The sequence below is a fragment of the Hippichthys cyanospilos genome, chromosome 14 (assembly GCF_059441005.1).
Source record: "Hippichthys cyanospilos isolate Australia breed blue-spotted pipefish chromosome 14, RoL_Hcya_1.0, whole genome shotgun sequence".
Taxonomy (NCBI): Eukaryota; Metazoa; Chordata; class Actinopteri; order Syngnathiformes; family Syngnathidae; genus Hippichthys; species Hippichthys cyanospilos.
This window is the reverse complement of record NC_142382.1, coordinates 18,327,371-18,471,549: the sequence shown is the minus strand read 5'-3', so window position 1 is coordinate 18,471,549 and position 144,179 is coordinate 18,327,371. Positions and strand designations below refer to the sequence as shown.

General features: G+C 39.0%; 5 protein-coding genes across 6 annotated transcripts in view; 3 read left to right on the top strand and 2 right to left on the bottom strand.

Annotated features, from left to right (window-relative positions):
* Positions 1 to 703: 703 nt before the first annotated feature.
* Positions 704 to 3,238, top strand: LOC148413222 (uncharacterized). Its single transcript, XM_088433883.1, has 2 exons — positions 704 to 773; positions 2,793 to 3,238. The coding sequence occupies exons 1-2, from the start codon at positions 704 to 706 to the stop codon at positions 3,071 to 3,073; spliced, it is 351 nt and encodes a 116-aa protein (XP_088290009.1). The 3' UTR covers positions 3,074 to 3,238.
* Positions 3,239 to 30,663: 27,425 nt separating this feature from the next.
* Positions 30,664 to 76,541, top strand: syt14a (synaptotagmin XIVa). The gene is made up of 10 exons (XM_088433673.1): positions 30,664 to 30,693; positions 37,396 to 37,474; positions 43,987 to 44,139; positions 45,440 to 45,664; positions 54,022 to 54,293; positions 57,211 to 57,660; positions 58,292 to 58,481; positions 65,158 to 65,214; positions 69,803 to 73,826; positions 76,240 to 76,541. Exons 1-9 carry the CDS (start codon positions 30,664 to 30,666, stop codon positions 70,114 to 70,116), a joined length of 1,770 nt encoding a protein of 589 aa, XP_088289799.1. The 3' UTR covers positions 70,117 to 73,826; positions 76,240 to 76,541.
* A 6,305-nt stretch (positions 76,542 to 82,846) lies between these two features.
* On the top strand, positions 82,847 to 110,977 carry sertad4 (SERTA domain containing 4). Of its 2 annotated transcripts, none has more exons than XM_088433864.1 (4): positions 82,847 to 83,197; positions 106,133 to 106,303; positions 108,614 to 108,729; positions 109,373 to 110,977. In XM_088433864.1, exons 2-4 carry the CDS (start codon positions 106,150 to 106,152, stop codon positions 110,195 to 110,197), a joined length of 1,095 nt encoding a protein of 364 aa, XP_088289990.1. In that variant the 5' UTR covers positions 82,847 to 83,197; positions 106,133 to 106,149; the 3' UTR covers positions 110,198 to 110,977. The 2 variants fall into 2 exon arrangements, with proteins under 2 accessions (XP_088289990.1, XP_088289991.1); XM_088433865.1 differs by lacking the exon at positions 82,847 to 83,197 and adding an exon at positions 93,543 to 93,575.
* LOC148413220 (uncharacterized) lies at positions 92,439 to 93,536 on the bottom strand. The gene is made up of 2 exons (XM_088433866.1): positions 93,222 to 93,536; positions 92,439 to 93,151 (listed from the first exon to the last, which is right to left on the bottom strand). The coding sequence occupies exons 1-2, from the start codon at positions 93,289 to 93,291 to the stop codon at positions 92,853 to 92,855; spliced, it is 369 nt and encodes a 122-aa protein (XP_088289992.1). The 5' UTR covers positions 93,292 to 93,536; the 3' UTR covers positions 92,439 to 92,852.
* A 28,187-nt stretch (positions 110,978 to 139,164) lies between the features above and the next one.
* Positions 139,165 to 144,179, bottom strand: part of gnmt (glycine N-methyltransferase) — a 10,371-nt gene continuing 5,356 nt past the window's right edge. The window contains exons 3-6 of the mRNA XM_088433141.1: positions 143,443 to 143,559; positions 143,098 to 143,240; positions 141,324 to 141,445; positions 139,165 to 140,322 (exon numbers count right to left, since the gene is read on the bottom strand). Of these exons, the coding sequence (XP_088289267.1) occupies positions 140,151 to 140,322; positions 141,324 to 141,445; positions 143,098 to 143,240; positions 143,443 to 143,559 (554 nt within the window). The 3' untranslated portion in view covers positions 139,165 to 140,150. The remainder of the gene's footprint in view (positions 140,323 to 141,323; positions 141,446 to 143,097; positions 143,241 to 143,442; positions 143,560 to 144,179) is intronic.

Sequence of the window (144,179 nt, the reverse complement as noted above, 5' to 3'; positions counted from 1 at the left end):
AATATTCCTATTTCACTTTCATAAATATGTAAATATACAGAAAAGTTACTTTTCCTTAATTTTACAATCTTTGTACATAAATGGGATTTAGGTTACCCCCCCCCCCCCCCCCCCCCCCCCCAAATAAATCCCTCAAATAAATAAATAAATAAAAGAGTATAGTATACATGTATGGATAGTGCTGGTGCCACTGAACAAAGGGCTGGGGGTTGTAAGTAAAAATATATTATATATGTCGATGATGTTATGACCCTTGCAAAGTCAACCCAAATTACTGAAAAATCCCCAGGGCTTAATCAAGTGCAAGCAAGATAAACAAATACCTATGCATCCAGTATACGTATATGAAATTTGCTGTGACATTAAAATGACATTTAAAAATGTCACAAACACTGCACTTTCTTCTCGAGGACCAAACCCACTTGGCAGATGACATTCATCTGACATATTCATGTGACATGCTATAATGTCTAAGCAAAAGAAGAAACACACACAACTTGCTTTTAAATTGTTTCTCGTATACTGTACTTTATGTACAGTACAGTATGAGGCATGCAAGCAGAAGGTAAATTACTTTAGACCGTCAAAGTCAAAGTGACGGTTGTGAGAACGTTTCAGACACACCCAGCTTCGTATAAAAGAGCTAATGGCTTGGTGGGATATAGTGACTTCACATCCTGCGTTGAAAAGAAGAAAAGAGAGCATGAGAGTACACTTCATCTTCCTGCTGCTGGCACTGGTGGCCATGCCCATCATTACCATGGGGCAAAACGGTACACACTCTGTTTGATGGAAATAGTGGGAAGTATTTTGTGTGTGTGTGTGTGTGTGTGTTTTTAGACATGCTGTTTTGTGTTACTGTCTGTCTTACTTGGCCAAAATAGCCCTAACAGACTTAAAGTGACGCATTTGGTGAGATTTAATTATGTATTCAATATTAACTTTTTAGTGGTTCTATTAATGATTCACATGACTACCAGAATTCATGTTTTTAGATTATCTGTGTCTTTCTGGCAATGGGTTTTTGACTGGCCACTGATGGAAAATATGCACATTAAATTTAGCAGTAAAATTGTATCCACATCTAATTGAACTGGCAAATATATAATATGTCCTTTTGGGCATGATCTATAAATATATAAATTTCCTAGAGCCAAGAATCACAGGCTTGCTGGAGGCTATCCCAGCTGGCTTTGGGCAGTAAGTGGGGGACACCGTGAACTGTTGTCAGCCAATTGCAGGATACACAGAGACCAACAACCATCCGGAGCTGGAGTGCCCGAAGAAAACCCACGCAGGCTCGGGTAGAACATGCAAACTTCACAACAAGAAGGCTGGAGACGCTGGATATGAATTTCGGTCCCTTAACTGTGAGGTGGACGTGCTAACCCGTGCTCCACCGAGACACCAGGATTCGTGATACTAAAAACTATGGGTCTCGACAAATGTTTGGAGTTCCCAAATTCTTGCAGTACAAACGACAAAGTAAGTGCAAAGATCAAACAGCACTTAACAAGACGCGAGCAAAAATCAACATTAACAAATGTAAAATGTAAGTAAAATAGAATGAACTTCCATGTAGCATCCGTCATAGTTGCGAGAGATTGCGAGAGCTCGCAATCTCAAAGACAGTGCCAGATTCGCAATCAATACCTCTTACATAGTCTGACCACCAATGATGGCTCCATTCCTCATGAACAACATACACTACTTGCTACAATGTTAAAAAAAAAAAAAAATTGTAAAATATTTATACCGCCTTTTTCGCTGAAAAGACACCACTGATCGAATTGCTATACCAAGTAGAATACGGCACATGCGCTCTAATGCATTTGTTGTTATTGGTGAAGTTTTAGCCCAACCGCTGAAGATCAGTACTGTAATGTAGTATGTGCCGTGGTGACATCTGGTGACGCTTCAAAATAAAATGTGAAAAATCAAGTGACGTATGAAAAAAACAGCATTGAAGTAATTTTATTTTGAGGTTTTCCCTGCAAGCAGGTCATGACAATGATCAAATAGTCACCTACTAATCATTACCTCACATTGCAGCACTGCGTTGAATGTGGTGCATATGGAATTGGTGGCCAACAGCCTTCATTCTCTTAACTGTGCTCATATTCCTAAGACCCGTTGGAGTGATGTGGAAAATCTTGTCGGCAGGCAGACAATGCAACTGGAAGCTGCATATGAAGCTCTGTTAGAACTTAAAAATCAGACGTATGGAAACAAAAACTTCTGGACTGCATTTTCATGTTTTATAGCAAATCATCAAACTTTACAGCTCTGCTCCATTTTGCATAACTTATATATGTTGTCCTTTGATGACTCTGGTCATAAATCTGAAACAAATACCTCCCAGTTGAAGAACCTGGAAATATCTCAGTTATTGGATAAGTAAGTATCTGAATGTGCGTATATGAGCAATCTGGGTGGCGGAAAAATGAATGTAGCATCACACACTGATCTGACAGCTGAATAAAAAATGAACGATATCATTGAAAAACTGAAGTTGACTTGGCGATCATCACCTTAGAATGTACTTCAAGGAATCTGAAGGTGATCAACCATTATGGATAAACTTGGCTAGTATATTCCATGTGTAGTGGGGAAGTGTTTTATAATTGATCATCAACTTATTTTTCCAAGAAAAAACAATGAGCATCAAATCAAGCAACATTTTGTGTAGGTATTAGAGATTTCTGGTTCTGGACCCTCTTGACCAGATGAAATAATGCTTGTGCTACACCACCACTTTCTACAACCACAACATGTTCTACAATTCTTTGCAGAATGGGAAGAAACTTCCGAGGACGATTCCGAAGATGATTCTAGTGACGATTCCAAAGATGATTCTGATGACGATTCCGAAGATGATTCTGATGACGATTCAGATGACAACTCTGATGATGATTCAGTAGATGATTCCGATGACAACTCAGAAGATGATTCAGAGGATGACTCTGTTGATGATTCTGATGACGATTCTGATGACGATTCTGATGACGATTCTGAGGACGATTCTGATGACGATTCTGATGATGATTCTGATGATGATTCTGAGGAAATATAGGCCTAAATTATTTTAGTACAATGAGGACGATGGGACTCATGAGAAGCATTTACATGCTGAACTGTTGTCCCGAGAAACGTCTATAAATGCAGTAACAGTAATATCAGTAAATCAATAGCTCTCTTACTCAGATTTGTAGTTTGTGGTGTTACTCTGATGGTTTGGGCTGTGCTTTGAACTGAAAAAATGTGACGAAATGTCAAAATAAACTTTTGGAACATCTCCCACAATGACATCTGGTGGCTGCATGTAAAATATCTAAACATATAAAATGTAAATATACATCTATATAAATATAAATATAAATGTAAAATATCAAATTCAAACAGAACAATTGTGCGGTAAGGAAAGTATCATTAGTTTGCATATGGACAGTGTTGGGAATAATGCATTACAGAAGTAATGTAATTACTGCAATTCATTACTTTTTGCTGTAACGCAGGTGTGTAATACATATCAGAAAAAAATACACGCAAAAAATAATATTTTACTCAGTACAAATGAGAGTAATGCAATATGCAATGCATTATATTTCCTTGTCAACCTGAAAGTGGTGTTTTTTTTTCCCTAAAATTTGCCAAAAAGTGAGATCTCAGGAGAAAAGTCAGTCAAAATGTTTACTTCCTGTTTCTTACTACAGCGGACTCCCATGTTACAGCATCCCTGGCTTACGTTTTTTTTCATGTTGCAATGTGGAATACTGAGTTTTTCGTCCCTCTTTAAGGTATTTTCCCTGCTTTGCCACAGAAACAGCTATCATGACCCAAGGGTGTTGGCTGTTTTTGTGTTGTTTTGTCTCCATCTGCATGTGTTTTTAGATAATTGGACTTATTGTCTTTTGCCATCAATGCCTCCATGCAACGCGTCACTACAATGCTGGTCTGCTATTGGTCGGCCTCGCTTGTTTCAAAATGGCGGAACGGTAAAGTTTTGTTCTATCGTGAGTGGTTACAAAACCGTATTTATAGTCCATTATACAACAATTCAAAGTTGAGTTGGGTTAGCCATGGGTCCCAAGATTGCTAGTGGTTAAAGAGAGAAGTAAGAAGATGATTTATATAGAAACGAAACTGGCGATAATTAAGAATAATGAAGCTAGCCTAGCCTAGGCTACCCTTGCTAGGGAATATAGGCATAACAAGCGCCACTCAAAGGTAAATAAATCATTTCTAGATGTTTTATTTATGATGTTTTCTGATTGTATTCATGTATATTATATATACGTAGCAATTACCATACTATTTTGGTACCAATTGTTAATATGTATGTACAAATTTGATGTTTTTACCTGGGGTTATAAACGCATTAGTTATTCAACACAGGTTTGGATTGACCGCTATACGATGAATTCGCCTTACGAGGTTTAATCAAATAAAGTTTCCCTTCATTTTGGGTCGACAATCCCCATAGCCACATCCAAACATGAATGAATGACATAACCTATCTGGATCCAGCAGAAAGCTCAAGGGCTGTAAGTCATCCGTCTGACTGTTTCTGTCCTCAGCCTGTTGACCATCCTCATACCCTCAACCCAATCCATAAGCCATTTCATAACGTTAATTTTCGTAAGCAGAGGCGCTTTGTACATGTAAATGTAAAAATGTAAATAGAAACACAGTTTCAAGTTAAAAAAAAAAAGCTCCTATTTAAATTTATAACTTAATTGTAGATGTTGATAATATGAATGCAGTCCAAATGCTTGCCTTGAGAAGGCACTGATGTATTGCTGGTATGTGCAGAACATTTTCTTTATTGTATATTTCCAGTGAGCAGTGATGGGAAGTAACAAAGTACAAATACTTCGTTATTGTACTTAAGTAAATTTTGTCCGTACTTTGTATTTTTAGAAGGTGTTTTTTCTGACAGCTTTTTACTTTTACTCCCTACATTTAAACACAAATATCATACTTTTTCCTTGCTACATTTAAAAAAAAATGCCTTGTTACTTATTTTTTTATTTCTATTTTTTTTTTAACAATTCACAACAATTACTTTTCTTTTAGCATCTTTACGCAAACTACGTAAACCGTGTATGACCAATCAGCCTGGCTGCCGCTAAATTAAAAAAAAAAACGCAGGGACGTCCTACAACTGTCAGCGCCACATAACACAGAGAGCAGAGAAGATAGCAGTAGTTTGCCTATGCTGGAAACTAGCGTCGAATAAGACATGGACAAATAAGCCGAATAAGCATAGGCTCAAGAGGCTAAAAGTTACTCACCCCGAGGATTTCCTCGTGTCCAAAACGTCTTGGGTGTTTGCCTTCAAGAACTCTCCGTCAAATCTCAAAAAGCATGACGAAATAAGTTAGCTAAATGCCGCGGCCGTTACAACATTGGTTATTCGCTAGCTAGCTTGGATACGTTAGCATTGCGGCTAACGTTAGGTAACTATGCTGAAAAAGATAGCCTAATGCCAATATTGTTCACCAAACAGAAATGTTGTTTCCATAGATTTAAGATTAAATATGATATGCATAAGGCATTATTGAAGTTGGCTGCAGACAACTTCCACACATCCCAAAGGCAGAAATATGAAAATCGAAAACCATTTTGATTAAACTTTATTATATTTTCATTTTATTTATGACTTTATTGCACTCTTGTGCATGTTGAGTGTGCTCTCATCTCACAGTGTTGTTATGTGTTTGAAATGTGAGAGGTTGATTTTTCTACAATGTCAGAGAATGCATCACGGTCGTGATAATGTTCATGTTCTTTATGTGCGGACACTTTACGTTAAGTTTTTTTTTTTTTTTTTTGGCGCAGTTCTGTGAAAAGCACGATGGAGTCAACAAAAGGAGTTGGCCTGCACATGTAACTAACATTCTTATGACTAATGTAATAAATATAAAGTAAGACATCATCGTTTACGGCGATCTTTCTTTCGACGGGGTATCTGCACAAAAACTTCCCGAGATGGATGATGAAGCTGCAAACCCAACAGGTTATGGGCCCAGGCGCGGCTTCGGAGGAGGAAGATGGCAGCGATTCGTCTTCGACGGAAATGAAAACAACTACGAGCTTTGGGACTTAAAGTTCCTTGGCCATTTAAGGATACTCGGATTGAAGGACACCATACTATCAACTATCGCACCTGATCCAGAACAGAACGCAGAATGTTACGCGGAACTAATTCAATTTCTCGACGACACAAGCCTGTCATTAATAATGAGGGAAGCGGCGGATGACGGGAAAAAGGCTCTGGAAATACTACGCAGCCATTACGCCAGCCAGGGTAAGCCCAGAATTATTGCCCTGTATACAGAACTAACTTCTCTTAAGAAAGAGCCTGATGAAAAAATAACTGACTATGTCCTCCGCGCCGAAAAGGCAGTAACCTCCTTGAGAAATGCAAAGGAAACAATAAGTGACGGGCTAATAATGGCAATGATTCTGAAGGGCCTACCAGAATCATACAAGTCTTTCAGCATTCACACAACACAAAGTAGCGATGACTTAACGTTTATCCAGTTTAAAAGTAAATTACAAAGTTATGAGGAGACAGAAAAGTTTGACACTAAAGCAAAAATGGACAATGTAATGAAAGTGGTTAAGTTTTTTTTTTTTTTTTTTGGCGCATTTCTGTGAAAAGCACGATGGAGTCAACAAAAGGAGTTGGCCTGCACATGTAACCTACATTCTTTTGACTAATGTAATAAATATAAAGTAAGATATCGTCGTTTACGGTGATCCTTCTTTCGACGGGGTATCTGCGCAAAACCTTCCCGAGATGGATGATGAAGCTGCAAACCCAACAGTGCAAATAAGGAGAGTGGAGTTTGAAAGGAATTGAGTACTTAAACTTGATTCATTTGCAGTTTTACATTTTTTTCATGTCCTTGGCATATACGTATGTATCTTTATTTGGTTATGTGATTGGCACAGCGCAACTGGGTGTAAGAGTGGTTCTCACGGCCGCCTCATGGTTCAGAGTTCCGAGTTCAAATCCAGCTCACTCCAACCTGTGTGGATTTTGCATGTTCTCCCTGAGTCTGTGTGGGTTCTCTATGACTCATTTCCATATTCCAAAAACATGCATGGCAGGTGTATTGGACACTCTAAATTATCCTTAGCTGTGAGTGGGTGCATGTTTTTGGATGAATGAATGGCTGTTCGTGACTGTGCCCTATGATTGGCTGGCAACCAGTCCAGCACGTCCCCCGCCTACTGCCCGTAGACAGTTGAGATAGGCATCAGCAAGCCAGCGACCCTAAGTGAGGATAAGCGGCTACAGATAATGGGTGGATGGATGATTTTCACAGTGTGCAACTTAATTTTATTTGCTTTAAATGGGACACTCTATGGCACTCTATGCTCATACCACTGAGAGTCATGAAAAGCACTGCTGTAAAATTTCACTAAGAACGAATGGTACCATTAAAAAAAAATAATAAAATAAAAGATGGGTGTGTGAGTATGATTTCATCCTAGTTAAGATAAGCCTGGTCTCATCCAGAGCGCAGAAGTATGATTTCACGGGAGAAGGAGAGAGGACCCAAGAGCAAGCATGAGCTGGTAAGAGCAATGAGGGGGCATTTATTGAACGGAATATGCAGGCAGTAGTGGGGGCTGACAGGAGCGTAGCATAGAGGTCTGAGAGGGTCCTTAGTCAGGGAAGCTGAGATTTGGCAGGCAGCCGGGCGAAGGCAGGCGGATGGGAAGGGGGCTTGGGCGGATTGGTTAAAGCGGCAGGCTAGCGGGTGGTCAGAGGCAGGCAGGGTCGAAATACCAAAGGTCCAGACAAGTCGGCAGGCAATCGGGTGGTCAAGGACGAACGGGGTCGGAGAACAGGCAGACAGACAGGACGAATTGCTGGAAAGCTCGGCGTGGCGCATTGAGATGATCTGGCGGGATGTGGAGGGAAGTGAGCGGGCTTTATACTGGGCAGGTTAGTGGTTGCAGGTGTTAGTGTTCGAGACTGATTGACAGGGGAGCTATGCAGGTTTGGTGAGGCTGGAAGTGAGGTGGCTGAACTGGCGAACTGTGACATATGATGTGTAATTAACACATGCATCTAATGCTGCTAATGTTATAATGAAGTACACTACTATCTTGTGTGGCAGCTCTTCTTGAACATCCATGCATCCATCAATGCATTACAGCATTATGCATGTAGCCTCTTAGCCTCACTGAGGTCTCTGGCTTGCTGGTGCCCATCCCATCAGACTTCGGGCGCTAGGCGGGGGACACCCTTGACTGGTTGCCGGTCACTCGCAGGGCACACAGTGACGATCAGTCATTCACGCACCCAATCACACCTAAGGACAATTTAGACTTTCCACGGGGGACGTGTAATCACCACAAACTTAAGGCTCAATACAAAAAATAAAAATTACATTCAATAAAAAAAAAACCCAACGTAATTTCACAAACATTTTTGTCTTGTCTCATTTTTGTCAGACGAGAGTGTACATATTTTTTGTCACAATTTAGTCTTTACAGGGCTGCCATGACATTTATCAGGTCAATTTTTATCATTGAAAAAAGGGGTCTGATGCAGTCATTTCCGTTTGTCAAGCTGACAAAAACAACACAGTATGTGTGGCAACTACAAACTCACATAAAAAAAAGCGTATCCTAAATGTCCATTCCCCAGAAACTAAGACGGCGTATTAAGGTCACCTAGGGAAAAAAAAAAGACAAGATGAGATGAGATGACATTCAAATTCACTATGCTGAGATAAAAAGTCAGTGCACCGAGTGAGAAGTCAATACAATGAGATTTAAAGTCATTGAATGGAGACAAAAATTCAGCCTAGTGAGATTTCAAATCATCACACCGAGATAAAACGTCACTGTACCGCGATAAAAAAAAAAATCACCACAATGAAGCTGTAGTTGAAGTCGTGCAATTGCATCATTACTCCATAGTCATTGCAGTATTAGTTGAGAAACTCCTGATGTAAGATTTCCATGGCAGCGTCCACCCAAAGTCACAAGCCAACATACCAGTGTGTGGGACACTGAATTATTGCTTCAGTAAGTGCAGTTTTGTTATTTAACTTTATTCAGAGCGCTAAGTAGAACACATGCATCAGAATGGATATGTGCAAAGCTAATCATGTGCTGCTTGAAGATGCGGATGCTTCTTTTTGCTTCAGATCAGGGAAATATAATGTTCTTATCCATTAGGGCTGGGTATTGGGTCTTAAAAACGTATTGCTATATATTGCGATAGAGCAAAAGTGTATTGCAATTTGTATTGCGATATATTGGGCAATGTTTGTTTAAAAAAATGAATTACACTCTAAAGAGTAATACTGCGTATTAATTAAATTAGTAAAATATTTGATCTGATCTGGGTTTCCTTTACACCTTGAACATGTGATGCACAATTCTCCTTTGCTGTTGGTGGAAAAAATCCAGAACGCACCTTTTTTTGCTGATAGTCTGAATGGTCCCCAATACAAAACCTACACATGTAATGCCCAGTAACCAGCCTTGTGGTGTACAAATGATAAACCAAATCACAATGTAAATATGCAATACAATAGAAATCAGATTGAAATCAGACGGAAAACACCAGGGAAATATTTTCCAAAATGAATCCACAGATCATCCAAGTTTCTGTCTATAAAGATCTCAGTAATTACTGAGGGTACAGTGTTTTGCCTTACACGCATAGTTAAGTGGGTTGCTCACCCAACTATATCATAACATTGTTTTTCAGTCTTTGCACCTTTGACAGGTTGCCAGCATCCACTTCAACAAGCATGTTTTGAAATACTTCAAAAGTGTACTTTAGAGTTTGGGGGTATTTATGATACAAGGCATAAGTTAGACCAAGCAATCAGCAGCAGGCTCTGCTGAGATCTCCAAGCTGGTTGAGTACGATGGAACCCTCAATGACGATCCCTATGTCCCTGATTTGGTCATTTTCACTTCGGACAAGGTACATAGGCATCACCCCCGCTCCCAGTTCTTCCACATTGATGGCTGAATCATCAGAAGTCTGGAGGCAGAATGTCACCAGAATAAAAGAAATGACCCAACTACATAAAATCAGCTATACAAACATCCTGTTTTAAGTTGTCTGTTATTTTAACTAGCATATATAACAACTTTGAATTCTATGAATAGACTCATGAAAATAATAATAATAATGCTGATGAGTTAAATGCTAATGAAGGTATCTACATATTCTTATTGATCCAGGTCAGAGTGATATTGAGTTAAACCAAGTGAATTGTTGGCACTTTCCTGTATGTAGTTTTTTATGTTTAACCCCTCGGTTGGGCATTATGATTATAAAAGCATACAGGTAAGACAAGCGTGATGACCAACAGGTGTGTGAGAGAGTAGGCAAATAGTTTTTGACCATTTCAGTGCGGGGACCTGTCCTCTCCTCCCTCTTTCTTCTCTCTTTTCTCTTCTCCTCCTGTCCTCTCCTTCTCTTCATGTACAAGTATGTTTTGAGCTTGTAGTTTGGCCTTGGTGTCTCTCTGTTTCCACAGTTTCTTGAGAGCTCCATCTCTCTGCACTTACTGCCCACCCAACCAACCCTCCTCGGTGACAGTTCTCTCACCCAGGCCCTATTTTCCTTCTGTTGTCCCCCTTCAACCACATGCTTCAGTCCCAATTATGTCCAATGTCCCTTCATGTTAGTCTTTTAGTCTTTGTCTTTTAAAGTTTGTTGCATTGAGATTACAAAAGTTAAAGTGGCACTACATAAATAAAATAGATTTGAATTGAATCGCATGCCAACGTGGAATTACTCTAACTTTAGATAATATTCGATGTATTAGGTTTGATAAATCCAATCTGATTTAGATATAAGCTATAAGAGCAATGCTGCGTACTTTCCAATAGACGCAAAAGGGCAACGCTGACTATGTATTTTATTGTACTCGGTAACTTTTCTTTGATTAAGGTACCCGCGTCTTCACCTCGGTGATCAATGAGACATCCGATGGCAACTTCTCTAGTTTTCTCAAAGGAAATTCCACTCTGGTAAGGAGGAAAAAAACAGCTGAAAGGATACAATTGTCACACTCAGTGTACATTTTGGCCATTCTACTTTAAAGATGATAACAGTTTTTTTACTCTGGAAAAATGAAAACTAAAATTTACGAAAGCAATTGGTAAATCATTAAAATTTCTATGAACAGTCATCTTTATCATTCATCCCTTATCTGGAGTAATCACTGGAACCTTGAAGTCAAATTTGTCATGTGATATATAGCTCAGAATTGTCATATTGAAACGGCCCGACCTGCTGAGGACAGATGGCCTTCACCCTAACTGGAAAGGCGCTGTCACTCTTTCTAGAAACATAGATTACTGTTTGAGCCTTCCATGACTTCCCACATTAGAGCATGTCGGGTCGCAGGCGAGTAGCGAGCCTGCTAGAACGGGTGTGGAGTCGTTAAGGCTAGAGTTAACCGGCACTAGGCTGGACTGTTACAACACACATAGCATACTTAGTCTAGGTCACTGCAATCCACACACTGTTTCAATACCTAATGCTGAATGCCCTAATGATAAGATTTCTGCTGAGGTGGTGTTGATTAAGGAAAACAGCCCTGCCTCTTTAATCAGTAAGACTAGTGACAAAGTGCCTAGGCGAAATATTAATATCAATATGCGCGCTGTAGTCGTCGACAATCGAATTCCTACTTTACTAACATCGCGACGAGGTTTTAATTACTCAAAATATAGAGCAAGCCCCAGCCATAAAAATCTTGTTGGTATTAGTACTACCAACACGAGGACTCAGAATAGTCCGGGAAAAATGTCCCAGTTTAAATTCGGCTTCATAAATATTAGGTCACTCGCTTCAAAAGCCCTTCTTGTAAATGATCTTATTACAGATCAAAATCTTAACGTGCTTGGTCTCTGCGAAACCTGGCTAAAACCAAATGAATTCTTACCATTAAATGAGGCCTCACCCGCAAACTTTGTGGGCTCACATGTTGCCCGTCCTTGTAAAAAAGGGGGGGGTGTCGCCCTAATTTCGGAATCTGATCTTAGGCTTAGCACGAGCACGAGTCACACTTTCAAGACATTTGAGGCTCTCGTTATGCGATCGAGCTCCTCACCACCATTTTATGTGGTAGTTATTTACCGTCCTCCTGGCCCATACTCTGGATTCTTAGATGAATTCCCTGAACTTATGGCTGACTTAATAACTCACACAGATAATATATTAATTATGGGTGACTTCAATATTCATATGAACTCCCCATCAGAGCCACTTACTGTAGCTTTTCAAGCAATAATCGATGCATTTGGTTTTACACAAATAATAAAAGCAGCAACACACCGGAATGGTAATATCTTAGACTTAGTGCTAACCCGTGGCCTAACTGCCTCAAACGTCATAATTCTGCCACATACTAACGTTATGTCTGATCATTATCTTATAACATTTGAAGTCCTAGCTCAGTGTGGTCTTGTTGTCCACAACCAAGGCTTTAAGAGCCGTGATATTAATTCTTCAACGACTGCTGCACTTTCTGAATTACTGCCTTCCGCAACAGCTGCCTTTCCGTCTTTCACTGGCTCAGTCGATAAGCTCGCGAATGATTTTAATTCGGTTCTTCTAAATTCCCTAAACTCTATTGCGCCGCTGAAACTTAAAACTCGTCCGAAGCGGCGCACTCCGTGGTTTACGGAGGAAACGCGTACGTGTAAACTGTTAAGTAGACAACTTGAGCGTAAATGGCGAACAACTAAACTTGAGGTTTTCCGTCAGGCCTGGTGCGATAGCTTGCTGAAATATAAAGAGGCTCTTAGGCTAGCAAAAACTAATCACTTTTCCAAAATGATTAGTCTTAATAAAAACAACCCAAAGTATTTATTTGAGACGGTAGCGCAGCTAACACAGCAGCAGCAGGTTAATCAAAATTCCCTCCATTCAGCACACGATTTCATGCAATCCTTTACTCAGCGGATTCAGCTAATAAGGGAAGAAATAAAAAAGGCAGCGCCGCTCACCACCTCAACTGTGATTGTTGATGCTAGTTCGGACAATCAGGTTCATGAAAGTCTGGCTACCCTGTCCCAGTTTGATTTAGTATCCCTGGAGTGTCTTACACAACTGGTTAATGCAGCAAAGCCGACGTCCTGCATGCTCGACCCGCTTCCAGGCAAACTCGTCAAAGAGTTGTTCCCGATCTTGGGGTCGTCTGTCTTGAATATTATCAACCTGTCACTCTCCTCTGGCATTGTACCTGAAGCTTTTAAGACGGCCGTCATTCAACCATTACTTAAGAAACCACACCTAGATCCTGAAGATCTCGCTAACTATAGGCCAGTGTCACACCTTCCGTTTATCGCCAAAATTCTTGAGAAAGTTGTAACACAACAGCTTAGTGATTTTATGATAGACAACAATAGATTTGAACTCCTTCAGTCAGGTTTTAGGGCCAACCACTCAACTGAGACAGCCCTAGTAAAAGTGACGAATGATCTTCTCTTAGCCTCGGATTCCAACATCTCATCAATATTATTACTGCTTGATCTTAGTGCCGCATTTGACACTATTGATCATCATATTCTTATAGAACGTCTTAGATCATGTGTTGGTATCTCGGGATCAGCACTTTCTTGGTTCAGATCTTACATCCTGGGAAGGACGCATAGTGTCTCTTATGGCGACGCGATCTCTGAGTCTTTCTCCGTCTCATGTGGTGTCCCGCAGGGGTCAGTACTTGGCCCCTTACTGTTCAACATCTACATGATTCCTCTCGGCGATATTATACGTAAACATGCTATTAGTTTTCATTGCTATGCTGATGATACCCAACTCTATATGCCCTTAGAAATAACGGATCCGTGCAAGTGCAGTAAACTGGAGGCTTGCCTTGCCGAGATTAAACAATGGATGTCTTCCAATTTTCTGCTTCTCAACCCTAATAAAACTGAGATGTTATTTATTGGCCCTGCTCATCATCAGCACCTGCTTAAGAATACCACGCTGAACCTAGAAAACTGTATTATTTCCCAAAGTAGTTCTGCAAAAAATCTCGGCGTGATATTTGACTCAACTCTCTCCTTTCGAACACATATTAATAACATGACAAGAACGGCGTTTTTTCACCTCCGCAATATAGCTAAAATTCGCCCTATTCTTTCTCTTAGCGATGCAGAAACATTAATTCATGCATTTGTTACGTCGCGCCTAGACTATTGCAACATTTTGTTTTCTGGCCTTCCCATGTCTCACATTAAAAGCCTGCAGTGTGTACAGAATGCAGCGGCGAGACTATTGACAAGGACGAGAAAGTTTGATCATATTACTCCGATTCTAGCTGACCTGCATTGGCTTCCAATACACGTGAGATGTGATTTTAAGGTGTTGTTAATTACTTATAAAATTTTACACGGTTTAGCTCCTTCCTATCTCGTCGACTTAGTATCACCTTATGTTCCGTCCCGACAACTTCGATCACAAAATGCCGGTTTGCTATCGACCCCACGGGCTAAAAAGAAGTCTGCGGGATCAAGGGCATTTTCCATTCGCGCGCCAGTACTATGGAATGCCCTACCTATGGAAGTTCGCGCAGCCACCTCGGTAGAAATCTTTAAATCCCGACTAAAAACACATCTATACTCAAAAGCATTTAGTTAAATTAGCCTGTCTGCAGCCTTCTTCTTTTTCTTCTTTTTTCCTGCCCCCCTCTTCCGGCCGGGAGAGGGGGCTAGCTAGATGGTGAGGGTTGACTTGACCGCCTCCATTGGGTCCTGCGCTGGTCGACCATCACGGGTTAGGAGTCTAGCCGTCTGCGGTCCACCTGGCTGGAATGCGGGATGGTTCCTGCCCAATGGCTTTGCCTGCTGTCAAGACATCACTGCACTATATAGCACAATATGTTTTCTGTAATTTATATTGTTTCTGTGTTCGGTACATGCAGCATCCACTTCAACCTGTGGGCCTGGAAGGGGGCTCCTCCCACCTGTGGTCCCTTCTGGAGGTTTCTGATTTTCCCCAAATTGGGGTTTTTGAGTTTTTCCTTCCCCTTCTGGGAGCTTTGACAGGGGATGCTGTTGTGTACCTTACATTGAAAAGATGTCTCTGTATGACCTCTTTTCATTCTGTGAAGCCCTTTGAGACTTCGGTGATTTAGGGCTATATAAATAAAATTTGATTGATTGATTGATTGAGTAAAAATTAACAGTAAAGCATTATAGTAGTCATATGTGTAGAGAACCAAGAATCTCTGTTGTATATGAAGAAGAAAGAGATTGTTAGAGCAGATTGAGAAAAACGATGGTGGAAAAGAACAGAGAATGATCACAACAAAGCTGGGGGAAAATGATCTCAAGAGAGGAGTAAACTAAAATACCTGCAGTAGAATATCCATCTCTGCACGATGTCTCTCTGCAGCAGCACCTTTCTTGGCTTGGAAGGTGGCAAGCAGTTTCAGGGTGTAGTGGTCAAACTTGAACATAGAATTTGGCCTCAAGATTAAGATGGATTTCGATGAAACTCAGCGTTGACCTGAAAAAAGACAAAACAAAAGCACAAGGCCCAATTTGCATACTTGGGTTTAAACAAGTTGCCCAGGCTGCACTTACTTAATCTTACTTGCGACATGTCTAATAAGGCAGGCCACATTTCTTTGATCTCTCTGATGCTCAGTTGATGACTGACAACGTCCTTTCTTCTATGAGCAAAAGTTTGCTGACCATCCCAGACAAGCAAACGAAACTACCAAAAAGGATGTTTGCAACCATTCTGATTACAACGGATTTGTTGTCACCCTAAATAAAGATAGGCTTTATAAGACCAATAATAATCAGTCAGGATACGACACCCCCATGGTAAATGGACAATATATGAACATAACAATCTATAGTTAATTATATTATTAAAGACAGTGGTGGAGACATTATATCAAGCCCTACTTTCTCTGGGTTAGTAAAACAGTTAGACGACCGAAAGCATGTGAAAAATTTCATCCAAAAGGTAACAAAAAAAAACATATTCCCTTACTCGAGAGAAATGATAGGGAAAATGGAAAACTCAAATGTGAAGTCTGGAAAATACCCTGCAAGCGGATCTGAATATTGTGGCCAAGCTCAAAGGCTGTATTTTGAAAACCGTTTAAGATTTAATTGGTGTTGACAACTAATGAATTTGGTGTGATATCAAAACCTTAGCTAGAAACACCCCATTTCATGGGTGTGCTGCTGAATCCATCAAATATATGTACTTTGACATTATCATACGGCCATAAAATCAAAACTGTGTACAAATGTGAACAAAACATAGCATTTGATTATATTAGCTTTTGCGTGCAATTATATTAATGCAACACCATCAGGAATTCAATTTATATGTGTATGCAATATTTCCAAAATTAATGTGACCATTAAGCATCACAGCGATGAAAACACAGTCGCATCAGTTCGCAACAATTCATTTGGCGTCTCCCTTGTGCATTTGGATTGCTGGCATCATATGAAATCAAATGGGCAGGTGTAAGAAAACCCTTTATTAACCGGTGTGTGTTCATTTTGGATAACATCCCCCTTATTGACAAATCTCCAATCCAAAAAAATGCTTTGGCATGCAAGGAGTTTCATTTGGACTCAACTAGGTTTTAATAATCACAGTGAAACAGATTGGTGTATGCTGAACATGTACAAACTGCGATAGAGAATGACAACAAGATGGCTTCGAGGAGCTCAGCAATCAGTGGTAGAGGAGCGGATTCCCATCGGATTCCTTGAAATTCAAACATTACCACAAAACCCTCGAAATCATGGACAACCCAAAATCCATATCTGGCATCAGAATAAAAATGACAAGCCTCAGTGGGTGCAATGAGCTCTGCTGCCTTTGCTGAGAGATGACATGGATGACAGCCACAGCGCTCCACAGCAAAACATAGACAACAAAACAAACAACAGCATGGTTAGTGCCAAAAGACATTAACATAAAAAATCAGGTCAGGTTTAGCAAAAAACTTGTCCTGTGAGTCAGGTCTGGGAGTGCAATGAAGAAGTTCAGTCAAGCAGTCATATTGTTCACTATCGTCAAGCAAGGGCAGAAGAGAGGCAGGGTTTAAAGTGGTGCACCATTTTACTTCAACATTTAGCATGTCCAAAAAGCATGTGTGGTACTTAATATACCTGGAAGCAGACAAATGCGAGGTTTTCTGCTCCCGGAGAATGAGTGAAGCAGCATGTGATACTAAAATATAAGCCTTTCTGGCGGCTGCACCAACACATAACACAAATTTGCTGATAGTGGGCCCGATATTGGCAAAAGCAGGTGACTGATAAAAGAACAACAAATTTCCTGCATCAATCAAGCTAGCTCATCATATGTTTTCCTTTATCCACTCTTATGCGTACGTGGTGTGTGTTTTCAAAATTCCTCCCTATCCAATTAAGCAATTCCGTTGGAGGGTTAAGCGTTAAAGTCGAAACATCATCCACAGGAAAAAGGGAGGCCGACTCACCCCTCTTTCAATGGTTTGATGTACGTTCACTGCTGATAAAAACTTTCTGTTACTCCTTTTGCTACCTTTGTGTATATGAATTAACCCGTTCAATTGTAGCCAAAACTATGTACGGGTAAGGCATTATAGGTGCCATTCAATGAATAGCAGCATGTACAGCCCAAAGATCTTAATGTTCAAAACCAAATGTTACTTGGAGCTGGATGTCACAAATTTTCTTTACTGGAAACTGGGCCCCACCGTAGAATCAAAACATGGTACAATTACTTCTGTTTCAAGCAAAAAAGAAAAACAGGTTGGATACCTTCAATGGCTATAGTTCTAAGTTGCAGATTTGGATAAAATTGCAATTTTTGTCATTCTGAATATGTTCAAATTCTTCAATTGATTCAAAATTACAAGAGGATCCAAAAGTGCCAGTCACCTCAGCCAGAGAATGAGGAGGTTAGGACAAATCTTGATAGAGACCTGAAAGCAGGTGTACTGTACACATAGTGTGTGGTGAATGCATCATGTGATAGTGAATGCTTCACCAAAAACTTGTGAGTGTGTGTGTTTTTCCTAAGAACCCAAATTCCACAATTGATAAGTTTGAAAGTGAAAGAGTTTAAGTGTGAAATACATGTGACCTGGCGCCAGGAATTTCCTAAAATTGTCGATGTGTGGGTGTCAATGAAATTGGGATAGCAAGCATATAGATTCCCAACAAAGAAAAACATTCAAAATCATAAATCGAGGCCCTGGGCATTGCGGGCAGTACAGTGAAGGGTAGGAATTTACATAAAATAAGCCTGTGGCAAACCCCGTTTGTCCTCGCAATTTAAATTAAGTGAATTATGGAATAAAACCATTGATAAACTTAAAAAAAGCTCAATACAAATTATTGAAAAGGAAACTAGGGAACATTTAGGCCTAGTGACCTTAAAACCTGTTAAGATTAGATTGAGACCCAGTGCAAGCATCAAATCTCTCCCCAATAAGTTGACTAGATAAACCATCAACAGAGTGACATAGATTGTCAGTTAACATGACTAAATTTGTTAACCTGTCCTCCACTGAACCCCCCCAGTGCCAGATGACAGCTGGCCATTTGACAGTTAGGCAGATTGGACTCTTTTTCAACAGAATGTGTATCTTCTGAGTAAAAAAAATAAAATAAGATATCCTTTCCCAAATGTCCAAAACAGTTAAAAATAAAATAAAATGAAGGCCCCTGAATAACATTTAAATCATTCGTAAGTAGCAATTTTCATTTAAATTTGTGGATTCTTGATGTCATGTGTCACTTGCCCCCTTCTTTTCAAGTGCTTGGAGGCTGAGTTTCCGTCTCCGTTGACCGCGCCTCCTGCTCCCCTTCTCGCCCTCAGTCAGACTGGAACTGTTGGGTAGACTCCTGGCTCTGCTGGGGTCAACTACACCCTGGGCACCCTGTCCACCTCGTCCACAGCGCTACTGGTTTTGTGACCTTTGAGGGTGGTTCTTGGCCCAGTGGTCCAGGATTCCACAGGTGTAACAGCCTTTTCCTTGTTTTGCGAAATGTTCTACTCTTTGACACATTCCCTGGCCTTTTTTGGGCTGGCTAGGTTTAGTCTCTATCTTCTCCGGCTGTCGATGAGTGCAGGTGTGGAAACAAACAGAGGTTGAAGACACCTCCAGTGTGGATGGGAAGGCAGGCAAGTCACTCAAACACATTGGTAGAAGAATGATGCGTGATTTCCCTTGAGGTTCACATATGTGTGGTCTCAGTGTCGACTGCTGAGGTATCATGAGGACATGTGGTGGCTGTGGTGACCTTATCGATGACGTTGGAACCTCGGGCGGAGGAAAAGGAGGTGCGCAGTCGAGGAGAGGGCCCCTCATTCCTGTAAAACAAGGGCAAAGACAGTGACCAGCCTTGTGTTCCATGTCATTAGTTTGATTTTAATTGTCAACTTCCTTTTTTCCTCCTACAGTCAACTTAGATGTTGAACCTTGGCCATGCTTTTCAAAACATTGGGCTACTTTTTCCCCACAAACACAAACATTCCATGTGACATTGTATTTCTTTTAAATCTGACATTTTCAAGTTTTCTCAATTTTCAATTCAATTTCTCTTTTTTTTTTTCTCTCTTTTTGTCAATTCTGCTACTTGGTTTCAAACAAAAAACAAAACCCCTTTAAAAACCCAAATTTAGACAGCCAGAATTTTTAACTCCACAGATTTTGGACCATATTTCTTCACCATGCCGTCAACAATTGGCCCTTCGGGAGGTGGAACCTCCCAGCCTTGTTGCTGTCCCATTTTAGAAGTATGCCTTCTATAATAAGTTCAGTAGTCAGTTGTGTCTTTCTCAAAAGAGATCAAAGTTCAAAGTTCAAAGTTTGCTTTATTGTCAATTCTACCACATGTGCAAAGACAGACAGAGAATTGAAATTACGTGACTCTCTAACCTCAGTGGCAAGTAAAAATGAAATAAGAAATAGATATATATAAAAATAGACAACTGTAAAATCTGACAATATCTATGAACAAAACAAAATAAAAACAGGTGAATGGAAAAGTAGCTGACTACAATAGTGCAAATGTATTGTCCTATATACATACACCCCCCCACACACGCACATACGCACATGTATACATACATACCGACATACATGGTTGTGCAAAAAGGGATGGTTATATAAAGTGACTAGATGACTATTCATAAATGACTGTTATAAGTGACTATTTATAAAGTACCTGTTATAAAGTGCCTATTGTAAAGTGACTGTGAGTAAAGTGACTGTTGCTTATGAAATGGAGTGGGACTGGGAAGTCAGAGTCCAGGTGGAATGGGTGTGAGGAGCGAGGGCAGAGCAGGGAGAGAGTTGAGCATCCTGACAGCCTGGTGGATGAAGCTGTCCCTTAGTCAACAACCTGAACCAAATAAGACACAGACGTCTCTGTGAATCACTTTGCTTGAAGGCACAAAGAAAAAAGGCCACTGATCAACCACATACACTGCAAAAATCACATCATTTTACAGCGCAGTACCTGAATTAAGAAAGAGTTGTTAATAAGCGGATCCCTGATGTCACGCTTAACATCCGAAGACCAACTCTTCTTTTCGGGTTTCCAGAGGAAAAAAAAAAAAAAACCCTTCCAGGGTCAGAAGTGGACGACATCACTCGGTGGTTGGTCACAAATTTAGGATGTACATACATGTATACATTTTCCTTCTTCACAATTGAATTACAACAGTATCATTTGAACTTCAATTTGAATTCAAATACAATTAAGAAATACATCTCACCAAATCCTTGTGAGAATATTGATTACAATGGATAGACTTGAAGTCGACCGGATCCACTCCAGGAGTCGGTCCTCTTGTTTCTTGAGCTTTTGTTGAGGTAGAGGGGAGTCTAAATTACTGTAGTACCTGGAGGCCACCCACAGACGCCTGGAGGTTAAAGGAACATATGAGTTTGAGCTTAAAGTAGTTCATTAGATGTTGCTACATTCTGTGTATGAGAGTGTGAGACTGTAAAGTGAACAAAACAATATGGGGTGCAAGGGAGTGTAAGAATGGAATGTTTCAGAGCAAACGGTGCTAGTCGCGGGGACGAGATGACCTTGGCACCTGGTGGGAAACAACTTTGAGGAAAACTACAACCAGGAGGAGTAAGCAAGTGATTCTGCAGGGGAAGAAAGACCAATGAGAGCAAGCTAAAGTTAACTGCAGTATACACATTGCCAATAAAATAATGCCAGGATACCTTTGTTACTGTGCCATTTGCATATTGTGTAGTATAACTCATTGCTGGGCAACTCGGATGAGAGTACGTCTGCTGGTGGCAACAGCGGCGTACAGGGCTGTATTGAGAGGGACCCGAGACCCAGGTGCTTGTATTAGATCTGCGTGTTAGGAATAAATCCACTCGTGTGTGAAAATGCCGGCTTCCCGATACCTTTCTATTGCAGAACGAGCGTGCAAATTGTTGGATGAGTGGCAGTTGGGTAAGGTCACAAATTGGAGTCAGATTACTAACTTGAGTTTATGTTGATTAAAATTCCAACAAGGTTCACCGACGGATCTTCAGATATCCCACTTCCGACACCAAATTGTTGTGGAACTTTTATGATTTTTGGTGAGAATAGTAAAATAGTCTGGAAAAAAAAATTGTCCTTTCAGGTTTCTTTTTGTCATGATCTGTCTGTGTTTTGTTGTGGGTTTTGGGTTGTTTAGTTTAAGTTATAGGTTCACTGTGTTTTCCCCCGCGTGTCATTACTGTAATCAACCTCACCTGTCGCCCGTGTGTGTCCTCCAGTCAGCTACCCCACCCCTTGTTGTTCCCAGGTGTCTCGCGTTTTCATTAGTTCTGTTAGTATTTAAGCCCCAGTGTTTTGCCTCATCCCTTGTCGGGTCTTTGTACGTCTTCCCCTCGCGTTGCCCTGATCCCTTCCTTCCCGTGCTACCTCCCGTTCCTTGTCACCCACAGTAAGCTTCAGTTTAGCGTTTTTGTTTCTACTTTGTATTTTTCTGTTCTTTCAACCCAGCCTTTGTTTGTCATTAAATCACCTTCACTTGAGCCTTACCCCAGTCAGTCCTGCATTTTATTGGTTCCGCCTTTCCCTCATCCCGAACCTCCTCAAACCGCCATGCCCCACCGTGACACTTTTATTTGAAGCTTCAAATACATAAGTTTACAGAACAGCTAAGTGGTCTGCAAAGGAGTGCGCACTGATAAGTAAAAATGAAGATTCTTATACAGTCACATGGGAGTGAACACATACCAGATAAAATACCCACCCAAAAGCGGAAATAATTAAAACATGAAAGGGAGGCAAAACCATGGCGTACAATATGTCTGTGTTGGACTTATCTTTCAAAGATGTCTAGCTGCACAGAAAGTTCCCATTTATGTTAGGTGAAAGGGCCTTTGTTAAAACCAAAGCCATGTGGTCAATGAACAATAAAACATTATAATGGTAATTTTCCATTACCATAGTTATAAATATATATAATTTATATTGTATAATTTAGAATATATGGACATGTTTCTCAATCTTTATTGTTGTTGTTGAGATTTGCATAACTTTAATTCATCTTTTTCATTTATACTCTTATTTATACAGTATCTGTATTTTACACAATCAAACTTTTTTTTTTTTTATGTAGCCAAATGCATCTTAGAAGTTCATCCGAAATCCCGTCGATATTGAAGCGGAATTATTCCGCAGAGCCTTGCGTCAAGAGTTTTCCGACCACGGTTTGCTATCTTGTCATTGCTGGACGACGAATACTTAATTGGCCGTTAGTTTTTCATCTAACTCCATCATTTATCTGACCAAAATTCTCCGGCTAAACATTTGTGTTCTTCCACATCCAGGACGTCCTTTGAGTTCAGAGCAAATTCTTTTCGCTGCTTTCCGTTTTTTTGCAAATGGTAGTTTAATTTATAATGGCAACAGAGAAGAGCATTTGGGCAAAGCGACTGTCTGCCGAGCGATAAGAGAAGTGTCGCTGGCACTTAAAAATTTGCAAACGATTTTGTGCCTCACGTTTTTAATTATGTTTTTATATTTTATTTTCAGTTGCTGCCAAGTGCGATTGCACCTAAATGGCAAAATTTATACCCGAACATCACTGTTTTCACCTGTAATATTATGATTGTGTGATGTAATGTTAAATGAACGGCATTGACTTGGGCAGCAGTTGTCTTCCATGCCGATTGGTCTCTCTTTAGCCGCTGCTGCAGTCTTGCCTTTTTTTTTTTTTTTATAATATCTGTTCATACTCACTCATACTGTACATACTCCAGTTCTAGAGCTCATTTCCCATAGAGACTCGTATCGGTGCTCCAGCGATGATGGCGTTTTATTGTTGTCATGCACGCAAGGGCGAACACTCAAGTTGATTGAAATAACGCAGACCAGCTGTTTTGGAACCGAAAACTCAGTTTACCAATTCAGGCTAAGTCAACTCAGATCTCTGGGTTCGTTGAACCTGCTGTCTGGAACGGACCCCTGGAGTCACGGCGTCACTTGATGAGGGCTTCCAATATTCTTTTTTGTGATTTTGTTTTTGTTAAGTGTGTATTTCACTAGGTCGTGATTTTATTTGTTTGGAAGCGGCCCCTCCTCCAGTGCACCGTAAACGGACGCTCCTGCTTCATTTATGTATGCACAATTCATTGCCACATACCATTTTTGTTTAGGCCTTTTAAATTGATTTTATAAGTGACCGCCAATGATGAAACGTTTCCATTTCAGATGTTCAGAAGTAGCAGGTACAGATACACAGGTCTAGGACGCCCTCTTGCGTACAGTATATCAGTTTGAAAATAAATACTAGTTTAAATTAAGCATTAACGTGTTAATATCACATACACAGTATAAGTTGCTTTGGAGTGTATACGTGTGTGTGTATTGCATATATATATATATATATATATATATATATATATATATATATATATATATATATATATATATATATATATATATATATATATATATATATATATATATATGTGTATGTATGTATGTATGGCCACATTGATCTCCTTAAATGATCCTGAGTATATGGATAATTAAAGATGCAAATCTACACAGTTTTACATCGCAGTTTGTTTATGTCATGTTTCTGTTTGTCCTGTGGGTTCTCTGTATTGTTTGTTGTGCCTAAGCAGAGTTTCATTTGTGCCACGAGGGGACGGGGTCTCCAGCCTGGCGCACCTGTTCCCCATCACCCATCATGGTCTTTTTAAGGGTTGCCGCTACAGTGGAGCGACACTGGGGTATTTCTTCACCATACTCTCATCGCCGAGTGAACTTTCCTGCCCCGCGTCCTTCCTAGTTAGCTTTTGGTTGGTACTTTGCTCTAGTTGTATTTTGCTCTCTTAATGTTTTCTGTTGTTGCTTTGTTTCTAGTCGCTCTCCTACAGCCTCCGCTCCCTTTGTTGCCTTCCTTCTCAGTCGGACTGATCCTAGAAGTTCTCGTCTCTCCCTTATTTTGTACTTTGTGAGTTTTGTTTTTACTTTCCCGTTCCCTTTTTGGACACCCTTGTTTACCACGCCAGACGTGCGCTTTCTGTTATAATTAACTGTTTGGACTCAACCCCACGATTTTCTGTCGGGGTCATTATCCTGTTCGGGTTCGGGCGTCACACGTGACAGTTCATTCTCAAATCTATTGTGGTGAAAGACAAGATGATTTGCCAATTTTAAAATACCTGTCAAAAGTTTGAAAACGTTAAAGTTTAGATGGTCTCAAACACATTAAGAGGTTAAGAAACTCAAGCATGAATGAAAATGCACAGCTGTGAGCATTTTCTCATTCACAACACCTGAGAAAATGCCAAGATGTGCAGCTCTTATCCTGGCTAAAGGTGTCTTTTTTGACATTGTAAATGATAAAACATTCTCTGTTTTGATTACTTTTTTTTTTTTTTTTTTACCGAATAATTTAATCATTTCTTAATTCCATTTTATGTGTTAACCTAATGCTCCGGAAAAACAATGAAATAAAGTGAAATTGAAGGGGGCCGCTAGGTGAAAGACTGGTTAGCAAGTCCGCCTCACAGTTCTGAGGTCGCAGGTTCGATTCCAGCTCTGGCGTTCCTGTGTGGAATACTGAACACTCCAAACTGCCCTTAGATGTGTTTGTGAGAGTGAATGGTCGTTCGTCCCTGTGTGACCTGCATTTGGCTGGCAACTAATTCAGGGTGTCCTCCGCACACAGGCCAAAGACAGATGGATTGGCACCAGCAAACCTGTGACCCTTGTGAGAACAAGCTTTTAAGAAAACTGATGGTTGAAAAACGTTTTAGGTGTTCCCACAGCTGAGACATTCCTACAATATTCTGTGAAATGCCTGTTGCTAGGCATCATGTTCTTCATGTAATCATGATGTCTGTCTCACTGTTATGTTATGTAATGACTGAGTCACTACGAGTATGCCAGCTTTGTCCACAAAAAGGAGAGACACCAAGGTTCTTTGCACTAATGTTTACTGATGTTCACTTTCTTCCAACAGTTCACACCGTAGAACTGACACAAACGAATAGGATGTTGGCTACGGACAACATTGTACACGTTTAACGCACATCTAAAAAACAAAAACCTCATACATACCACTTTGGGCTGCTATAGACAAAGCTGGAAACCCTTTCTTTATAATATCTCCGGTGAATATCCTGCCGTCGAGTCTGTGGTGATGACAGCAAGAGCGTTAATGAACTTCCCGAAAGCACCTTTGCGACCTTAAATAAACTAAAATAGCTTACGGGTTGAAAATTGTCCAAAAATAAATATTACTCCGGTGGACTTAGAAATAATATCTGGCTGTAACAAGCCGAAATACGAAATGAAAATTGAAGTGGACAAAGTTGAATTAACTATCAACACAACACCACTATCTTCAGGTAAATGAAATGCACTTACATTGCCAACCGCCACAACGAGGTTAGAAATATAATTTCCGACGCCACTTCTCTAGCAGTAGGCTGACTCGAGTGTGTGAATCCTGGTTCAAGTCCAGGTGGTGATTACACCATAGGCTCATACAGGGAGTTGCTTTATCATGTCAAAATGTTGATTTTTTTTTTTCCAACAAAAAGAAACCTACTCATCATTTGTATCACAAAAGTATATACTAAATCACATTTGGTCCATTATCATCACATAGGCCTACTGAAGGAGATAATTTTCCCTGTAATTTTTTGGCGTAGGGCTACTTGTTTTGATTAGACACCTAGAAACCATGATTTAGCTCAGTAGTTCTCCAAAAGGGGTCCGTGAAATAAATTGGGTATTTTTGATCTAATTTAGTTTACCTTTTAACAGTTGCAGATTTGTTTTTAGCGCATCTTCTGGTCGCTGTTGATAGTGCATTGATAGTAGCCTGTCTGTCTATCTATAGAAGCCATTGTATCATCCAGGAAGAACAGAACATTGGGTTTTATATTATATTATATTTATATTATATATATATATATATATATATATATATATATATATATATATATATATATATATATATATATATATATATAAATATAATATAATATAAAACCCAATGTTCTGTTGATGCGGGGCATTTGATCTGCTCTGAGGCCGGAAATAGGAGTGAAAAAGTTATATGCTTTCTTTTAATGTTATGTGAATGCATCATAAAGATTACATTTATTTAAACCAGTGACCATGTTGCGATGTTCATTTCTCACCCTAAACACTCCCAAAGTGTTGTTTTCCCTCATTGATACATTTCAAAGAATTCCTTGCTTATTCTGTACTCTCAGCACCATCCTACCTGAGCAGATGAACCTTCAAGATGCAATAACATGATCAAAAGCCCCCGCATCTACATTGCCCCCGTACCTCCTGTGCAAGAGTAAATACACAAGCACCTTATCCAAGGAGCCCTTCACATTTTTAATTTGATTTTTATTCTGGGTTTGGTGAGGACCAATTTTGCACCGAGTTAGTCATGTAAACAGCAACGTTTCATTTATTAGTTACAAAGTTTTTGTGTCAAAAATGTGCAAGTGGCGGAAATGACAAGAGAGGCAAGCAACATTTGTTGTAAATATTTAACCGGCCGGGGGAACTCTTGTTATGAGTAGTGGTTACCAGAGGGGACAGATTTAATAGCAGGAACAGGTGTCACTGTGTGTGCTCTCTTGACATGTCTTTTGCTTTGTTGGCAACTCCAGTTTGTTTCAACGCCTGTTTTTGGCTTTGTCATTCACTCCGCCTCTGTCTCCCATTACCGAATGCTACAAAGTTGACGTTTTTGTTGTTTTGTCATAGCGGTCAACCTTAGAACAATGTCATGAAGTGCGGCAGCCACATGGTGAGAGGCGGGGTTTCAGTAAATGAGCTGTTTTACTTCCTGGTTAGAAATCCACCAGAAGGATTATGTCGAAAGGCAAAAAAAAAGTAAAGTAGCTACCAACAAATTAGCAAAAACACTGATGTTATTTACTCGAAGAACAAAGTAGCATTCAACAAAACAACAAAAGGTATTTACACAAAGCATCTAACATGTTTTTAATGCAGGAAGGATTCGGATCATATCATGTAACAAATAGTAGGTCCAGAGAATAATCCAATGCCACCCATTTATTCTGGCTGCACCAAAATAGAGAGTTAATGGCTGATGGAACGCAGGTGAGCAGCTGGTGGCTACAGGGGAAAGGAAAGGTCTGCAACAATAGAAAAAAAGTAACACAGGGGGGAAACAGAGCAGAACACCACACTTGGACTGCCATCCTTCCTTCCATATGGACTGTAGATAGGGAAGGGGATGATAACAGCAATTTGGACAATTGTATAAGATACTGACGCCATAGAGGCTCAGAAGACAAAACGTTCGAGGATCCTTTTTTTTACACTTGCTAACCTCTAGATATAAAGGTAAACACAATGGTACAGTAATTCAAGTCTCAGCCACAGATCCTTTAGCAATGAGTTTTGCGTGACAATTCTGGATCCTCTTAGCGTCAGCTCAAGCAAGTGTACCTTTAATGTTCCTCCACCATATTTTCACATGAACTATAGATCTCTGTGTTGTGCGGGTCATGTTCCGTGGGGGCAGATGTCTAACCACTCAAATCAGGTCAAATGTATTTACAGCAGCAGTGGTCCCTGCACTTCACACTTAGACATTCAGTGATGTCCTACTTAGTTCAACTCGAATAAATACGTTTCAAGTTCCTGGCTAAAATACCAAGCTTGCAAGATGTCCTCAACTTTTACAATTTTGGGGGAAAATAACCCATTCTCTCTTTTGAACTGTTTTTACCAGACTCTGATTTCAAAACGAGCTAAGTGTGTGATGAACACACTTAATATTTGTTTCGCAGTCATGTTGGCTCTCTGACAGAAGCTAGAACTATTATAATGTGGCCCACAATAAAAAATGAGTCAGGCTAAGGGGATTATTTCCTGCTTCACACATGATTATTTCCCTGCTGGTTGAGAAGTACTGCAACTGTATATGCCATTTCCCATATCCCTGAACACCCCAAATAACATTGAAACATGTACGTAAATAAATAAAATAAACAAAAAACAAACAGCATTTTCTGTCATAAATGGGAAGTGATTTATGAGCCACTGACTGAAGTAAAATGCTTAATGTTTGATATAAAGGTCTCTCTTCCATGTTTCCAGTTTCCTTTAAATTGTGGTTTTCAAACTTATTTTTTCCCATTTTTTCCACACATTTAAAAGAACTAGTCTGAAAATAGGTCTCCAAGCAAAACGTTCTCTGCGCAATTGTCCAAGGGCATTTTAAAAAATTGCGATTGAATGTTTCTTTTGAATAATTTGTTCTCTGCTCAGTTGTCCAAGGGCATTTTAAGAAATAGCTATTGAATGTGTTTCTTTTGAATAATCTTAAACGAGATGAATCGCAATAACATGCAGCAGCAGGATTCCAATCATTTTGGGTCACTCCTTGGGCATGTGCATCAGCAGTGTGCACGATCAGATGCATAACTGCTTGTGCGTGTCGATTAAGAGTTCTAAAAGCCTTCAGGGATTCAGGGGTTCAACATTTAATTAACATTATTGATGGTGTTAGCTACACAAAAATACATGATACATTCAAGGCAACTTTATTAATTGATTTACTTATTAATTTATATTTGAAAACCAGGTGGGCAAGTTGTGTTTCATAATAGACTAAACCATCTCCCTCTTGCAGTGGTCTAGCTATCACCCCACCACCCCCCTTCGCTTCCTGATTTGGTCCAATCCAAAACGCATCATGGCGATTGATGGTAAGTCGGCAAAATCAGTCTCTTTTCTTTCCTAATCCACCTCCACTGCCTTAAACATTTGCCACACCTGGTTCAAATGCCACACGATACCTTCCACAGAATAATAATTGCCGAGCTCAAATGCGATGGAAGCATCATTATTAATTGTTAGCGGTTATTGGTTGTGGAGTCACTCATATAGTATTTTGTTGGTGCTGAAGGGACAGTTCTGCTATTGTTTCTCTTGAACGGTACCGTGATGTACTTCAAGTTTCGATCTTTTACATCGTCGTGTTGCTCGTCCTTTCATTTCGTTGTGGCATCATTTGTTAAATGAGTATTTGGTCACGTCATCTTTGTCAAGTATGTTCATACACGTAACTTTTGTCGGCGGTATACAGCTGTGGCGTTTAATTGACCAGCTTGTTCGGAGTGTGAGAAAGATTTTAAATGTCACGTTAAAATAAGCCACAGAAGCTCACAAAGAGAAAAAAAGAGACCCCATACGTTGTAATCATAGAGTGTTAATCATGCGCTCTTTGACTCACGCTGCCAACTGTATGATAAGATATTCCTTCGTAAAATGCAATTTATTCACCTTATTCTTACGCCCCACAAGCCTTTGCGCGAATTATAGATGTATCTTTCGGTATGACGTAACCGGCGTTTTGTTTACATGGTAACCGTTTGAGTAAAACGACGTTCTCACACAATGATTAGATTTAACCCCTTTACTCCCGTTGGGACAATGCCTCCCACAGCTTTTCAAAAAAAAAAAAAATCGCAGTGGGTGTGGGTATCATAACAGTAACGTAAAATGTCATCCCAGCCGTTCTTTACATACGTATCTAAGGATTCAAGTGGCATTTAGCAACTTTTCCATACACAACAAGCCAGTGCCGCGCCCACTGTCAACAAGGTAGCTTGCGTTGTACAAGTTATCTTAAATTAACCATCTAGTAATGCGGAAATATATTGATATGTGCTATGTATTTGTGTTGCTATAGAGTACACTTATTGCTATGTATTGTAGGCGTTTGGTGATCATTTTCACTTCTGTGGCACGTTTATATTATTATTATTGTTATTATTATTATTATTATTATTATTGTAATAAAATACCATTGGGACAAAGAATTCCAGCTATATATCCTAGCAGTGGTGGACCGTCAGGGCTAGCAAGGCCTTCTCTGCTAGCCTAAAATCTCCGGATATAATCATAACTATTGTAAATAGCCATTACGGCCATGGTTTCCTTTTAGAACTTGATGCATGAAAGGCATCTTCTGGTTTGTATCGGACACTTTTAATTTTCCTTCACACTTTCCGGTTTTGTATATATAAAAGGTAGCTTGATTGCCTGTTGGCACGGAGCTTTGAGTTTTGACCGGTAGTTTTGTTTGAACGGTAGCCAGCAAGTCCCTCCGAAGAGGCAAAAGCTCTTACGGTGATGGTGATGGTGATGAAGGTGAAGGTGACGGTATCCAGGTGGCTGCAATTACGGTGAAAGTGACAATGATGGCAATGAATGACAATGTCGCTCATCAATAAAAGATCAAATCACCAGTAAAGCGTCAACCTTGATCGGGGGTCTGCTACAACTATAATAAACTATAATAATTATAATAACCATAATAAAAGTCAATTTCATTTTACATTTATTTTTTCTACATATATATATATATATATTTTTTTTAATATATATAATTATTCTCCATATTCTGTTCTTTTCGTGTCATATTATATCCGTTTGGTGACGCTCCTTGCAGTGTTGTAGTTTTATGTTAGAGTTTTTAGCCAATTAGAATTCAGCTCAATTGTGTCGCTATGCTGTGTGAAATCTGCTTTCGCCAGAAGCCAGGGCATTCGCATCAACACGGCGCGGACGTCTGCACAAGCACAGATGGATATGTCACTGGCCCTAATACAGTACTTGATAGACAGCTGTAATAGTCAAGCGAGTCATAAGTTCGCCATCTAGAGGCCTCACATTGAACGTGACGTGACTGGATGCTCATTGCACGAATGTGGTGCTACATTGATCCACCATCTTTTAAAGTTGGAAGTAGTTATTGATTAAAAAAAAAAAAAAAAAGCAAAAAAGAAAAAAACATGTTGCTCAACCGTAAGCTAACTGCAACTATGAGGCACAGCTTACATCAAAGCCAGACCCGCGGACATTTAGCAGAAAATTCAAATCTACTCGCTTTTTTTTTTTTTCAACCCACCATGGCTGAACAAAACGGAACTTGGACCGCCAAGACTTTCAGCATTGTCCCAATGACTTTCAGCATCTATGTCAAATTAGCAGCGCCTGGAAGTCGAATTAAAGTCAAATCTACATAATCAAACATGATAACCGTGACTTTCAGCGTCCATGTCAATACAAAAGGGGTTATTATTAGAAAAGAAATGCAAAAACTCTACAAGCAAGTCACTGAAGTCTTTCTGAGGAAAGAAAGAAGAATGGATTTTGAAAACATTTGAAACAAGTGGGAGACATACGTTTTGGTTAGTCGAGCATTTGATTTATTATTTTCATTTTTAACATTTTTTGTAATTTTATTTTGTTCGCATTCAATTAGTTGTAAAGAAATAAAATGATGTTCTGATATTAAAGTGCATTGTGTAATTTAGCGTACATTCTTGTTAAAGCTTGCCTGCTTTTGGTGTCACGATCTGTCTGGGTTTTTCCTATTGTTGCTTTATTTTATGGAGTTTGACTTATTTTGCTTTTGGGTTTGTGTTGTTTTTCCCTGGCATCTGTCGTTAGTGTAATCTGTGTCACTTGTCATGAGCGTGTTCCAGCTCTCGTGTAGCTCTAGTGTTTCGTGTTTTGCCCAGCTTCTGTGAGTAATAAATTGTTTTATTGATCCCATGTCATCCTGCCTTCCTGCATTTTGGATCCACCTTTCCACATCCGTCACCAACATGCCGCACCAACATGACACTTGGTGGACTTCGTTAAACTTTGTGGACAAATAATTTAAAATTATTATTAATTATTTTAAGTTCTGGTAATATCACATATAATGATAGGTTTCAATTGTTGATGCAGGTTAATTGATTTTTAAATGCTCCGAAAAGTAGCTTGTGTAGCCCAGTAATGCGTACGTGTGCTTCTGATGTCGCTTTCAGATGGAGCGTGAAGAGCGTAGTTTTTGTATTGTAGTCAACGGAGTTGATGGAGCGCGATGGAGCAACGCGCGGCGCGTAATTACGTGTGACGCGAGAAGTTAAAAAAATTGAACTTTTGTCGCGTGTCGTGTCGCGTCAGCCAATCAGCTTTGGAAATGTTCAAAGTCTCAAGCAGGGGGCAGGAACGAATCATGGTAGCACGGTATTGGCCACATGATTGCGACATTGAAACTTTTTTTTGTTTTTTTTGGCAGACGAGTATTGCCGTGAAAGCGAGGGACGCGCAATATTAAAAAAAATAATAATAAAGGTGCTGTCGGAGAAAATATTGGATCTGCAATATCCCGTAAAAGTGAACGTTCTCAGCAATGCTCTCCTTTCCGAATCCACTGTAAAGTGCACAGCAAGCTCACTCCCCTCCCCTCGCGTCATACTGTCGTGTGAAAAGTGAACTTCATCTTGACCTCCGACAATACGCCTTGCGTAGAGCGTAAACGATGCACTCCATCTGAACTTAGCATGAGGCCTAAAAAAAAAAAAAAAAAAAAATCGATAGTGAAAGCGCTGCTGCCGTTGGAGCCTCAGAGCAACCTGAACTATCTGAGGGACCCAAAACACCTTAGAGAGGGACCAAACTCCCCAATGTTTTCCTTTCCACTGCCCTACAAGGTAGAGAATTTTGAGATTTTCAATACCCACACAATATTGTTTTAAATAATGAGATATGCAGTGATCCCTTGCTACCTCGCGCCCCGTGTCTTGTAGGACACCCAAAGTTGATTTCAAGAGGGAGATTGGCACTTTTATAACACACGTGATTGGCTCCCGCCGCATTGCAAATGTTTGCAGAAATCAAAACAAAAAATAATTCAAGCCAAACATAAATGCCCTTTTCATTCACCTACATTCAATTTCACAACGAGTATATATATGTTACTTTTCAGCCATACTGAACTGCACACTACCTCATAACAAATTGGATCAATTTCCTCTGCTACATGTTAGTGACTAAATAATCAAGCTCTTTGATGATGACGTGAATTATGTGGGTATATTTGACAAATTTCAAAATTATTACATTTCTAAAAATGTATTCAACTGATTGAATTGATTGCTTCATTGAATAGTCATGCATACATTCACAATTTAATATAAAATAAAATGACATTAACACAGTTTCATAATGTGAAAGGAATCATATACTGTATTAGGTTGTTATCATTATGTGTTTATTTCTTCTTTTTTTGTTATGTCTTGTAATGTGCAATGCTTTGCTGAACAAAAAAAAAGCAGGCACGGACAGTTGGGCTTCGAACGGTTTTGGCGAGAATGGAAGTGAAAGCCAAGCCTTCACTTTGCAAGAAAGGTCAGTCTTGGTTGGTCTGAGTTATTATTTTACAGCCTAGTTTGGGCTTGTCTTGGACTTTTTTTTCTAAGAATTCTCTGACACACAAACATATATATATATATATATATATATATATATATATATATATATATATATATATATATAAAAGACAAGATTGCTTTCAGGATACACTTCTTTATCGCAATTATTCAGGCTTGCCCACTCTCCACAGCTATGTAGTGACAGGCAGAGATACTGTCCACTATGCTAACAAGGAACGAAGACCCGAAGCAGCCTACAGTACCCATATTAGGGATATACTGCCTCTGCAAGCTGGCAGTCACATAGCTTGCCTTTTTGTCAGCCCTACTAAGAGACGTGTCTTTTAAACCCCTTTCCCATTGAGGGGCGAATGCTGGCGAGTGTCCTTGAACGTAGTGGCTGTTGATTTCTACAGGTTTCGTTCAAAGTCGCCAAAAGGCCCCCAGAAGTTGTCAAAATTTAAGTCCTCAATGAGATGGGGATGTTTTCTGTAATTTAGTGCTTAATCATTTTCACATTAACACGCAATAAGATTCCTGGTTTGAGACTGGAAGAAAACAACTTCATTTCTTGATTGTCATTATGAGCTTTTGTCTGAGATATTCATGAGCTCACTAAAATGTTGAGCTTCACAGCAATTTCCATCGTGTTTTGCTCTTCAAATTTCCATCACACACAAAGTTCCTGTTTTGAGACTGAGTGAAAACTGCCTTCATTCACCACTTTTGAGAAATTGTGCAAAGTTTGCCAAGCTTGATAAAATGCTCAAGCATCAGCGTTTTACAGGGAGTGCACCATTATTAGGCAAAAACTCCCAAGCTGTAGGCTATAGGTTGGAAAGCCTACTACCAATTTAGCATATCAGGTGATTTGCATCTCTGTAATGAGAAGTGGTGAGGTCTAATAAAATCAAGGATGGAGTCATAGAGCAGGAGTGGCCAAGTTCGGTCCTCAAGAGCCACAATCCAGCCTGTTTTCAATGTATCTCTTCAACAACACACTTGCCTCAAATCAGCGTCGTGATCAGGATTCTGCAAAGCATGCTGATGAGCTAATCACTTGAATCAGGTGTGTTAGTTGAAGGCACACAATGAAAACTGGCTGGATTTTGGCTCTTTAGGACCGAACTTGGCCACCCCTGTCATAGAGGATGGAGTCAAGCTCAACTCTCAGTCCTACTGCCAGTTTCTGAAAGACACCTTCTTCAAGTAGTGTTACAGGAAGATGTCCGCATCCAAGAACATGATTTTCATGCAGGACAATGCATCCAAGTACTCCACAGTAGGGCTGGCAAGAAAGGGTCTAAAACAAGACAAAGTAATGACATGGCCTCCATTTTGACCTGATTTGAGCCCCATAGAGAACCTGTCATCAAATATGAGATTTGATGATCTGAACAATGCCTGGGAGGCTGCGGTTGCTGCTCCACGCAATGTTGATCGTAAACAGATCAAAACACTGACAGAATCCATGGATAGCAGGCTCTTGAGTGTTCTTGCAAAGAAAGGTGGCTATATTGGTCACTCGTTTTTGTTTTGTTTTTGAATGTCAGAAATGTGTATTTGTGATGTTGAGCTGTTATATTGGTTTCCTTGGGGAAAATAAATTATTGAAATGGGTATGTATTTGTGTTTTGTGTAGTTGCATAATAATTACGCACAGTAATAGTCACCTGCACACACATATATCCTTATAAAATAGTTAAATCTAAAAAAGCCCCACTCCAACTTCTAAAAATATTCAGCTTTGATATGAATGAGTCTTTTGGGTTCTTTAAGAACATTTGACTCATGTGTGTTAGGGAGAGAAAATAGGAAAACATGCAGGATACCGGCCCTCGAAGACTGGAGTTCGACACTACTGTATGGTGGAGTGCGTAAGTCTCAAACGCCAGTTCTTGAGGGCAGCAATTCTGCAAGTTTTTGATGCTGCTCCTTTAAAATCACCTCCAGAGCTTGCTTATGAGCCAATACTTTGAATCATGTGTGTTTAAGTCAGAAGCATTGAAAACATGCAGGATTGCGGCCCTCGAGGACTGGAGTTTGAGACCTATGGTGTAGTGGGTATCAAGTTTCTGTCACACGTAAGGCTTCCCTGCTTTTAGACTTGGTGAAAACAGATTTTGCAGTTGTGCAGAGTTTGCCGAGCTTGTTCAAAAGCTCAAGTATCTCATCAGTTTTCATAGTGTTTTTTTTTCCCTTAAATAATAGTCAGCAGTTTCCTCGCACATTTGGAAAACATGCATGGTAGGTAAATTGGATGCTCTTAATCAGGGGTGTCAAACTCATTACAGCTTGCATGCCGCATGGAGGCAAATCTATTCCCAAGTGAGCTGGACCATGGTAAATATTTATATAACTCTTAAACAACAACTTCAAATTTATTATTCTTTTTCGATACTGTCCAAAATAGCATAAGCACAACATCACTAGTAATCATAAAACATTAACATTGCTATAAATGTTACTATAAATATTTAAAGTTTTTCAATTATTGTAAAAAAAAAAAAAAAAATCAGGTAATTTTCATACTTTACATTATACAATCATTTCGCAGGCCAGATTGACCCCGTTCCTGGGCCAGAACCGGCCCACGGGCCGTGTGTTTGATGCCTCTGTGTTAGACGCAGGTGTGTCAAAGTCATTTTTATCATGGGCCACATTTTAGTTATAGTTTTTGTTGGAGGACATTATGACTGTGGAGTCAAATAAATTTGAAATATGATCTTCACACATTTTAAAATCAGAGGCTGTTAAAACTGTTCAAAAGGGATATTGCTAACAAAAGATACAACTTATTAATTTGCTCGATAATGAAATGTAGTCGGCTTGAGAAAGTGAACAGAAGAATTTAATAGCGTGGTATTACTATGCTTGTGACAATGAAAAAAACTTTTGGATCTCTTGAACTTGAAAATTTGGGATTTTAACTAGAAACTTGAAGTCATAATTAGCACTTTGCGGGCCAGATAAAATTATGTGGTGGGACAGTTTTGGCCCCCGGGCCCTGAGTTTGACACCTGTGCAGTATAAATTGTCCTTAGCTGGGTTTTTAAATGTTAACATTTGTTTGTCTTTCTGTGCACTGTGATGGGTTTGTAACTACTTCATGGCATACTACACCTCTTGGCGGAAGACAGCTGGGATAGGCCATGCCGCATGCCTGCCATCCTCATGAGCACAAGGAAGGAAGGAAGGAAGGAAGGAAAGAAGGGCGGACAATAGTTAATAGTTAAAATCTGCAACAATTAAGCTGTTCAAATATTTAATTTTGCCATTTAGGGAAACTGAAAAGAAATACCTGTATATAGAAAAGAAATACCTGATTGGTTTGTAAGCAGTTGATGGCATACTCTGCCGGAAGACAGCTGGGATAGGCCACGCCATGAGCATAAGGAGGGAAGGAAGGATGGATGGCTGGATGGATGGACAGTAGTTAATAGTTCAAATGTTCTATAATTAAGCTCTTCAAATATTTGTTTTGCTATTAAGGGAAACTGAAAAGAAATACCTGTACACAAGTGCTGCAGATCATGAGCACTCATGACAAACTCACTGCCCTCTGTCTTTCACTGTCCTGAATCATGTTCCATTTGTCCTCGTATGAAAATGTTTTTGTACTGTCTCAATCACTCTTTTGTTACATCCGCCATAGTGGAGCTCATTCAAATGTGTTGTCTTTACAGGTGGAGAGCGTAGCTGTGGAGTGCATGAGTTAATCTGCGTCAGGAAAGGTAAGGCAATGTGGTGGATATTTGTCTCCAGATCAAACGTTCCACCCCGCCCTCTTCATTATTATGCATCATTTTTTGTATTTGAACCATTCAATGACAATAAGTACATTCTATCATTTAAAGCTTCATCGTTCTTGTCATTGTAGTTTACTCCTTGTGATTTTTCGCCTATGTACTCCTTGTCTTTCCAAAAAAAAAATAGAACAGTTTGAAATGCTTCACAATAAGCTCAATATTATTTGTTATTTGTCCAAACAATGAGGCCATGCCGTAGCACCATGGAGTCTGAAACATTTTTCTGCAGACCAATCAGTCTGTCTCTCTGCCATGGCCATAACAGGTTGCACTGTGGTAGGTCATGATTTGAATGGTTGCCCGATCTCTCTGGAGGAAACTTTTTCCATCTCTATGTTGATGCCTGGTGACCTTGAAGTCTGGGAGTGTGCAGTACAAATGAAGCCGCTCCCCAGATGGTAATTAAAGCCGAAGGGAACTGAGGAATGTGTATGAGAGTGTTGTTGTCGTTTAAAATTGAGAAACTTACTGTAATTGTAGGGTGTGTTGCCTATGTAAGCCACATTTAATGAAATGTGTTAAAACACAGTAAAATTTTGTCCCACTGAATACCTATGGAGCAGGGGTGTCAAACCCATTTTTATCATGGGCCACATTATAGTTATAGTTTCTGTCGGAGGGCTGTTATGACTGTGAAGTCAAATAAATTGAAGTATGATCATCGCACATTTACACATTTTAACATCAGAGGCCACAAAAACTCTTAAAAAGAGAGATTGATAACACAAAAATAGTAACGTTGAAGACAAGTTTAAAATATAAAGTTTTAGCCAGAAACTTGAAGTTATAATTAGCATTTCGTGGCCCACATAAAATGATGTGGTGGGCTGTATCTGGCCCGGGCCTTGAGTTTGACACCTGTGATTTAGTGGGTATCATCATTTTGCTGTATTTTTTTAGTATAAATTAATGGTGTTTGGCAATTTTCAATTTTCTATCAGAGATACAAGATTTAAGATACTGTAATTAAAGATTAGCATGGAATTGGAGTTTAGCATTTAATATAGCGATTAGTGTATTCGCATGCTAGCTTAGTGTGGTGTACCATTTAGAGCTAACACAACACGTGGCGAGGCGTGTACGTATTGCAAACTAACGAAGCTGACGAAAGCTGTTTTCATATGAGATTAGTAAGGGAGACCTGAGTGGAGCAAAGATTCCTTACAAATTAAATATTTTAATATTGATGAGGAAACAGACGGTTTAACATCAGCATTTTTTTCTGACCAGTTAAAATAATTTGGAAAAAGAAATCCTGCTCATCCACTCATTATCTATAGCCACTTATCCTCACAAGAGTCACAGGCTTGCTGGTGGCTATCTCAGCTGGCTTTGGGGAGTCAGCGGGGGACACCCTGAACTGGTAGCCAGCCAATCGCAGGGCACACAGAGACGACCAAGCATTCACACACCCAATCACACCTAAGGACAATTTAGTACATCCAGTTCACCTGCCAATGCATGTTTTTGGAGTGAGGGAAAAAGCCGGCGCGCCCGGAGAGAACCCATGCGGACTCAGGGAGAACATGTAAACTCCACACAGGAAGGCTGGAGCCAGATGGATTTGAAATTTGAACTGTGGGGCGGACCTGCTGTTCACTGCGCCACCGAGCCGCCCACATCATGCTCATTTCATTATAATTTGTATTGTTTGCAAACGTAATAAAATGATAGAAACGATTATTTAAAAGGAAAAAAAAACATAGGGGGCACCTTTGATATTGTTGGAGTTGGGTTATTCTACTTAATGTATAAAATTAACGTGTGCCTCAGAAGTTTATTTTTCAACAATAATTAGGATCATTTTTATTCATTTATTTTATTTATTTATTTATTTTTGCAGTAGGAACATGGTAAATGGCCCCAGACAGGCCAGTTGTTTCAAAATCCTTATCCAGGGTCGGATCTCTTGGGCAGCTCATTTAATAGGGCTCTATGGTTAAACATGGACATGGGTGTCCATGTTGTAATTTAATGAGGACGTATACTCTGCTGTTGCTGAGCTACTTAACTGCATTGCTCTGTTTTTCTATTATAGTTCTGGTGGGTATTGGTCTGTGTGTTTAATCAGTATATCCTGCTCAGGTCTCCTCTGAACAGGCGTGGGAGTGTGTACAGGGGTGCTGGTGAGAGTGCTTAGGCCTTCCTGTGAAGAATGTGGGTGTCTTTTTTTTTTTTTTTTTTTTTTTTACTTTGTGATATTCAATATGACAACAGTCTCCACGTAGACCAGTGATAATGCAGGAAGCACAATAGAAATAGACAATAGAAATATTAGACATATTAGTGCCTAACAGTGACCAGTTTGCCTGCAAATGCAGCCAACTGTACCGCATGGACTTGTTTTAATTAGTGGGTCTAGGGATCATCTTGATCTGTGATCCACTTGTTACAATAGCATTTAAAAAAAAGTACCAAGATTTATTTTTTTGTGTCTGTTTTCCAAAGTTTACATGTACTATAGGTCTTTCAATACAGTGTTCCCCCAACCGAGGTTATGTGAACACATTGCAGGGGGTGTATAGAAAACTATGGAAACTATTTGAATCTCAGGTGAGAAATGGAAATAGAAAAAGAACTTGGCTCTGAATAGTATTGTTTCAATTCCTAGAAGAGCTCACAATAAGGTTGGTGCCCCTCAGCATTGGACAAAATACATTTCAATTTTTATTTTATTTTTTTAAAGTCCTTTTTTATAGTTACATCAATTGTTACATAGATTAATTTGACTGCCTTGCCAGACTCTGCTTGTTGCATATAGTTCTTTCAGTAATATATTTTGCAAATATTATCTACTTTACTCCTACATGGTGCATTCGTGCATTTCTGTCAGAGAAATCTCTAAAAGAAGACTAGGACAAGCAAAAAGAGTAACTCAGACCAGCCAAGATTGACTTTCCTCTGCCCCGGCAAAGGGGGAAGATCTTGACGAACAAACTCATGCGTTGCCAATAGCACTTAATCGTCGCTCATGCGTCCCTGCCTGCTTTTTATTCATTCAGCAAAGCATTGCACATTACAAGACATAACAAAAAGAGCCAGTCAGGCGCCACCAACAGCTGGGCCAAGGTCCCAGCTCCCACTTTCCTGCGTCAACAACTTTATCTAAAGACTGGGGTGAGATAAACTAAGACTGCATAGATGGGTAGCAATGCACACTATTCTAGACAAGAAATAAGCACATAATGAGAACAATATATGATTCCCTTCACAATTTCAAACTTAGGCCTTCAGTGACTGGACCCCTCGTACGCATGACTGGGCTACGCACGCTATTTTTCAGAGCATTTAAACATCAATAAACTTGCATCAGCAATTAAAACGTATCATTCTACATGCCAAAACTTGTATAATGTATATAATACAGCACCACCTTCCTGCAGTGAGCGTCCAGTTACGACATGTTCTACGGGAGGTTTTTTGAAGGTGTTTTTATGGGGCTATTGCAGCTGCCTAACAAAAATATGGGTCCACACACAATATGTCATTGCACACTGCACAGAAGCCGTCACACGACCCAGCGTCTCCGGGCTCAAGCAGACATGAAGTCTGCCTGGCGACACGCGTGAGCTGAATTCTAATTGGCTAAAAACTCAACACTAAAACTGCAGCACTTAGGAGGAGTGTAACCATATAGATATAATATGACATGAAAAGAACCGAATATGGAGAATAATTTTATACATGAAATATATGTATTTTGTAAAAAATAAATTTAAAATGAACTTTTATTTGACTTTTATTATAGTTATTGTAATTATTATAGTTATGATAATGTCAGGTCAAATGAGGCCAGCAGAGAAGGCCTTACTTGCCCTGTATATATATATATATATATATATATATATATATATATATATATATATATATATATATATATATATATACAGTCAGCCCCCTGCTTACGAGCATCCTGATTTGCGAACATTCCGCCTTACGAGCGTGGATCAGGGAGAATTTTGTCCTCCGCTTACGAGCAAACCTCTCGTCTTGCGAGCATTCCGTCAAACCAGCCATTGAGTATGTAGAAATGTTCTCGCCTAACTGCGTCAATATATTCAGCAGTTGCGTCATCTACAATCATTAATAGATACTTATGGCGGTAACGTGAACGCTATTGGTCTTACAATCTCACACTGACTGTCTCACTCACGGTGTCTAAATATATTACCATTTAAGTGTAGTGTTTGTACAGCTAAAGGGAAAAACAGCTGACATGAAATTAAATGTGCCGATTGCAGGACAAAGAATTGTCATTGGTTTAAATGTGTGTTTTTTTTTAAATTAATTGTCAATACATTCCAACCGTTTAAAAAAAAGTGCGAATAATTATCAGTCAGTCAAGGAGACGCCAATATGCTATTGGTCGATTAAGGTCACCCGGTCTCACTCACGGAGATGCTATTGGCCGGCGTCACACGTCAATCACAGAAATGCCGATATGCTATTGGCCGAACGCCTTTATCTAGCTTGATGGGACAGGATGGAAGGAAGTAGACAAAATGAGTGAAAAACGGAATGTTTTGAAGACTTTGCAAACTTTATCTGTTAGACATAGCTTCTAAAATTACTAGCAGCGGTAAAGGAAGAAATAAGAGGATGATGTTTTAGTATCTCCGTGATTTGCACCATGACTGAAAGAGTTACTGTAACACTGTAAGACCAATAGCCTATATGCGTTGCCGTATTAACTCAAGAGGTTAATCTCTGCACCCTATTACGGGTGATGATACAGCGCCATATAATGGTTGCTAGACAAGATTGCATGTCAGGTTAGTCGGCGATCTCCCGATATGCATTGGGACAGCGTCATTGTTGCAATTTTGTGAGTTGTAACCAAAGGTGAACTGACGCTCGAACAAGCCATAAGTGTGCTGCCTAGTAAATGCAACACACACAACCACCTCTCCGCTTCCACCGTGCTCAATTCACGTCGGGAAAAACAGTTGACATGAAATTAAGTGTGCCGATTGCAGGACAAAAAATCGTCACAGATTTAAATGTGTTTTAATCAATAAGATGTCAATACATTCCAACCGTTTAAAAAAAAAGTGCAAATAATTATCAGTCAGTCAAGGAGACGCCAATATGCTATTGGTCGATTAAGGTCACCCGGTCTCACTCACGGAGATGCTATTGGCCGGTGTCACACGTCAATCACAGAAGTGCCGATATGCTATTGGCCGAACGCCTTTATCTAGCTTGATGGCACAGCTGGTTGGGATGGAAGGAAGTAGAGAAAACCCTGACTGAAAAAGTTACTTTGACACTGTAAGACCAATAGCATATCTGATTTACCGTATTGACTTAGAGCATTCATCTCTGCTCATCTCTGCTTATCTCAGCGCAAGTCACGTCTTTCCAAAGGTAAAAGTCATTTATCCTTTGTATTTGTTATTTAATGCAACTGTACAGTAGATTATGTCACTTAATATTAATTTATGTATACAGCGTGATGATTTTACCTAAGGCTTCTGCGCGCGTTGCACGCACTCACGAATTAACATGGGTTTGGATTGCCCGCTATACGAGCAATTCGAGATACGAGCGTAGCCGCTGAACGGATTAAGTTCGTAACCCGGGGGCCCACTGTATATATATATATATATATATATATGTGTGTGTGTATATATATATATATATATATATATATATATATATATATATATATATATATATATATATGTGTGTGTATATATATATATGTGTGTGTATATATATATATATATATATATATATATATATATATATATATATATGTGTGTGTATATATATATATATATATGTGTGTGTATATATATATATATATATATATATATATATATATATATATATATGTGTATATATATATATATGTGTGTGTATATATATATGTGTATATATATATATATATATATATATATATATATATATATATATATGTATATATATATATATATATATATATATATATATATATATATATATATATATATATATATATATATATATATATATATATATATATATATATACATATACATACGACCAATGAGGGCATTAGTCAATTACAATGTGAACTGCATTCATATTTGTCTCAAATATGTGAAGCATTAAATACTTATCACATTTTAAAAATTCTGGTACCCACATACACATGCATGAAAAATTCCTGCAGTTGGGAGGGATCCTACTTCGCAGATTTCACTTCTTGCGGCTGGGTTTCAGTCCCCATTATGTATGAAAAACGATGGAACACTATTTATTTATTCAAATGCGATTGAATACAGTTGCCCTAAGTGTCTTAATCATCCTTGAATTCCAGACTGTCCACTGCAAATGAATATCCTCAATAAAGTATAGGGACATTGTTAGATATGATGTATTATTAGACGTTTCACACTGGAAAGTGTCCAATTTGACTGCACAAATTAAATGGATTTTGCTGTGTTATTCAGTCTCTCCAGAGGTGCTTGGATTTCTGACAGCCATCGGGCTATTCATAATCCTCATGACTGTTCTCTTCTGGTACCTCAACAACAAGTTGACGTTAGAGAATGCAGGGAGCCTTCAGTGCCTTGATGACTTCCGGAAAAATGCAGAATTACAAGGTGAAATAACCACTGTTTCCATGTAAAAGACTTTGATTATTTTGCTTTGATTTCTCCCAAATCACACAACTCCCACTCAACTACAGCATACCACAAAAAATCTTCCATGTTTAATGTACTAAAAGTATACCTCTGGTTGCCCATTTCATTTTATTGATGGTGAAAATCACCTAGCTGGATTGCGGTATTCCCTTGTCTTTGTAATGTAGTTTATACAAGCTCAGGGAACAAATTATTTAAAGGAATTCCCCAAATACAGGATGCCCGTTTTTGCCCAAAAATGAAGGCCAAAAGTACGGGCACATCCTAAACAGTAACTTAAAGAAACTAAACTTAAAGATTAGATTTTAATTTTTTTTTTCTTTACAACATTTGAGGAGGATTTCATCTGTCAGCCACATAAGCAAAGGTATGACATCCAGATGCGCATTTCTAGATCTGACGTATTCTTACTAATGGTAATTACATGAATTGGACGAGCTCAACTCGAGGCAGTCAGTTGGCTGTGTTAATTTCAGCTAACAAGCTGCTTGTGTTTGCCAAGGTTCTTACCACATTATTTTCAATAATAGAAGCAAGCAGACTGAATCAGCGGCCAGGTCCATCTTTGATCACTCATAGGAATATTACAGTAGCTTTCAAGTCGAAAGCGATTCTTGTTGTGAGACTGCCACAAGATTTGAGCAAACGGGCTAACGGCTCTCGCATGTCAAACTAGAGTTGAGCTCATTGCCGATAACGAGGAGTTAGTGTTCACATTTATTTGAACAGTACTCCATGAAAATCTCGCCAATGCTCATTTGCGCCCTCAAACGCTCCTCCCGTTGCGTGGAGACACCCTCTCACTTGATCGCCCACCCACTCACCTGCAAGCCACACACAATAGGAGGCAGGCACCATCCTTACTTACATAACATCATTTACTAATATAAAAACAAGAAAAAATGAAGAAATTACAGAACAAATGAGATTTATTCTGGTTTGCTTTAATTTTTACATTGACACCAAAATTTGTTGCGTCCTATAAATGGTAACATAGAAAATACCATAATTAGACCCTAAAATTAAGGGCACATCCTATTCAAAGATGTGTTTCATATTTGGGGTATTACGGTATAAAATATAGTTCTTCCTGTGTGGACTTTTCATCTTCTGACGATGCCTGCATGTGTTTTATCTCGGCTCTCGCAAGCTAATGTTGAATAATCACATATAATAAGAAAACAGGAGGGACTCAGACTTGCATATGTTTGTATAACAACGTATTTGTTTCTGCCATTTGTTTTCTCAACACTAACAGTTTACAACGATGGCGACCAGCATGCCTCATCATCGTCAGACAGTGAGGACGAATTGATGGGTCAGTATCAAGAAGCAGTCAGTCGAGCCCAAGGTCTCAGAAGAGGAGCCAAGGTGTCTGCTAATGTCAAACATACGGGACGGTTCACGTGGGAGAACCAACAGAAGTACACTCCCCTGACGGCTGATTATGATGGCTACAGTAGTGACATCTCTGCTGATGTCGGTAGGTTTATTTTAAATTCAATCGGGGCTACTATGTCTGTTTACACAATAACTCATAGAATGAGAGGGGCGAATGAAAAGACTTAGGCAGCGGTAAGAGATTCCTTGATGCATGTGCCAAACAGGAGAGTTCTTCCACACTGGAACAGACACACTTAGCAACATTGGACCAAGTGTTCAGCCCTTGACTGGGACAATACTGAAAAATAAATATTAAAAAATCTTTTATCACTTTTAATTTTTCTGATGCTTAAAACAATTCATACACCCCTTGTATTTCACGGATACTGCAAGATCCATTTCGGGCCATATTCAGTACAGTAAGTCATTTTATGCCAAAGAGGTTTTTTTTTTTTTAATGGAGTCTGGACATTTTATTTATTTATTGGAGGGAGGGGGGGGGGGGGGTGCAAAAAAGTTCTGGTACTAAATGAATAAAGTTTAACTTCAGGTACTTAAGTTAGTAATTACCAAAAGGTATTGATTACTTAATTTAATACCAGCTGTTTTTAAATGCCCCAAAAACCTGAAAAAATAATTTGAAAAAAAATAAAGTACCTAGGATTGAATGCCTGGACCTGAAAAATTTAAAAACAGGTCTTTGTGATTGAATGAGTTAAGTACTAAGGTATGTCACGTCTGGGCGTAGTGAGTGGAATGCGGGCGTGCGGGAGGATGAAGGATGCAAGGAAGCCAGGCGGGGATGTGCTCGAAATAAGGTTTTAATCAACAAAAGGCGGCAGGAACAAAAACAGACAAAAACTGGGCAAAGTATCAAAGCAACGAGAACTTAACCAAACTACACTTACGGGGAAGGGCGATCGCGGGGCTGGTTAACACTACGGATGAGACAGCGAGGGAACGAAGGCGGGGGGGGGTGACCATTACAATAATCCGACGCCTAACAGTGACAAGGCTACAATTTAAATACACAAGACTAATTACAAAACAACGCGAAACAGGTGGGAGAGAACAAGAGGCAGGGGAAGCTGATTGGGTGACACGCAAGGGCAAGAACACACAGGCAACAGGTGGACAAAATCAAACTAATGGACAGGGAGGCGAGGCAGACGCGTGGAAGAAACTATTCAAAATAAATGGCTAAACAACCCAAAATCTCTACAACTAAACCCATAGCAGAACGAAACTCGGGCAGAAGGTACAGATCCCTTTTTACTGGCATGGCAGTGAATAAGTTAATAACCCAAATTCTTTCAGGAACCCCACTTTGAGAACAACTGTACTAAAGAATGGAATAAAGTAGAAACATACTTTTTGTACGATTGAAGAATAGAATCTAATCTTTCATATGGTACTAGGCAAGCGTGCATAGATATAGCACCCAATATTTTTTCGGCCTTGATAGATGAATGAAAATGCTCAAAATCTGAAGGCACTCGAGGGGTTGCCTTTTCCGAAAACACTTGGCACTGAAAGAGTTAATCTTCCAAACAAAGTTCAGACACAATGTACACGCTCATATACAGACACAGTTGATTTTGAGAGGTGATCAAAGTGGAGCTTTGAACGTTCAGCACACTCTCTATGGGAGGGTTATGAAACAGTCAACTGTCTGCATATTTTTCTTTTCTTTTTTTGGTTTAATATGCTTCATTTACTGTGCAGAAAAAAATCCAGCAGGAAATTAGTCACAGGAGGACCAGTTCTAGCCTTCTTGGGTCAGTTAGTCTGTTCTCGACCTAAATCTAAAGTGTGTGGTCATTTTAAAATATGAAAAGTTCCGAATGCATTCTTAACTATGTCATGGACATAAATCGATTAGGTTTGTGTAAAGTACATTGTAGTTATACTGCATGCTATATTGAACGTATCAGTTAAGAGATTTTAGAAAAGAGAGAAGGAAAAGTTGAATACTAATTCTTAGTCAGCTTTTTGTTTTTTTTTCTCTATTAAAACATGAATAGAATCTTTTTGTTTGTACAGATGATATCAAACCAAAAATCAGAGCATCCTAATATAATTATTACTCAACTGACCAGTGAATATTTTTTCATTTAAGAGAATCATTCAAAAATGCAGTGAATATCTTACCTTAGAATTTCCTTTAATGTCGTTGGAGGTTGTTGTTTTGTGACTATACATCTTATCCATTTTTCAGTTTCCTCATGCTGCCACATTCAGGGATGTTGGCTCCTGTCCTGTGGAGATTAAAGGGGAAGTCAACCCCAGAAATCTCTTCACAAAAATGACCTACCTATGTAGCCCTCTTTTTAAATTTTAAAACATCTAAATTGAATAAGGTCTTGTATAAAAGTTTGTGACATGTAAATTTGACATATGGTATACAATATATATGATTGTATTTCTAAATTTATGATTGTATATATTATTTATTTGCAGTGTGTGCAATGTTTACTAAAATAATCAATTAAACAACAGGAGACAGAATGCTATTGAAGTATTTCTATAAATGTTGGGGCTGAATGTGCAGGGATGTCCAGTCCACTATTCAGGGATGTTCAGTCCACTATTCGAGCACTGATATAGGCCATGGGTCAATGAGCCAAATATTTTTTCCCCTCAATATTAGCGCTAAAGGAATGCAAATTAATAAAAGAACAAGGGTGCCCAAATTTATGCACTTGCCTCCTTTTGTTTAAGTAATTATTGTACACTTTCTGTGTGCACTTTCCAATGAACTTAATTTCACTTCTCAAAGATACTGTGTTGTTTCTGCTGTATGATATATTTTGCTGAAATTGATGATCCAAACCACAAATGATTTATAAAGGAAAAGGAAAGGAATGATTAGGGGTACCTAAACTTTTTCATACCTGTGTGTGTGTGTGTGTGTGTGTAATATAATATATATAAATATATATATATATATATATATATATATATATATATATATATATATATATATATATATATATATATATATATATATATATATATATATATATATAAATTATATCATCTAAATTGCATCACTGTACTTATGTTATATGCTTTCGATGACACAGTTATGTCACATCCCCAAAAAAGAATTGAAATCCTGAATTCTAGATCACTGCGTCAGGTCTAAACTATCTTCTCATTATATAAGAAATTGGGTTTTAAGTCTGAATGTCTGGGGCAATCTATTTAAAGCATCACTAAAATATGCTGCTGAATGAATAGTTTATGTTATGCCTTCAGTAACAAAGCATCACATATTATAAATCTTACAGAGAAAAACAGCAGGCAGACACGTTAGACACATTTCAGACACACAACGAAACGTGTCCTTGGTACTAGATAGTAAAATTAGGATAACTTAATTAAGTTGTAATATTTTATATATCAAATGAATATGAGTAGTGCCATACCACTATGCTTTTTATGGCAGGGGGCTAAAAAAAATGGTGGCTGGGCCAGCACTCATGGGTATGCCAAAAGCCAATATGGGCCACGAGTAAATGTCAAACTGTGGTGGAGCATAAATATTGTCTTGCTGGTGAAGAAACATAACATTAATGTAGTGAATTGCTGGTTCCTCCTATCAGAAGTGTCAATTTCCAAGTAGAAATTGCCAGGTGCTTGTGCGGTCGCTTAACAGCCAAGATTCAAGACAAGATGGAAAAACGAGGCCAAATGAAGGGGATGAAGCTTTGTGAAGGAAGGAGGGCCTGGAAAAGAAGTGGAAGTGTAAGCATTCCAATTAGCAGGGTGCAGGAAAAAGTGACGCCTTTCCACAGCAGCATCCATCAGATCAACCGCCCCCGGCTCAGCAGGGGGAAGAAAACGTTCAAAATGGGTTTGCTTCTTTTATCAAGCCCTCCATGACACTTAGTTAAAACTCCTTTGCCTCCATCGTGCCGCTGATATGCAACACTTTGAGGTGAAGTCTTACTGTCTGACATGTGACTGAAAGTTCCAAGAATTTGGAAGAGCAAAAAAAAAAAAAAAGTTGGAACGAGCTGCCTTTTTCAAAAAGTTAGGAAACAGAAAATGATGGGGTTTTTTTTTTCTCCCCCTATCCATGTTGTACTTTGTCTCTTTCAGCAAGTGTCCCCATGGGAGATTTAATGTAAGCTCTTCAAGTTGTGCAAGTCAAATTGGACAATGTATATAGCATATAGGATTGCTGACAAAGCTGTTCAACATTTGTCATGAGTGATCTGCAGTCACTTCCACACCATATTTCACTGCCTTCTTTTCAAATGAATCATTCAAATGGTGGCGGTACATGTTGATAAAATTAATGGTATCATTCCATTCTATTAAAGGAAAAATTAACATAGTGGGCACAGAAATACCTTGAATCTTACAAAAGGAAGACTTTTAAGAAATAAAAGCAGTGGTTCTCAATGTGCGGACGACCAGGGGATCTGTGAAATAATTTGGGTTATTAATTTAAAAAAAAAAAAAAAAAAAAAAAATATATATATATATATATATATATATATATATATATATATAGTTTACTTTGGAAAGTTTAAATATAATGACATAGGTCCTTTAAGCAGCATAATTATATTTGGCATGTTGGTGATTTAATGTCCCGATATAGCTAACCTTCAAGTGAAACATCTTGTTTACTGAAGCCACACATGTGTGTGGGTGCCTCGCCCCCTTCTTGATGTCGTTCAAGGCCGGCCACAATGCATCCATCTATCCATCATCTTGACCTCTCACATATATATTTTTTTTAATTAATAACCCAAATTATATCACAGATTCCCTGGTCGTCCGCATATATATATATATATATATATATATATATATATATATATATATATATATATATATATATATATATATATATATATATATATATATATATATATGTGTATGTATGTATATGTATAAACACTGAGGCCAGCCTGATTGACAATGGTTGCACCGGGAGCCAATCACATATCTTGTAGAAGTGCCATTCTACCTCTTGAAATCAAGTCAAGTTTGGGTGTCCTGCAAGACACGCGAATGGCTCCCAGTGTGACCTTCGACCAATGAGGGCAGGAGTTTTAATCTATCCCGCCCCAACTCTTATTAGGTAAACCAACGAAGTGCCGTGCAGTGCCGGTCTCAATCATAAAACACACACCCTGTTGGATAGAGCCAAAAGAGCAAAGACCTTCACCAGACCGTTCAAAATCTCTCGCCTTTATTTTTTAACAATAAAATGGTATTTCAAGTGTAAACTCTAATTGTTATCGTGTTTGCTTATCTACAGCTATTTCGTGGTACTGTATTTCACTTATTGGGGGGGGTCCAGTCCCCATCAAAAATTAAGCTTATGGGAACTGAGGACACTTGTTGAAGCTTTGTTGGTAGAATTCTCTCCCATCAGTACTTGATGTACAATTTCAGTGCTAGGACATTCGCTTCAACAGTTGTGGGCTTTTGCGCAAATGCAGATGGATATGTGAGCTGACCATATGACTTAATAGACAGCTGTAATAGCCAACCAAGTCATAAGATCGCTATCTAGAGGCCCTACTAACTTTCCTTCTGGAATTCCTCTTCTCAACAAATGTTAGTTTCGTGGGTGAATTATGTATGCCCCACTACAATATGAATAATTCGTGTTTGTTTCGAGTTACACCGTACGCCTTTAGAACGCCGTTTTTACACCATTTTTTTACGCTTAGCGGGATCAGCGTTGAATGCCACTCTAGATGCCTAGCAGCAACCAAAGTCTATTTTGAAAAACACCAGACCCCTTTTGGAGCATTAACATTTGGAGCATTAACACAATGCCAGTCGGCATCAAAAATAAAAAGCGCCGTTCCAAACGCTGCCTGTTGTTTTTCAACATGGACATCGGTTACCAATAGTTGTCTAAAGTGATGTTACACTATCAATCTCGGATGTTACTCAGCGCAAAAAGCAGCATTCCAAACTCAAAACAAACGCCAAATGTCCTCATATGATCTCATGCACTTGACGTAGTGCGGAAGCCAGCAAGAGCCCGAGTGATTGGAAGCTTCCAAAGTGACAGGAAGATTGTTTGTGTGTATGTATGTGTATGCGTGCATGTGTGGGAAAATAGTCAACACAAGATGACAGACTCTACTTTGTTTCATTAATTGATACACATAGTAGTCCGAATAAGTCAACGTAAATTGACAGAATCCACAATGTGCTATTAATTGATCCACATAATTGTTGAATGATTGATCATTTTTTAAACTATAGTTATTTCATACTAATTAAGTGCCCATATTTCAGTTAAAATTGGATGTGTTCAATCAGAAAGAATATACCGTATTTTCCGGACTATAAGCTGCACCGCTATATAAGCCGCAGCAGCAAAAATTGACCAAAAAAACATCTTTGGCCACGGATAAGCCGCACTGGACTGTAGGCCACAGGTTATAACATCAGATATTTATGCAAAAAGATGGTATAAGAAAGTTTACATTTTTTTTGTATTTATATATTTTTTTTAAATCGTCTACAAACTGCAACATCCTCTCTATAACAGCATTCTGTCTCCCAATGTTTAATTGAAAGATTAATTTAGTGAACATTGCACACACTGCACATAAATAATATATACAATCATAATATTATAAATACAATCTTATATACCGTATACTGTATAACAAACACAAAAATTTATACAAGATCTTTATGCCGTCTTCACTCCGAAGCATCAGGTTTTTCACCAGCTCGATGGCTGGATGACGACGTTTCAAACAACCAGACCGTCCTTCCTTTTGGTCTGCTTTATTTGAACAATGGCCATTGACCATTACCCTCTTTAGGTCGCCGTAAAACTAGAACAATAAAACACGTAATCAGCTAATACATAGCACCTCTCGAGCAAACAAGTTGCACAACGTAAAAATACACATATTTCCAATGTCACGAACAATAAACAAAACAGATGAACAGTGTCATAATTTTGATAACTTGTGTACTTACGGACAATTCTCGTCCAAGGCAAAACAAAATAAGATCAGCAATCCTCGAACATTAACCTGTCGTCTTTGCGGGCTGCAACATTGGATAACTCACGTCTACTGAGAAAAACAATATTTCGAAGTAACCAGAGGAGGGTGCTCTAAGTCTGTGTACAAATCAAAAACAACAAAGGTGGTACTGCACTTCTGAAGGGCAGAATAATCTTATTCAATTCAGACATTTTTTAAAAATATTTTTAATAATATATTTTAAAACTCTTTTTGAGGAAACAGCCATTGGTTCACATCTTTGGAGTTCTATTTCATAGTTGTTCCATAACTGACTCCTTGAGCAGATAGACACATTTGCTTGACCGGTGGGAAAAAAACAGCAGACAAGCCTCACTGGACTATAAGCCGCAGGGCTCAAATCATGAGGAAAAAGTCGCGGCTTATAGTATAGAAAAATACGGTATGTTTATTAGGGAGCAAAACCTGTGTTGCTCACTAAAGTTTGTTTCAATTAAATTTTTTATTTTTTAATTGAGCATTGTAAATGTTTGTTATTTTAACAAATGCCGTGTTATACATCTTGTTTGAAACAGTTAATCTAATGTAGAAAAATGGCAATTTACCCAAAAAGATTTAAAAATTATATGTTTAGTGAAGTGTAATTTCAATACCGTGAGATTTTTGCTCAAGGTTATCGTACTGTCAGAATCTGACATCGGCCCTTGCCTTATTCCCACACTCTTATACTCCGAATCCACACTGTAGTAATGCGTATGTGTATATGAAAAACTGCATTTTTCAGTAGGTTTATGATGTACTGGGTATGATTAAGCATGGCATTCGCGACCGTGATGCTTTCATGCGTGACACCAATTTATAAAACAAGAAAAGACTGTGATGTGTCAATGTCCACGCATTACATGTTCGTGCCACTCTGCTAATTTCAGTCAAGGCACTAGCGACTTTTCTTTTAATCTATTTGTAAAGTGAGATGTTATAGCGTACCATGGTTCTACTTTCTGCAATATGTAGACAAAACCCTTGTTTTCCAACACACTGTAAGCGCCTTAATCATGGCCTTAAACAAGTCCAGGGTTTATTTAATTTTCTCTATCTTTGTTTATGCATCCTGCTGCGTAGTTTGATTTACTGAATGGGCTACGTGATGACTTCCTAACACAGTGTGCCTCCAAAGAAGTATGGAGGCTGACAGAAAGTGGATTGATATCTTTTTACTTATTATATTGATTTTGAGACTTTTCAAATTGATTCTGTATTGTATTAAATGAGATCCCGATTCTTATGTGAATCTTTTTTTTTTTTTTTTGGCACACTCCTAGTGCTAACATTCCAGTCTACAGGTTTTCACACTGTAAATTATCCATACACATTGCGTGGCTCCTGTATGATATATACAATATGTAGTCGATTGTGACACATTTTTTAAGTAATATTTGTCTGGGTCATATTTTCTTCCATACTATAACAGCTAACTGTATCCAGAGGATGAGGCGGACACCCCCTCTTGATGAACTCCAACCACCGCCTTATCAGGATGAAAATGGATCCCCGAGGATGTCTTATACACTGTCAGACTTGGGTGACGCTAAGTGTGATCTCTCACAGACCAGTGGTAGCCCCCACCTTTCCTTTCACAAATGCACTAGCGAGGGAAGTGATTGCCATGAGACAGAGAGTTATCTCAACAAGGGTTATGAGGAGGATGTGCCCAGTGACAGTACGGCTGTCCTCAGTCCAGAGGTAAATAAAAAAAAAAAAGTGCACTTCCACAGAGAGAGACAATGTATGACAAAAAAGTCTTGTCTTTTAATCATTTTGTAAAAATAACAACCTAGAACCTGACTTTCAAGTAACCTATTGAAAAAAAAAATTGAAAGCTAAAATCGTCCCCAATTGTTTATTACACTAGATACAGGGGTGTCAAACCAATTTTCTTCGTGGGCTGTTTTGTAGCTACAATTTGCCTCATTGGGCGGATTTTATGAGGAAACCTAATTCATTATAAGTTGTCTCGTGTTATTACAAAAAATTGATGGCTTAGTTTTGAAATGAGAATTCAAGGAGTTAAGAAGTTTTTGAAATATTAAATGATTGTAACAAAACAAAAATATTGCAAAACCTATACATTCATATACATATGGTATATTATATATATATATATATATATATATATATATATATATATATATATATATATATATATATATATATATATATATATATATATATATATATATGGTATTCATATACATATACAGGAGAAATTAAAATGTTGAAGCTGAATCTGCAAGAGTCATGAAAATTTTCATGACTTGCTTTCACGGCCCACATAAAAAGATGTGGCGGGCCAGATTTGGCCCATTGGCCTTGAGTTTGACACCTATGCACTGGAATAAATTTCCTCAACTGAAGAAATAGTGATCAGTTTGTTCACACAACAGCGTTAGATTTGACCAAGACAAAGGTTTTGTCGCCTATTGAGTGAAATGTGATAATCAAGCAAATAATTTACTTCAACTACAAAAATAAGTTGCATAACATCAGTTAATTAATTAATGCTTCAATAACATGAATATTTCATGTCTTGTATTGCTTCCACAAGTTTGGAGGATAGCCTCAATTCAGTACAGCAATGATTCATTCAATGTATTCATAAATTCATCAAAACAGCAAATAAAGCAGTCCATGCCTTATCAATACAGTGATCCCCCCTACTTCGCGGTTAATGGGGGCTGACAACCCCAGGCGAAGTCTGAAACCCGCGAAGTAGGGTATCAGTTCCTAGATTTCTATGTACGCCCCAATATAGCCGCAGTAACCATAAATAATCGTTTTTGGTTTTTTGTATTTTTTGCCAATTTTATTTCCTTTCTCCTATTATTTAACATTACATTATCCTTATTAACATTATTGTATATTTATTAAATAACTAATATTACTTAGTTTGTTGAGAATTTGTTCTCAGGACTGGTTATCTGCACCAAGAGTACACAAGTCATCACGTTGAACTTCACATTTTTTTTGGCTCATGTATGGTGTATCATGTAGTATCTGTTGAATAATAAATCAACAACAATTTTAAAGTCAGTCAACTAACATATAAACACTTAATCTATGAATTTACTGTGTTTTTAGCTGACATTAGCGGGTTAGCAACAACTAACAACTACTATGAAGTGCAACCTCTACACAAACGAACACATAAACAGAATAAACACTCATCGCTTACTAAACATAGGCAGTAGCATACGTTATCAACATAAATGATAAACTATAAATATGAGCTTACGTTGTCATTCACTATGTCACCGTAATGAGCCGAATGACGCACAGGGAACGTAAAACAAGAAACGGAAATGCAACGCGACGCGACAAATTAAAAGCATGCATTTCAAAATAAGATAAAAAAAACGTCACGGACTCTAACGCTTGAAGAATTCTTAACATAGTTATTAACTAATATTACTTAGTCATTTGATTAATACAGTACTGTATAATGTACTTCTTTGCTTTTTTCAATTTTTGTACATTTTTGCACATTTTTTTAATGATTTTTTATTTTGAAATAGTTTTTATTCTTCCTGGAAAAAAAACGCAAAGTAATGAGACCGCAATATCTGAGACCGCGAAGTAGGAGGGATCACTGTATTCCTTAAATTGATTCTGCCATGTTTGCTCTTTCGTTCCTACCCTAGACATACACACTCAGTCATGTTTATGTCTGGTGGCTGGGCTGGTCAGTCCTGGAGCTCCTTGATCTTCTTCGACTTGAAAAACTTTGACATAGACATGGTAATACATACTGTATGTGATGGAGTGCCATCCTGCTGCAAAATTTGACAGCTTTTATGGTTCGGAGTATAAGATGTGGCTAATATTTTTTGATATTTTACTTTGTAAATAGTGCTTTCCATAATGGTACAATCTCATAATCCCGTCCTGGGTGCACCTACAAATGATGAAATTTTCACCACAATAAGTTACTAGTTTGTGAATCCTGGATACACGAAAATGACTGAACCATGCCGCCCCATTAGTGCTGATTTCTGGGCACTGATTTAACCACAGAAACTAATTTGAGACTAATTTGTGTGAACTCTACATAATGAAGTGACCAGTCCTGGTGGACATCTGCCACAATGGAAAAGAGCAGTTGTCGTACGATCTGCCAGATCTAGGGATGTCAAAAATGTCTCTAGTCTCTTAGGATCTTTTTCTTATTCTTTGTACTTGATGCAATCAATGTGTCAGCCACCTCATCAATGGATTTGGTCTTTAGTTTCTAGATAATAAAAGATTTGAACTCAGAGTGATGTTGAGACATGTTGTGAGAGGTTACGCTGCAGTCAGTACAAAGTTCTGGTGTGCTGAGGTTCTTTTTATACACAGCTACCATTTGACTAATCAATTATTCATCACAGATGAGGATTTAGTTGAGGAGTGGTACATATGACAAGGCGGCATGACTTTTGTAATAGAGTTAAACAGATTCAGTACACCATACTAAGCTGTGAATATTAGAATGTTTTTCAGCAGTTTCATTTGGCGACAAAACTTTATTTCAAAAGCTGTAGGGGTTGAAATGAGCCAATTTTCATTTTTAAGAAAATAAAAATAAATATATAAAAAAATCAACACCATATTGCTGTCCTTTTAGGAGATGTCAGCAGGCGGTTCAGCAGCACAGCTCCCGAAATGCTACGGACCAGATCAGATTGCAAAATACGGCACTCTTGATGTCGTGTTTGACTATGATTCAGAAGAGCAGCAGCTGGCGGTGACCATCATGGCGATAACAGACCTCCCCATTCTAAAACACACTGGGAATATCTCCTGGCAGGTCCACCTGGTTCTGCTGCCCACAAAAAAGCAGCGGGCAAAGACGGGTATTCAAAGAGGCCCGTGCCCTCTCTTCACAGAGACCTTTCTCTTTTGCCATATGGAGTCTGAGATGGTCAGCAACTATGCCATCAGATTTCGACTTTACAGTATGCGGCGAATGAAGAAAGAAAAGGTGCTTGGTGAAAATGTGTTTTATCTCACCAAACTCAACCTTCAGGGGAAAATGTCGGTGCCGATCATCCTAGACCCATGTTGCACGTACCCAGTAAGTATGATCAAAAGAAATGCTGTTTGTCACCCTCTTAACGTTAGACACAATTTTTCTTCAGGGTTACCAGTTGAAAAATTATTGGAAATTTATTGGAAAATTTGTGAAACATTGGTTTGTCCGATGGGAAATAATATAAAATTTTATTTTGATTTTTATGATTTTCCTGATCCCAGAAACATTCCATTCTGTCTCTAGTCTTTGCTTATTTTGAAACCACAAAAATTGCGTTTTGTGTTCATAAGATTTTCAAGAAGCTTTGAAATCCTCAAACAATGAAGCGGACTCATTTACAAGTAATGGCATTAGGAAGCCTTAATAAACACAGTACAGTTGGTCTTTGCAGTAACAAATATACATCTTGAATCCTCTTCCTCCTCCTTAAATTGAGCAAACGTTGGGCTTTGGCTCTCAACGTACTGCCCACCTTTGTGTTTTAACACTCCAAGTGGCGATTTTAGAGGCCTAGAATAGATTCACACAAAGTTTGTTTGTCCATGTTGCATCCTTTTAGAGGTCTAGATTCACACAAAGTTTGTTTGTCCATATTGCAACCTTTGAAAATAGAGAATACTTGTAATTTGCAAGCATTTATATCAGTGATTAAATAATTCTCTAAAACCTGCAGGGTGGTGATTCCCAAATCAGTCTCTCAGATATGACGTGCAGTGAAAGCGCCTCATCTTTCCCATCAGTCAGTCAAACCTCCACACCAGAAATTCTAGTGGGCCTGGTGTACAACGCCACAACAGGACATCTCTCTGTCGAGGTCATCAAAGGCATTCATTTCAAGAACCTGGCCACCAATAAGCCACCCAGTAAGTATTGACAAATACTGTATATATTTGTTTGTTGGTTAAAGATCTGATATGGGTTAATAAAAAACTGACATTATTCTAAAGATCAATCTACAATTGTGTACAAATGTAAAAATCTTAAACATACAGAAACAGCGTTTCCAATGGAAGCCATCTATCTATCCTTTTGTAATTGAAACAGTGTCTTTGTCATTGCTATGGATACCCAATTTAGTCTTATTTGTGATTCTATCCCTGATCCCTGATATTGTTTTGTTGTTTTTAATTGTTTACAGAGCTTGTACAACTTTAATGACTGCATTACTTCACTTGCGGGTTAAATAATTCCAGCCATTAAAAAAAAAGTTTGATAACTTAGAAAGCTTCTCAGTGGACTAGCCAGATGTGAAGATGTGATCCATCCGAAGTTCTTAAAGGCTTTGGATGTTGTGAGTGGGATGTGCTAGTTGACATTCCTATGCTACATTGCATGGATTTGGGGACAGTTTCTCTGGATTGGCAGACCGGGATGGTGGTCATCATTTTGACAAGTAGAAGCTGAGCGGTGTTAGAAGCGGAGAAGTGAACCCAAGTGCACACAGAGACAGAAAGGAGTGATGAGAAACTGATTTATTTAATGCCAACTGGAGGCACACAGGTTACAGCGGCTGGCTGGAATATGGAGGAGGAGACAAAAGACATCAAAACAGTCGAGCCAAGGCAGATAGTCCAATCGAGGGCAGGCAGAAGCGTGATCAGACAGGCAAAGCAAGTCTTTTTATCGAGGTAGTAAATGTTGGGATAATCAGGGGAAGGACATGCATGCAAAGCAAGACGACAGGTAAATGGGACAGCAGGCAGAATATGAGAGAAAGCGAGAACACTTGGCATGTGGAGCAAGACAGTCTGGTAAGGACTGGCAGGAAGAGTACGCTTTAATTCTGGGTAGGTAATTGTCATTTGGAGTTAATTAGGACTGATTGAAAGGAATGTGGTCAAACAGGACTTCGAGGGAGAATGAGCTGCCTGGACGGACACGCTGTGATGGAGGGGATCAAATACCTCAGCCTCCCTGGAAAAGTCCTTGTGGAGTTTCTGGACTTTTCCAGGGTCCATCGGGTAGTTCCAGGGGCAGCGTGTTCTGGCTGTTGAACAGTGGAGAAGCTCAAACACACTTTCCAGGGTTTTCTGAGGTGCATGGGATTTTGCCCAACAAGCTACATTCCACCTTCTGTACGCACGGAAGCACCAACGTCTGCTCCTACCCAATCTTGACTGCAAAGCATGCGCTTCCTTCGCCCACCACCAACATAACCATGTGGAAGCATGACATGAAAGTGGTAGTAAAACAGTTTGAAGTTGTTTGGTAAATGGTAAATGGACTTTCACTTATATGGCACTTTTCTACCTTAGGTACTCAACGCGCTTTACACTAACTAGCCATTTACCTACTGATGACGCAACATCAGGGGCAACTGGGGGTTCAGTGTCTTGCTCAAGGACACTTAGACATGGTCTTGATGGTTGGAGGATCGAACCCACGGCCTTTCGGCTGGGAGACGACCACTCTACCATCAAGCAATGCCGCCCCCATGGCTTTGACTGATGTTGGAGCACATGTTTGGTTTTGTTTGGAGATGTGTATGTATTAAAATAAAAGGTAAAAAAAATTAAACATAAAAACATTTCCAGTATCCATATTAGACCTTTATTGCGATACTTTGCCAAAGTATTACGGTGGGCCCCCAGTTTACGAGATTAATCCGTTCAGCGGTTGGGATCGTAATGAGAATTCACCGTATGGCGGGCAATCCAAACCTATGTTAAATAGTAAATGCGTGTAAAATCCCAGGTAAATACGTAAAAATTGTACATACATATTAAAAATTGATTTCAAAATAATATAATGAGTGCTACTCATATAAAATATGCATATCTACAATTAAATAAGACCATAAATAAAAAATATAGTAAGGATTTATTTACCTTTGAGTGCTGTGAGAGCTTGTTATGGCCATATTCCATTGTGAGGGTAGCCGAGCCTAGCTTTGCCTTCTTTGTATTTCTTGATTAATTCCAGGTTCATTTCCAAATAAATCATCTTCTTACTTATCTCTTTAACATCACTAGCAATCTTTGAACCCATTGGCTGACCAATTCAAGTTTGAATTAAGCACTAAAATAGCTTCATAAATTGATAAATACCTTTTGGTAAACACTCACAAGCGAACAAAGCTTTAAAGTTCTGCCATTTTGGAAACCTTGACGTAGACCAATAGCAGACCAGGATCTTAGTAGTTCCATAACACCGACCAATGGCAGATCAGTGTCTTAGGGAGTCATGACGCCGACCAATAGTAGACCAGTATTTCAGTGATGTAAACGGTGACGCATGTATAGCTGTATGAGCGCGGAGCGACTTGCAGAGTCACCCGCGTACACTGACCGCCATGTTTGAGAAAGTGTTTTTGTCGTAACACGAAAAAAATGGTGCAAAGCGGGGACAAAAAAAACGTCACGGTCAACATGGTAAGGTGAAAAAAACGCAACCTAGGGATGTCTTAAACCAGGAGTCTACTGTTTTTGGTAATGGATTAAATCCAAAATCAGTTTTTTGGGATCTTTTTCACAAAACAAGTCAAATTTTGTGTTGTGCCATATTAAACAACAAGTGTCCATTACGAAGATGACATGAAGTCAGGAGATACCATCGGATGAGGTCCTCCTCATAGGCAGGCCTGGTCAGCTTTCAGTTAGTTCATTGCCATCTAGCCCCCTCTCCAAGCTGAGAGAAAGTGGGAGGATCAAAAATGAAGGAAGCAATGGTCATCACTAGTTGAAGCAGTTGGGATCTGTCCTCCAAATCTGTCCTCATTCAGCAACGGGTTGAGTGCCTTTTCTATGTTGAAGATGTTAACCTACCTCAGGTGACAACGTTTAATTTCTCAGTATTTTATTCACAAGTGAGAGAATAATGAAGTGGGAAAACAACAGGCAGATTGATCCAACAGCTAAATTGTTGTCATGGAGCACCTGGATTTACCATTTTATTTATGTTCCCACGTTCTTCTATGGGCATGAGGGGTGGATTGTGACCTAAAGGACAAGACCAGGGTTACAAGTAGTTGGAATCAGTTTTGTCTGCATGGTATTCAGGCTCCCCCTCGAGATAGGTTTGGAAGATCATTCGTCAGGAAGGTTCTCAGAGTGGATGTGCTGCTGCTCTACATCAAGAAGAGCCAGAGATGTGTTTCTTGCATCTGTCTTAATGCCTCCTCACCACCTCCCTGGTGAGCTGTTTTGGGCATGACGTACTAGGAAAGATTCAGGAAACAGTCAAATGTTTTTCAGTAGGTGCAATGTAGTTTTTATCCCGGTATGGAACACTGCGCCATCACTATACACTCAGAACCTTGCATGGAATCTGCCCAACAAATCCAGATGTACATTATGGATTTGGAAAAGACATTAGGTTTTGTTGGTTTGATATTGGTTAGTGCAGATAACATCATAGAACTGTCACTTTCAATCTTTGCTGGCCCCTTTAGCAGCTAAGTTCAAAGCAGTCTCTATGTGAATAAGCCGCTTGAATTTTTTAATCATGACTCTATCGCAAAAAAGATGACATTCTCCAGGTCGGGAAGACACTGCTCAAGGTGTGTGCTTAAATATAAATGACAGTTTGATGGAGTATGACATTAAAAGAGGAATCTATGCCGTGCCATAGTAACGGCTATGTCGGACTCCTGTGGTGATATGATAGCTCTGTAGTGATTCTGTGTTCTGACCTTCATACATGGTCACAAACTTTGGATTGTGGCTAGAGGGACAAGATCAAGAATCCAAGCAACTGAATTTGCTTCCTTTGTAAAATTGATCAACACTCTTGGGGGTAAGTGTAGCACTCTGTCATACAAAATGGACACAACATTGAGAGGAGTGCTGACTGAAGTACTGCAGGCATTCATGTTGGGTGCCTTTCAGGTGCCACTTTAGGGAGGACTTCTGAGCAAGTCCAACTGGTAGAATACATTGGGCCACAGACCTGTCTCAACCCAGTGGTAGCTAGTGTAATGTGGCCAGACAAGTAAGTCTGGCCCTTCCTTCTTGTAGTAGCTGGATAATGGATGGATACACGGATGGATTATAAAAAGTTATTTAACCTATAATCTGGTTTTATTAAAGTAATTGGGGTACCATATTTCTCCGTGTACAAGTCAATTTTTTTTCCTCATTTTCAACCCCATATTGTGGGTGTCGACTTATTTATACACGCATAACTCAAAACAGACCATTGTTTTCCACATATTTGTGTCTAAATATTACTAATTAGAATGCAAAATAAGTACAGTGGACCCCCGGTTTATGACCTCCCTTCCTTATGTATTTTTCACCTTACGACATGGCCCACGGCGTTTTTTCTTTTGTCCCCTCTTTACGCCATTTCTTTCGCCTTACGACACATCCAACATGGCAGTCAGTGTGATCGACACATTCAACATGACGGTGGGTGTGCTCTCATACGTCTATACCCGCGTCACCACCTTCGTCACTACAATGCTTCTCTGCTATTGGTCGGCGTCACGAATGGTCTACTATTTCGTCGGCGTCACGGGGTCATGGAGAGGCTGGTCTGCTATTGGTCGGTACATGAGGTCACAAAGATGACTGCCCAAGACTTGATCTCGTTTGAGAGTGCTTTCATTATGGTATTTATTGTGCATTGCAGTGCTTAATTCAAACTTTAATGCTTAGCCACGGGTCCCAAGGTTGCTAGTGATGTTAAAGAGAAAAGCAAGAAGATGGATTATGTGGAAACGAAGCTGGAGATAATTAAGAAAAACAAAGAAGTCAAAGCTAGCCTAGCCTAGGCTACCTGCATGAGGGAATATGGCCATAACAAGCTCATCACGTCGATCAAAGGGAGATAAATCCTTTGTATATGTTTTTAATTTATGAGGTTATTTAATCGTATACATGTATATGTATGATATATATACGTAGCACTTAGTATACTATTTTGATACCAATTTTTAATATGTATATACAATTTTGATGTTTTTACCTGGGATTGTACACGCATGAGTCAAAGGTCAAAGGTTTCTTTATTTATAACTTACGGTAAATTTTCTTTGCCAGCAGAAACTCGGCAGGCCAGATAAAAACACTCAAACAATACATCAGACAATACAATACTTAAAATGCCAGTCGTTAAGAGCCATAAAACATATTTTCCCAGATCCAAAGGTTCAATGTAGCCCAGTACTCCTTCGTCTCTTTGCCACTCTGTTAAGATTGTGAATGGCTGCTGGTCCTGATCTTCGGGAGCATAAAGCGAAAGCCGGAGGGAAGGAGCAGGAAGGAGCTGGAACTCGCTACGCAAAGGGTGTGAGCTGTCCATCATTATGGTGCGGGTTTTACGCTCCAGCTGGGCCTCTGTTATGGGGAGTTGGGGCTCTCCAATTAGCCTTCCAACCCACTTGACTACCCTTCCTAGTGCTAATTAACATAGGTTTGGATTGCCTGCCATAATTTCGAAATTCCATTTACAAGTCTTATTTATTTTTTTATATAGTCCTCTGATTCGATACAGAATACATCCGTTTTAGCGGGTTTGCACTTTCAAATGGACTTTCGTCAAGTACCACCTTATTGCCTCTTTGTTGTCAACAACGAGGCTGCGTAGATAATTTTTTTGGCGGACTATGATAGATTATGAAAGGGAAAGACGGCTTGAGTTTTCTCCTTCAGCCTTTGGACGTGTGCTTGAACAAGCCAACATGGATGTCAGCAGGTGGGGGGGAGAAACAGCTGAGGGCAACCTTCCACAGTCGTCACGTGGGTAAAGAATGTCCTAAGTAAGATGATCAGCAAATTATCTCCAAAGACCTCCAATTCAAACAAATTGGACGGGTCTAAATATAACTACAAGAGTAATGTTTGAGGATGTTTGCACAATGTTTGCACAAATGACTAGCAGGAAGGAGAGGAAGTCCGGGATTTAAATAGGAGAAGCTATTTGATGTGTCAGATCGTGATGATGACTTTGAGGGCTTTTAGATAAAATCACATTCAACTGTGTCAAAAAATAAAATATTGAAACTTCAAATCTTGTTATTTTTGCAACATTAGTTTCAGCGTTTGCATCTACACACGCGAACATTGCCTCACACTTGTCTCATTTCCGCCCCACCCCCTAACCCAATATCTGCAACAGTATGTTATTCGATATACAATGGAGGAATAAATCTAAAAGTACCGTAATTTCGTAATTTTAATAACACACACCATGTGTTTTAATTGGACATCCATGATCGATGCAAACACTAAAGTCAAGCATAGACTTATAATGGCATTTTTGTAAAATTCATCCAATTTGAAGTAAAAAAGGGGGTGGTCGACTTGTAAGCGGAGTTGACTTGTACTCAGAGAAATCAAGTATATTTCCATCCAGATTTGTTTCATTTCTTTGCTGACCTTCACTGTCAATGTTAAGACGTTTAAACTAAAACTAAACTAACTAAACTTCAAACTAAAACATCTTCTCTTATTAACCTGGTGTCATGTTTTTTCATATTTTACCCTGTTTTTCTTCCCTTGCATCGTTTGTCTTTGCCTAAAATTTTGCCATCTTCTACCATTTATTTGACACTTTGGTTCGCTGTTTTTCTTACTGCTGCCCAACCCTTGTTGTCAGATGGGCTGTTCTGTTGTCTAAAACACTTGATTGGTGGGCAGGTTTATATTATCCGAGGTGAGTGTATACCCCTGCTTCAACTTCCACACATTTTAATGCTTTCATGCACCTTCATGGATGTAGAATATTAAATAAATTATTGATTTGATAACTCAAGTTACATAAGTTTTAATTTTTTTTTTTAAATCTACCTATAATTGACTCTTTACGCACTCATCCATGAAGAAAAGCTAATTTTATACCTCAGTGCTTCCTTGCATGTAGCCACATCCACCAATCTTATAGGTATCGCTCCTGTGTGTCCTCAACATGTCTAAAATCCTTGAGTAGTTTTGTTTTAGACATTTCACTTTAGTTCCATCCAGTTTAGTTGATGATTGTCTTAACTGTGAACTTTGGCATGGCTTGGCTGTATTTGTATTATTTTTCAGTTATGTGTTGAGCACACAAAATTTAAGACCCTAGGGAAAAGGCTTTTTTTTTTTGTCATGTGAAGAGTAATTGCAGTAGAATAAGAATGTTTTTTCTCTTTTTTTAGTTTCAAACGCTTTGATGCACTTGGTTATTTTTTTCTGTTTTAGACTAAACTGTAACCCGTATAAACACTGTAGTAAATTATTAACATTTGTTGAAAGTTGATTTACATTTTTTTCTTTTGTTAATGTTAAAAAAGATACAGGTTTAGGTTTACCTATACAATTCACTCCACACAAGTCACTGTGTGGAGTTGGGGTGGGGTGGGGGGGTGGGGGGGATGCTGGATACAAGCGGCAGAAATGAGTTTCCCTTGCAGGGTGTCCTGGCTCTCCCTTAGAGATAGGGTGAGAAGCTCGGTTATCCGGGAGGGGCTCAGCGTCGAGCCGCTGCTCCTCCGCGTTGAGAGGAGCTAGCTGAGGTGGTTCCGGGCATCTGGTTAGGATGCCCCCCCGGACGCCTCCCCAATGAGGCGTTTCGGGCATGTCCCACTGGAAGGAGGCCCCGGGGACGACCCAGGGCACGCTGTAGGGACTATGTCTCTCGGCTGGCCTGGGATCGCCTGGGGATCCTTCCAAAAGAGCTGGATGAAGTGGCCAGCGCGACCCGACCCCGAAAGACAGCGGTAGAAGATGGATGGGATGGATGGAAGATGTAGAGTATTAATATTAATGTTTTTCACCCTGCTCATTAATCATAAATAAATATGGTTCACTGTGTCACAAATGAGAGGCATTGGCATTGTACTGATTATTGAAAAGCAGTTTTGGAAAATTGTGTAGTCCTTTTAAATGTAGGAAATAGCCGCATATAGAGAAAATATCTTCGTGCAAAATCTTTATATGTGACTTGATTGACTTTGTGTGCATTACAAAAGGGGGAGCAGTCTGGTGAATGATGCACTGCAATTTCCAAGCTCCTTTTTTGACATTTTCAAACAGTAGCAGCCAGGCACATCAAGTTAATCATCAGTTGCAGCCCCTCTCATTGAGCAACAATACCTTGCATCGTCAGTACTGACCACTTAAGGCATCTACAGCTCTTCAGAGCCCATTCAGCATCAGTCAAAGAAGAAATCAAGGCTATTTTTTTTCGCACAGTGCTTTTATGTCAAAGAGAGCAACTGAATGTATCTTTCAAGGCTGTTGAACGAGGCACTGGAAGGCAGCTGGCACTCGACGCAGTCTGAAAGCCTTGAGCTATTCATTCCGTTGACTCCCTCCTAAACAAGGAATGCTATACACATATTATTGTGAAGTTGAATATGAGGGGAGAGCCATTGTGATTGTGCTTTACTTTCGTTCCTGCTTCATTTGCTTTCATTCAAATATGAAAAGTCCTCACACCCCTAGTTGAAAAACACCATATTTTTTGATACAAAAATTGAGACCAAGATAAATAATCACCATTTGAAAATGAGAATCATCTTTATTTTTTATATGGTTCTCACTTTGACCCTTTTTATTTTTGGGTTAGATCACTGCTTCTCAATTATATTTTGCCAAGACCCCCATTAGAAAGAGAAATCTTTTCGCAGCCCCCCACTCGATGCGCTGACTATCAATAAGATTATTATCTTTAAAAATTGTATCAGTAAACCTAAACCTGTATCTTTTTTAACATTAACAAAATGAAAAAGCAATAGAAATCAACTTTCAACAATTGTTAATTTTTGTTTACATCGTTTATACAAGTTACAGCTTAATCTAAAACAGAAAAAAAAACAAGTGCATCAAAGTGCCCAAAACTACAAATAAATAAATAAATAAATAAATAAAACAAGATGGAAATTCTTATTTTATTACAATTACACTTCACATGACAAAAACAAAGCCTTTTCACTGGGGTCACCCCATGATTTGAGAAGCACTGGATTAATCTTAAACTCAAGTGACCGTCAGTGAACATTTATATTTTGAAATTAAACTCAAAAACTGCTGAAGAGATTTTCAATAAAACTCAGAAAAATATAACGCAGAAATATTCAGCACCAACCAAGTGTTATTTTTTGGATTTGTCTGATTTCTAATTCCAAGATGGCTGTTTAGGCCTAAGGGCCTCTTGTTCAAAGTTGTATAAGGTCTTAGTGCACTTGCCTCTAAAAACAAATTAGTACAATTTAAACTCTCCACAGTAAAAATCAAATACAAAAAATGATTTATACCCATAAAAACAAGAAAAAAATGACAATAATAAAATATTTACAGGATAGAGTTTGTCAAAATACTGCAGAGCAGCACTGCTGCAGAGCATTGTAAATTTCTTACATTGATTTCTTATATAATAAATTAGAATTTCAAGTGTAAGCTCTGATTGTTATCATGTTTTGTCAGCTAAAGGCTTCACTCTAATTAGACTTACAGGCACCGCTAATATAACCGCAACTCTCCTTGAAACCACAGCCAAAAGGGCGGGCAGGGAAGGGATAACAGTACAGTTACTATACAAGGTTTAATAATTTATGAATTAAGTAAATATGTGTACTACAGTAATAATTGACTTAAATATATAAAGTATAAAGACTTTTCACATTTAAAAAAAATCAGGTACCCATATACAGTACACGTGCATTCAAATTCCGTCTTGGGTGACACTACTTTGCGGTTTTTCACTTATCGTAGTTGGGTTTTGGTCCCCATTAAATGTGAAAAATGAGACATTACTGTATTACCAAATGTAGAACTGTCTCACTATTTTAAAATGATGAATCGGGGTAGATTTTAAACAAATTACACAGATGAGAAAGTGTTGTTTTAGTCATTTTTGTGGATATGAGTTTGCAGAGTTGAATCAAATGTAACTCCTACCTAGGTTTTTTTTTTTTTTGATGAGTGCTTGCAGAAATCCTGCAGCTATTAATATAAGGAGGTATAAGCTTGACAGAAGCATACCCTTTTTTTTGTAAAAACAAAGAACAAGGGGTCAAAGACAGATTCCTGAGGCACATCTATAATCTATTGCAGAAATCTTTGACATTTGTTTAAACAAAAATGCCAGGTGCTATTAGATAAATAAGACTAAATTATCCTCGCAAGTGTTTTAGAATAAAAGGCTGGAAACAGGACAGTAGTTGGAAAAAACCAATGTGTCACTATTTGTTTGTTTTTTTGACATGGTGCGTGTAATGCCACTTGAAATTGAGTTTTTTTTTTTTTATTGAAAAACTGATGAAAATATCAGCAATAGAGAACAAACAAGTGTAGACTGAGTATTCTTGTCCACACTATTAAACAGTGTCATTGTTTTCTTATTGGATTCAATAAAAAAAAGGCAGCTCTGGTGGCAGGAAGTGCACTTTTATAACATTTATAACTTTAGTACAGGAAAAGCAAAAAATAAATAAATCTTGTAACTTGACCCTTCTCAAGTTGATGGCAAGATCATTTTTATGATGTTTCATGAATGTTTTTTGAAGACCAGAGCATAATTTTAGTTCACCAATAGCAAAATACTTCGTGGGACTGCCACCACCATTGTCATAGTTTTATCAGTAATCATTTCACTTGTCAGAAAGAGATCCTCATGCTCAACCTACATTAGCAGGCATGTTGGTTGCTTTTTGTAGCCCATCTCATCATTAAATATATGTTCAAATTTGACAGTTGCATAGCAACAAGTCCAAAGAAAGATGAGGTCTTGTCTTTCCTATGATGAACATTTTGAGTTAGAGCAGATTAAAAAAAAAAAAAACAACAACATTCTATCAGCTACAGTAGTGATTCTAGACATAAACTGCTGTAACATTACAGGGAGCACATGTTTCGTGGAAATATTGTGTCTTACTTCTAATGCATAGGATTTCATTCAGGTAATTGAGAGACATAATGATTTTGCACAAATGGACAAATTTCTTCACGTTATTTAGCATTCAATTATTGTTTGTACATATATTTGTATATATATATATATATATATATATATATATATATTTGTATATATATATATATATATATATATATATATATATATATATATATATATATATATATATATATATATATATATATATATATATATATATAGTACATACACACACATACATACATACATACATACATACATACATACATACATACATACATACATAGTGTGAATGTGTGCGTGTGTGTAAACAAATGTCTGCCTCTCCTCATTGTGCATTTCTTTCTTTCTTTGTTCTTTCTTTGTTCAGACACATACGTTAAGCTTACCTTACTGAACTCCATGGGCCACGAGATGTCCAAGTGTAAAACATCTATCTGTCGAGGCCAACCAAACCCAACCTACAAAGAGACGTTTGTCTTCCAGGTTGCCCTTTTTCAGCTATCAGATGTGACGCTCATCCTCTCCGTCTACAACAAACGAAGTATGAAACGCAAAGAGATGATTGGCTGGATCTCTCTTGGCCTCAACAGCTCTGGGGAGGAAGAGCTCACCCACTGGACTCAGATGAAAGAGTCAAGAGGACAGCAGGTTTGCCGCTGGCACAGTCTGTTAGAGTCCTAACTGCGCAGAATATGACCATTGACACGAGCTGGGATTAATTGCAGGCTGGAATCATATAAATATAATCACTTGTGGTCTGATAAAGATAAAAGACCCACAGTGGAACCTCCAACACTGAACAAATACACTCCACCATGTTGACGTCACGATTTGTTTTCCAAACAATATTCTTTGTCATATTTTAAGATGGACAGTACATGTAATAGCCATCACCCATCCATTATATTAACTGCTTATTCTCACTCGCTTTGTGTTCATGTTGAAGCCTATCCCAGCTGTGTACAGGCAGTTGGTAGGGTACATTTTGAAAGGGTTGCCACCCAATTGCAAGACACGCAAACACAAACCTAGCGTGGAAGAAACACACACAAGCATGGACAAGGGTATGCAAACTCCACATAGGAAGTCCAAAGCCGGAAGCGTGAAAAGTTTCAGCTTTCACAAGACCAAGCAAACTCACAAAATTCTTGCACACACATTTTTGTCACCGACGCTGTTATTTACTTAGTAGACTAGTTGCAAAACGTCTTATGCCCAACACCCGTGCAAAAACTTGAAAAGGGTTCCGCTGCTAGGATAATGTGGCTATTTGTTTAGTCTGCAGGGGTGTTACAGGGGCGATGTAGAGTCCGTACGAGAGCGTTCCTCGTATTATGATGTCATCAAGTGAGATGCAAATCCTTTTCTCTGATTGGGTGGGGCTGATGATGAGAGCGCGGCAACAAGCAGGAATTTTCAGAGATGGGTCAAGGAAAGAAAACAACATTTTGGATGTGTTTGGAGTGAGTTCTTATCAACAAGGTTAGAAGCTCCAAAAGTTTAATTAATATTCTATGGCCATTTTAACAAATTTAATGACAGATTCATGTATTCAGCATTAGTAAATCAAATGTGTTTAAAATACTCAAAAAAAGAATGTACGCCAAACCCATGTATTTGAAATAATTGGGATTCTCTGGGTACTCTGGTTTACTCCCACATTCCCAAAAAACATGCATGATAGGAATATTGGACAATCCAACTTGCCCTTGTGATTGTGAGTGAATGGTTGTTTGTCTTGCAATTGTCTGGCATCCAGGTCAGGGTGTACCCCAACTGCTGCCCGAAGACAACTGGGATAGGCCCCAGCAGGCCTGCAGTTCTAGTGAGGGTATGAGTCATCTTCGTTTTGGATTTTTCATTGTAGTTCATTTTTATTTCATTTTTACATTTTTTTTTTAAGCTCAGCAAACTTTTTTTTAAAGCTTAGCAAGTTTTTATTAGTTTTTTCATTAGTTTATGAGATGTAGTTTCAGTTTTTCAAATATTTCAATTTTGTTTCATTAAAAAAAAATACAATTATTAAGTTAAATACAACGTGAAATGAATGCTCAAACTTGTAATTAGCTACAACCAAAGCTGTCAGAAGGCTGTGTTTGCAAATTCAGCTTGCCATAGCCTTCCAAATTGAAACTACTCTATATTCATGTTTAATTTAAACAAACTGACACTCCAAAGTATTTTTTCTTCACTTTTTTTCTTTTTTTCTTTGAAGAGATGGGGTTCAAATAAATCAACTGAATTGTGGACAGTAACTTTAGAGGTTCCACTGTGTTGTGCAAGTTCTTTGCTGTTAATGTTCAAATATATCCATCCAACCATCAACCCATTTTCTATACCTGCTTATCCTCACTTGTGTCGCAGGCCTGCTGGTGCCTATCCCAACTGACTATGGGCAGTTGGTGGGGGACATCCTGAACTGGTTGCCAGTCAGTCGCAGCGCACAAAAAGACAAACAACCGCACCCAATCACACCTAAGGAAAATCTAGCGCATTCATTTCACCTGCCATGCATGTTTTGGGAATGTGGGCGGTAGTGAGGACAAAACCCACAAGGGCTCAGGGAGAACATGCAAACTCCACACAGGAAGTCCAAAGGAAGGTGGATTTGAACTCGGGTCCTTGAAGTGTGATGCGGACGTGCTAACAACTGTGCCACTGAGCCGCTAAAGAGTGGTTAGCACGTCTGCTTAGCCGTTCTGTGATTCCTGGTTTGCTTCCAGCCCATGTGCGTGTTCTCACGGCACTCTGATGTCCTCTCATAATTAAAAAAAAAAAAAAAAAACATGCATGGTGGATGTTTCGGACACTCTAAATTGTCCTTAACAGTGTTTTTTTAATGTGAATGGTTGCTTGTCTCTGTGTGCCCTGTGATTTGCTGGCATTCAGGATGTGCCCCCACCCACTGCACAAAGAGAGCTGTGACCCTTGTGAGGACAAGTGGTCAAGAAAATAAATTAATGGCTGGATGGGACAAATATAAAGCCAACACTGCCAACCCGTTCAACTTTATTTGTTTTTTTAGTTGTTTTTGTCATACATGACGAAAACAACTGTGTAAGAAAGTAAAATAGCGAGGGATGGCACAAGAAAGGTCTCAAAGACATAAAAAGACTGACCATATTTTTATTGAAGAAATTCATCATCATGAGGTTAAATTACACTTGTCTGGTAATGTGCATATGTGCATATGCAACAGACACATCACCACATAGTACTTATGTCATAGTTACTGGAGATGTTTTTTTTTTTTTTAATCTTTCTAGGTTTTGATTGACATGTTGAATATTTAGCACAAATGACTTTTCTTCAGCATCCATTCTTAATGATTCCAACTGTGGTGCTATGCGGCTGCTATGCGGCTGCTTTGCAACTCAAGAAAAATTCCTTGCCTTACGGCTCAGTCCTCGATTTTTCTGTTCATCAACTATCAACTAGTTTACTGCATGATTGTCGGCAGATTACAGGACTCCGCTTTCAAACTGTAGGTAATGTGAAGAAAATTCAACCCCCCCCCCAAAAAAAAAGAAAAAAAACAAATCCAATAAAAATAATGGATTGATCACTTTCTCACTTCATGTACAGACAGCGAGAGAGTACACAGTAATCTTTACAGTTCCTGTGCTTGATGAAAGCTTGCTTTGCTATTGTGTTTACATAGGATGTGTGAGTGCGTGCATGTGTGTTGTGGAACGTGTTGAGTGTAGTGAGAGAGGACCAGTTAAAATTGTAGTTTTGGGTGTTTCCTTCTTTCTTTTTTCAATCACCACTATTGAGAAAATAACCCACTTCTTGTTTGCTGTGTCCTTTCTGTGAACTAAATGTTTTATATCTATTTTTGTATCTATTATAATGGGGAAGAAAATGTATTTCAGTTATTCATGAATCTTTTACTAACTCACTGTCTTATGCAGTGCTGCTCAAATGTTGATATAATTTATTTGTTTTATTATTTTTTTTGTGTGTACTAGTTCCATTTTTGCATAGATTTTCTGAGGTTTTTCTGTCCTGTGTTTGAAGGATGCCCGTCTTGCGATTTAGGCTCTGTGCTGATTCTCTTTCCAGACCGAAGCACACTTAGTGAAGTCGTCAAGTTTATTTGTGTAGCCCTAAATTTCCTCAGTCTCAAAGGGCTTCACAGGTTAAAATAGAAATCATACAAACATAAAAAATATACACAACGGCATACCCTGAACAAAGTGCCCAGAAGAGGAAGGACAAAGTCGAAAACCCCATCTTGGGAAACTAAGACACTTTCAGAAGGGACCACAAGTGTATGGAGCCCCTTTTCAGGCTCAACAGGCTGCACCGATGCTGATTTCTAAAAATACCTCGTGCCATATAAAGCAGCAAGTGTCCAGTGCAAAGATGCCTCGAAGGCAGGCGATCAGGTAAGAGCCTCCTCACAGTGGGTTCATCATAAGAAAACCCGCATCGATCCATTTGCGCAGGTCTGCAGGACAGCATTGAATTCGTCTCGCCATCTAGGAAGGAGAAGAAGGAAGCTACAGTCAAACAGACCTTTTAACTAAATGCTTGAGTGTAGAAATGTGTTTTCAGTTGGGATTTAAAGATTTCTAGTGAGGTGGCTGCGTGAGCTAGCATTGGTAGGGCATTCCAGAGCACTGGCGCGCCAATGGAAAAAGCCTGGGATCCAGCAGACTTCTTTTCACACCACGGGGGTCAGTGTTTTGTCACTGAAGTTGTCAGGACGAAACATACGATGATAATAAGGCGATGATATAGTAAGGAGCTAAGCCGTGTAAAGTTTTATAAGTAATTAACAACACCTTAAAATGTCATCTCAGGTGTACTGAAAGTCATTGCAGATTAGCAGTATCAGGGTAATTTGATCGGACTTTCTCATTGTCAAGGTTCACTGCTGCATTTTGTACTAACGGCACGCTTCTGATGCAAGACATGGAAAGCCCAGAATGCAATACGTTACAGTAGTCGAGACGGGATGTAACAAATGCATGAATTGATGTTTCAGCATCGCTAGGAGACAAAATAAGGCAAATCTTGGTGACATGGCGAAGATGAATTAATTCAGTCATCGTAGTGCTCTTAACAAGCATTTGAAAAGTGAGAGTTGAGTCGAAAATCATGCTGTGGTTTTTGCCGAGCCAATTTGGAAAAAAGTATGATTATCCAGATTCAAAGTGGTATTCCTAACCAAGTGCAGATGCAGAGCAGGGCTAATACCTGACACATCTCTGTTTTACTGGTGTTGAGAAGCAAGAAATTGGAAGACATCCAGAATGTAATCTCGGAAAGGCAGACCTCCTGTTTACAGCACTTACGCGGATTTGTTATTTCTAAAGGCATATAGTTGGGTATCGTATAGTTGGTTATCATCAACCTTGCAATGAAAGCTAATATCATATTTGCGTATAATCTCACCAAACAGGAGCATGTAGATGTTAAATAGTAAAGGACCAAGTACTGACTTAGCACAGATCATTGTAACACAACCACAGTGTGTGAAAACGACTTGGCACAGAACTTGATGTAATTATTTAAACCCTAAACTGAAATATGTAAATAAAAAAAATAAAAAAAAGCTTTACATTTTGGATTCTTCAAAGTTGTCATCCCATCCTGGTAACAGCTTTTTATTTATTAATAGTTTAAGATTCAGATTTGTGTGGATGATGCTTTATGATTTGGAATGACTTTCAGTTTATAGCTGTGCATTATCATGAGCAATTAGCTTGAATGTTTTGACTACCAAATTTATTTGAGAGCGAGTGAAGTTGTAGATGTTTCCAAACTTGTAATGTGGATCTATCAACAGACCAAATGTCAGTCATTGGCTGTGATCTGTAACTTATTTTTGTAATGAATGGTTATGTGTCCTGGTTAAAAAGATGGACGGGGTTCCTTCATCAGCAGGCTGTAATCATAGACCCGTTCTTGATGCTTCTCTTTTTCTTTTTCTTTAATGTGAGCAGGGACTAATATTGAATCTGTGGGTTTTCTTAGGATAGACTCTGTAATATCTGCATTCATGGAGGTTTCAGCAGTTTTCTGAAATCATGATATGATCTCATAAGGGACAAATTTTCACCATCCGCATGAGTTATTGTTTGTGATTTTAATAATGCTGGGTGATAATCTTAATATATTGTGATACGAAGTGACATAAGCGCGTATTGCAATGCGGCATTCAGTTTACAATATATAGCATATCGATTTTTAAATGCCTTATTTTTGTAATTTATTTTTTTTAAATCGATCCACTCAGGAGTGGGTCTAGTATCATGATTTTTGTCATACTATGAATCGTGGTTTACATGAAAACCCTTCTGAACGCTTCAGAAACACCACATTAAATGTTAAAACACATGAGCCTTCTCCGAGTGAGGCCATGTTCCAAAGCAAAAGTGGCGGCAGAGAAGGAGTGCAAACAGCAGAAAAAGTAAACTTGACGATATGAAGGTAACATTTCCTTCGTTTCTGCTGATGTAGTTGTATCTCGGGCTTCATTCTCTTGTTTAGGATGTCCATAGTAAGCTCCTGTATGTGTTCCCGAGAAGCGCAATATTATCTGAGCAGCCATATTAAAGAGCAGTAAAATCTCATGATACGTTTATTTCAGATAGGAATTTTGACATTTCAAGTTTTGTTTGTTTCTTTTATATGCTGAGAAATGCTCGTAATACAAAGAAAAAAAAACTTGTACAGAAGCTACCATATATCAATGTTTCACTGCTTTTGATAAATTATAACAGAAGATTTCTCCTTGGTATTTGTTGTAATTTTTTACTAACACGAGTGATGTCACATCTTTTTTGTGTACAGTTGAAGAGCAAAAATGACAGAAAAAGAAGAGTACAAAGTGGTGCGCAATAGGAGGCACGGTTGGCAGAGTGCTACCTGTGTATTTCTGCCACATGAGAGCCATCTGAAAGAGTTTTCCCAACTGCTGGGGACATATTAACAAAGTCAAGGGCATGCATGAAATGCAAAAATGTGGACATGCTTTTTTTGAAAAAGAATGTTTCATAGATTTTCCTTTTTTTTTCTTTAGAAACATTGCCCAATATATCACAATATATGTCACAATATGTCTTTGCTGTATCACTTTAGATTTATATTGCAAGGACGGGGGAGGGGGGGGGGGGGGGATGCTACTGCTGCTGGCTGGTCTAAAGACCACACCATCCTTCTCACAATGTATGTAATATCAACAGCGGCCAGAAGCGGTGCCCAAAACACAAAGATCAAGCACAAACGTATGAACTAAATAATTTCCAAAACATTATTTCGGGTGCAGCCCACGCGGCCCGGTACCAGTTGATCCACGGACCGGTACCAGTCCGCGGACCGGTGATTGGGAACCATTGTTGAGCTGTTGAACTCACAAGGACTTTTTTCTCATTGATTTTGCCAGAGCTAAAGTTTGAACTAACTTGCTTCAGAGATTAACGCTGTCCTCCTTGACATGAATTGAGAACACATAGGGCTTAACATTAGTAGCTATATTCAAAAATACCACCAGTATCTGAAAGCAACATTTCAACACACTATCTTACCACATTTCTATGAATCCTCTTCAACACTGTCTTGTACGCCTACACTCAAATCACATCTTCATTTCAAGTACAATATTGTGACATATATTGGAAAGTTGAAAGCATGAAACAAGCAAAATACAGGGATTATTTGTCATAAAATTTTTGCACCCCTTTGTATTTTTATTACTGGAAAATCTAGAACTCGCTGTGATGAATCAAGGTCTCGGTCGAAATTACGTCCATTATTGCAATACTTGCTTCTTTGTAAAGGAAAGAACACCTGGCATAGACATCATTGAACAAAACCCCATTTTATGTTTTTTCACAATTTTAAAATGGTTTTGATTGTTTTGTCCACTTATTAAACTTTGCTGTGCTACAGAAGGGCATCGGTGCCTTATTGTTTCATACGCAGCAACATGTGATAAAATGAACTTAAACCAACAAACGTACTTTGTTTGTACTTCCTGATGGGTGTAATTTGTATGTATAATGTCTATAAAAAAAGTTGTAATTCTTTATGATAAAACTGAGTGGAAAACACTTGTGTGAGAGCAGTTTACTTGAATGCTTGTCACATGTTTGTGCTCTGCACCAAGCAGTGTTGGGAGTAATGCATAACAAAAGTAATGCAATTACTGTTATGCACTACTTTTAGTGTAACGCAGTCGTGTAATAATGCAGTATATACACAACAATAGTAATACGGTGGGCCCGCGTGTTACGAGTTTAATCCGTTCTGTGGTTGGGTTCATAAGGCAAATTCACTGTATGGCGGGCAATCCAAACCTATGTAAAATAGCTAATGCGTTTAGAACCCCCAGTAAAAACATCAAAATTGTTCATACATATTAAAAAATGTTACCAAATTAGTATAGTAAGTGCTACATATATATAAAATACATGTATCAGTAAGCATGATAAATGAAAAATATAGAAAGCATTTATTTACCTTTGAGTGCCGCTTGTTATGCACATATTCCTGGGTAAGGGTAGCCAAGGCTAAGTTAGCTTCGTATTTCTTGATGATCTCCAGCATCGTTTCCATATAAATCATCTTTTTACTTCTCTCTTTAACATCACTTGCAATCTTGGGACCCATTGCTAAACCATTCAACTTTGAATTAAGCAGTAAAATGCACTATAAATACGGTTTTGTAACCACCACAAAGTTTTACCGTTCCGTGATTTTGAAACGAGTGAGGCCGACCAATAGCAGCCCACCATCTCCGTGAGGAGACGCCGACCAATAGCAGACCAGCATTGTAGTTATACGTTGCATGGAGGTATTGAAAATAAGTGCAAGTACCTAAAAACGCCTGCAGATGGAGACAAAACAACATAAATACAGCCAACCCAGTTGGGTCATGACAGTTGTTTTTGTCAAGGAAAACGGGAAAATACCATAAAGAGGGGACAAAAAAACTCAGTATTCTACATTGCAACATGAAAAAGACCGTAAGCCAAGGATGCTGTAACCCAGGATTCCACTGTATTTTACTCAGTACTAATGAGTGACACAATGCATTACATAGCAGTTTTACTTGCTGGTGTTAGTATCCACTGCAGCAGGGATTAATGCGGCGGCAGCAGACGACAGGTTGGATATGTTGAATACGTACACAAGATGGACAAACGCCATTTACTTTAAGTTTGTCAGAGATAAAGACAAGAAGAATATAATCATTAAGTGCACTTTGTGTGCAACACTAAAAGCGCTGTCCACTTCACCAAACAGCACCAGTAATTCGACAACCCACTTAGAGCGGAGCCATAGTAACGTAAAGTTAGCGAAAATAATACACATAGAGAATTGAGAATGGGGATAAAACAAAGCAGACAAAATGATTGTTGTTTCGCTCAGGCCACTTTGACCTCAAGAGGTTAGGAGAGACGAGGCAGAGCATGTCGTACGTAGAAGATGTGCTGCCGCTTTCGACAATGGATTCGCCAGCATTTCGAAACCTTGTCAGCAATATCCCTGTCGCAACTAGCAATAATGACAAGGTAAGCTAACACTAATTTTCACTCTACAATTGCTATTGATAATAGTCTATAAGTACTTCTTAATTTTTATCTATATGAAGCAGACAAAAACTAATTTTAAACAGTACGTTAAACACAATGACGAAGATGTAGGCTAGCTGTTATTGTTAGCCCCACTGAAAGCATCTATTTTTGAAACATCTGTCCATAACCTAGCCCTGAACTTGAATATGAATATTAACATTGAAATTGTGGAATACAGTAACTATTTATGCCTAAAACAGACACAGTGCATCACTATGCTGTGAAACGAGGTAATAAAGGGATTCAAATCCAAAAATATAAAATAAAACAAGATTGTGTTTCTTCTCTTTAAAGGTTTACAATACAATACAGATTAAATTATTTGTACTGGTTTTAGGCTTAAACCAACCTTCCCCTGGATGTGTAGTGTGCGTAATGACTTACATGTAGAATGGCAAATCCATATTTCCAGTTATGTTGGTGAGGATAATATACATAATTAATACAATAGTAATGTAATGAATTACATTTCAAATACAGTAATAATGTAATCTAACTCATTAATTTGAAAAAACAGTAATATGTAAGAAATAATGCATTACAGTTTTGAAGTAACTTGAGAGAACGTGCAACTTGTGCACTGCTTGGATGTCTGTTTCGGCAGGACGATTAGAAAAAAAAAAAAATAATAATCTAGTATTATCTTGACCCTGATAGTGTACACTGCATCACCACAAAGCAGCCAACAGGTGGAGCAGCCATTTCAATTATTCAGCAACTTTTGCATTTGAAATCCAAAAATAAAGGAAAATCATGTCCCAAAGTGTGTTTGCCCAGTGTGAGTTTAGGCTTTTGTTTTTTGTTTTTTTTTAATACTGTACATATGTCGACAAAGACCAGTTTCCAGATAGGGTAAATACAATGATATATGTTGGCAAATTCCTAGATTGGTAAAGACTTGATTCATTATGTGATGGGCATTTGGGGTCAGAGAAACATTCTTCTGTATCATTGTGACTTAACTATTATAAAATGATTTTGATCTTTACACATAATTGTTTGCAGTACAATGTGAATGTTTGATATTTTATCCATTATAGAGACCTATACATGCTTATAAAAATCTCATGATGTCAGTTTGTGACTGCATGCACCAATTATGCTCGATTCAAGACAATATATATATATATATATATATATATATATATATATATATATATATATATATATATATATATATATATATATATATATATATATATGTATATATATATATATATATATATATATATATATATATATATATATATATATATATATATATATATATATATATATATATATATATATATATATATATATATATATATATATATATATCAGTGGACCGCCAGGGCCAGCAAGGCCTTCTCTGCTAGCCTAAAATAACCTTATCATAACTATAACAAACTATAGTAATTATAAAAACAGTAGTAAATTTCAGTAAAGTAAATTTCAGTTTAGATTTATTTTTTTCTAAATATGTATATTTCATATATAAAATTATTCACCATATTCTGTTCTTTTCGTGTCATTTCATATCAATTTGGTTACGCTCTTTGCAGTGCTGTAGCCTTGTGTCGCCATGCTGTGTGAAATCTGGCCTTGCCAGAAGCCAAGGCATTCGCATCAACACGGCATGGGCTTCTGCGCAAGCGCAGATGGATATGTCAGCTGCCCTAATGCTTAATAGACAGCTGTAATAGTCAATTGAGCCATAAGTTCACCATCTAGAAGTCTCACGTTGAATGTGACGTAACTGGATGTTCACGCCATAAAGGTGGTGCTATTTTGATCCTCCATGTTTAAACTTGGAAGTAGTTAAATCAAGTTATTGGTAAAAAAACAAAACAAAAAAACAACAACAACAAAAAGAAAAAACATAATGCTCAATCGTAAGAAAACAGCAACCATGAGGAATAGCATACATCGAAGGCAGACCCACGGACATTTAACAGAAAATTCAAATCTACTCACTTTTTTTTTTAAACCCACAATGACTGACAAAGAACAAAACGGAAATTGGATCGACGTGACTTTCAGCATTGGCGTCCATGTCAACAAAAAAGAATTTATTATTGGAAGTGAAACAGAGAAACTCTCCGATCAAGTCATTGAAGTCTTTCTGAAGATAGAAAGAAGAATGGATTTTGTATTGAAAGAAGTGGGAGACATGCGTTTTGGTTAATTAAGCATTTGTTTTGTTTTTTAACATGTTTTCGTAATGTTATTTTGTTCACGTTCAATTCGTGGTGAAGAAATAAAATTATGTTCTTATATTAAAGTGTTATTTGTAATTTAGCTTTCAATTTCGTGAAAGTTTGCCTGCTTTTGGTGTCACATTCTGTCTGGGTTTTTCCTGTTGTGCCTTTTTTTTTGTGGAGTTTGACTTATTTTGCTTTTGGGTTCGTTGTTTTTCTCTTGCGTCTGTCATTACTGTAATTTGTGTCACCTGTCATAAGAGTGTTCCAGCTCGAATATAGTTCGAGTGTTTCGTGTTTCGCCCAGCTTCTGTGAATAAATTGTTTAAATCCTGCCTCCCGTGTGGTCTCCCGTGTTACAGCGTCCCTGGCTTACGTTATTTGCATGTTGCGATGTGGAATACTGAGTTTTTTCATCCCCTCTTTATGGTACTTTCCTGGTTCTGCGAAAAACATACAGTATATATATATATATATATATATATATATATATATATATATATATATATATATATATATATATATATATATATATATATATATATATATATATATATATATATATCGTGGACCCCCGGATTATGACATCCCTGCCTTACATTTTTTCAGCTTATGATGTGATCTGCGATGTTTGTTCGTCCCCTATATGTGGTATTTTTCTGGCTTTATGACAAAAACAACTGTCATGACCCTTGGGGTTGGCTGTATTTGTGTTGTTTTGTCTTCATCTTCAGGCGTTTTTAGGTAATTGCTTTTATTTTCTTGTCCCGTCAAATTGCCTGTGCTGCAACACGTCACTCAGATGCTGGTCTGCTATTGGTGCGCGTCACGACTCCCTACGATACTGGTCTGCTATTGGTTGACGTCACTGTCAAAATGGCGGCATGCTACGGACTGGATCGCGTCTGATTGCAAATGTACATATTTGCAAATATACAAATTTGTTTTTACAATTTATTAGCGAATTAACATAGGTTTGGATTGCCAGCCATATGGCGAATTCGCTTTATGATCCCAACCGGGGATCACACAGACACTGCATATACTTTATGTGGGATCGGGCGGAGAGACTATACATTCCACAACTGAACACAGAATAAAGCGCTTGAGGGAAGAAATGCTGGAAAATAAGATTCAGTGGCTGCTTGTGGAATCAAGAGGGAAATGTAGAACAGATGAGCGGTGCTTGCTCCCTTCTTACTTGTCGCTCATATTCTTGCAACCGTGGTGCTAGAATACACACGCACAAACACGCACGCACACACACACACACACACATATTTAAATATATATACATATATATATATATATATATATATATATATATATATATATATATATATATATATATATATATATATATATATATATATATATATATATATATCGACTGGATTAAAATATACAACAAAAAACTAATTACTAATTCCCACCTAATCTCGTGTTAGTTATACATATTCTACAGGACTCATGAATATAGGTTCTTTTCTACTATGGATTTATACTAGGATTTTGTAAATACGTGATCAAAACAACACAATCAAAGGGAATACAGAATACAAGGAAGCGTTGTTTCTGTGTTTGGGTCTCCCAAACCAAACCAGCTGGCACGTGCCCTAAATAACGAGCGGTCAGCGAACGCCTCACTACAGCAGCAGTTGATTTGAAGGGATGCGACTGCGACGCTGGTTTTGTTTTCCTCTTCGCCACATATTCACAAGAACTGCAGCGGCCGCGCATTCGCGTGTTCTCGTGAAGATATAATGGACAGATGGACTGATTAATGACATCATTTTTGAGGGAACGCAGAGCACCTTTTGGCCATAGTGGACGGCGCGTGGGGCTTTTTTGGAACGCGCGTCTGAGCATTGTCACAGCGGTTTACACTTGAAACAAAGCATACACTTTTTATTTTTATTTTTTTAACTTTTGCGCTAGGATTTTGTCTTCAAAAGCAAGTGTGTAGGCAACTACCAAAGGAATTCAACTCAGGTAAGCCTATATAATATATAAACTACTATTCGCCAATCGCGATTATTGTGTCGGTAGTGAATCTTGAAATTTATTTTTTTTTCTCATGTTTACTCCAAGATGACCCTCACACAATGACTATACAAACAAAACAACTCTTATCTTGCAAGATGTTACGGTTTTCTTTGATATGTTGATCTGCCTTGTGTCATTGTTAACTATACTGTACTTTTGTCGTATTAATAACTGTTCACTTAACCCATCTTGGTTTTACTAAGTGTAAATCAGTCCGACTGGTGTTGTGCATTGAACAGGGAGACAGCTGCCTCACGCATGCCATTTCTCAAGCGTCACTTCATTATTTTTGCATTATACTGAGTGCGCAGTATTTCTTGACAACATATCAGTTCCCTGAGCGTTGCCCGATTTATATCATTTTAAGACCCTACTTTTAACTTGTGTTGGGCTTACTAAATCATTTTGTTAGTGACATACTGAAGATGCGACGTACATCAGTCCTCCCACTCAACGCACTTTTGAGTACTTTGACAAAGACTGTGAGGTGTATGTAAAAGTCCATAAATCTGTTCCAACGCGAGGTTTTTGAGATATAGAAAATGAGACAATATGAATCATTTAAATATAGTTTTGCATCGTAATCTCTAGCTCTAAAACAATTAAAGAGGCGGTAAAAATATATAGTGTCACTATGCCAGCACAGCTAAAATAAACAAATGCTTGTAGTTTGGAAACCATGCCTTAATAAAAAAATAAAAATAAAACCTAAAAAAAAAAAAAAAATATATATATATATATATATATATATATATATATATATATATATATATATATATATATATATATATATATATATATATATATATACTATTTACACTTACAGTTACACTTTTACTTAGAAAACACATGGATTTTCCAAAACACGTGGGAAATGTATTGATGAATAATAAATTTAATCCAATTGTATGAACATTTTACCCATATTGAGAGAATGTATGTTTGGCACAAACACGAAAATGCTCATCCCCAAAAAGTACACCCAGCATGCTTTGGGACTTTTTCTCCAGTAACGGAGGGAGTTATCAAATGCTCCAAAGTCAGTGTTCATGAAAAACCTTCAGGCTACTGTTATACTAAGAGAAAAAAAAAATCCTACTAGAACAGCTGCACTCCATTTGGGAGTTAACCTAAAGCAGTTGAAATCTTGACAGATGTGAAGTGACTTCCATTTAACAAAAGATTGAATGTTAATTATTAGCTGATTATAAAAGGGAGTGTGCACTTGTTCAGTGTTTGTTTTCCTGATTGCACTCCACCAACCCCAACACTGGAAAAGATTTCTTTCTTCTTTTTTTTTTCAATTGTGTTTTACAAGTTTTAGGTCATTTTTTTTTTTAATATCCACTGCACATAAAGTGTTCATGTATTATGAGGTGATGTGAACATCACATTACATAATAATTTATGTGAATATTAATGACTTGTAATTTTGGTAGTCTTTACACCCAGTTTGTGATAACATTCAGTATTGAAACCCAATACTTGTTTTCTGAGCTTTTCTTCTACTTTTTCCCTACTGCAGACGCACCACACTATTGATATGTTACCACACTCATGATTTATTAGTTTTAAGTACAGGGGTCTTAGCTAAAACCGTACCCCTATTTGTTCTGTTGATGTTAGGAAGACACGCAATGAACAGATTGCACAGAGCGGCATGTTGTTTTGCAACACACTTGCTTACCATTGTTGTACATTGCTTACCATTGTTGTACATTGTACCATTGATATGCAATTGTACAGGTCAAATGTAACAAAACACAATAACTCTAGATTCCATATAAAATGTCCTCTTTATTGTGAATGCTCCATTTTACATTAACAAGCTTAGTTTATGTATTTTCTATGAGCAAAATTATATCCAAACACCCCCTATAAATGGGCAATTTGGCTATGTAAACGTTAATGTCCCCAAATCTCTAAAAACTCTGGCCAATAACCACCAAAAATCACATGCACGATCCTGAGTGTAAATAAGTGATAAATGATAATGATACTGATAATGTTTTATTTGCGATCAAATTTCCTGAGAAAAAAAAAAAAAAAAAAATATATATATATATATATATATATATATATATATATATATATATATATATATATATATATATATATATATATATATATATATATATATATATATATGTGTGTGTGTGTGTGTGTGTTGAAAAATCAATTTTAATCAGCCAGAGAGTTTTTTTCTGAGAGGACGTTAACACACAAAAATAGTCACGAGTAACAGCAGAAGTTGATCCATTGTTGCACACCATTCAATGCACTACGCATCATGATCCGTAGGTGGCAAAAAAAAAAAAAAAACATAAATGTGTCTTGCACGTTCATCCCCCAAATTTTTGTGGACGAAAACCAGGACATGAACAGAGGCAAAATCAAAAATGTAGCACATAACTTGGCTTGTTTGTGAATTGGCCCATTCCTATGGTGAGTTTCCATTGTATAGTGCGTGAGATGATTGGTTATCAGATACATATTTGACTTTTGACTAGGGATGTTTTACTGATAACAAATGTTTTGCTTTTTTCCTTGATGTGTTATAAGCAATGTTGCATCAAGTATGTCAAGAGGTATAAAAAAATAATGTTGAACAGGTATGGTTCGGGTAAAGTGCACCTTCCAAAGGTTTAGGGATGCCTAGTTTCCAGCCAGATGATTTTCACAGTTTTGCATAATTTAACCCAAATGTACCCATCCCTCTCTCTGTGTCCCAGCAGAAATGCCAAATTTGTCAGTAGTACCTTGACTTTAAACTTAATACAGTAATCCCTCATATTTTGCGGTTAATGGGGACCAGAACCAACTGCTGCGATAAGTGAAAAACTGTGAAGAAGCGTCATTGAAGGGATTTTCATGCATGTATATATGGATACGTGAATTCTTTAAATGTGAAAAATATTTATACTTTACATATTCAAGACAAATATTACTGCAGTACACATATTTAATGAAATCTTAAATGATTAAACCTTATACAGTAACGGTACTGTTATCCCTTCCCTTCCCATCTCTTTGACTGTAGTCTCACAGAGTCGCGTTTATATTAGCGGCGCCCGGAAGTCTTAATAAGAGTGAAGATTGTAGCTGACTATACAAGGTAACAATCAGAGTTTACACTTGAAATTCCAATTTATTTGCAAAGAAATCTTGGTGAGCGTCTGGTGCCGCACTGCTCTTTCCTCCTCGTCCTTTGCGTCTACCTAACAACGTCTGTGCGTTTCATGAGGGACACGGGCACTCCTACACGACACATGATTGGCTCCTTGCACGGCCATCGACCGATGAGGACAGGAGTTGGGACAGGAGTAAAATACAACTCCTGCACTTGAGACTGTGGCACTGTCAATGTTGTATTTCAGCCAAGTACAGTATTAAACACTAATTTCTAGGGGTACTGTCATTAAAAAATGGACTAGAAACGCTTATTGAAGTACATAATGTGGAAGAAGACCCACCTTAAATGTTGTTCAAAAATGATGGTGTGGTCTAACAGGAGGAAGTGCCCTGCCTTAGCAGCATACCAGCTTTTACTGACAGTAAGCTATAAAAGGCCAGTGCCAGATTTCTTGTCTTCACCGCCTGCCAGAGCCCAGCGGTCTTCCATTATTATCACAAGCTCTTGTGTCGTTTCTCTCCCCCTCGTTCTCTTCTGACGCTATCAATCATATCTTGCTCTCAGCAGATTCTTCTGCTCATTAAGGAAGTGAACCTGTAGGTAGCCAGTAGCACCCCAAGCTATTCATCTCTCTCAGCAGGACACTGAAGACTCACATCTGGAGCAGCATTTCAAAACATGGCCCTTAGCAGACATTCAGTGCACACTGAAAGAGAGTCGATGCATATTTAAAGGACGGCCTTTCAACAGACGTCGGGCCAAGCATAGCATTAAGACTACTTTGGCTTCGCATACCTCAAAACTTTGCTCTTACTTGTATACGTGGGTTTCGTGAACCCACCCGTAACAGTTACTTACGAAAATGTAAATAAAAGGTGTATGTATTTTACTGTACAAACGATAAACGAATAAACACATTTTGCTGGGCACAAACGAACTAATTAGTGATGTACTGGATAATGTACTGGATAATATTCATGGGTTCGAGAGTGTTACCTATTTTCTTCCCATCATAAATATGCCTCGTGCTCCCCATAGGCGCACAACGGGTAGCCAGCTGCTTTTTAGTTTGGAAACTTTTGCTTCATGAAATTCTGCATTGATCCTATCGTTATAGGAGACAAAATGTGCTTCCCTCCCATGGTAGAAAAACTTAACTGAACTTATCCAGTCAAAAAACACAAATGAAGCTATACACTGCAGTTATTATAGTCAAGAAAAACTAACAAAATAACTATAAACACCAGCTACGTCTGTTACTACTGTTGTGTACTCAAAGGGTTCATTCCAGGGGTGCTAAATAAGTCGATCACGGTAGACCACATACCTATTAGTGACATCGTCCTTTTTGGCTGCGAACTAGCACTCTAAGTCCCTAATGCGAAGAAGTCATTATTTCAAGTAGGACTCCTGGTCTTGCCTGTTAAAAGCTTTCTTTTTCCTTGAAGTTGACGGCTCTTCACCTGTATTTTGACAGGATGTTTCTGTCTCGATTAACTTATTTGTAAGTGAAATTTAGGCGCTCAAGTGACTGAAATGAAGCAAAGAGAATCCCTCCAGTTTTCAGAATTAAAGGTTTTTCAAAATGAAATAGCTTTCAGACTCGGATAATACATAAAATGCGAAAAGTTCATTTATTCTGTCCAACTTTCGATAAATAGACAGTGAACGGCAAACGAGTGTCATTTTTCTTTATTGCAGTTGAGTCAGTGGTAGATCTCTCTCCCATTTACTTTGTAAAACCGAAAAGAAGAGAAAATACACCAAATGCTGTCTATTTATATCTCTTCAATATCAAACATCGCTTTAACTCAGTTACTCAGGTAAGTCCCAAATGCAAGAATTATGTCTTACAAAACTGTACACAAATTACATTGATTAAATAATTCATATAACTGGATTAAAAGTTTTAATCATTTCATTGCAAACTGTCAATTAGATGCAAATGAGTACTAAGCAATTCAAAACCTTTGCATACACTGACATATGCCAAAATGAAAAACCTGACACAAATGAAAATGCTAACGAGCTAAACGCATATAAGGAGCACTATATAACATGCTGAAGATAAGAACTACAGTAACATTAGCTAGCATGTTATCTACAATTACAATGTTTTGGGCATACTGTATAATTATAAATGACAACATTCTTATAAAGAAAATATAATTTTCAGACACTCGTGGGCCAGATTTCAAAGGGAGACAGAACAACATGTGTGTCACCGACTTTGACTGCTCTCAACTGAAGCCATACCGTGCTTCCTCACTGCTAATTTTATATCAAAAGTGGCAAGAGGTGGCTCCAAAAAACAAAGATCAAGGTAAATAAATGACGGATACATCCATCCTTCCATTTTCATCCACTTTATCCAAGGCCGGGTCGTGGGGGAGGCAGCTTGAGCAGGGAAGCCCAGACTTCCCTATTTCGAGCCACTTCGTCCAGCTCCTCTGGGAGGATCCGCAACCGTTACCAGGCCAGCCAATAGACATGGTCTCTCCTGCGTGTCCTGGGTCATCCACAGGATCTCCTTCTGGTGGGACATGCCCAGAACACCTCACCAGGGAGGCGTCAGAGAGGCAATCTTACCAGATGTCCGAGCCACATTACCTGACTCCTCTAAACGTGGAGGAGCAGCGGCTTGACACTGAGCCCCTCCCGGATGACCGAGCTTCTCCCTGCAGAAGAAAACTCAATTGGACTGCTTGTATCTGGGATCTCGTTCTTTCGGCCCACATTGTGACCATAGGTGAGGGTAGCAACGTAGACTGACCAGTAAATCGAGAGCTTTGCCGGAGGTGCTGGATGGTGGACCAGAATTTCCTTTAAATCGTTTTCCGTGGCCTCACCAAGCTCCTCCCTTCCCACACCAGAGTTTTTGCCTCATCGACCGCTGAAGCCGCTCTCAGCTTGGACAGTCGGTACTTGTCAGCTGCCTCTGGAGTCCCACAGGCCAAAAATGTCCGGTAGGACTCCTTCTGCTTGACTACATCTCTTACTGCAGGTTAAAGCACACATCTATATTTGTTAAAGGATAAACATCCAAAACATAATTATTTTGGATGCGGCCTGGCACTAATTGATCCACTGACCGGCGGTTGGGGATTTCTGCTATCATGCACATTGACAGGTCAGATGACCTACTTCCCACCTCCTTAAAAAATGGTTGAAAATGAAATATAAAAATAATATATATTTTTTTTTCTCAGGCCACTCCAACATATCACACCAACATCCCACGTTTTTCATTCTATTTGAGAGCAGAGGTAGATGGCATCAAACTAAGACTCCTCCAGTGAGATTTGAAAGTGTCTGCCGTGAGATCACAGAGCTCTGATGCTTGCTGTCAGGCTCCTGTCAGTGCAACCGCAGGCAGCTTTTACAGGTTACGCCCACTTATTTTTTCATTGCAGAGATGTGTCACTTAGATTTGGTCCAATACACATGCACACATACGCAGATTCACATACACACACATTCTGGTTTACATGACTTAGTGGCACCCGGCTCGTTCTTTGACACTTTCTTGAGTGTATAATGGTGACATTTTTTCACCCTTCATGCCGGGTCCCCATTTCAACTATGTATTGACTCACGTGCAGCGCATCATTGCCAGAATGGTCATTTCTGTCAGTATGCATTGCAGTTACACAGTTACTACTCACTTGAGCTTGATTTGCCTGAAGCTTTCATTAGACCCCCTCCTCTTTGTCACCTTCATCCTGCCTCTTGGCAATATTTTCACTCAATTGAAGTCACTCTTTCACTGTTATGCAGATGACACATAGCTGTACCTCTCCACAAAACCCACTGCCACTCTTCCTTACTTCTTTAGTTCAAATCCTACTGATAGGTATGTACTTTTGGCCATTCTAGACAAAATGGACAGCATTTCCATTAGACAACTAAAATACTAAACTTACAAGAAACTAAACTTAAACCAACTTGATTGGTAGTTTGTTAAACTAATCCGTGTGTAAAGTATGCACATTCTTGTTCATAGCCTCGTCACTTCGTGTCTTGATTACGGCAACTTGTTTCTGTATGGTCTCACTCTCAAGTTACGCCAAAGGCTTCCCCCCTTCTCCTAAACTCTGCTGCCTGTATTTTTATCACAAAGACCTCCTTCACCCATCGCTTCACTCCAGTTCTTCAACAACTCCACTGGCTTCTTGTCTGGTACGGCATTCAATATAAAACGCTAATCTGCATCTTCAAGGCCATTAATAGCCTTTCCCCACCTAATCTTTCGGACCTCCTTTCGATACCTTTCGGCCATCTCAGGTCTTCTTCTTTCTCCCTTCTACTCATTGTCTCTTCTGTCTGTCTGTGCATTGTGTAATACAGAGCCTGAAGCTGCTCTGCCCCTCGTCGTCTTTGGAAATCACTATCATCTGAAACAGTCTCATTAAGCCTTCTTTGAATAAGAACACACCTATTCTGTACAGTTTATTCACTTTGATAAAATCCAAATTTTGTATTTATAATTGCAAATAGATCAAAGTAATTGTGCATGGCAAGATGAAAGGATATGCATCTGTTTTATTAAATTTTGTTTTTGATTTCTGGATTACTGCTTGTGTACTTTTGCAATTAATGATAATGACACACATCAATAAAAAGAATCTCAAGATCATATGTCCTCTTGCCATTCTGCCTTTCCACAGTTCAGATGCTTATGCAACCAACTAATACGTTATGACATATTGAATTGTGCATCCGCGTGTGTCTCTGCCTGTCTGTGTGAATGTGTTTCTGTGCTTTGGCCCTGTTGGGTGGAATTGGAACTCTTTCGATGTGAAAACCACAGACAATGAACTGTTTTCACTGCTATTTGTTCCCTGAAGGCTTGGAAACACTTAGAAAAAAAGAAGAGAACAGGGAGTAAACACCGAACAGATACGCAGAGTGGTTCTTCACACACACACATGCGGAACCCATTAACATTTCTGAGGCTGTAGAGGAAAATACTTTACAGATCTCAAAGTTTTATTAAAAGCAAGATTTATACTCACACATTTCTTAGACAAATAGAAAGTCCACCAATGTTTGGCTTGGATATTGTTTTTTTCTCAGGATGTTTTAAACACAAGACAAAGGCCAATTAATGGAACAGATAAATGCCTAGTAAACCCATAGCTAAGAAAATGAACATTATGAGCTGCTAGATTATAGCTACACTTCTCAGAGTAAAATATGTACAATTGTGTTCAAAATTGATTTATCAGTCACTTAAAATTTAATTTCTGATTACTCTCTTGATTTTCACAATTCCATTCTAATGAAAGGCTAATTAACTCAGGTTGTACCGATATTTTATTTGACATGGCAGGGCTTGAAATGGAGCATCCGTTATTTCTACCGCTTATCATTACAAGAGTTGCGAGTGGGTTGAAGTCTGTCCCAGCTGTCTTGGGGCAGTAAGCAGGGTACACCTTGAACTGGTTGCCAAACAATTGAAAAGCATGCAAAGACAACCAAGCATTCACACCTAAGGACAATTTAGAATGTCCAACTCACCTACCATGCATGTTTTTGGAACTTGTGAGGAAACTGGAGTACCCATTGAAAATCCACGCAGCCATGCGGAGGACATGCAAATTCCTCAAAAGAATGAACTGACAACCCTTGCACTGTGAGGCAGACCTGCTAACCACTCTAACTTTGTGCTGCCCGCAATGGCTTTTATTGAACAATAATATGACATTATTAACTATTGTTATTACTATTAATGTCATTTTATTAATTTGAAAGACTACAAAAGTGGCTGAACATCTGACAGGAACATGCCGAGCTCGCAGGTCGTTACCAAGTTGACACTTAGACGATCATGTATTGGCTAATACAATAAGAAGCCTTGCATGTTCCTGTAGAAATATATTTGCAGCCACTTTTATAGGCTTTCAAATTTCAAACAAAATTAATTTATTATTATTATTAAATTTATTATTACCTAATTTTTCAGAGTACAAGTCAACCTTGCTTATGAGTTGACCCCCCCCTCCCTCTTTTTTTTTTTTTGTACTGTAGCGATGCGAAGAAACCACACGTTGCTGTGCTAGTGGAGCTCTTTACTCTTCGCATGCCATCACAAAACTGATACAACAAAGTCCAAAACAGCAAAGACAAAGCCAACAGGTTCAAAGCATCAAAGGATCATAGCGACATGCCTACTGGGTGAGAGACATGGTCCTAGTGTCCGCCACACAGCTCCCCCCCGAACACCCAGAAAGGCATAACGGAAAACCCCACAGGGTATTCACCAGTCTGGCACCCTGAGACTCAGTCCGGTCCTGGGCGGTGTATGTGACACCAGGGCCCCAGGTGCGACGGGAGTAAGGGTGAGACGCTCAGCGTGAAAACCATGAGGTAGCGTTGGCAAAGGGATGTTCTGAAGTTCCGCAGGAGCCGGAGTGGCAGTGCTGACCCGCATGCTGGCAGGCACAGTGGCTTCCGAGGGACGGCCGGTCACGGCTGCGTCCCAGTCTGTGCCTGGGCATGAACCTGCTGCGGCACCAACACCAGCTGACCCGCTCCGATGTATACTCGGACCATACCTGCGGGCATGGTGAATCGGAGGGGCGGCTGAATGATGGTGGCTGGAGGCCTACTGCTGAGGCCGGACGGACATCGGTAGTAGATGAGGCCGCCCGGCTGGAAGATCCCGGTCGACGGCCAGGGACTCCGAAGTTGGACTGCACAGCCGTTCTCACCAGCGCCCGTACCAGCCTGTTGCTGGCTGGCTCGATCCCTGGTGCGCCAAGGGACTGGGCGACGGGTGAGAGGACCCTCGTCGGGGTGTTGGCTGGCTGACGTGGTACCAGCTTGCTGCATTACCTGACGTATAGTAGGCTGGTGGAGGAATGTCACGATGTGGGACGTCTGCGGTGATTCCTCGCTGAAACATTCTGACGTCCGGGGTCACCCATGTGGCGAGACTACCTCTCCAACAGCCTGACGAAACTTTCTAACGTCTGGGATAATAATATGGCAAGATGACCCATCCGGGGTCACCCATTCTAACGTCCGGGGTCACCAATGTAGCGATGCGAAGAAACCACACGTTGCTGTGCTAGTGGAGCTCTTTACTCTTCGCATGCCATCACAAAACTGATACAACAAAGTCCAAAACAGCAAAGACAAAGCCAACAGGTTCAAAGCATCAAAGGATCATAGCGACATGCCTACTGGGTGAGAGACATGGTCCTAGTGTCCGCCACAGTACTTCATTTTGGGTGAATTTTACAAAAACGCAATTATAAGGCTACTCCTGACTATTGGTTACATAGATAATGACTGTCCAATTATTACAAATGCTGTGTGTTATTAAAATGAAGAAATTACGGTACTTTAGACTCATTTCTTCATCGTATAAAACATACTGTTGCAGTTATGGGGGGAGGATGTGGGACGGAAACAAGATAAGCGCGAGGCAATATATGTGCGCGCGTAGACACAAATGCTAAAATTAATGCTGCAACAATAAAATGATTTGAAGTTTCAATGCTATTTATTTTTTTGACACAGCTGAATATTTCATTGAAAAGCCCTAATAGTCATCATCACTACCTCATACATAGCTCCTCCCATGTCCCGGACGTGCTTGCCTATATCCTCTTCATTTCTTCAAACGTCCTCGTTACTCTTCCACGGGTAGTCATCTTTAGACCCATCAAATTTGTTTGAAATGGAGGTCTTTGGAGAATTTTACTTGGGATGTACTTTACCCAAGTGACGACTGCTGTGAAATCAGAGTGTGGAAGGTTGGTCTTTGCTGTGTTCAATATGTTCAAGACATTCAAGATGTGTTCAATCACACGTCTAAGGGCTGAAGGAGACAAGTCAAGCTGTATTTTCCTTTTCATAATGCATCATTGCATTATGAAATTGCATTGCATTGTAGCCTCATTGTTGACAACAAAGAGACAATTAGGCGATGCTAACGAAAGTCAATTTTTTGCGGTTCTGTGCAAATGCTCTAAAACAGATGCATATTATATCAAATTAGTGATATTTATAATCATATTAAGCCTTGTAAATGACATATTACTTATTCCACATCCAAATTAATGTTACACAAATACAGATACAGTGGACCCCCGTGTTACAACGTCCCCGATTTAAGTTTTCATGTTGCCCAATGTTTACAACATTTTCTGGGATTTGTGACAAAACAACTGTCAAGACCCTAGGAGGTTGGCTGTATTTGTGTTGTTTTGCCTCCATCTGCTGGCGTTTTTAGGTAATTGCACTTAATTACTATTGCCGTCTTCTAGTGCATTTTACTGCTTAATTCAGTTGAAAAAGCTGAAAGGGTTAGCCATGGGTCCCAGGATTGCTAGTGATGTTAAAGAGAGAAGTAAGATGATGATTTTTATGGAAACAATGCTGGAGATAACCCTTAATAGGAAATATGGGTATAACAAGAGCCACTCAAAGGTAAATAATTCCTTTCTATATTTTCTTTTTTATTTATAATGTTTTCTGATTGTATACATGTATATTTTATATATATATATATATATATATATATATATATATATATATATATATATAATGTAGCACTTTGTACTATTGTACTATACTGTACTGTACTATTTCGGTGCCAATTTTTAATACATATGTACAATTTTGATGTTTTTACTTGAGGTTCAAAACGCATTAGCTTTAACATAGGTTTGGAGTGCCCGTCATACGACGACTTCGCCTTACGACCCCAACCGCGGAATGGATTAATGTCGTAACACAGGGGCCCACTATATGTGGAAAAAAAATTGGTCTATTTTGTTTTATGTGGTTTTAAATCAACCCACCTAATATGGGGGTTTAAAATGAGGAAAAACATTCAACTTGTACTCAGAGAAATAAGGTATATTTGTGCTTGAATTGTAATTTAGTAACTGTATAGCACTTTGAGGTTGTATTGTAAATACAGTGTGGTTTATAAACTTTGACTTGACTTTTCCAGAGTTTTTTATTTTTTATGTTTTTTTCTTTCTCCTTTGGGAGCTTTGTTCAGTCCATTGTGCATTTGTGATGTTCTCTGTGACGCTTTCACTTGTGAAGCCCTTAACGTTCATTGAAATACATTTGACTCGACTATTTTGACTTTCAAAATATGAATAAATTATAAGTTTTTGAAATAGGAAGTTTTTATCATCGTGCTTCACAAGCCATCATTTTTTTCTGTCAAGAACATGCACCCTTTTGTCCTCTAAGGAAGAGTGTGCATCTGCTCAATGTTTGTTTCGGTCTCCAATGTAGGCATCACAGTGCTCTTCTTTTGTGCTTTAATCCTTTTACTTTGTAAGAACTGTATGAATGAACAAAGAGAATGGACAGTTTTCCTGCTAAAGAGAAGCCAATGACACACATTGTTCCAGCGTGAACTTTCTTTTAGAGTTGCTGACTGAAATATACCTGACATCGAAAGAGGACGTTAAGCTGTGTTCATGATCAGATGCAAGATGGGTTTACAATGCCACTGCTTGACTCCGTGTCCCATTCTTTAATTACATTCATAAAGCGCAAGGCACATCCATCAGCGTCTCTCCAAACTCACTCCTTGAGCTTTGTAAGCGCTTACCCTACTAGCCTAGTGATGACTTCTTGCGAGCATCCTAGCTTTTAGCTTACAAATTGCACTCTGCATTTAAATCAGGAAGCATTTGCAGTAACCTGGTAGTAATGCCTTAATCTGAACAACCCTAGTTCAGAATGAGTTTGTTGAAAAGTGTGACTAAAGCTCAAAATCTACATAATTGCTGTTATTTCTGTCCTATTTATGCAATGTTGCACATTCTATTCCAGATCAAAAATAGAAAATACATTTTCAAATGTATTTGTCCTTTCCAGAAAGAAAAGGAAACACACAAACATGGTTAGCATTTTCCTGTATGTTGAGCGTACCGACAAAATAATAATAATAATAATATTTCACCTAGCAACCATTGAGAACTGCTGCACATCTGTGTCACATCTGCTACGCATGTGTGCTTCATGTAAACCAACTTTCTGAACATGTGAATCGGTATTCATTCCACAGTTCCTCTGCATTTAGATGCCTATGTCAGTTCCAATGAAGCCAAGCTGTTGGCAAGAAAAGCCCATTGTTGAAAAACGGCATGTGCTGAAGAGGTTATAATTTGCCAAATAAAAGACTGGCCGTCCTAAAGAGAAAGAACGCAACACTTGGCGGACTGATGAAAACTATATGATAGTCTAGGGGCTGCAAGCAGTTTGTCAGGTGACCTCACTGAATTCTTGGCCGATGTATCACATACCAATGATCATAGAGCAGTTTAACCACATCCGAATACTTGAAGAGATCTTGTTGCCTTATCCTGAAGAGAAAATGCCCTGGTTCATTTGTGTTTCAACATGGCAGTCGGGCTGAAGGTATTCACAATTTTGGTATTCCTATATCCCAGGGGTTCTCAGACCTTTTGGAGTCAGGTACCCTTTTTTGAAAAGCACATTTTCCAAGGAACCCCATTGCAAGTTTTTGCAAAAGCAAAACAAACAAAATCATTTAAGTGTCCGTTTTATTCACCAACAATTTGTTAAGTATTTTTTGTTACTATACAGACATACTTGAGTCTACAAAATAAACATTGCAAATTGCATACTTCCTCATAACAAACTGGGTCAAATTTCCCCAAACAAGGTGCTGCCAAACATTTAGTGACAAAATAATCAAGCTCTTTGATGATTATGTACTTAGGTTATACAGGTCTATTTCAATCAAGAAATACGTCACTATCCGAGCCTAGGCTACCCTTACTAGGGAATATGGGCATAACAAGCGCCACTCAAAGGTAAATAAATCCTTTCTATATTTTTTATTATTATGTTTTCTGATTGTATACATGTATATCACATATACGTAGCACTTACTACTATTTTGGTACAAATTTTATTTATGTACAATTTTGATGTTTTTACCTGGGGTTCTAACGCATTAGCTATTTAACATAGGTTTGCATTGCCCGCCATACGGTGAATTGGCCTTACGAGCCCAACCGCAGAACGGATTCTCATAACACGGGGACCCACTGTCTTAAGATACAAATAAAATTTAAAAAAAAGGTATTAGAATTTTGTTTGATGAAAAACAATTATACACACAGAAGACCTGGTAACACATTTCCACTTACTTATAAATGTCCAAATTTTATAATAATTTTGATCAGATTTTTTTTTAAACTGCCTAGCATTACAATTTTTTGTAATATTAGTGAGATTTTAAATAAATAATTGAAGAGGAAGTGTTGCAGGTTCAAACATCTCATTTGAGTCAGCCCGGTTTGTTAAAAAGTGATCACTTGGAACAGCAACTGCGTCAGACTGTCAATGTCGAAGTGTTATGTCATTTGCGTAGCCTTTGCAAAGTAATCTGACTGCTTGTGTGGGATTGACTCAGAGATCTTCCTCCACAATTACAAGAAAAAACAAACAAACAACAAAAAAAAAAAACAATAGTACTGTTCTCACCTAACTGGCCAGTCAATCTGTCAATCTGCTCAAGGAGCACTATTAGAAGACACAGGCACCAATGAGAAGTGGATTTCAACTTCAGTGTGTTATTTTGCCAATCATGTGTCTTGCAAGAGTGCCTGCGTCTTGTAGGAGAGCCCCTTAAGGTGATTGACGGGCCAGAACAGTACCCTTTTTATTTTTATGTATTTATTTTAATTAGATGTTTAAGTGTAAACTCTGCTCTTTAATCATTCATAAATCATCTGCTCGCTTCAGTCTAGACCTCTGAGCTCCTACTCGTAGGTCAACTGCGGCTCACCGTGGACATCAGGTAGTTCTGATGTCCTGGGGCTGGAATACCAGGTGCCAGAAGTTGTTTTACTTCACCTAACAAACATGTTAAACGTTTTTCAGTAACAGGGTTTAATTAGTTTAATTAACTACAAATTTGTTCAAGCGATAATTTATTGACTTTTACAATACGGTAAAGGGCATTTCGATATATTTAAACTTCCTAATGTTTCCACTTTCTACAGCTTGTCTGGGGTTGGGTCTTTGTCAGAGAAATCTCTAAAAGAAGACTAGGACAAGCCTAGCTGCTAAGCAGCAAAAAGAGTTACTCAGACCAGCCAAGAGTGACTTTTCTAAACCATGGATAGGGAAAAAGCTTGGGCGAATGAACTCGTGGGTTCTCCAACGCTAATTCAACGCCCAAGTGCCCCTGCCTGGTTTTTATTAATTCAATCAATCAATCAATCAAATTTTATTTATATAGCCCTAAATCACCGAAGTCTCAAAGGGCTTCACAGAATGAAAAGAGGTCATACAGAGACATCTTTTCAATGTAAGGTACACAACAGCATCCCCTGTCAAAGCTCCCAGAAGGGGAAGGAAAAACTCAAAAACCCCAATTTGGGGAAAATCAGAAACCTCCAGAAGGGACCACAGGTGGGAGGAGCCCCCTTCCAGGCCCACAGGTTGAAGTGGATGCTGCATGTTCCGAACACAGAAACAATATAAATTACAGAAAAGTAAATTACAATTCAGCAAAGCATTGCACATTACAAGACATAACAAAAAGAGCCAGTCGGGCGCCACCAACAGCTGGGCCAAGGTCCCAGCTCACACTTTCCTGCGTCAACAGCTTTATCGAAGGACTGGGGCGAGATGAACTCGGACTGCACACATGGATAAGCAATGCACACTATTCTAGACAAGAAATAAGCACATAATGATAACAACCTAATATATGATTAGCAGAAAAGCTTGACTTCCTTCTACTCAGCCACTTAGTCCTGATGTTTTGGGTGGATCCCAGAGTGTTCCCAGGTCAGCTGGGAGACTGGCTTTGTGCACAGGCATAAAAATCTTGAATTTCGTGCTGGCGAAAACCTTGTTTGGGGATTTAACAGACTGTTCTGTGGTCTAGGCTAACCAAGGACACTTTCATTTTATACAAGCCTGGCCCATCTGACAGTTTGATGACTGAAAGTGGACTAAACTTTAGACCAGCTGAGAACAAATGTGCATACTTAGCTTGCTCCTCATCTTCCTTGTATTGATAGCGATGATTATTAGAAGTATAAATTATTTGCCGCTCCAGAGGTGCGGTTGTACTTTGGAAAGGACCTGCACCGCTGTGGAATAATGTTTAGCTGCACCGGCTAGTTAGCACAGTTTATAGCTTGTGCCCACGATCGTGCCTCAATTCCCCCCAATTCGTGTAAAGCAGCTTGGAGCTCATTGGTTTGCATAACCTGTCACCTAGTGTCCCGCGGCTCCTGATTGATGAGCTTGACGAGGAGTCAGATATGTTAGTTATGTGTGAGATTATAGGTGACGTAAAAAACTCTGGGTCAGATTGGAGTACTGAAAAGAAAAGAAAAAAAAGCTAAAGTCTTGTTGATCATTTTGAGTTTAGAATTACAAATTGGATAAATGACTAAATTGTTCAACCCAACCCCGACCCCAATCCACACATTCTCTCTCATATTACTTATCCTCAGTGTCATGAGTGTTCTGAAGGTTTTCCCAGCTGACTTCGCGTAAGAGGCAGGGTAAACCTCAACTGGTTGACTGAAACTCAAATTTATATTTAAGGATGATTTAGAATTTTCAATTGACCGAATATGCATGAGTGCCTGACGAAAAAAACACAGGCATAGGTGGGAACTTCTATTTTTACCGACAATTTCTGCAAAGTGAGACAAATGCTATGACCAAATGGTCACTGTGCTGCTGGTGGGTAGAATATGTTTTAAATGTCATGATTGGCTTGGGCAATCATATCTCACCACCGATGAACTCCTGTGGTGTTTTGGACAGCTCTCAAAATGTTTGTTATCTTATTTTGTTGCTGTTCTTGATCTTTATCTGGTAACTCCGCTATACTACATCTGCAATTTCATAAATTAGTGATGTCTTTCTTCTTTAGAACATTGCACATGTTTTTGCAATGCCTCTGATTGGTCGTTTTTATATTTTTTCCAGCTTTACACAGTTGCTTGATTCATATTCATCGACAGCTCACTGATCATTATGTTGAGCACAGGTTTGTTTGTTTTTTTTTGCCATGTTGTGAATGGATATCATGTCTTTGGCAATGTACTGCAAGATTTGCTGTGACTGCCTTCCGTTCTAGTCTATTTTTGTGGGTTAGGGTTAGGTGATTCCACTCCTTTCATGAACATGTGCTTTGAGCTACCATAGAAAATATGTAATTAATTAATTAATTAATGGCATTTAATCAATTTGGATTTACCTAACTATGCCCCGGTTGTCAACTTTGTGTACCGTTATTTTTATCATCCATCCATGTGCTGAGGCCTACCCTGGTTGTCTCAACCCCTGGGTGTCCAGGGCGTTTTCTCTTACTTGACCATATTATCACTCAACTTGGGCTGACTTTGAAAGGGTCATAACATCGACAAATAGAAATATGTTTTTACTTTTAACCCCTCACATATATGCATAGTTACATATACATATTCTAAGGCTGTTTCATTTAGGAAAAAAATCATTTTGTGAGAAAAAAATGTTAACAGCTATTCGTGCTGCAGATTTTGGAGCTGGGACTATACAGATATATTGTTATGTTACATGAAATATAACGCTTCTCTGCAGCACAATAAAAGCAATCCTGCAACATTTACTTCTTGGATCGCAACCTTTTGTCAATTACTAGTCCCACAATGCATAGCAAGAAGTTTGAGTTATGGGAATCAGGCTAGGCCACTCACTTAAGTCATTGAAAGACTTGCAAAAGTCATAAGTTGTCTGCTAGTGGCCCCAGTGGTTTTGAGGTCTCACTGCATGATAAAACATCAGGTTTTCAATATGTCCAAAATGGACAATATTTCTCATTTTTAATGGCAGTAAATGTGCCCGACATGAGCTAAATTTGACATCTGCAGGGTGTACCTCACGACCTCTTGTTCGCAAGCATTTAGAAGGGACGGCAGGATGGCATAGTGAAAGTCAACACGTTTTGACAATTTATGCAATTTTAGCCTCCGAGTGTTTGTGTTTTTGTATACTTATCCTTTGATATCACACACCAAAAACATCTAAAAGCCCGAGTTGGGTGAAAATTTTCCCTAGGGGTTAACGGAGTAGGCAGGTGACTACAGGACTGGTTGCCAGACAATCACAGTCCCCAAATTATTGTTATTTTTTATTATTATGATTTTTATTATCTTCCGATTTGGTTTTAGTGACTGTACATAAAGTAGATAAAGTCAATAAGCACAAATGGCCTGAAATGAAAAATATATGAAATATATTTAAATATAATAAATATATGAAATTCAGCTGTTTTCCTCGAGCTGACAACAATACTATTCATAATTATATCAAGCATACATAAACATGGATCATTTGAAACCAGAATGTGTGTGGTGTGTGCGTGTGTGACTGAGCATCTGAGATGACCTTGGTTGACTCCCCATCAAACTGTTCCACTCCTCTACAAGGCGTGCATGAGTGTGTGCTGTGTGTCTGAGTGCTGGAGGGAAGAAGTCAATCATAACAGCAGAAATCATCGCTGCGGGTGACTTGTCTCCACTCATGACAAGGCTCCCTACAGCACTTATCGTTCCCTTCCTGACTCATTCTATCCATCCATCTATCCCCACCCAAGCTCTCCCTCTGTTTTTCCCCTGTTCTCTCTCACTCTCAATCAGACCCTCTCGCACAGTTTGTCTCATGTCCTGGTGCTGCAATTAAATTCTCTTCATCAAAAGAGTGTTGTGAAAGAATGCAATATAGACTCTGACAGATGTAGGGGATCTGTGAGAGGAGAGGAATGAGGGATGAAACCAGAAGGAACTCTGAACCTGGAATCTGAATCTGAATCTGGAAAAGTGCCACCTTGTTAAATTATTTAAAAAAACGAAAAGAAATGACACTTTTGCAAGTGATAAATATGACACAAAAATAAATAACTATAAATTAGAAAGGGGGGGCGGCGGCAGCAAATATATCTTCACAGGACTGTATTCTTTCACGTTCACACATTTTTTTCGCAGAAAAGCAGAGAAAAAGCTCACACATCCAGCCTGCATTCTCAGCCGTATCATATTCCCAAGAGATTTAGACAAAGCAAGACGGAGAAATACGCTGCTGGCCTCTGTGACAGTTTTCTGCCCGTTTTGCAATTTTCCTCATCAACCATCCATTTCTTTTTTTCCTCTCTGGCACACAACCACAAATGATTGCTCACACTGTCTCCGCATGTTCCTTCAATAACTCATATTGCTGAACAATACATGCAAGGATGCTACTCAGTCTATATTCTCTTTGTTGTTTGTTTTTACCCTGATGTTGCTTGGTAAGCTGTCAATTGTGACCGCTATGGAAAGGATGTAAGACAGATGGAGTGAAGGCGAAGGGGATGAAAGACATAGTAAAGGAGGGAGGGGAATGTCAAGATGGAGGTCCCTACGGAGGACAGAGCGAGTGATGGCATGCTTGTTCCTTTGTGCCCAGGCAAATGTAGCAACAGCAGCAGTGAGGGAAGGTGATGGAGAACAAAATAGCTGCTGGGTAGAGAGGCAGCTCTGAAGGGAAACACACAGTCCAAAAGAAGCTAATTAAGCATGCTGCAGTACTCAGTGGCATTGGCATAATTGGCCCTAGCGGAGGTCCTTTCTGGGGGGGCGGGAGTCTATTGCAATAGAAGTCTATGATTTGACACCAATAACTGCTCTGAAATTTTACTTGTGTGTTGCGATAAATAATTAAGCACTGTGTAACTTACCCTCGTCCTTACTGAAATTTTGTTGTTTTTTTTCTCCCCCCTTATGACCTATTACGCTGCTTTGTCATGCAGGATGCTGGCTCATAAGGTGGCGTAATTCTATTGTACAATAGGTTTGAGCAAAAAAAATCACAAAAAAAAAACCTTTGAGTTCTGATTGTGGACGAGTGTTACATCCTGTAAGGCTGTGGTTCTCAAAGTGGGGTCCACAGACCTCGGGGGGTCCTTGACCTGACAGCATGGGGTCTGTGAAATAATTTGGGTTATGAATAAAAAATATATATTTCAGTTCATTTCATTTTATTTTATATTAAGTTGTGAATTTAATTTAATTACAACAAAGCAATCTAGTCAACCAGTTTAATAGATTTTTTAAAATGTAACATTTTTTAAATTTGTCAAATAGACCCACGTAATCCACATCATGGGCTGTGTACATCACTGGAAATGTGTGTGTATAGAGCAGTGTTGCCAGTTATGTCAATTGCAAGCTACCAGTAGCTCACCAAGGGAGTGAAGGTATCTTGCAGTCCATTAACAATCACTGCCACCCGTCCCAATCTTCGGCTATTGCTGCCTGTCGACCACAATGAATGAGGTAACAAAAAAATCGATGACTTTCCGTCATCCATGTAGAAATTTTGTCACTTTATTGATGTAAAGGGCAGCCAGTCATTCGCCTGTTGTTCAAATCATTTGGATTTAATGCTCTACAGCACTTCCTCTCTCCCAGGTGGTGGGTATAAATGGCTGGTGTGCTGCAATTGTCCACTGTTCATTTATGTCGCCATCAAGGTGAGTTGGGTGGCATTGTGACCTTGCTAGGAGCTAATTAGCCTACAATGCTAATGTATCATTTTATCTGTTAATGCACCTATAAGGGTCTGTAAAGCTGCCCAGCGCATGTCTTATGTTTTGTGCAGCAACAGTTAAATTGTAATTATTTAAATGTATATTTTGTACTATATGTGTATCCTAGTGGCGTAAATGTGCAATTAATAAGAGAATTTAGAGATTTAGATAACCTTGGCTGTTGTTTTTTTTCATTCAAACGTTTGTGAAAGCCATGAGGCTAACAGTTCTTCGAGCATACGAAACAAGTGCACGTTTTTGCAACCCAAGCAAATATTTAATGAATCATGCCCATTTCAATTTGCACATAAAATGTAATGCTGAATGCACTGTGCAACTGTAGTCTACTGTGTTGCCACTTTCATGAACAAATGCTTGTGAGGAAGATACACACTTAAAGCTGTTCAGTCATACCAAGTGGGGAGTTTATTGAAGCAGACTCTTTAATCTGCTAGCCCAGCAGGAGTGTAGATGGTGTCACCTCAACTTGGGTCTGTCATGGAGGGTTGTACATGAGAGTATCTGGAGAGGGAATCAAAGTGAAGCAGCTTTGAGGAGGAAAGCTGGTGACAAGAAAGTCCAGCCATTGCTCTTTGTAACAGCTGCCTTTGCATTGTACATAAAGGGAGGTCTCATTCATGAATCAAATGACAGACATTCACAGTGATCAAAGGCACATACTGTCTCCAAATTGCCAACAGAAAAAGGAATCGATATGAGTGCCTTCTTGGAACACCATCAAGCTCATGAGTCTCGCAGTGGGATTCTGTGATAAAGTTTGAAATATAAATGGTTGTCAAGCATTTTACTTTCACCTGAGCCATTTATTTTACTGGGCCATGTATACAGTGCTACAGAGCTGGTAGCCAACTTCTAATGCTCATAAAGCTCACATGCACTACAAATGGATCCAACCAACACAAACGTGTAAATGGTTAATATTCATCAATGTGTGAAAAATCAAAATTAATCTGGAGGTAGAAAACCTTTTTGAAACTGAGAGTTACTTCTTTGGTGCTGAGTAAAGCCAAGAGCTATTTGAAAACACCGAACTTGTTAATGATTTCTCACAATTAAGGAACTTTTGTAGTTAATATATACATTTGTAGTTAATATATCGTATTTTTCGGACTATAAGCCGCAACTTTTTCCTCATGATTTCAGTGCGGTTTATCTGTGTGGTTTTTTTGTTGTTTTTTGTTTTTTTGCTAGCCGCCGGGAGTCAATCCACCGGTCAAGCAAATGTGTGTACCTGTTCAAGGTGTCAATTTATGGACCAACCATGAAATAAAACTGAAAAGATGTGAATCGATGGCTGAACTCGAAAGGTTTTAAAAAGAAATCATTAAAAATATTAAAAAATGTTTAAATTGAAAAAGATTCTGTATAAAAGTTTGTGATGTGTAAATTTGATATAAGGTATTTATGATTGTATTTGAATATTTATGATTGTATATATGAATTATCTGCACAGTGATTGTATATATGAATTATCTGCAATGTGTTAATATGTTCACTAAAAAAAGTCTAGCAATTAAACGAGAGACAGGAGAAGATGCTATCGAAGAATTGATTTTGGGTTTGAACTGCTATTTAATGCTGCATTATTCTGTTGGTGTTATGTTGAAAATAATTTATCCATTTTTGCATAAATATGTTGGTGCAAAATAAGCAGGCATCTTGAGTATGTTAAAGAGAGGATGTTGCTGTTGGCAGGCAATTTTTTTTTTTATATAACAATAAAAAACATGAAAAACTTCAATTTTTTTTGCATAAATATCTGATGGCTTTTAGTCCAGCGCGGCTTATCTGTGACGATTTTTTTTCTCAATTTTTGCTGCTGCGGCTTATATACCAGTGTGACTTTTTTTGTCAAAATACGTAAAATACGGCATACATCAAGTGTAATATGTAATGTAAATGCAATAGCTGTATAGTTGTAGAATTCCTAATCAATCACTGTTCTATTTATTCACGATATTTGAAGAACAGGCCTACAAGCTATTCATGTGCTCCTCTGGGGTTACCCGGTTCTGCAGGCATCACATTGGTGACCCCTGCTAAAGAATGCAATGACTTTTTCTTTTTCAATAAGCAGTATTGGAATAGAAGAATGGATTGCATCAGGTTAATAACTGACTAAATCTTACTGTTTTTCTAGACACAAGTAAGAAAGAGATGACCCTCATCCTGTCCATGAATCCTTTCTTGGAACCTGAGGGCGAACCTCCCCTCGCTAGATACCAGCCAATATGGAAAACAAAGCGCTGCAGTAAGACATGCTCGTCAACGACCACCTCACCAGGCCGCACGGAAAACCAACTGAAACAGGGTAATGACATCGAATGATATAGTCCCTTTTCTTATGAGCTGCCAGCCAAATGTGTTTCTATGAGAAGGATTTATAATGTTGTCAATTTTGTCAATAAAAAGATCCAAATGTCACATTATTTGAAACCAAAGGAATTATTTTGTACAGTAATACAGTAATCCCTCGTTTTTTGCGGTTAATGGGGACTGGATCCCCCCGCGCGATAATTGATAAACCGTAACCGACATAATTGTCATGCTTGTGTATCTGGGGTACTTGAATTTTTTAAAATATGAAAAGTATCTATACTTTACAAATTTAATACAAATATTACTGCAGTACACAAATTTAATTAAATCTTAAATTGTTAAACCTTATATAGTAACTGCACTGGCATCCCTTCTTTTTCCATCCCTTTGGCTGTAGTCTTACGGAGAGACATGGTTCAATTAGTGGTGGTGGGAAGTCTAAGGCCTTGTCTACATGCAAAGGGCTTCATAGTCTCCCCCTCATAGTGCCGTTTCAAATTCGTGTACAATCATGCCAAGTCGCTAGGTGGCAGTAAGGTCTCAAATTCTGTCCAATCAGAAAGAACTTCTGCCTCTGACATATCCAATCAGAAAGATTGACGTCACCGGTATCCGAGTCTTTGCGGGAAAAAGAGTAGCGCAATGACGCAATTCTCCATTGAAGCTGGTTACACGCAACCATGAAACCAGAGGCTTGGGCAAATGTCCGTTTTTTTGACAGAGGTTGTTTTGAAACATTCGATTTTGATGGGAAGAAAAAAAGGCTGGCTACTTTTGCAAATAGGGCAAAATGGAGACATTTACTGCCCGTTTGCAAGAACCCCGGCTACATGTAGACAATGCCTAATTAGAGTGAATTTTGTAGCTGACCAAACATGAAAAAAAAAATCATAGTTTACTCTAGAAATACCAATTTATTACAAAAAATGTAGGTAACATTTTTACGACGCTTCCTGTTGAGGCAACTGCTGTAATGCTGCTCCTATCTACGTCTGAGTAAAAGCTTTTCATGAGTTTTCAAGAGTTTCATGAGGAAGCAAAGCTCTCGTTTGACCAATGAGGGCAGGAGTTGTAAGCTATTTCCGCCCGGGAGTTGTATCTCTAATAGTACAGTTACTGTATAAGCTTTAATAACTCGCTTTAATAATTTGAGTAAATATGCTTACTGCAGTAGTTCGACATCTGAGGAATGCCCGTGGCAAATGCATTCATAGTTAACTCGCCTGTTTGGCAGGCAGGAAACCTTCACAGCGCGAAGGCGCGAAGTAGCGAGGGCCGACTGTATTGAAAAGAAAAATAATAGTCCAGAGCCACAGTATCAGCTTTTTACTGGACTGGACTACAAAAGATGGCAAAGCAGGCTTGCCATTGTTGCAGGTGGTCGTTCCAAAGAGTGAGACCTGCAATGGAATAGTTTGATCCCGTGCGAGCCATTACTTTGTCACCAGCAGCATTTTGGAGCAACTGTAGATGCATGAGGGAGTACTGGCTGACTTTAAAGGGCTTTAAAGTAATCCAGCTAAAATGCAACAAAGGCATGGATTATGGTTTCTAGGTGCTGTTGAGAAAGAAAGAGGCTTTACTTTAACCAGCTGTCTAAAATGAAAAAAATATATATTTATATAAAACAAAAACAAACAAAAAAAAACTCTTAACAGCACCACTGATTTTGCAGTCCAATTTAAAATCACTGTCCAATTTAAAACCACAGTTGAAGACTAGGGCCCAACTCAGCGGAATGGGATCTATATGAGCCACTGGGACAAAACACCATAACTTCTAACTTCTAGTTCTGTTTTGTTTTTATTGAAATGTAAGAAATTCAGTACTATCCTAGCCTTGATTTCCTGTAGACAGGACAAAAGGTTGCCCTAATTAGCCAGTGTACTTTTTAGATAGATCTGACAGTTATCTGCATAGCAGTGGAGGGAAATACCATGTTTTCTTAAGATAGAACCTATTGTCAGCAAATAAAATGACAATCACATTGGCCCCAAAACCGAACCCTATGAAGCAAAATTTGACAGAGTGGTAGAACGCGACTCAGAGCAATTGCAATCACATTATTGCACTGGAATAATACATTTCTAAACAACTGGTCATGAATGTTGTTTGATTGCAGTGCTACTGTATTGCATCTCAACTCCCAGTCTAATGGAAGCTTGCTAAGAACCCGTTGATTACATATGTATTTGACTCCTATGTTGAAGACTTGTTTGCCAATGAAATGTTACCTGACCGTAGTTGTCGGAGTGTAAAATGTCTCTTGAAAAAACAAAACAAAAAAATATGTTTTCTGTAGATCCTCATTTTCGACAACTTCCTGACCATGTGTCAATGTCAAGAATTACATACTTTAAGAGGAAGTTTGTGGATGATGATGAAGCTTCATTCAGTTTCAGGACATACTGCCAGACTGTAAGTATTGAATCACATATTTTATACTTTCATTATTAGTTCACTAAATCAGAACAAAATATATTATTGTATTGAATTTTTCATCCTTGAAAAGTTGGAAAATCTGTACGAAGCTTGAAGTGGTTAAACTAGTGTGTTTAGTTGTTTGTCCGTACGCTATGAGCTCTGCGGTTGGTTGGAATCCAGTTCAGGGTGTCCCCTGACTACTGCCTTAAGACAGATGAAATAGGCTTCAGGATGAACGCAACCCATGTAGTTAAGATGAATGTTGGATGACATGTTGGTTTACAATTCAAACTCTACTACTTTCAGGAGCATTTTGGCTTACAAATATTCAGAACTCACGTACAACAGTAAAGTCATGAATAGGGATGGGACAAGAGCTTGGATCTCGTGAGATTAAGACGCCACGGGATTTCTAGTTTCTGCAAAGCATGAGTTACAGTTTATAGGGCGCATCCATACTTTTGGCCTTCATTTTTGGGAAAAAAATTGTGACTTATATTTGGGGCATTACGATAAATAGGCCATGCACTGCCTGTAGCTGAAAAATTTGCCTGGCTGTTCTTCTCGTCCCATCGCTAGTAATGAACTGAGCCATATAGGACGAAATACATTTGCCTGGTTGCTGACTGTCTCATAGGTGGCACCCGTTTTGGAGGAACGGGCCCAGGTGCTGCGTCTTTCCCTCGAGAAGATGCGCTTCATTGATGATCCAGAGGTTTTCCTGCGGCGCTCCGTCCTGGTCAACAACCTCCTCCGGCGTCTGCGTGCTGAGATCCTGCTCCAGAGCACTGAATGGTGCTTCTCTCCCAACCCACTTTTTACCACAGTCTTACCCCCGAACTTAAGTCCCACACAGCAGGTACTCAACAGGTCCGTACCCACGCCTATCTGCCCAGCACCACAAGCTGGACCGCCCTTCCATAAGCGTTTCCGAATGGTCCGCGCAGGACAAGGCGACCTCCGTGATGACTGCACCCAGACATGCTGCTGCATTTATGCTGCAGCAGCAGCTGCGGGACACTACCTTCATCTCCCGTTCTCCATGTATGACGCAGAACTGTCCGCGCCGCACTCGTCCTCCGTCTTTCAAATATCTAGCCATCCTAAGTTAGGACTGACTGTCATAGATGGGACTGATGATGAGGATGAGGATGCAGAAGAGGAAGAGGAGATTGATGAAGAAGAAGGGTTTAAGGCAGAAGTTGGTGAAAGCAGACAGGCAGGACCTTCTAATGATCGGTTTAGAGCTACACCAAGGCAGAAAAGTCAGAAAAGGACCATGCACAAGCACGCTTACACAAAGACACAAGCACAGAGATGCATGATCCCTCACATAGAAGAGCAAGAAGAGGCTGAGCTAGAAGATGAGGGGCATGACGTCCTACCACGTAAGAGGGACACTGCTGCTGATAGGGATCTCGTCAAGGTTCACTGTTGGCAGCGAAGGGCTCATAGACAATGACGCTTTGCTTATGTAAAGTCTTGGAGAATAGAAATGCAGAAATTTCAAACAACTTCTTTAGTAGAACTAAACGCCAAGCCAGCTGACATTTCATAAAGTAGAGGAATACCTATAAAACATTTGGCATTGTGTCAAATGTCAAGGGATCTTAACCCGGTATTGCACTGTCTCCAAGACCATTTTTGAGATTTGAATCATAGCACAAAGGTATCAATGCAGCCTTGCTTTGGTGCAATGGTCTTCTATGAGGACCCTAAACAAGTGTGTGTTTATGATTGTGTTCAAAAATTCCTGTAGCATTCCAAAACTTGACTTTACAGTTTATTTTTCAATTTGTTTACATGAAATTATGTACAGTATTTGTTTCTTTTCTCTCCTTTTGTTTTTTTTTTTTTTTTTACCTCCTAGGGAGATACCATATACTAGTAGTTTCTCCCTGGGGACAACAATCAATAAGTATTGGCAAGGTTAAAACACAAATATAAGTGCCTTAGAGTGTTTGCAGTTCATGTATTTTGGGTGTTCATTTAATTGTTCCTTTAAAAAAAAAAGGACTGGCATTTTTTTCTTAAATGCTTTGCCACTTTTTCAAATGTGAGTAAGACTATTACTAAATGTATACTTTGAATGCATTTTTTTTAAATGCATATTGTGAACAACTTAGCACTGACCATACTTGAGGTAGCCTTGAAGAAAACTTCTAAAGGCTTACTTAAGCCTTGTTGGTGTCACTTTCTTTATGAATGTTTTATGTATTATTAAATAGATTCATTTTCTGAGCACTGTTTTCTCAAACATGCATTCTTCTGTTGCACATTTTTACATATTATAACATATCACCATTGTGAATTACTGTAATATCACATTTTAATCAATTGACATTAGAAAAAGTAAAGCCTACTGTGTAAAAATTCTCAGATTGGAATATCCACGCTAATAGACGGCTCAGTAAATCTTTAAATATTCTTTTTTCTTTCTCTTTCATGGAAACATGGTTTCATTAAGGGGTCGCTATAACGTGAACTATGGCGACATATCCATTAGTATATTGTGGTTCAATTTGACCTTGACCTAGAGCTGATTTTCTTGGTCACTTTTGCCAACAAATAAAACTTGCACATTATGTAAAATTCCATTCCATTGAAGCACGCATGTAACACTCCTTCACTGGCCAGTAAATGGACAGAAGGCTCTCTAATACATTTCTTAGACATTTCAAATGAAAATATGTTGCATACATAATCATGGGTCTGTCTTAAATTAGCACAATTTGGCACTATGTTAGCAAGTGTTGTATAGTGTTTATAATGAATAACAAGACAATAGCTGTTTGGACACTGACAAAGTGTTTGTGATTTTCCATTATACAGCACCACAACTGAGCCAAAACAAAACCATAAAAATGAACGAAGTATGAATATTCAATTTAATTTAAGATGTTTGACACAAATATGGGTGGCTATTGGGATTTTGGAATTCAAGCCATTTTATGAAGTCCGCTTGGCTTTTCATTGTGTTAATGAATCTGGACAATTACCTGAAATTACCTTTTATCTGGTGATAAAAAGGTGCACTACAAGGCTAAAATATTTCAGCAGGCATTAATAGTTGCTTTTTAAATGACTTTTGAATGCTCTAAATTTACTGGCTAGGCCTGTCTCCCTATTGATTTTATAGGTCCATATTATTGAGACACCTTTCCTCAGCCCACCGTCATCCAACCCTCCATTTTGCGAGAGTAAAGCCAAGATCAACAAAATGATTACAAGCTTCAAAATTTTGCATCTTATTATTGTATCAAGACATTGAAAGAGAGTCTTTGTGTTAGTCTGTGGTAAACAATCTACGATAACGAAAAAGGCTTCTTACTCACTATTAAAAACAGGTCACACCATGTCTCCATTTTCATTCTGTTACCGCTATAAATCTGTTTTATTTGGCACTGACAATGTAACCTTCAGATAATTGGAAGAATACAAAACATCTACAAACGCTCAATCATTAGCATTCAAGGTGTGGTTTCAGGATTAGGTTGTTTTTTTCTATTTTGTTTTGTGTTAGTCAGTTACACAAATCCAAGTTTTTTAGTTTTTTTTTTTTTTTTAAGCAACATGAATAATAGATATCAGGAAGAGATCTTACATTCTAAAACAATTCAAGCTCCCAATTAGTTTGACAGATACTGTATGGAATGTGTTTGTTACAGTGAGCTTTTTTCCCTTGCTTGCTACCTGCCTCTCATCTAGTGTTCGAACAGCACGACACTAATGACTATTTTGACATGTATGACTCTTACAATTTGACAAGTGAACTATCACGCCTATCAATTCCTGCCCACCCTTTCTGCACCATGGAAAATCTTGTGATTATCATGGTAGACTATAAAAACAAAGAATAATAGAAAATGACAAAAGTGTTCATGAAGCAAAAAAAAAAAGTGAAAAACCCAAGAACAAAGTGCAAGTGCGCCCCAATCTTTTAGTGATGTTCTGTGATATGTATGAAAATGAGTAAAAACTTGAGAAAAACAAAATGGTATCTTTTGTATTCTTTGTCAAAACATGTTAATCCTTAAGCTTTCAGATACAGCATAACGAGTGCCAATCCAGTTATGTTATTTCTCTGCAATATTCATGTATCCCTAGTTCGTCTCATGCAAATGACGAGTCCAAGAAGGGTGCAATTCTCCAAGCTTCTCTCCCTTGTTATTGTGACGGTTAAAAATACTCTTATCTATTGGTGCAATGGGGGCTCTCTGACATTGGACAGTGAAACATTCCTTTGATCCAGTAATAGTGCTCGGCATGTGTGCCCTAATTACTGGATTATTACTGAAACTGCAGGTCCTGGATGACATTAATGCAGATTGCTTGAAAGCCGTTAAGCCATTGTGAAACATATTTTATGCCGTTTGTGTGTGTGTGAGTGTGTGTGCGCAGGCATGTGTGGAAGTGTGTAGTGCTAAAGTCACAGCTCCGGTGTGAACATGTTGACAGCTGTGATGTAAGGTGAGGATGGTAGATCATCTATTCATGACACTTTCGCCGCAGGGATGTTTGTATCCTTCCTCTCAAATTGACTCCATCTTTTTCTGCTCTGACCTCAGATCCCAAGTTCTTTGTCTCCTATGTCACTGCACTATTAAATTATTATTAGAACCAACTTCCACAACATTATGACCACCTTGCACAATCAAAAGGGATCCAGCATGTGAATGTGCATCAAGATGGAGCCTTTGCAAAGAGAATCATGCCCAGTCTTGATTGACATTGTGTTCGAGTATGCAGTTGCCTAGATAAATAACATTACAGCTGATGCATTGGTTTGAGAAGTGCTTCTACTACAGTGATCCCTCGCTCTATTGCGGTTCATCTTTCACGGCTTCGCTGCATCACAGATTTTTTTACAGTGTGGATATTTTTTACAGTGCATTGTGCTCTGAATCCTGATTGGCTCAGGGGCTTTACTATTGTCTAGAAATAAAATATTGACGCTGCACTGTATTGGTTTTTCACTTGTCGATTTATTACAAAAGGCAAGAGGATCCAAAAGCTCACTTTTGTCTCTCCTGTGTCTCTCCAGTAAACGCCTGTGTGCGCACACATTAAAAACATGCGAGTAAGCAAATTGATTGACACCTTGGTCTCTGGGAGCCGATCACGTGACTCGAAGGCGTGCCGAGAGCAAACACACACACTAATGTAGGCACACAGACAGCAACGGAGAAATGCACAGCTTTGGAAATCTGACTTTTACTTTAGATTTCTTTTGTCATAAATTAAAATTTCAAGTGTATTGTTAAAAAAGGCTTCACTTTAATTCTATGTCCGGGAATATCCGTTTGTAAAAATCTTCTTGCTCAGACAAAGAAAGAGCGCCAACAACTACCCATAACAATGTTGTTTTCTCGGAGAAACTCCTGCGCCTTCAGTAGAAATAGACACTAAAGTGGAGTGGCACAGCTGGCACTGTGAAATACATGAGTGACAATGTTTCCAATCTTGTATTACTATATCAAAATTATTGTTTTAAATAAATGTAGGGCTTTAAAATATATTGTATATTGCATTGTAAAATAATAAAAAAAAAATAAAGCTGACTACTTCATGGATTTCACTTTGCGCATGCTATTTTTGGAACGTAACCCCCGCGATAAACGAGGGAAAATCACATGAGTAACACAGACCCTTGGATAATGCCCTTAAAATGTTGTGATTTCCTCTTACCTGTGTATAATATGCAATCCCCATTTGCTTGAGTGAAAAAAAGAAAAATACAGATTCAAAAGAACCAATACAGTGTAACTGATTTGAGTACCAGGTTACACGTTTTTAGCGCTGGGCGATAATATTGACATATTGCAATACGAAGTGATGCAATACGAATACATTGTTCAGTTTCCGATATATTGCGTGACTGTTTTAAAACACCTTATTTTTGTAATATTTGATTTTTTTTTTTTTAAATCAGTCCGCTCCGGAGTGGCTTTCGGATCCTGATTTTTGTCGTATCATGAATTGTGTTTTACATGGAAATCATTCCAAACTCTTCAAAAACACCACATTAAAGGTTACAATACATCACCTTTCGAGTGAGGCTGTGTTCTAAAGCAAATATGGTGGCAGAGGAGGGCAAAAAGCAGAAAAAGAAAATTTAATGATACAAAGATAGCTTTTTGTTCGTTTCTGCTGTTGAAGTGATATCTTGGGCTACCGCACAGTGTCCAAGTCACCCGTAGTAAGCTCTTGTATCTGTTCCCGAAGCGCAATAATATCCGAGCAGCCATGTTAACGAGCAGTAGAATTTCATGGCGCGTTTATTCAAATGGGAATTTGGGGATTTCAAGTTTTGCAGTCCTCGAGGGCCGGTATCCTGCAGGTTTTCCGGTTTTCCCTCCTAAACACACCTGATTAGGATACTTTTCAAACTCCCCCAGATCTTACAAATGAGCTATTCATCTGAATCAGTTGTGTAAGAAATAATGTGCATAATAAGCAGCGGTGCATCACTGATGTGTTGGCCGTCGTAATTCTATAATCCATATAACATAAATGAGAGTATAGAGTGGTGTACAAAACCACAGATTTCAATTTTGACCTTCAGTGAAATATTCAGTTGTTTTGAAAACGTTTATTTTGACACATAAATCGATTTAATACAGTTTAACGATTGCTTAACGAAAAGCATGAAAAGAAAAACAAAGAATATTTAATTTAAGGCCAGAATTTAGATATGACCCCGTGGGCTCTCCAGGGTTAATGATCTATGTTTAAATGTTTGTTTTTTTTTTTAAGATTGAAATTAAGACTGTTTGTGTCTTACCTTTATTTGTAGATGAAGTCCATGCGCAATGTCCCGTGTTAGTCCAGACATTGTCACAAATTGAGAACAAACAGCAGGGAAAGCAGTAAAGACGGTTTTTCGAAGGACAACCACATAACCATTCTCGTCGGGTGTACCACCCCGTTTGAAAAGAGTGTGTTATCTTCTGTCCCGTAGTTTGAAGCAAACCTTTTAGCTCTGGCGTTGGTCTACCTGTGTTAATCACGTCCACTTTTGACTGAAAGTCCAGTTTTGAAAAATTTTTAAGATAAGCTATAAAACCCTCTTCCATTTTGGCAGTCTGACGTTGCAAAATACAAAACCAATAGCACTTGACTCGCCTTGGTGTCTCTGCGTAGAAGAACAGCGTAACAAGTACCCGTTTGCTCACGTACGCCCTCTTCATTGCGGCAGACGACTATTTGCCTTTTCACTGCGGTTTTATTTCCCATCAGCAAAACTAAATGTCACTAACAAACATTAAACTTTACGGGTTAAAGACATTAGCCAGACTGTGGAAAATTAAGGCAAAAAACGTACATGCAAACATTATATTGGCGACATGCAGATTTACGGCAAGCACCGCACGCCAGTTGCACATATCAACCCAGTTTGTGATGATTGCGCATTCAGAGGTGAAGCTTGACTTGTCGCTGCCTTACCTCTCATTTCATCGCTGTATTTGAACAGGAAATAGGCAAATTCAGCAATTTTAAGGATACAAAATGTTTGAAATTAGTCATACATAGAAATCAGTGGACTGGCTAAGTCATATTCATAATATGAATTTAAAAAAAACCCTGTAGAGAAGGGACCGTATCTCGAGGTTTCCCTGCAACTGATAAATTATAAAAATAGATTTCTCCTTAGTTTTTGTCAAATTTTTTCCACCAACACAAGTGACGTCACAGATCTGTTTCGTTTACAGTTGGAGAGCGCTGTCACCAGTATTTTATTCTGGCACGTGTGGCAAAGTGCTACCTTTGTATTCCTGCTGCATCACTGCCATGAGAAAGAGTATTCTCAACTGGTGGGAACATAACACAATCAAGGGCATGCTTGAAATAAAAAAATATGGTCATGCAGCTTTTTTGATGTGTGGTTTCTGAATTTGAATACTTTTTTTTTTAATCTAAGTCATTATTAATATCTATGCCATGATTTTTTTTTTTATTTTTACGAACGTTGCCCAATATATTGCAATACACTTTTGTTGTATCGCAATAATATTTGAAATCACAATACCCAGCACTACAAGCTATGTTCTTTTCCCAACTTATGGTATTATAAAAACGCTATAATAGTAATAAGTATTTTATCATTTTTTTCTCCATTCAAATATTTAACTGAATAAAATGTAAACACCTAATAAAATGAAACCTTATTTTTCAATAGTTTGTCACTATAGTAACGTTTGTTGTGCAATTATAACATACTGTATGTTAAGATCACCATGATGGAAACATTGTACTGAGGCCATTAGGGAAATGTAAGACAAACCATGACTGTGTGTGGCAGCATGTGCGTGAGCATGAGAAAACCACATGTAAATACCATATGGGCCTTTGCCAAATAAAAGACTCGTATACACAGGCATACACACACTGCCAAGTAAGTGTTGAGGAAAGGAGGGCTGTCATTTGTCAACAAAGAACTTTGGCAGATCGCTGTTGCCATGGGAACTGTCTGTTGCCGAGGACTGGTTTTGCATCACAAGGTCCACAAATGGGCTCGAAAGGCTCAGAGATCCCCCTCCTCCGTCTCATCCCTGTCTCCTACACATTCAAGCATATTGCCAGGACTTGATTTCTTTTGAGCGCTTTCCTTCCCTCTTCAGCTGGTCCCACCGAAAACAATCCAATTCTTGCATCGTCTTTAAAAAAAAAAAAAAAAAAAAGACTTTAACAGGCAAAATGTAGACAAATTGTAATGGAAAAGGCAAATACACAAACATAGTGTATTTTCTCCTCTTTGCTACTCCAAGTGAAGACCAACATGTTGATCCCAGAAGGATCAATTGGATTGATCTTACATAACAAGGACACCTCTACGGGTGTTTCATGCTGCTGGGTCTCTGCCTCCAACATAAAGCTCTTGTATTTTCCCAGCAGTCGGAGGCTGCTTGTCTTTGATAAAACACCCCCATTGTGTTGAAGGCTTGACTGTGAAACCCACTGAAGCATCCCTTCCCCAATTCAGACTAGCTCGGTCCGACACCTTCATTTACAGTGTGATGCTTTCAGCCACACAGTCAAATTAATTATGTGGTCTACGCAGATCTAACCACAACTTACTGTCCAGGTCGTTGTAGTTTTTTGAGAGTGGACACTGTCAGCTGACAGACCGCCATTTTGCAGGCATGACGGATGACGGCAATACTTAAAAGATAGGGGGGGGTGAATGGAAGTTGGCGGAGTGACAAAAGTTGCTGATGGACCGGCTTTTGTATGATGGACTGGAAATTTTCAACATGAAAAAATGTCAGACTGACGATGATGTAAAGGGGATGCAGGGCACTGACGACCAGCACTTGACGACCTGCAAAAAAATGTAAGTTGCCCTCCTCTGAGTTTTTATTTTTTATATTAGTCTTGGTCTCTGAACTGGTCCCTAGACAATATTTTAATGTCTTGTCTCGGAATAGAAGTCATTATTACCCAGTCTCAGTCTTGAACATGACAGACTTGTTATTTTTGATGAAAACCAGGTCATTTACGTATACTGTGACCAATAGTTTGTTTTGATGTGATATTTGTTTCATTATAGCACCAGTTTTTCAAAAGAAAAACATCATAGACTCGAATAAATAGCCCTCATGCGCACATACGCAATACTGGGCTACACAGGCTATTTTCTGGAGCTTTTCAACATAAATAAATCCACATCAGCCATTATAACTTGTCATTGTACGTGATGCTGTCAAAAGTTTAAAAAATTAATAATAATTTAAAATAAATACCTACGAAATTTTATGAAGTCCAAATTACAAATCGCAGTTTAATATAAGAACATTGTTTTATTCTTTACTATAATTTGAATATGAATAAAATAAAATAAGACAAACATTAAAAATGAAACAATAAATAAAGAAAAGGCTTGCACTCACCAAAACAAATGATCAGAATTGATCGGTCTTTTCAATATCTCACGTTTTTTTTCTTGACCTACTCATGCTCAAGCTTTTGCTTCACACTGAGATGTACAGTGTATCCACTCACGTGTTCCCAAAAGTTTTTTTAAAGCACCATAGCGCATTGAGGAGCTCTCTTTACCTTCGAACTGAGATGTACAACACTGTATATCCACTTGGGTGTCCCCATAAGTTTTTAAAAGCACTTCAGGGCGTGTGTCCAGCCGTGCTATGGTGTCTCGTTGCTGCCTTGATTAAACAATTGAAATTTGCAAATCCAGTGTAGCTCCAAACACCAACTGATCCTTGGGAAACAAAAGGCATTCCCAGCAGAACTTGGGACAAGTTAGCTAATAGCTACGCTACGCCTTTAATGCAATCAGCTGAAGCCAACACCGCGTAGCTTGGTTTTTGAGCATTGCACCGCCTTCATGCAGTGAGCATCCAGTCACGTCACGTTCGACGTGAGGCCTCTAGACGGCGATCTTACGACTCGATTGACTATTACAGCTGTCTATTAAGCATTAGGGCCACTGACATATCCATCTATGCTTGCACAGAAGCCCTCAACTGCACCTAGCAGGCAGATTACATACAGCCTGGCGACACATATTTGCTGAATACTAATTGGCTATATATATATATATATATATATATATATATATATATATATATATAGCAACAATAGTTATTATAATTATTAAAGTTTATTATGATAACGATGTCAGGTTATTTTAGGCCAGCAGAGAAGGCCTTGCTGGCCCTAACGGCCCACCACTGGTCTTGATAATGTCTTGGTCTTTGTTGGTGTGTTGTTGACTACAACATCGGTCCAGGTACTAGAGATGTTAGAGCCCATGCTTTGTCTTGAATTCAGCTGTTTCTGCAGCTATGTCTTATTACCTCTCATTCAGTGCCAGCCATTTTAGAGTATTTGACATTTTCAATCCATCATAATTTGTGTTTAATGATTTTATATGCTGAATCTATCCAATGAAAGAATAGATTATTTTCTTTCACCAGGAAAAAGTTTGTTTCTACCCTTTTCTCATTGTTTATCCTTAGCAGAACAGATGTAAGTTTCAGAAAATGGGGTATCGATGCCATCTACTTGATTTTGTGCATCAGTAAAGTTGTTTCCTAGTTGAAAAAAATAGATGCTAATGTCAAGCATACTTATCACTGACAAGTATACTTGTCATTGGCAGTAAGTGTCCTTAGCGTTTTCACTGAAGGTTCTGAGGTTTGGTAACGCTGCTCTGAATGTTTTTGGAGTGAGTGAAACTGTTGCCATTGTCCATTAGAAGATGTGACACATTCAGACTGTGAGCCTGTGGTTATTGGGTACTTTTGAGATGGAACAGGAGCTGGGCCGCAACTGATGACGTTTTACAAGGATGTAAGAATGAACACAAGTTTTAAAATGGGTGGCTTATGGTGATACTTATTAGCTAATACTGGTAGCATGAAGTTTGATTTTAACAATTCAGCTGGTAGCTTTCTAGCAGCTATTGTAGAAATGCTAAATTAAATTATGCTTACTGCTGACATAACCAGACTTGCTTCATAGTGTTTGGTTAGGTTCATAATATCCTCATTCCAACACAATTTCACATTTTAACAAAAGGGAAAACGTGGAAGAAAAACTTCAACATGGTTTGATAAGACTTGAGTTTGTTTTATGGGCAGGCAATACTGTTATTCTGCCCTTGTTGATAGTTGCCAACTTTGCAGATAGTTATTATAGTCCCTCAATAAACACCAAGAGATCTGGTAAGTTTTTGAGGTTTACTTATGAAGCAATGTGAAACTGCAATGAAAAAAATACAAAATAAACCGTTACAAGTTGTTTACTGTTATTATTTTACACGACCAAAGGTCAAATACAATATATTCATAAACGGTTATGTTTTCAAGCCGTTAATCTTAATAGCAATTGCTGATTTGCTTAATGCTAAAGTTACATTGAAAACGCAATCAACCAGCTTGCACATTTTCATGGTACAATCGCCACACGATAAACAGTAGTTTCTCGAACAAACGGAAAATTAAACACATGAATGACTGATACTCATAGACATATGCTTCTCGAACTACAGCTGAAGAACAGTGAACCATTATGTTAAAACTGTTAAAAAAGAAACAACCTCAGTCTGAATTAGCTTTGCTAGCTATCACGTCGTGGCATGGCGACATGAGGCGGTGGAGGGAAAGGGACTCAAAAACGCAGGAGGACGGAGAGGGTTTGCTCAAACAAAAATGCTCTTTTGTAAATAAAACAAGGCAGGAAAAGCAGAAGGCAAAAACTTAACAAAGTAGCAAAATAAATGAGGAACGGAATCTAACTTACGAGACTTAATTCGGACGACGGGGAAGAATGGAGGGCGAGTACAGCGGCACAGGGAACACAAATTCACGATATCGGTGGGGCGAGAGGTACAATAATCCGACAAAGGCAACAAAGGGACGGTGGTTTAAATACATGAAAACTAATTACAGAAAACACACAACAGCTGGACCGGGACAGGAGGCAGGGGAACCGGACTGGCAAACACGTGAGGAGCGGGGGCACACGGACAACAGGTGAACGAGATAAAACTAACGAGACTGAGATAAAGGCAGACGCAGGGAAAACAACACGAATGAATCAGACGAAATGAACCAAAAACTACTTAAACTAAATCCAAAAATCCGAAAAACCCAGACAGAACGTGACACTAGCGTGGAATACCCTCAATCAAACAGTGCTAACAGTCCACCCGCTCCTTCAAAGAGGCAGCACACCTGCTCCCATAAAGGGACAGTACTGTATTTTCTTCCAAAAATCTATCTTTTAACTGAAGTTGGGAAGAATTGAGTGTATACGTCATCACTGGTGCTTGACAATCTTTACTCTTTACTTTTTTTCCTCCTTACTTAACACAAAACTTCCTAACAACAGACTCAGTGTCCAAAATGACCAAAGCACATTTGTTTGAAAACAAAAAAAATGTTTTTTAAATAGTCCAAGTTTGGAAGGCTTCCAAATAAATTGTGAACCTTACGATAGTTATTTTCTTGAGTCATTGGACAGTGGAACTATGAAAAAATGGAATATAAACACAATGTAAATATCCAATAGTGCATTCAAATATATAAAGAATCTAGACATACACTTTATTGCCAACAGTATTAATTATTCTGCTATGACCTGCATTTGAATTTAATTTTGAACACAGCTCCCTTCCATTTATGAGGGTGTGTCTCAGTTGTTTGACTAAATAGTCAATCAAATTTAAGATAATATATATATATATATATATATATATATATATATATATATATATATATATATATATATATATATATATATATATATATATATATATATTATTTTTAAGTTATATAAAAATATAGATAAAAATATAAGATTAGACATAATTGACACAATGCCAGCGTGTGTTATGCCACCTCAAGCAATTTATACAAGTGATTAAGATCATCACCAGAGGAGGGCACTCCGGATGCCTGTTTTGCCAATGGATCAACAAATGATGGGAATGCTAAAAAAAATAAAAAATAAAAACATAACATAACTAAAATGATTGGAATTGCAATTTTCATTCATCAATGTAATCACTTGTCCGTCAGCCCGTCACGTGACTTTTTGCTTGCTTACATATTGTTCAACTGACTCATATGAATTTCTTCTATGTTGCTGCATCTTATAGAACAAAATGCAATCAATTGGCAGTCATTGTGACAATAGTCACTTTATTGAGAGATCCTCAGTGGAGGATCTTGTTCAATTTAGTGAATGAAGGGGTTAATTTAATTAATTGCTTATAATTGACAACAATGACCCAGCTGACTTTACCAAAGATTTATTGGTAGTTGCTCCTTTTTACTCCTGGTTTCAAAAACCTGAACTCATGCTGTACACAATCTCCCTGACAAAAAGTTAAATGTAAATGTAAAGTTAAGTGTAAAGTGGTAAGAGATTTTTGGTGTTAATTTGCTTTTTAAATATGTTTTACATGAAGAAATTGCTTGCTGATAAGAGCATTCTGGGATGTGTTTCCACTGCAGGCCGTAACTCCTTCAAGCAACCAATGACCTGCATCCAATTTGCATATTTTTCTCTGATTGGCTCTTGGCCAGGAAATGCAAGATAGAAGTGTTTTGAATTTCCTAATCAAAGACTTTTTTTTGTAAATTCAACCTCAGCAATACTTTGTTTTACGTGTAGAGTATGTGACAGATGAAATTTAGAGAAATGAGACATTCAGACAAATGTTATTGAAACCATTTTCTAAGGGCAGGCAGTTATGAGAACTGGCATCTTTGAAACGATGCCATATAGTGGACATAATTGGGAAATGTAGTCATGTCCTCTTCATTCCCTCATATATGAGGCTAAAAATGTGGCTTTTATTTTGTGCTACATTTATATTACTTTTGATTGCAGTGTGATTATCGAACCACAGACTTGGTGTTAACTTTAATTATAAGTACTAAAACAAGAGAAAGAAATAATATGAGTGCAGACAGTACTAGACTTTACAAATGTTGGACCAGTAAAAAATATATCATTGTTTCGACCTCTAGTGGTGGCGGAAGGTAGGGCAAAAATACACCGATGGACTGACAATTATGTCAGACCAGAAAAAAACGGTACACATCACCTAGTGGATATACAGAAGTGTACAAAGCTGGACTGTACATGAGACCTGCTGAAATACATATAATTATTCTGGAAGCTGTACAATGTGACTTTCTGTCTTCTTGGGTAACATCTGTCCAGTTTTCGTCCTCTAAGCCAGTTATGTCTGTCTTTCAAGGTCTCCTTGTTTGCAAACCATTCACGTAGGAAGGGATGGGTGCAGTCTGAATTACATTGCTCCTCCAAGTAATACTAGACACTGCATTCAAAATCGGACATGCTTTCCATCCAAATAATGACCAGACGCAGGAAGTCTTGAGGACCGGAAAATCCCATAGCAGTTGTTTGGTGTGACAAACTAATACATGGTAATGATGGTAAAATGGTAACATACCGTGAACTTGGTCTAGGGAGGGATTTGTACAAGTCTCCAAACTATTTGAGGGCCTTTTGTCCACACTGCTGATTATGTACTGGATAGTTGTCACGGCCTCTGATTTTAAAACTAGTTAGAACTGCGAAAAACACACCTAAAATGTATTTGATTTCACAGTCGTACCAGCCCTCTGGCAGAAACTATAACTCAAATGTGGCCCGCAATAAAAATTCATTTGACACCCCTGTAATGGATGGATTAAAACAGGGGTGTCAAACATACGGCCAATTCTGGCCTGGGTTAAATCCAGCCATTGAGATGGTTTTGTAATCTTAACCCATTTAAGACCAAATTTTTCCTGGACATGAAAACATCCAAATCAAATGCCATTGGCAACCCTTTGGGATAATCAAGAACTTTTTTTTTTTTTTTTTTAACTTAAATAGTTGATGAAAAGGTGTATTTTATGACCGGTCACAACAATGTATGTATTCATTGTGAAAACACACCAAACCAATATGAGTGAGTGCAAATGCCAGTGGCGATCCGTGTATTGTACTGTACACTTAGGCCTTCAGTGATTCGGCCCCCTCAGAAGCACATGTACAAATTACTGGGCTACACAGGCTACTTTCCGGAGCATTTAAACATCAATAAACCCACATCAGCAATTGAAACTTATCATTATACGTAATACTGTCAGAACTTAAAATAATTAATAATAATTTGAAATGATTTGTCCACAATGTTTTATGAAGTCCGCCAAGTGTCATGTTGTTGCGGTATGTTGGCGACGGATGTGGGAAGATGGATCCAAAATGCAGGAAGGCAGGATGAGATGGGCTCAATAAAATAATTTATTACTTGCAAAAGCTGAGCGAAACACGAAACACTAGAGCTACAAGAGAGCTGGAACATGCTCATGACAGGTGACACAAATTACACTAAAGACAGATGCCAGGGAAAAACAACACAAACCCAAAAGCAAAATAAGTCAAACTCCACAAAATAAAGAAACAACAGGAAAAACCCAGACAGAACGTAACACCAAAAGCAGGCAAGCTTTAACAAGAATGTATGCTAAATTCCAAATCGCACTTTAATATAACAACATCATTTTATTTCTTTACCACTAATTGAATGTGAACAAAATGAAATTATGAAAACATATTAAAAATGAAAAAAATAAATCACCAAAATGCGTGTCTCCCACTTCTTTCAAAATCCATTCTTCTTTCTTTCCTCAGAAAGACTTCAATAACTTGCTTGTAGAGTTTCTGCATTTCATTTCCAATAATAAACCCTTTTGTATTGACATGGACACCAAATGCTGAAAGTCATGTTGGTCTAATTTTCATTTTGTTCTTCTTCAGGCATTGTGGGTTAAAAAAAAAAAAAAAAAAGCAAGTAGATTTCAATTTTCTGTTAAATGTCCGCGGGTCTGGCTTCAATGTACGGTGTGCCTCATGGTTGCCATTAGCTTACGGTTGAACAATGCTTTTTTCTTTTTTTTTTATCAATATCTTTATTTAAATACTTCCAACATTAAACATGGTGGATCATTTTAGCCCCGCCGTCGTGCATTGACCATCCAGTCATGTCACGTTTAACATGAGGCCTCTAGATGGCGAACTTATGGCTCGATTGACTATTACAGCTGTCTATTAAGCATTAGGGCCACTAAAATATCCATCTGCGCTTGCGCAGAAGCCCGCAGCATGTTGATTTGAATGCCCTGGCTTCTGGCAAAGGCAGATTTCACACAGCATAGTGACCCAAATTAACTGAATTCTAATTGGCCAAAAACTCTAACATAAAACTACCACACTGCAAGGAGCGTTACCAAATGGATATAAAATGACACATAAAGAACAGAATATGGAGGATACTTTTCTGTAAAAAATATAAATATTTAGTAAAAATAAATGTAAAATGAAATTGACTTTTATTATAGTTATTATAATTATTCTAGTTTATTGTATTTATTGTAACATCAGGTTATTTTTGCCTAGCAGGGAAGGCCTTGCTGGCACTGATGGTCCACCACTGGCAAATGCATATTTCATCTTAAAGATTATGTGTACGAAAAATCTTTGTTCGATGTTTGTTTTAACATACTTTCCTAACCTTTTGTGTGACAATGTTCTTTAAACACGTGACATTGCACACATTTCATCTACATGTTGTAGTATTTCAGTACTTTATGAAAAATGATTGAAAAATCATTTATAGCGCTTCATTAACGGAATTTTCTTTACTGTCACATTTGTGACCGATGGGTTGAAATGGGTTAAGTATGAAAATGAGCTGAACATTTTTGATAAAAGAAAAACTTGAATTGTTTTACAATTAACAGTAAAGTTAATGTTTTATGATTAACCCTCTCCAGACAGGCGTTTTCAAAAAATTTTTGGCAAATTTTCAACAATAATGTGAGAGTCCCCTAAGTATTCCACATTAATATTGATTGAGGCTTTTTTTTTTTTTTTAGAAGTTTGAAGGAAAAAAAAATCATTTGAGCCTGAAAGGGTTAATAGTAATTTTGCTTGTACTATTTTCGACAGAATTAGAAAAGAATAATAAATCTAAATTTGCTGTTTCAAAAGGGATATAAATAAATATACAGCATGCCAGGATTTTGTTGCCCCTGCCCACTAAGGAAATAGATTTTCCTCTGCGGCATGCAAGCTAAAACAAGTTTGACACCCATGTCCTAAAGCAAAAGCAGGGATAACCAAACGCGGGTTCGCTTCTGGCCCCAGCCTTCCTGTGTGGAGCTTACATGTTCTGTCAGTGCCTGTGTGGGGTTTCTCCCTATACTTTGGTTTCCTTAATTATTACAAAAACATGCATGATAGGTATATTGAACACTCTGAATTGTCCTAAGGTATGTCTTTGTGTGCCCTGTAAATGGCTGGCAGCCAGTTCAGGATGTTCCCTGTCAACAGACTAAAGACAGAAGAGACACGATCCAGATAATGGCTGGATGGATAATACAAATTTGGATGGATGGATAATACAAATTTACATCAGTATAAGTTTTAAAGAGACTTGATAATGATTGTTTGAGGTACCAAGACAAAATCTACTTCAGTGGAATTAATTTTTATACATAATACATTTTCCGATCATACAGTGGGCCCCCGGTTTACAAGATTAATCTGTTCCGTGGTTGGGATCGTAATGCGAATTCGTCGTATGGCAGGCAATCCAAACCTATGTTAATTCGCTAATGCATGTAAAACCCCAGGTAAAAACATCCAAGATGTATAAACAGTACATATTTAAAAATGGTATCAAATCAAAATACTATAGTAAGTGCTATGTATATATAATATACATGTATACTATTAAAACATGTCATGAATAAAAAATATAGAAAGGATTTATTGACTTTTATCTGACCAGTTTGTTTTGGCCAAATACCCTAGTGAGGGTTAAGCTATCTTCTTCGTATTTCTTGATCATCTCCAGCTTTGTTTCCATATAAATCATCTTCTTACTTCTCTCTTTAACATTACTAGCAATCTTGGGACCCATGGCTCACCCATTCAAGTATGAATTCAGCAGTAAAACGCACAATAAATAGTTATTTTAAGTGTTGCAGGTACCAGGACGCCCCTGGACCAACAGATATGTGTATATTTTCCTGTAAACAGGTTACAGCAGTTAGTGAAATGGAGACAGCGAAATGCACACTGTTGTTTTCACCGAATCTCCAGGAATTAAAGGAGACCGGCTGCGCTTGCGTATAGAGCCTCTCACACACCATCAGGATTAGAGACAGGTAAACATTACTGCCCCCTGGTGCACAAAACATATACTGCTCTTAGAGAGAACACGAGAAATTTACTGAGACTGGGTCTCAAAAGAAGAACAAAAGAAATAGATACACTTTCAAAATACTGAAACCAAATAAAACAATCACACTAATGTGATGACGCTTTAGTGGGCATCACACACTCCCTGACAAATAAGAATGGCTCCTGACAATCCAAACACTTTTTTTTTTCCAAAATCTCAAAATAAAACTTCAGTTACTCACTAAAATGGTGTGGTACATGTGGAGGATGTATGGGGGTAAGGCATTTATGGTGAAAACATGAAAGGTTGTGGAATATGGAAAGGGTTGTATGATGGAGTGTAAGGTGTGGTGTATGCGTGTACTGTACTGTGCGTCTGTCATGGTCTCCTCTCTCTTGTGGACCGCCTGAGCCTGTCGGGTGTGCCCAGTGCAGGGGACGGCCCGATGATATCTTCTTCTACAGCAATGACGTACTCTTTGTCCTCAAAACCAGCTGCAGGGGACACCGGATCAGGTAGGTATAGTGAGTTTTCCATTTGCGTTTGATTTTCCCTTGTGAGTATTTCATCATTTCTTTCGCTCCTCACAGGTACTGAAACATGTCTTTTTTCCCGTATAGATGCTTGGCTTGGACTGTTGACTTCTTCGGGGACCAGGTTCCTTTGGTTCAAGGTAGACGTGATCTGGTAAGTATTCTCTCGTATCTGTTCTCTTTCTCTTACAGGGAATCTCAACCAGTACCCTCCGTACTCTCCTTCAGAATCTGAATCACTTGAGCAAGTCCGGTATTCTCTCACGGGAGCATGACTTAGATGACCATGTTTTTGTTTTCTTTGTCTCTGAGAAGTGGATTCCGCTGAATGTGATGGCGCTTCAACAGGTAAGTCATTAACGAGTAATAACAGGTTTCGATGGAGCACTCTTTTTCTCTGTTCATCACCACCCTCAGGGTAAACTGCATATCGATCGACGGCGATCTTGTACGCCTCAGACATCGTTTTTGCCCACTTATCTGCATAGCTTTTGTGCGGCACCGCGTCTTTCTCTTCCATCAAACCAAACAAGTCTACAGGGATCCGGGGATTGCGCCCGTACATGAGAAAATAGGGTGAAGTACCCAGTCGACTCATGACGTGTACAGTTGTATGCGTGTACGGTATGCTGGGGGTGATCGTTCCAACGTTCCTTCTCTTGTGTACCCAGTGTCCTTAACATCTGCAAGAGTGTTCTATTAAATCTCTCGGCAGGGTTGCCTTGAGGGTGGTACGGCGTCGTCCTTGAGTGTCCAACTCCGGCTTTCTGACGGAGAGTCTTAAAGAGCTCGTTTTCAAACTCGCGGCCCTGGTCGTGGTGAAGACGACCTGGATATCCCCAACGGAGTATGAAGTCATCAAAGATGCGCTCAGCTGCTGTCCAACCGGACTTGTTCTTTGTTGGATAGGCTTGAGCGAATCTCGTATAGTGATCCACAACGACCAAGATGTATTCGTACCCACCTCGGCTGGTCTCCAGGTGCAGATAGTCAATGCATACAAGGTCCAATAGTGCGTTTGATGTTATTGAGCCCATAGGTGCACGGACGTGATTGGTTGGTTTCTACTCTTTTATACAAGGACATCTTCTCGTGACGTACTCCTCTATATCCTTCTTCATAAATGGCCAGTAAAACCGTTCTCTTGCTAGGGACAGTATACGTTCTGTACCTACATGGCCCATGTCGTCATGCAGGTATTTCAGGACTATGGGTTTATATTTGGTTGGGATAACCAGCTGTTTCCTTTCACAGGTCTCTCTGTAAAGAAACCCATTCCCCAGACGCAGTTTGTTCCATTCACGGAGGAGCTTACCTGCTGCTCTACTCACAGTATGTCTTATGTCATTAGTCAACACTGCATTCGTCTCTTTCAGTTTTATAAGGTCCCCTATCGCAGCGTCTTCCTGTTGAGCTTTGAATAGCTCATCCCGGCTGATAGTTGGGATGATGGCTGGAGGTTCTGGGGCAGTATCTGTTGCGAGTGTGAGGGCTGCTATCCACGCTACATCTTGCTTCTCAGCTGCCCTACTCCCATCCCAGGTTGCACGCACCATTCCTGCGACAGCTCCTCACTGCACTCAGCTACATACTTGTCCATGTCGAGTGGTAGACGAGACAGGGTATCCGCATCTATGTTCACCTTTCCAGGTCTGAACCGGAAATCGGACAACTCCCCGACCCAACGATGTTCGACGGAGTTGAGCTTTGCCGTGCTCATAACGTACGTTAGTGGATTGTTATCCGTGTATATGGTAAAGTGGGGTGCGTAAAAAAGATCTCTATAAATTTTTCGCACACTGCCCATTTTAGTGCTAAGAATTCCAATTTCCCACTATGCAAGCGATAGTTCTTCTCTGCCTGAATCAAAGTTCTGGAACCATATCCCAACACTCTCAACTTGCCTTCCTGCCACTGGTAGAGCACAGCACCTAGGCCCTGTTCAGAGGCGTCGGTGTGCAATATGAATGGCAGGCTAAAGTCTGGGTAGGCGAAGACTGGTGGGTGGGTAAGTAGCTCAATGAGTTGTTCCAATACCCTCTGGTGTTCATTGGTCCAAGTCACAGGGGTCCTAGGGGCCAACTGAGGACCTTTGATCTTTCCTCGCTGGGGCTGAACGGTTGACGTGATAGATTTTACTTGAAGGAGCTCATACACTGGTTTTGCAATGCGTGAGAAGTCCTGCATGTAGCTGCGGTAGTAACTCAGGAAGCCTAGGAGTCTTCGCACTTCACCAACGGTCTTTGGGGTGTTGTTTTTAAGGGCCTGAACAGCCTCCAGGTCTTTTGGATTAATTTTCCCACCATTTGCAGATACAAGGCGGCCCGCATACCTGACTTGTCTTCGAAACAGTTCACACTTTTCAGGCCTTAGTTTCACACCATGCTCTTGGAGTGCTTTCAGGAACTTTTGCGAACTCCTTCTACATGTCCCTCGAAAGTCTTCGCGTAGCAAAGGATGTCGTCAAGGTACGGTATACAGGACTCATCTCTGAGTGAGTATAACATCTCTTCCATGCTCCTTTGGAACGCTGCCGGTGCAATGGAGAGGCCAAAGGGTATTCTCACCCACTTGTATAACCCCCAGGGAGTTATGAAGGCGGTGAGGTGCCTTGAGCTCTCGTCAATGAAACCTTGATGGTAAGCCTTTCCTTGATCAAGAATACTGAACCAAGAATGGCCACCCAGAGAATATCGGTCAGATCTTGAATCCGAGGCAAAGGGTGCCTGTCAGGAACAGTCTTCTTGTTCAGAAGTCAATAATCGATGCAAAGGTGCAGCGAGCCGTCCTTTTTGCGGACACACACGACCGGAGCTGAATAAGGAGACTTTGATTTGACGATCCATCCCTTTATCAGAAGGTCTTGAATGTATTCCTTCACTTCAGCGAACAGTGGCTTTGGTATTGAAGAGTATGATCTCTGCACCGGGATGTTGTCTTTCAAGTTGATTGACATTTGTAGACTTGGAATACATCCTATATCGTTGGTGTCCCTGGCAAATGCTGCTGATTCTTCATACAACATCTTTTTCACAATCTTTTGCTGCTCCTCATCAAGGTGACTTATGTCAACTGGCGGTTCCCATTGTGGCACTGGCAAGCTTGTATTAACTGAGGAGGTAGCAACGCCGTGGATTCTCATGTCCTTCCCCGGTGAGTCAGTCTCAATTATTTTCTTAATTGGCTGGATGCTACCAAGAGCTGACTTTCGGGGCAATGTAATGTCATGCTTCATGTGGTTTCCCACAGGCACAGCTACATACGGGCACTTCTCATTCTGGATCTCCAGCAGCCCCTTGCCAACATCCAACTGCTGCAACAGGACATTGCTCTCATCAGGCTCAAATAACACCAGGGCATCAGATGGGTCAAGATTAGGTGGGAGTCTGCACTTTATCCACCTTACACTGCCAGCAGGGATGACTTTGTCCTGTTGACCTGTTCTCAGACGTCCCAGAGGTGCATCAGATTTCTTTCCCTGGACGAAGTGCACAATAGTCTTTGCTGTGTCATCAGAGATCGACATGGCCCCCACAAGCAAACGGGTTAAAATCGGGACTAGTCTGTCTGCCTTTCCCTTTATCAATTCCTCTACCACATTGAACCCAATTAGGGGTGTTGCTAAGGGCAAGTGGCTTACGAGAAACGGCACTTAAATTGCCAAGTCAGGGTCTTGGTTTTCATGCAGGTTTACATTTATTGTGACCCAACCTTTAAAAGGTATGACATCTCCGTTCACAGCATATACTTTGAGCTTGTCTTCATCCTCAATAAGCTGGGTCATCGGTCGCATGTCAAGATCAGGTAAGTACTTGTCTTTCCAGGCATCGTCAATGATGCTCACCTGAGCTCCAGTGTCTACTAGGGCATTGACTGGTAATCCGTTAAATAAACACTTGGTTATGGCTTTCCGTCCAATCATTTTGGCAATCTGTTCATTAGGAGTTGAGGAGTCTAGGGGTGGGGTTAGAGTCGTTGCTTTTTTTCGGCGGCGTCCTCCGTTTACAGTAGCTGCGTCCGCAGCCAACCTCTGAGGAGTATTTTGACCACAGCCTTGATGGTTATGAGCCTCAATTGGTTGCACACCTTCAGGTCGGGACTTCGAGAGCCCTCCGGTCACTGATTGTCCCTCCTCGGTGACCGGTTCTCGTTTCCTGCTGTGACCCTCTTCACAGCAGTAAAAGCAGTGTTTACAGTCCTGTAACCCCTTCTCCAGGCACTTCGTACAACCGTATTGTCTCTCTTTCCTGGCCGCTTGGGGTTTATGGGATGAACACCCGCAGGCACGGTCTTTCTGCACAGTCTGGGCCAACGAATCAACCAACTTGGTCAGCATGTCTTTTCTTTCCGTGAGCTGCTGCACATTGTCCGTTTTGCTCTTGTGACCAGCAATCTCTTTCTTAGGGTTGGGCTCCTTCACTGGTTCCGCTTCCGCTTCAACGTGTACACTGTGTGCAGTTGTGTGCTTTGAACGAGGCGTTGAGCCCAATCTGCGGTGCCGCTCACTCTCATCACTTGTAATTTTCATGACATGTTTCAGGATCATCTCATCTGTTATGTTGTTGTCAGAGAGTAAGGGCTTCAGCTCTCTACGGATATCATTGTGCTTGTGGCCTATTCTTTGGTACACGGTGTGCAGGAATATACCTTGGACTGTCTCTTGGCTATGCTTGATCTCAGTTTCAGCTTGTCTCGATGCGAGCAGGATTCGTTGCTTCAGGCCTATTGCACGATACAAAAACTGTTGAGGAGTCTCATTCTCATTTTGCTTTGTACAGATAAGCTCTTGGAACAATTCCGTGCTACTATTTTCTCCCAAGTGGGACTGAAGGAACCCCTTGAGCTCTGCTATGGTCATGTCCTCCTTATTCATGAGCATATCCTTGAAACTTCCCGGCTTAATGATTCGTAGCACACCCCTCACTATTTCAACGTCGCTGAAGTTCTCCTTTAGTCCTTCCTCAATCTGCCGGCATACGATGGTGTAGCTGATATCAGAAGAATGGTCACCGACTTGGCCCCCCTGCACTTTAAATTCGCGGCGGGGGAGGTAAGACAGGTCTTTCAGGGACACCATTTGTTCATGTGTATGGAAAGGGGTTGTGTCTGGCTGATGGGCACGGTGTGGTGTGTCCTGGTTCTGTGTAGGTTGTGCAGGTGTGTGTTGTTGTACAGGTGTGTGTTGTGAGGTAGGCTGGTTTGTGGGAATGTTCATGTATCGGTGTAGCTTTTGACCCAAATCCTCATACATTTCAAACATCTTTTGAACAACATATGGTGTGACACTTCCTGTACTAACTGTAGCAGTCAAACCTGAGCTAACTAGTGGATCAGTGTTCAATGAATCATGAGCAGTAACATTAACCATAGCTGACTGTACTAACCCACTAGGGTGTGAGGACACCTCAGTGCACTCTGGCTCTTCAGTTACACTTGAACCAACAGGTCGATTAACATAACTGTGAGATTGCATAACCTTAACAATAGCATCGTTCAATTCAAGTAATTCAACCATACCCGCATCCTCAGACTCCAGCAAGCGCTTACTGTACATGAACTCGTGGACATGGTCAAAGCACCCCGCTACGTCTTCACAGTTGAGCTTGGACGGGTCTTCTCCTGGAACTGGGCAGACAGACATCCTTGGCAATTTGGAAAAATTCTTTGGATTACAACGCAAGTAGGTTTTTCCTGATCTCTCTGACCAGGTCCCTTCTCTCCTGGTCTGCCATCACAAGTCCTTTTCCGTCCACTCGTTGCTCAGTCCAAGTCTCTGACACAGCCTCTGCTCTCAGTGAATCACGGTTCTCCTCGGGCTCCGGCACCACCCGTAGCATCAGCAGTTCTGAGTGACACGTTCGGCACGTTGTATCACCAGTTTTCTCTGTATCTTGCAGATCCAAAACGTGGTATTGGAAGGTCTCCCTAGGTCATAGGTGTAGATTTTTAGGATCAGCTCCAGGTCAGTGGAAGAAGCCGATCCCGGACGAGCCCCCAAGAATCTGTTGCAGGTACCAGGACGCCCCTGGACCAACAGATATATGTATATTTTCCTGTAAACAGGTTACAACAGTTAGAGAAATGGAGACAGTGAAATGCACACTGTTGTTTTCGCCGAATCTCCAGGAATTAAAGGAGACCGGCTGCGCATGCGTATAGAGCCTCTCACACACCATCAGGATTAGAGACAGGTAAACATTACTGTCCCCTGGTGCACAAAACATATACTGCTCTTAGAGAGAACACAAGAGAAATTTACTGAGACTGAGTCTCAAAAGAAGAACAAAAAAAAATACATATACTTTCAAAATACTGAAACCAAATAAAACAATCACACTAATGTGATGACGCTTTAGTGGGCATCACATAAGCACTCAGACTCGATCCAGTCCATTGCATGCCACCATTTCGACAGTGACGCCGACCAATAGCAGACCAGTATCTTAGGGAGTCGTGACAAAGACCAAAAGCAGACCAGCATCTGAGTGACCAGAAAATAGGAGCAATTACCTAAGATGGACACAAAACAACACAAATACAGCCAACCCCTAGGATCATGGCAGTTATTTTTGTTGTAAAGCGGGAAACATACTGTAAAGATTGGATGAAGAAAAATGTCATAAACTGAAAAAAAAAAAAACTTAAGGCATACCCCAGGGGTCCACTGTATTTTCAAAGTACTTTAAAAAAATGGCCAGTGATATTCTATGAAAGCGAACTTGGGTGGTTTGCTACTTTGACACTCAGCGAAACAAAGTTGCCACATCTGGCAAACATTTGCCACATCTGTTTTGTGTATTAGCTCACCGTGTGGTTATCTAGTACTCAAATCTGACAGGATATCTCCGAGGTCAAAAATGATGAGCAAGTCCAGAGAACAAAAGCTAGAAAACTGTGCATTCAGTGGCCCGGCGTGCAGAGATGGGAATGTCTACCTGTGATTGGAGCTGTTTGATTTCTTGGGGTTGAAAACCCTGCCAGGTTGGAAATTAGTAGCTGCACGCTTTAAAAAAATAATTGCTGAAAGTGCAGACTACACTATTTAAAGCTAAATAGGCTAAAGTATATGCACAAAAACGACCCAAACACGCCCCGTTCCGCCACCAAGCTTAGGCTTGGCAGCAAAATCAAAATAATAAAGCTGTGCTGTACCCCAACATTTTATCATTTCCTTTTTATCGGGGTTTCAAAAAAAAAAAGAAATTGCTTTAGGCTTGCCGGTGTACAGTACGTTATGCAATACCGCCATCTCGTGTCTAGTCTGTATTCTGCATGGATTCTTTTCCACTCCAGTGGGATTTACAGGATTTTAGATCATTCGTGTTGTAAAAAATAAATCACTGTCAATATACATTCGCAATTTTAAAAAATGCAATAAATGCAGAGTCAAATTTGCAAGGATTTGGACAGGGCTGTTTGTTCCACTTCATTCTTGACATCATCATTCATTAACATACACCCCAATACAAAAGAACGTTGTGTGTTATATACTTAAGATTCAACCATGTGCCCATTTAACCATAAAATTAAACCTAATGTAAAAGATACACCTTCTGAAGAAAAGCTTGAAAGATGATCACGGTTCCCAAACTAACAGAACACCAGCGAACATACATATAACACTGCCCATTTTAACTCCCAGGGACTCGCAATACTTGAAAATAATGGACTCCGACAGAAATGAATGGACTCCCAAAATTTGCGCAGTAAAAAGGACAAAATTAGGAGCAAGAATCTTTATCCTACGATTCGATTTTTGGGCTCTCCGATTCATTCATTCATTCATTCATTCATTCATTCATTCATTCATTCATTCAATCATTCATTCATTCATTCATTCATTCATTCATTCATTCATAATCAAATTTGGATTCAAAATGATCCAATTCAAGCAGAAACGATGTCTTCTTCAATCTACTGATGTGCAAAGAGTCATCACACAACTTCAGCCTGCTTTGCAAGACAGAATAAAAAAGGGAAAGTGTTGTTTTGTTTTGTTTTTAAACTAAGTTTTGATTATGAGATACACACCCAAAAATAACATGTGGACAACCGATACTCTTTGAAGTTATCTATCATTTTTTTTACTGTAACTTTTACATTATAAAATAAGATTAAACAGAAAATCGAAAAATGTTGCCCAAATGAAAATTATTAATATTTTTCAGTGCATTTGTGACAAACAAAAGATGAAACTAAACCTTTTCAAGTGAGCTTTCTAAATTGTATATGCAAAGCATTCAACGTGTGCTAGTTTGGTCATCTCTGAGCATATCGGGAAAATTATCAGTCACAATTGTCAAATATTAATTAATTTAAATGTTTGTGCGTAGGCATGGGACGCTATTAGAATCTGACTTATGATAAGCTTGAACTAAAATAAATGCACTTGTCACTGGCACTCCTTTGAAGTCGAACCACTGCTACAGTACACATATTTACTTTAATTTTAAGTGATTAAACTTTATACCATAAATGTACGAGTATGCCCTCTCTTTTCCGTGTCAAGTCATGTGCCTAGCGTCCTACCACATCGATATCAAAAACGTTGCATGAAAGTAGCATAAGCATAGCTGTAATTTAGGTATTGTCTACATGTAACCGGCTAATTTAAAACCGCATTGACTCCCTCTCGTCATCGTTGTTTATTTACCCTTTTTACAATTATGTCACACATTTTGGAAATTCCTTTGATTTCTTTGTGACATAAAAGAATCAATGGGGAAAAACACTAAGGAACTGAAATTTCCAGCGGATGATTAAAACACATAAAACTAAAAATGCAACCATTATGAAAATTCTATGTGATTGCAGCTGGATGTGAGAGACTATGAATGCAAAAGGCATTATTTTCCAAATTTTGAAACATAGAAAACCGTTATAATTATAATTTTTGATATGCATATTAAAAGGATTTATTGCATTGTTTTTCCTACGAAATTTGCAACATTCCGTTGTGCGGCGGTCAAACTACGTCAGCAAACACAAAATTCTTGTTGATTTGTATTTGACCTCAAGAACAGTAAGCGGTGGTAAAGACCAGTTAAGGGATTTGTCTTAAAAGTGTTTTTTTTGTTGTTATTTTTTGAGGTAGAACGAGAGTCTACCAAGTCACGGCTTTATCAACTTGGCCAGAGTTTACAGCAACCATTATGTTTCATGTACTTTTGTGTCCAAGGCAGGGTTTTGCGCATGAACAAAACCACATGCACCACTGGACATGAACATCTATGTCATTCACACAGTCCTTATTTCAGAATTCACATGTGAAGTAAAATCCTCAACCACATCCACAGGTAAAAAGCAAGGTTTTGCTGGGCTTAATTTACCAACTAACACCAAGGCAATGGCTTTGCAATTTCATAACCTGCAGCTCAGATGCTCAAATGTAGATTTGCATTTCCTGGCTAAAAGCCAATCGAGGTGATTGTCACTGATGCTGCTTTTGATGAGAGCATCAGTTGCTTGTATAACGTCACCAAGAAAAGGCATATTTAAAGAGCCAATTAACACAAAAGTCTCTTAATACCTAAATCTAAAAATTGCTTTTTACTTTAGACATTATCAATGAATGTGTTGAGCAAGACCATGTACATTTGTGCTTTTTACTTGAAATCATGACTGACTGAGGCGGCTAGGTAGAACACTGGTTAGCACGCTCGCATCACAGTTCAGAGACGCGAGTTCAAATCCAGCTCGATCTGGCCTTCCTGTGTGGGGTTTGCGTGTTGTTCCCGAGCCCACGTGGGTTTTCTCTGGGCACTCCGACTTCCTTCTACACTCCAAATGCATGGCAGGTGTATTGGACATCGTAAATTGTCCTTAGGTGTGGTTGGGTGCGTGAATGCTTGTTAGTCTCAGTGTGTCCTGCAAGCAGTTCAGGGTGTCCGCCACGTACTGCCACAAGTCAGCTGAGAAAGGCACCAGCAAGCCTGCGACCCTTGCGAGGTTAAGCGGCTCCGAAAAATGCATGGATGGAAATCATGACTGTGAGGTGTAGAGAAAACAATGAGGTCCCAGCGATGATCAGCAATCGATACACGGTGAAAGTAGATCATGAAAGTGTGCCTCACTACATTAGATTCATGAGTTCAGTACTATCAGTATCTCTGGGGGCTTGACTATTGACTAATGTGACTGTCTTTTATACTACCTTGCATGTAAGTAAAGACAGTGTAAAGACAGAAATTTGGGTGACAGCTGACAATGATGTGTCAAAATCTACCACTGTCACCAGTTTCGTCAAAACATCTCAGTACGAACGAATTGCACACCTTTGCGAAAACAAATCACTCTGCGTACACATTTTCACAAGAGGCGCTTGAGACCCTTGAGAGATGCATAGCTGTTAGAATAATATCATATATCATAATATCTTGTGTATTTTATTTCTCATATTTTATATCTCGACTTGAGGATACTGCTGGAAATGTGAATTTCCCTACGGGGATGAATAAAGTATCTATCTATCTATCTATCTATCTATCTATCTATCTATCTATCTATCTATCTATCTAATGTTAGAATAATTATAGATATAGTGATTATACATTTGCTACAAAATATTAATGCTCGCAATGAAGAAATGCTTTGCTGTGTGAATGAATAAATATATACTGAATGATAATAATGAATAAATAAACTGCTGATGTACTGCTAGGTATGTTGATGGTACGCTGGGAGAATGAGTGCACTGCTTGTGGGAAAAGAACTGTCTTCGTCATTGTTTTCTCTCAAGCAGAAGGAAGGCCGCTCAAGCCTGCCAGTCGGAGCATTCCCACAGCTGTGACTCTTATCGATGTTTTGCTATGCATTATCAGAATGTTTCGCTACGTATTTTTTCATACATGCATTAGTTTCTCACCCACATGCTCACACATAGGACAAGTACACAAGGTCCCGGCCATAGACTTGCGTTTTTTCCTGCCCCTTGAGGGCCGGGACCTTCATGTAGTTAGGGATCTCTGTAAGAAATAAAAGTAAGGGGAGTCGGAGAGATTGGCAGAGCGCAGTAGAATTGTCCTTGGCCGGTTCCTCTTCGCTCCCCTCATGCATGAGTTGGGAAGATTGCCTTGTCTCCTTTTTTGTGTACAATTTCTTACAAATGTCTGACAAATGAACCTGACAATAGCCCCTGGCCTTTATGACAGTTAAAGTTGCTGCTTTACTCCATGCATCTTTTTATTTTGCATGGTTAGGCTCATCATGATAAAATTTGTAATCAACACATTTCAATTACTGTGCAAAGTGTAAATCAAAGATTAAGGCGAGTCATTAACAAAACGTAAAATCTTTGGTTGACAGCATGTTTTAAGACAATGGTATGTTCAAACTTCCTGTGGTGCCACAGCTCATATTACTACAACAGTAATATGGAATTGAGGAGGATATTTTGCTTCGCATGCATCGCACACAAATCAAGTCACAAAGAGTTTAAGGCTACTTGTACCAAGAAATATTAACAAAGGTTAACTCTTAAACGTTCTCTTTTTTTGTAGCAAGCACACCAAAGTTGGAGCTGTTAAACAGTCACTATGTTTGATCATTTGGCCTTCAAGTAGCTTTAAGCTCAAACACCTTTGGGGACTGAAACTGAAATGTCTGTAGCTCTGATCCCACAGAGTCCTCACACTTTCCATACCCTGCAGGTAGGTTATAATGACATCAGATTCATTCTCAAAACACATTCGTGGCTTCTTGTTGGTCTGACATTAATTCCTGGGCAAGATTACATTACGAATGTAAATAAAATAGGAAAGCAGAGGATACAAGATAACCTTGCACCACAAAGTAAGATGACGCTGTTTAAGTAGACTGAAAAAGTATGTAAGAGATTTGTTGCTTTAGCTGTTTTTTTTCTACCCATGACAAAAAGCCACTGTGGACATCAACGATCAATTTGTAACAAGCTGGCACTGAGTGAGTTAAATGAATGCACATTTTTTTTAAGACCAATGTGGTACACAAAAATTACCTGTAAAACCCCTAAAACATGAACCCTTAAAACATTACCAAACATTGAAATGAGCTGAAAGCTCTAACAATCAGATAAAATTGATCATATTCAAAATGTCAGATTCATTGCACACAAACATGAAATAATCAATGCAGTTTAACAAAGATCCATGGCATTTGTGCCTGCGTGCCTAAACATTTTTCTTGCAAACGTGGATGAAGTAGCACGGTGCGTGAGTTTGACCCGGGTTGTATGTCATGAAATCTCCGTAAACGCTGTGCTCCACTTTGCCGTTGAAAGCTTCTTGCAGCAACACTTTAAAGTTGTCCAGGCGGTGAGGGTAGTAGGACAGACGAAATTTACTGAAAACACATTGAGCACACAATCAAAGATTACTCTCTCCACTTCATTTGGGTGCCTGTTGAATTTAGATTACAATGAACAGGATGGGCAAATACAAAAACTGTCAAATTTAGTGTTAAAAAGAAAATCCTGAATAGCACTTTTATATTATAAGAAAATATTGGTGGAATTATTTGGTTTGATCATTTAGGTTCTCCAGTTGCCCAGATGACAACTTTGCACATTTTGGTGTTTTCTCAGTCACTTTTATGATGTGGAAGATGGTCACAGCCGGGCATTTTCCAGAGTTACCCAATTTTTCAGAGTACAAGTCAAGTTTTTTCTTCCCCATTTTCAACCCTCATAACTTATTACGATGCAAAAACATGCACTTTCGGCAAGCGTCACCTAATTGCCTTTTTGTTGTCAGTAACGAGGCTGCGTGGACACTTTTTCCGGCGGAATTTGACGCATTATGAAAAGGAAAAGACTGCTTGACTTGTTTCCTTCTGCCCTTAGACCTGTGCTTATGTTATTCAAACATAGATATGTGGAAAAAAATAGTCTCTTTTTAGTGACGTGGTTAAAAGCTGACCCCCCCTAATATGCGGGATGAAAATGAGGGAAAAAAACTCGAATTGTACTCTTTAAAACATTTAAAATAAATCTCCGGAATTAACGCTTTACTTTGACGGCCCGACTACACATAGATCTAAGACAAAGCAATTGCTTTAGCCAGGGGGAGGGCATATATATGTATGCTTGCTGGTGTGTTCAAATTGCTAACAATTGGGGCATCGGAAAAATTAAAAAAAAACTGTTACAAAATCATTGGTTAATGAAACAATGATTGCGTATAATTTGTACCTTCAAAATTTAATATGAAAGTACTAACACCAACTGAAGATCCGTTCCATTAGGTAAAAAAAAAAAATCTGTTTTGGAGGTGTACCTAATGGTGTGATTCATCAGTGGATGAAGATGCTGCTGTAAGTGTTTTGAAAGCCACAACAACACCTACCTGACCTCAGGCAGGCTCTGAGGGCTGACCTGAGGAACTTGGATGGTGTAATCCAGAGTGATCATATGAGGCTTGTTATTCACCCACAGCACAGAAGTGGAAATATCCTGAGTTAGGTCGCTCTGCAATAAAAAACATAAAAAATAAACAGCTTAACATGTATGACTGCAAACGCTTCCTCAATCAATGGTTGTCTACTCAGAACTAATGAATCAAAAACAAAAATTGCACTTTCAGTTATAGACATGCAATTGCTACATTGGGGCGCACTCTGGCATTGCAGAGACGAATGAAGTGGATTAAGATTGACTTTACCAAAACCACACAGGTTTTGCATCAGCAAATACCTAAAGCTGCATTTCACTTGCCCAATCCAGATTCCCACAAGACAAAAAGGCTACATATGCAAATGCATCTAGCATAAGTGAAACCCAGCCAGCTGCCGATAGCATAGTACCAATAGCATCCTTATGTACAGTAGATGTATGTTGCAATATTATTACTGTTTTTACTATTTTCTGTTGATTACTCAAATGCAACAAAGTCAATGCTGAGAACCTCTCAAAATTGACATATTCTTCTTTATTTTCGAATGTCTGTCAGCTATCGGATTTTTTCAATGATTACATTGTGGTCTAACAAAAAAAAAAAACAACAGGGTAAAGTATAAGCCTAATGTAGATGGAGCCACTAAACAATAAAATAATCAAAGTTTTTCCAGTGCGGTGGGTTGATAAGTGTGTGGTTCGCAATTACTTGGTGAGAAGCTGTGAGTCACCATCAGGAATTGTTTCATCAAGGTGCTCTTTAATCACAATTGGTGTACATTGTGCCTTAGAGGTTCCTTTCTATTCTGTTTCCACATATATATACATATATATATATATATATATATATATATATATATATATATATGGAAACAGCGAATTTGGAGCCAAATGCTGGAGAAGGCATGGCGCCACTGTCTTTTTAATTTTTTCCTCTGCCTGCATTAAATATTTTCGACCCGCTATTTCTATGGAACACAAAGAAGTTATGAAGAAACGAAAATCAGGGAAATTTAAACGACAACGGTATGAGTTTGGAGCCAAGCGCTGGTGAAGGCATGGCGCCGCTGCCTTTTTAATTTTTTCCTCTGCGTGTATTAAATATTTTCGACAAGCTATTTCTATGGAGCACAAATAAGTTAGGAATGAATGAAAGTCAAGGAAATTAAAACGACAAACATGAAACAGTATGAGTTTGGAGCCAAGCGCGGGTGAAGGCTTGCGCCGCTGTCTTTTTAATTTTTTCCTCGGCGTGCATTATATATTTTTGACCCGCTATTACAATATGGAGCACAAAGAAGTTACGAAAAAATGAAAGTCAGAAATTTAAACGACAAACATGAGTGTGGGGGGACACACTCTTAAGTCCTCAAAAAAAAAAAAAAAAAAAAAAAGCTGTTAATTCAAGTTAATTAATCGCACTGGGCCGTGTCGGCTTTAATACCCTCGGCCCAGGTCGGTTTGAACTGGATTTTTTAGGCATAAACTATAGTTTATGCAGTCAGCACATAACATGATCCATACATAAGGCGCACCGGATTATAAGGCGCACAGTCAGCTTTTTTTTTTTTTTTAAAAGGCTTTTGGGTGCGCCTTATAGTGCGGAAAATATGGTGTTATATATATATATATATATATATATATATATATATACACACACACACACACACACACACACACACACACATACATACATATGTACACACAATTTTTGTTCCCCTTCACACCTTGTAGTAAACATTTTTGCCTTGTGGCGCTCGCCCAGTCTCTAAGATGTAGTCATAATTGCGGTGGTCAATGATGAGGATTCCACCTGGTTTGACCATGCTTGCAATGTTCTGCAGAGCCAACTTTTGGTCACTCTGGTCCCCTAAGAGCAACACAGATAAAACACAATAATTCATTATCATTTAAATGATGGAAGTCTATTGATTAGTGCTACCTAATGTGACAAGATTCAAATGTTAAATTACAATGACTGGACAAATCAAGAAGATTAAAATTTTTATACACTACTAAAAAATGTAACTGGAAACAATAGCCACCAACAATATTTGGGCCACATACTGTACCTTTAAAATCTGGTAAGTGGGCAAAGGAATTGCCAAGGCAAATAACCGCGTCAAAGCCATTTCCTCCTGGTTTCTGGACATCTTCAGGAAGCGTCAGCCAGTTGGCTTCTTCAATAACTGCCAAGTCCCCATACCCCCAAAAAGCACAGGTTACAATGACAAACAAAACAAAATATATGTATTACAGTGTCCCTGGCTTACGTTTTTTTTAATGTTGCGATATGAAATACCGAGTTTTTTCGTCCCCTCTTTAAGGTATTTTCCTCGCTTTGCGACAAAAACAACTGTCATGACCCTAGAGGGTTGGCTGTAATTGTGTTGTTTTGTCCACATCAGCAGGCATTTTTTGGTAAGTGCACTTATATTCTGTTGCCATAAATGCTTCCGTGCAACGCCACTACAACGCTGGTCTGCTATTGGGGGAATGTCCTCACCGAGATGCCGGTCTGCTTTTGGTCGGCCTCACTCGTTTGAAAATGGCGGAATGGTAAAGCTTTGTTCTATCGTGAGTGGTTACTAAACTGTAGTTATAGTGCATTTTACTGCTTAATTCAAACTTCAATGGGTAAGCCATGGGTACCAAGATTGCTCGTGATGTTAAAGAGAGAAGAAGATGATTTGGAGATAATCAAGAAATAAGAAGCTACCCTAGCCTAGGCTACCCTTATTTCGGGAATATGGGCATAACAAGCGCCACCCAAAAGGTAAATAAATCCTTTCTATATTTTTTATTTATG

Excerpts from the sequence above, each read along its gene's own strand:
- LOC148413222 (XM_088433883.1), top strand. The coding sequence starts at position 704 with ATGAGAGTACACTTCATCTTCCTGCTGCTGGCACTGGTGGCCATGCCC. Across the intron at positions 774-2,792 it reads CATTACCATGGGGCAAAACG|AATGGGAAGAAACTTCCGAG; the intron begins GTACACACTCTG and ends AATTCTTTGCAG.
- syt14a (XM_088433673.1), top strand. The coding sequence starts at position 30,664 with ATGGTGATGGTGATGAAGGTGAAGGTGACG. Across the intron at positions 44,140-45,439 it reads GAAAAATGCAGAATTACAAG|TTTACAACGATGGCGACCAG; the intron begins GTGAAATAACCA and ends CAACACTAACAG. Across the intron at positions 45,665-54,021 it reads TGACATCTCTGCTGATGTCG|CTAACTGTATCCAGAGGATG; the intron begins GTAGGTTTATTT and ends ATACTATAACAG.
- sertad4 (XM_088433864.1), top strand. The coding sequence starts at position 106,150 with ATGACCCTCATCCTGTCCATGAATCCTTTCTTGGAACCTGAGGGCGAA. Across the intron at positions 106,304-108,613 it reads GGAAAACCAACTGAAACAGG|ATCCTCATTTTCGACAACTT; the intron begins GTAATGACATCG and ends TGTTTTCTGTAG. Across the intron at positions 108,730-109,372 it reads TCAGGACATACTGCCAGACT|GTGGCACCCGTTTTGGAGGA; the intron begins GTAAGTATTGAA and ends ACTGTCTCATAG.
- LOC148413220 (XM_088433866.1), bottom strand. The coding sequence starts at position 93,291 with ATGTTTCAGCGAGGAATCACCGCAGACGTCCCACATCGTGACATTCCT. Across the intron at positions 93,152-93,221 it reads ACCAGCCTACTATACGTCAG|TCCCTTGGCGCACCAGGGAT; the intron begins GTAATGCAGCAA and ends CCCGTCGCCCAG.